This window comes from Pistacia vera, unplaced genomic scaffold, assembly GCF_008641045.1.
Source record: "Pistacia vera cultivar Batoury unplaced genomic scaffold, PisVer_v2 Contig548, whole genome shotgun sequence".
NCBI classification, from domain to species: Eukaryota; Viridiplantae; Streptophyta; class Magnoliopsida; order Sapindales; family Anacardiaceae; genus Pistacia; species Pistacia vera.
In genome coordinates, this window is record NW_022196388.1 from 116685 (window position 1) to 240999 (window position 124315).

General features: G+C 34.5%; 13 protein-coding genes and 1 pseudogene across 14 annotated transcripts; 7 read left to right on the forward strand and 7 right to left on the reverse strand.

Annotated features, from left to right (window-relative positions):
* Positions 1 to 19133: 19133 nt before the first annotated feature.
* Positions 19134 to 21913, forward strand: LOC116107807 (flavin-containing monooxygenase FMO GS-OX-like 9). Its single transcript, XM_031394093.1, has 7 exons — positions 19134 to 19731; positions 19827 to 19897; positions 20041 to 20199; positions 20302 to 20384; positions 20874 to 21009; positions 21210 to 21383; positions 21471 to 21913. Exons 1-7 carry the CDS (start codon positions 19164 to 19166, stop codon positions 21654 to 21656), a joined length of 1377 nt encoding a protein of 458 aa, XP_031249953.1. The 5' UTR covers positions 19134 to 19163; the 3' UTR covers positions 21657 to 21913.
* A 1769-nt stretch (positions 21914 to 23682) lies between these two features.
* On the forward strand, positions 23683 to 25876 carry LOC116107817. Its single transcript, XM_031394105.1, has 2 exons — positions 23683 to 23817; positions 24618 to 25876. Exons 1-2 carry the CDS (start codon positions 23797 to 23799, stop codon positions 25437 to 25439), a joined length of 843 nt encoding a protein of 280 aa, XP_031249965.1. The 5' UTR covers positions 23683 to 23796; the 3' UTR covers positions 25440 to 25876.
* A 1325-nt stretch (positions 25877 to 27201) lies between these two features.
* Positions 27202 to 31457, forward strand: LOC116107740. Its single transcript, XM_031394033.1, has 3 exons — positions 27202 to 27817; positions 28637 to 28685; positions 28778 to 31457. The coding sequence occupies exon 3, from the start codon at positions 28810 to 28812 to the stop codon at positions 31276 to 31278; it is 2469 nt and encodes an 822-aa protein (XP_031249893.1). The 5' UTR covers positions 27202 to 27817; positions 28637 to 28685; positions 28778 to 28809; the 3' UTR covers positions 31279 to 31457.
* A 4290-nt stretch (positions 31458 to 35747) lies between these two features.
* LOC116107808 (transcription factor UNE10-like) lies at positions 35748 to 38728 on the reverse strand. Its single transcript, XM_031394094.1, has 6 exons — positions 38568 to 38728; positions 37057 to 37591; positions 36853 to 36951; positions 36708 to 36773; positions 36188 to 36610; positions 35748 to 36109 (listed from the first exon to the last, which is right to left on the reverse strand). The coding sequence occupies exons 1-6, from the start codon at positions 38699 to 38701 to the stop codon at positions 35984 to 35986; spliced, it is 1383 nt and encodes a 460-aa protein (XP_031249954.1). The 5' UTR covers positions 38702 to 38728; the 3' UTR covers positions 35748 to 35983.
* Positions 38729 to 41055: 2327 nt separating this feature from the next.
* LOC116107812 lies at positions 41056 to 42517 on the reverse strand. Its single transcript, XM_031394099.1, has 4 exons — positions 42203 to 42517; positions 42004 to 42115; positions 41841 to 41919; positions 41056 to 41748 (listed from the first exon to the last, which is right to left on the reverse strand). Exons 1-4 carry the CDS (start codon positions 42465 to 42467, stop codon positions 41689 to 41691), a joined length of 516 nt encoding a protein of 171 aa, XP_031249959.1. The 5' UTR covers positions 42468 to 42517; the 3' UTR covers positions 41056 to 41688.
* Positions 42518 to 43560: 1043 nt separating this feature from the next.
* On the reverse strand, positions 43561 to 45491 carry LOC116107814 (uncharacterized protein At3g61260-like). Its single transcript, XM_031394101.1, has 6 exons — positions 45315 to 45491; positions 44888 to 44976; positions 44430 to 44714; positions 44149 to 44350; positions 43962 to 44043; positions 43561 to 43876 (listed from the first exon to the last, which is right to left on the reverse strand). The coding sequence occupies exons 1-6, from the start codon at positions 45338 to 45340 to the stop codon at positions 43685 to 43687; spliced, it is 876 nt and encodes a 291-aa protein (XP_031249961.1). The 5' UTR covers positions 45341 to 45491; the 3' UTR covers positions 43561 to 43684.
* An 11032-nt stretch (positions 45492 to 56523) lies between these two features.
* LOC116107772 (SWI/SNF-related matrix-associated actin-dependent regulator of chromatin subfamily A-like protein 1) lies at positions 56524 to 64179 on the forward strand. Its single transcript, XM_031394069.1, has 11 exons — positions 56524 to 56947; positions 57883 to 58242; positions 58425 to 58557; positions 58772 to 58947; positions 59474 to 59547; positions 59732 to 59767; positions 59860 to 59950; positions 60332 to 60391; positions 61336 to 61546; positions 62163 to 62359; positions 64099 to 64179. Exons 1-11 carry the CDS (start codon positions 56573 to 56575, stop codon positions 64177 to 64179), a joined length of 1794 nt encoding a protein of 597 aa, XP_031249929.1. The 5' UTR covers positions 56524 to 56572.
* A 258-nt stretch (positions 64180 to 64437) lies between these two features.
* Positions 64438 to 81333, forward strand: LOC116107773 (DNA annealing helicase and endonuclease ZRANB3-like). The gene is made up of 24 exons (XM_031394070.1): positions 64438 to 64451; positions 64628 to 64760; positions 68048 to 68223; positions 68750 to 68823; positions 69008 to 69043; positions 69136 to 69226; positions 69608 to 69667; positions 70612 to 70822; positions 71439 to 71635; positions 72229 to 72330; positions 72425 to 72535; positions 73103 to 73168; positions 73248 to 73346; positions 73806 to 73907; positions 74147 to 74440; positions 74571 to 74726; positions 74822 to 74929; positions 75543 to 75830; positions 75999 to 76186; positions 76256 to 76358; positions 76501 to 76646; positions 79477 to 79556; positions 80080 to 80255; positions 80863 to 81333. The coding sequence occupies exons 2-24, from the start codon at positions 64652 to 64654 to the stop codon at positions 81013 to 81015; spliced, it is 3126 nt and encodes a 1041-aa protein (XP_031249930.1). The 5' UTR covers positions 64438 to 64451; positions 64628 to 64651; the 3' UTR covers positions 81016 to 81333.
* A 43-nt stretch (positions 81334 to 81376) lies between these two features.
* On the reverse strand, positions 81377 to 90069 carry LOC116107762. The gene is made up of 8 exons (XM_031394057.1): positions 89645 to 90069; positions 87602 to 88951; positions 85593 to 87389; positions 83607 to 84692; positions 83007 to 83111; positions 82776 to 82865; positions 82358 to 82468; positions 81377 to 82267 (listed from the first exon to the last, which is right to left on the reverse strand). Exons 1-8 carry the CDS (start codon positions 89705 to 89707, stop codon positions 81761 to 81763), a joined length of 5109 nt encoding a protein of 1702 aa, XP_031249917.1. The 5' UTR covers positions 89708 to 90069; the 3' UTR covers positions 81377 to 81760.
* A 5965-nt stretch (positions 90070 to 96034) lies between these two features.
* On the forward strand, positions 96035 to 101870 carry LOC116107765 (heparanase-like protein 2). Of its 2 annotated transcripts, none has more exons than XM_031394061.1 (10): positions 96035 to 96182; positions 97584 to 97839; positions 97955 to 97991; positions 98152 to 98335; positions 98926 to 99074; positions 99164 to 99397; positions 99947 to 100136; positions 100287 to 100412; positions 100543 to 100642; positions 101413 to 101870. In XM_031394061.1, the coding sequence occupies exons 2-10, from the start codon at positions 97633 to 97635 to the stop codon at positions 101809 to 101811; spliced, it is 1626 nt and encodes a 541-aa protein (XP_031249921.1). In that variant the 5' UTR covers positions 96035 to 96182; positions 97584 to 97632; the 3' UTR covers positions 101812 to 101870. The 2 variants fall into 2 exon arrangements, with proteins under 2 accessions (XP_031249921.1, XP_031249920.1); XM_031394060.1 differs by having other exon boundaries at positions 96177 to 96314.
* Positions 101871 to 102167: 297 nt separating this feature from the next.
* On the reverse strand, positions 102168 to 103914 carry LOC116107774 (annotated as a pseudogene).
* A 5452-nt stretch (positions 103915 to 109366) lies between these two features.
* Positions 109367 to 111386, reverse strand: LOC116107748 (40S ribosomal protein S8). The gene is made up of 5 exons (XM_031394040.1): positions 111259 to 111386; positions 111036 to 111108; positions 110382 to 110715; positions 109875 to 110050; positions 109367 to 109618 (listed from the first exon to the last, which is right to left on the reverse strand). Exons 1-5 carry the CDS (start codon positions 111260 to 111262, stop codon positions 109540 to 109542), a joined length of 666 nt encoding a protein of 221 aa, XP_031249900.1. The 5' UTR covers positions 111263 to 111386; the 3' UTR covers positions 109367 to 109539.
* A 1310-nt stretch (positions 111387 to 112696) lies between these two features.
* On the forward strand, positions 112697 to 114916 carry LOC116107747. Its single transcript, XM_031394039.1, has 4 exons — positions 112697 to 112978; positions 113511 to 113639; positions 113833 to 114017; positions 114097 to 114916. The coding sequence occupies exons 1-4, from the start codon at positions 112772 to 112774 to the stop codon at positions 114365 to 114367; spliced, it is 792 nt and encodes a 263-aa protein (XP_031249899.1). The 5' UTR covers positions 112697 to 112771; the 3' UTR covers positions 114368 to 114916.
* Positions 114917 to 115723: 807 nt separating this feature from the next.
* LOC116107775 (receptor-like protein EIX2) lies at positions 115724 to 118654 on the reverse strand. The gene has a single exon (XM_031394071.1). It carries the CDS (start codon positions 118652 to 118654, stop codon positions 115724 to 115726), a length of 2931 nt encoding a protein of 976 aa, XP_031249931.1.
* Between the last annotated feature and the right edge of the window lie 5661 nt (positions 118655 to 124315).

The following is a 124315-nucleotide window of genomic DNA, read 5'->3' on the forward strand; positions in this document are numbered from 1 at the left end:
TTTAGCAAAAGTTTTAGAAATTTAAAGTAAAATATATAACAATACATTTGTAGTAAGATAATAAATAACACTTAATGTATTAGTATAATCGTAAAAAAAAATTTAAGAAATGAATGAAAACCATTGCAAACCGTCTAATCCGAATCATTGACGACTTTGTCCGAAAAGTTCTTCCGGTTGACGAAATCTGTAATTTGTCTTGCAGTTGGCACAACTTTTTGCAACATCAAGTACGTAGAGTTCCAACGGACAGGCATGTCTGTGTTAGAGTAGGTGCCCTAGAGCCAATCAATTATTGTAAAATTGACTTTGTAATAAATGTTTATTTATCAATAAAAGACATATTCTTATATATCGTGTAAATCATAGTTATAAGTAATGATATATGTCCTTAGGATGGTAAAACCGTGATGAGGGTATCAAGTGTTTCAAATCTTGATAGTGAGAACCATTGGACAGACCCACAAGAGGAATCCATATAGACGGTAACCCCAATGTTTATGGAATAAATCCTTTAACTAATGATGGTGCATGTGATCCTTAGACTTGAGATCACCGGAACGCCTTATGCACCGATTGGTGTAGTTTGACACTAGCCCAACGTAGTTCTATTTAGAGCTATCAATATGGTAGTGATTGGCTGCATCGAGAAGTGTATCAAGATTATAATGGATTGACAAAGGATTCATCATTCCCGGGTATGGGAGAAATTATCTCACTGCGTAATTCAGTAAATGGTAATGACACTAAATCTGCGGCCATAGTAGGATTGAGTTGTTGCTCAATTCAATTTATTTATTCGGTCATTGTCTAGTAACTGAATACAAAGATATCGAGGATAGCTGAGGTTGACACTATTTATGTACCTCAGTCTCGATGAGATAACAGATGATGAAAGGATTTGATTGCACGGTAACCATATCGTTAATAGGTAGCTATTTCGCTGAATCCGAATCTATCGGGTGGCCATGATGCCTTACTAAGGGCCAATCTTGGTCTGTGAGTAGTAAGACAATTAATTGGTATTAATCGCAAAACTACTCACTACCGATATGATAAGGAGCCTACGGGTCACACACTTAGAAGATAATTTAAGAATCATTTTTGGGAAAGGGGTATTTTCGTCTTTTAGGATAAAAGGGTATTTTGGTAATCTCACAGTGTAATTAAATTTGTTGAAGTTGTTTGTATTTAATTTTAATATTAAAATTAAGATTAGTGAGATTATATTTAAATATATGTGCGTATATATTTAAATGGATTATTATTATTAATTAAATGTTAATATATTATTATATATATTAATTGATTTTAATTTAATAATAATTAATTAAAATTAAAATACCATAAAGGGTGTGCTTGGTTGCAATGATGGATTAACTTGAGAATCCATGGCTACTTCTATTGGGATTAGGGTTTTAATTAAGTGACACTATATAAGTGAAACTTAATTAAAACCTAATACAACAATTTATTCATTCATTGAATAAAAGAAGAAAAAACACCCTAGCCACTCTCTTTTCTTCTCTCACGTTTTTGATATTAGTGAATAGAAAAATTCTTTTTCTCTTCTTTTGATTCTTGAAGCCTCCTTGTTGTTCTAGAAAAACAATAGGGTATTCTTCTGATTATCTTCGTGTGGGCGATGTGAGTGCGATTCTATTTTGAATCGGGAGCAAGATCAAATCAGAGATATTGAAGGAACCTCTAAACGTTAGTAACATATCCCTGATCTTTTGATTGGATTAATTTATATTGTTCAGATTTTATGTTTATTAACATGTAAGCAATTTGATCTATAACTGGATCTTGGCATAAAAGGTGATTGATTTCCGTTTTATTTTTTATTTTTTTGCTCCTTCTGGAGATCAATCACTAACCGTCTATACATAACTTCTTTGGTCAAATCAGCAGCTCCTCTTGGTCACGATATTTTACGTACTCAGTCCATCTTGTATTGTTACCGACGATGAATCTGATAGCCACGTGCATGCTTTCAATCGTCAAATGTATGACTTCTAAACCTGCTTTAACAATTAAATTGATGATGTGGCAAGCACATCTCTGGTGAAATTTTTTTCCATCACCATGCAGATCCAATCTCTTTTCAAATAAAGAAATTGTCGCAATGTTGGCAACTGTATTATCAATTGTTAGCGTCACAACTCTCTCAGTTAATAAATAATCTTGCAAAACTTCAATAATTGTAAAATTAATTGTCTCAGCACTATGTTTAGTAAATAATGGTTTAAAACCTATCAATTTTTGTTGTAAACGCCCATTATGATCTAGGTAATGTATTGTGATACTTAAAAAATATGTTTTTGATCTAGCAGCCCATATATCTTAAGTAAATGCAATAGATATATTTCTAAAATTTTCAAATTCTATTTTAAGTTGATCTCTTATTTTATTATAAAGTTTTAGTATGTCCCTTCTACTTGTACCTCCACTAACAAGGCTATATGCTGGACAAAAAACATCTTTAATCAATTCAACAAAAAAAAAAAAAAAAAAAAAAGGATTTTCAGATGAAGGAAGAGGAGAGTCCATAACAACTATGTATCTTGCTATTGACTCTCGTGCTTTGAGTGCATTGTATTATCAGGTTGAGAGAGTTGAGGATTGTGGATTAAAATTAAGTTGAGTTTGAATTTGCCTACCTGGTGCGGTTAAAGTTGAACCGAACGCTCTGGGCTACATAAATTCGGGGTGCTTCTTCTCCAAGTGTCACTGCATCATCAAAATCCTGTGCTCAACGCTGATAACGGTTACACAAAAATTACATACCCTGTGTGTTTCTTCCCCCTCCCCATTTGACTTTGCCCGTTTTGATTTGATGAACTATTGCCATACCCCAAACACAGCCCTCTTTGACGGTTTTGTCAGGTTTGTGGTGTCGCAGCTCGCTTGTGTTTGGCTGCACGTGTCCCGACCGTTTCTGGTTGTGGAATTACTGCCTTTGGAAAGAGTGAAAATGGATCGAACTCTTCCATTTCTTCGATGGATGGAACGTAAAACTTATTTGGGGATGATCCTCTGAATGCATAATTTTGAGAATCCATTATAAATTTATGATAAAATAATAAATAACTAAAATGGAAAAAATTGAATAATATAAATAATAATATGAATAAATATAAATATAAATTGAAGAGAGTTTGAGAATTGGAGTAAAGAGAATGAGAGATTGAGAGTTGTGAAGAAAAAGGAGGAAAATGGGGTTATTTATACTTAAGATTTGTGGTGGGGGAGTGGGTGGGGAGGGGCGGATGAGGGAATTGAAAGAAATTAATTGAAATGTTATATCATAATATGAAGCTATTATGCTATTAGATTTGTTATGTTATATATTACTTGATTATACAATCTATTATGTTATTAAATTTGTCATTCTATATATCATAATAATTTATTATTTATTAATTGAAATTCTACATACTTATATATTTAATTATTGATGACATTTGAAAAAAGAACCAACATATATATATATATATATATATTTATTATATATTTTAAGTATCATATATTTTATTATTGATTACCATTAAAAAAATTATCCAAACTGAACCAAGCATATATAAAAAAGAAAAAAAAATATAACATGATATTAATGCAACTCGAACTAAGGATTTATATATATATATAAGTATCATAATATTTATTATTGATTACCATTAAAAAAATCATCCAAACTGAACCAAGCATAATATAAAAAGAAAAAAAAATATAATATGATATTAATGCAACCGAACAAGGATTTTAAAGTCAAAAGAATTGTATTTATAACACTAAGACATAGATACTCATTAATAAACTTAGCACCAATAAATATATAATAATGTATATTGTGTTTTCGAACATAAACGAACAAATAAGCGAATAGGGTGTTCACGAACAGATGTATCACTCGAATAGAGTTATGTTCACGAACATAATCAAACGAACACCCTTGTTCAAACTCAAATCGAACACCTTATTAAACGAACATCAAATTGTTCGAGAAAACTTTGTTATCAAGTTAATCGAGTTGCTATCGAAACATATCGAGCTGTTCGCGAATAGCTCGGTACGTTTGCAGCCCTAGATAGAAGATCATACTTTTAATCCTCTCACCAATCTTTCAACAACCCCCCCCCCCCCCCCCCCCCCCCCCCCCCCCCCCAACTGAGGAGCATGGTTGTCAAATCGGGTATCGAAAACTTAATTTTTGAATCGTGTATCGCATATCGTATTGTTGCTAGAATACATATTTTTCAATTTTTCACAAAAATTAATAAAATATAAATAAAATAATCAAACTTTTCTAAAAATTAATGTCACCCCAAGATTAATTAAAGAATTTTGTGGTATTATTGACTTTAAATTATGGTATTACATAATCAAAATTAATCACAAAATTAAGAATCTATATTATTTTCTTCAACCATTCATATAATTTTCAAGATCAATGTCAATATCTATATCTCCACTTATATTATTATTATCATGCAAAATGGGCAACACTGTCCCTCTTCACTTTCTCCATGCAAAATGGGTAAACTGAATAGGTTTTAGTGAACCGGATTGGGTGACCCAATCCAACCCAAAAAAATTTTGGGCCTTTGGCCTAAATTAATAAAATCGTATCGATTTATACGATATTTTTAAAGATATGAACAGATACGTATCGTATCGTAAAATACATATCAACGTATCGAAAGGTTTATGATACACTCTTTGATATGTATCGTTGGCGACCTGTATCGTATGATACTATCGAGTATCGTAAGATACTAACACACTGCTGAGGAGAACTTAAAAACTTTTCACCAACTTTTCAAAAACACAATTATGTTAAACTTTCTTTCCTCCTTTTGAAATTCCACAAAATGAAATAGTAAAATTTAATAACCATAATACTTTAAGAGAGACTATTACAAAGAAAATTAATGTAATTTCTTCAACCTAAAAAATAATGTTTTTACAAAATTAGATTTTAATATGAATTAGAGCAAGAATTTCAAAATTTATCTCTTATAAGATTAAATCACAATCTCATAAGTATCCCAAACTTAAAATTATTATAGTAGGCCAACTATCCCGATTCTATATGAAGAGAGATTGCAATTGACACAAGCAAATATGATAGTTCAGGAATTTATGAATGGAATGTTGATAGTTTGCAGAACATCAAATAATGAATGCATTGCACAAATGACAGAATTATGCCTTTGGCCTAAATTAATAAAATCGTATCGATTTATATCGATATTTTAAAGATTAAACAGATACGTATCGTATCGTAAAATACATATCAACGTATCGAAAGGTTTATGATACACTCTTTGATATGTATCGTTGGCGACCTGTATCGTATGATACGTATCGAGTATCGTAAGATACTAACAACCATGCTGAGGGAACTTAAAAACTTTTCCACCAACTTTTCAAAAACACAATTATGTTAAACCTTTCTTTACTCCTTTTGAAATTCCACAAAATGAAATAGTAAAATTTAATAACCATAATACTTTAAGAGAGACTATTAACAAGAAAATTAATGAATTATTTCCTTCAACCTAAAAAATTAATGTTTTTACAAAATTAGATTTTATATATGAATTAAAGCAAGAATTTCAAAATTTATCTCTTAGTAAGATTAAATCACAATCTCATAAGTATCCCAAACTTAAAAATTATTATAGTAGGCCAACTATCCCTGATTTACTGTATGAAGAGAGATTGCAATTGACACAAGCAAAATATGATAGTTCAGGAATTTATGAATGGAATGTTGATAGTTTGCAGAACATCAAATAATGAATGCATTGCAACAAATGACAGAATTATGCTTTGGCCTAAATTAATAAAATCGTATCGATTTATATCGATATTTTTAAGATATGAACAGATACGTATCGTTCGTAAAATACATATCAACGTATCGAAAGGTTTATGATACACTCTTTGATATGTATCGTTGGCGACCTGTATCGTATGATACGTATCGAGTATCATAGATCTAACAACCATGCTGAGGAGAATTAAAAACTTTTCCACCAACTTTTCAAAAACACAATTATGTTAACCTTTCTTACTCCTTTTGAAATTCCACAAAATGAAATAGTAAAATTTAATAACCATAATACTTTAAGAGAGACTATTACAAAGAAAATAAGATTGATTGATCCTTCAACCTAAAAATAATGTTTTTACAAAATTAGATTTTATATAGATTAGAGCAAGAATTTCAAAATTATCTCTTAGTAAGATTAAATCACAATCTCATAAGTATCCCAAACTTAAAAATTATTATGTAGGCCAACTATCCCTGATTTACTGTATAGAGAGATTGCAATTGACACAAGCAAATATATAGTTCAGGAATTTATGAATGGAATGTTATAGTTTGCAGACATCAAATAATGAATGCATTGCAACAAGACAGAATTAGCAATTCAAAATTGGATTACAGTGTATCCGCAATTATGCAATCTCGCATCAACAACTTTTCTTAACGGTAAAAATTATGGTGGAATTAGTGCAATGCCGGACACCTCAACAACTCGACAAAATTAGGACGATAGTTGCTTGTCAAAAGCTACCAAATCTAGTGGCAGTGTTATGCAAGATTCGAGAGATAATTATCAAGATGATGGCTTTGCTGAAAATATATTATCAAGAAGAATGACTCATTGTACTTAGACCTGACCAACTGGATCTGTACTGCGAGTCGGCTCATACCCGAGAAAAAATATAAGGTAAATCCATAAATTTAGACCCGTATTTTTTTATCCATACCTAGCCTTGACCTTTTTTTTTGCATGGGGCCAGGTAACACCTGCGGGTACCCATAGAAATTAAAAAAAAAAACAATTTTACCCAAAACCAAAAGCCTTAATCCCTAGTTCATTTGTAACATCTCTCTCCATCTGCATCTCTTAGTTCACATAACTCCCCTTCTTACCTTTCTTATATTGTATTGTATTGTTGCAATCAATCGCATCAATCAACTTTTCTTAACTGTAAAAAATTATGGTGGAATTAGTGCAATGCCGAACACCTCAACAACTCGACAAAATTATGACGATAGTTGGCTTGTCAAAAGCTACCAAATCTAGTGGCAGTGGTATGCAAGATTCGAGAGATAATTATCAAGATGATGGCTTTGCTGAAAATAATTATTATCAAGAAGAATGACTCAGTTATACTTAGACCTGACAAACTGGATCTGTACTTGCGAGTCGGCTCATACCCGAGAAAAAATATAAGGTAAGAGTCCATAAATTTGGACCCGTATTTTTTTTACCCATACCTAGCCTTGACCCTTTTTTTGGCGGTGGGCCGGGTAAACCTACGGGTACCCATAGAAATTAAAAAAAAAAACAATTTTACCCAAAACCAAAAGCCTTAATCCCTAGTTCATTTGTAACATCTCTCGCCATCTGCATCTCTTAGTTCACATAACTCCCCTTCTTACCTTTCTTATATTGTATTGTATTGTTGTCTGTTATACATGTTCAGTCTCAACTCGTCTTTAATTTGTTTTATGTTTATGTAATTGTCAGTTATGGCTGATTTTGTGTTGTGTAATTTGATCTCCTAGTTAGAAACATGTACATGTTTTCGTTTTAAACTTTTTTTGGGCAATATGAGGTAAGAGGGCCTGAAGCTGTAATTGCTTTACTGAACATTATGCATGTTGACATTTGTTTTATGGGCCTAGGCTAGTAATTTCTCTTGTTTTCTTGTGATTGAGTTGAGGGTTTTATGTTCAATTTAGCAATTTTGAAGTTTAGGCACCCATCTTTTTGTTAGAGTAGTTTGCTATTTATTTCTGTGCGGAAGAAAGCGAGGGATACTTGGTATTCTTTTGATGCTTTAACATTGTGTGATTTCCTATGCATTAAGCTTAAATAACTATCTGTTAGTTTATAGCCCTGGCTGGTGTTTGAATTTTGAGTAATTTTATTTCTTTTATTGAATGGAGCTAGATCACGCCGCACAAGTTACATTTATTTGTAAAATGAGTTTCATTGTCTTTATTTGTTATCAAAAACTAAAATAATTAAGTTACAGACTCTTGCGCATTAAGTATCACTAAACTAAACTAATTTCAAGGTCTGTTAAAATAATGTTTGTTGAGTATTTGTAGTTTTGCTGTTAGTGTGAATTGAGTTAAAGATTGTGAAGTTTAATGTATTGATATGGATTTTTTTGCTGGTTTCATTTGTAATAGAGCCTTTGTTGACAAATTGTATAATTCAGTCAGTCAGTGTTTCAACTCGTGTCGGGGTGTAACTGTAAAATATGAAAAATGCAGAAATTATGGGGGTATAATTGTAAGAATTGAAAACTTGTGTAAACAGTAAAATACCCACGGGTCCACCTGTGCCCACATAGGGTAGGTTGCAGATATAATATTTTGGACCTATTTAGATCAATCTGTTTTGGGTTTGGCCCATCCACCCGTTTTGCTAGGTCTAACTGTACTCTGTCAAAACACGGTCTATTACTTTGCTGAAATTAGTTATTTTTTTAAATCACTTTTAAAAAAGGATCAACTAAGTAAATTTTCCTAAAATTAAGCTCTCAAAAATATTAACCAAAACGTCTGAGCCTACCAGACAAATTAATGGATCTTTTACATGTACGGATTCTTTTGAATGGTATACACTTGCCAAAATGATTATATTTGTTTCAATATATTTTTAAATAATTTATTTTTGAAAATTTCATAAATAATTTTAACATTTCCTTTTTAGTTTTGTGGTAAATTTCATCGACCAATTCCAAAAATTAGTTGCAACCATCAACTATACAAAGTGAAATTAATTTCCATTCAAGAATTTATTTGTAGAGGTGAAATTTTAGTTAAAAAAATTAATTATGACTTTTTTTATATATATTATATTATTAAATGTTTGATATATTTTACAACATCATATACATGAGTTATCTTCTCTTATAGATGAATGCATGCTAAATTTCTTTATAAGTTATGATAAGGAAGAAAACGCCAGTAATTATGATTGTAGATACAAAAATCTACCGTCATGAAAATAGGGTCTAATCCAGTGAGATTAAGGTCACTGACAATCCGCTAGACCTGCACACATGAAAGAACAAGCGTGAAGCTTCCGGAAAACACCGGGGTGGTGTTTGCCGTAGGCACTCCGACGCTCAAGTCAGCAAGGCTGAAAGAGATTTAAAAAGAATTAAGGAGAAGAAGAATTACCAGGAGTCTTGTCGGAGGCTAGGACTACGACGGAGGCGTCAGGTTCTTGAGAGCAAGAACTTAGGAGCAAATAGATGGTTTTGAGTAGTGTAGATTGACTGTGGGAGATTGCATGCTTAATGAGAGGGCAAGCCTCTGTTTTTATAGTGAACCCAAGGGGTTGGAATCCTAGTAGGACATTGAGTCCTCTTTTGGGAGATAATCCCTATCATAAAAGAGATATGATTTCTTTCCCTTATCAGATTAAGTTTAATAGTTTAAGTAAGATTTGGAATCTTAGTAGAAGAGGAAATAGAATGAGATTCTGATTTCCTATTTATGGACTGTTGCAGGCTATCGGGCTGAAACCCAGTTTAGTTGAACTTATAGGATAACCCAACTAGTAGAGTGGGTAGTTCACAAGGTGATTTTAAGCGTAGGCCCAATCGGGATTGGGTTGAGGCCTTGGGCCATGACATGTTTATTTCGTTATTGGGCCTCGTCAAGCCCAAGACTATTTTTGGCCCTAACAGTTAGCCCCCCACTCTCTAAGTTAAAGAGTATTTAGCTTAGAGAGTAGATTTAATCGAATGTGTAAACTTATGAATTAGGCTGGGCCGATTGAAGGTGTAAACTCATGAATCGGGCCAGGCCGATCGAAGATGTAAACTCATGAATCGGGTCGGGCCGATTGAAGGTGTAAACTCATGAATTGGGCAGGGCCGATCAAAGGTGTAGAGTCGTGAATCGGGCAAGGCTGATTTGAAGGTGTGAACTCATGAATCGGGCAAGGCCGATTCAAAGTTGTAACTCGTGAATCGGGCAGGGCCGATTCGAAGGTGTAGATCTGTGGATCGGGCAAGGTCGATCTAAAGGTGTAAATCCGTGGATCGAGTAGGGTCGATCCAAAGGTGTAAATCCATAGATCAGGTAGGGCCGATTCGAAGGTGTAAATTAGTGAATCGAGCAGGGTCGATCCGAAGGGGTAAATTAGTGAATCGAGCAGGGTCGATCCGAAGGTGTAAATCAATAAATCGGTCTGGGCCGATTGAAGGTGATCATAGTAGACTATTTAAAACAATTTCATATGGTATCTCGCATGGTGTACAGTTATTCATAATAAATTGAATAAAAGAAGTAATGGCGTGCATGTGCTAGACCAAATGAAAGATAAAACTCAAATGGAAAATGGCATGCATGTATCAAGTAACAAGCTGCATGGAGAAGTGATGCAAGACCAAGGGAAGGATAATCTTACTTGAAGAAGTAACATGCCTGGCACGCATGTTTTAAGCAACAAGCGAATGAGGTGTTTGGTGACTCGTCCTGTTGCACCGTCTTAAGCATGCTGAGTGGATATGAGAGCTTTTCCCTTTTATGTGTTGCCGCCCATGCTTGCTGGACTGAGTGGATATAAGCTAACCTAATTGAATAGCTAAGTGGAATATAATTAGTTTTAGTGTGCTTGACTTGTGAATTTCCATTACTACCTAGTTGACACTCCTGGCTCCACTCTGCTCGCCCATGTAACCTCATTCGGCACTCTCCAATATTCCTCAACTAGCCTGACTCAACTCTTGACCAATTGAACAAACCTCCACCTACATATCACTCAACATGCAGAAAATGCCACAGCATGACATGTTACCAAGCACTCATCCGTCAACCAATGTCCCACATTCGAAACTTGGAGGCCAAAGACAAACATTCACACTTGTTACACCTTCTCTACTCAGCGTCATTTGTTTCCCATACGACATTAGATCTTGATGCATTCCACTCGAGACGCCTACTACGCGGTTTTATTCATCTCGATCAACTGAGTGGAAAGTGGAAAGAGCGGAGTAATGGAAATTCACAAGTTAAGCACACTAAAACTAATTATACTCCACTTAGCTAGTCAATTAGGATAGCCTATATCCACTCAGTCCAGCAAGCATGGGCGGCAACACATAAAAGGGAAAAGCTCTCATATCCACTCATCATGCTTAAGACAATGCAACAGGACGAGTCACCAAACACCTCATTCGCTTGTTGCTTAAAACATGCGTGCCAGGCATGTTACTTCTCCAAGTAAGATTATCCTTCCCTTGGTCTTGCATCACTTCTCCATGCGGCTTGTTACTTGATACATGCATGACATTTTCCATTTGAGTTTTATCTTTCATTTGGTCTAGCACATGCATGCCATTACTTCTTTTATTCAATTTATTATGAATAACTGTACACCATGCGAGATACCATATGAAGTTGTTTTAAATCGTCTACTATGATCACCTTCAATCGGCCCAGACCGATTTATTGATTTACACCTTCGGATCAACCCTGCTCGATTCACTAATTTACACCTTCGGATCGGTCCGCCCAATCTATGGATTTACATCTTCAGATCGACCCTGCTCGATCTACAGATTTACACCTTCGGATCGGCCTTGCCCGGTCCATGGATTTACACCTTCAGATTGGCCTTGCTCGATCCACGAATTTACACCCTTGCATTGACCCTGCTCGATCCACGAATTTACACCTTCAGATTGGCCTTGCCTGATCCATAGATCTACACCTTCTAATCGGTCCTGCCCGATTCACGAGTTACACCTTTGAATTGGCCTTGCCCGATTCATGAGTTTACACCTTCAAATCGGCCCTGCCCGATTCACGACTTTACACCTTTGATCGACCCTGCCCGATTCATGAGTTTACACCTTCGATCGGCCCAGCCCGATTCACGAGTTTACACCTTCGATCGGCCCAGCCCGATTCATAAGTTTACACATTCGATTAAATCTACTCTTTAAGCTAAATACTCTTTAACTTAGAGAGTGGGGGGCTAACTGTTAGGGCCAAAAATCGTCTTGGGCTTGACGAGGCCCAATAACGAAATAAACATATCATGGCCCAAGGCCTTAACCCAATCCCAATCGAGCCTATGCTTAAAATCACCTTGTGAACTACCCACTCTACTAGTTGGGTTATCCTATAAATTCAGCTAAATTAGGTTTCAGCCCGATAGCTTGCAACAGTCCATAAATAAGAAATCAGAATCCCATTCTATTTCCTCTTCTACTAAGATTCCAAATCTTACTTAAACTATTAAACTTAATTTGATAAGGGAAAGAAATCATATCTCTTTTATGATAGGGATTATCTCCCAAAAGAGGACTTAAAGTCTTACTAGGATTCCAACCCCTTGGGTTCACTATAAAAACAGAGGCTTGCCCTCTCATTAAGCATGCAATCTCCCACAATCAATCTACACTACTCAAAACCATCTATTTGCTCCTAAGTTCTTGCTCCCACGAACCCGACGTCTCCGCCGTAGTCCTAGCCTCCGACAAGACTCCTGGTAATTCTTCTTTTCCTTAATTCTTATTAAATCTCTTTCAGCATTGCTGACTTGAGCGTCGGAGTGCCTACGGCAAACACCACCCCGGTGTTTTCCGGAAGCTTCACGCTTGCTCTTTCATGTGTGCAGGTCTAGCGGATTTTCAGTGGCCTCAATCTCACGGGATCAGACCCTATTTTCATGACGGTAGATTTTTGCATCTACAATGATCTAATGTGAGTAATCTATTTAGTTAATAGTTATGAAATGTGTTACTATATATTGTTATTAAAATGGCCAAAATATTGAGAATTAATATATAGTTGAGATATTTGAGGAAATTAATGAGATGTTACTCTATAGTAGTATTGAAAATAATTCAGTAATACACAATCAAATTATTTTAAGTCATTTAAAAACAATTTTAACAATATGAGAAAGTATCTATTATACATATAACAATTTCTGGACAAATTTGAATTATATACATAATCCAAATTTGTAAAGGAATTAAGGATGAAGGTACTAGGTAGTCATTACATTATATTTATAACAACTTTACGAACGAGAAAGAGGTTTGATCATGAAAAAAAATTGTTCAATATCTACTATATATTCAGGACATTAAAAGCCAAAACCTTTATCCTCTTATATATTATCTACTATTTATTTCTATTACGAAGTTGAGGAATGATGTGAAAGGTGATATATCTTAAAAACATAAATAAAAGAAATATTGTTCAATATCCTAGTTATTAATTAAATATAAGCTAAACGTATATAATATGGTATAAAGCTACCGGATAATATTTTTATACATATTTGTTTAGCTATTTCCATAACCACGAAACAATTGAAAGATTAACCCAATTACTGTAGAAAAACAAACGAGAAAGATAAATATAGAATGAGAGGGATAAATAGATTGGAAAGATATAAATCCTTTGAAAATAAATGAGATTGTGGTACTATTGAATCTAAGAAAAATTGAAATCTATTTTAAAGTTAATTTTTTTAAATAAAATTTATCTAAATTGGGGCTTAGAAAATGTTTTGTTAGGTTCAAATAACACCATTCTTTTTCTTACTGTGTAAATGGAAATAAAAAATATATGTAACTTGTATTATGTATTAGCTAATTCTACATTTCATATGGATGAACTCAAATATTTGAATTTAATTATAACCTGTTGTGCCAAAAATACACACTAATATCAGCATCACCAATCAGAGTTTAACAAGCACTTAAAGATAGGGTGGTATTAACTGTCAAAAACTCAAACTATCTCAAAGAGATATTTTATATCAATCCTGTCTCATTTTAAGATAAAGATTAAGGAGTGGTCCCCATGTGTCAACATAACTTGCAAAAACACTCATTACATTGACATCAAAAGTGTATAAATGGGCACCTCTCTTCATAAAAAAGGGGTTGGTTGAGCATATGAGAGCTAGGCAAACATTTGAGCTTTATTATTTTTTTCTCTGTAAACAAAACATTTCTCCATTTTTGTACGTCTTATAGGCAATATCAGAAAAAGAGTTAGAAAATAATAAAATAACAACGGACGTAGGACTAGTGTTAGGCATCCGAACCACTTTAAAAATCATCTTTTATTTATTATTCAATCTCTGTATTAGATTATCATATTTATTCACGTGTAATTTCTTAGAGCTACTTAACACTTTGCACTTGCGAGTCGTTGGTATCCAAATCACGCATCAACAGTTTGGCGCTAGAAGGAGGACATGATTCACATCAGCTCTAATGTTTTTTCTAACAAGCCTCAAAATCTTCGCGTTATCAAATGTGAAAATATGAAGCCTGTTCTAGATCAGAGCTCTCAGATTATGTGGTCAGATCATAGATCACACATATTAGAGCTCTCAGATCGCGTGGTCAAATCGAAGTTCACATGCATCAGAGCTCTCAGATCGTGTGGCCAGATTGCAGATCGCATGCACCACAACTCTCAGATCACGTGGTCAGATCGAAGATCGCATGCATCACAACTCTTAGATCACGTGGTCAGATCGAAGATCGCACGCATCAAAACTCTCAGATCGTATAGTCAGATCGTAGATCACATGCATCCAACTTCTCAAAGTTCTCAGATTGAGTGGACAGATCGGAGATCACACGTGTCAGAGCTCTCAAATCGCGTGGTCAGATCAAAGATCGCACGCATCAGAGCTCTCAGATCGTGTGGTTAGATCGTAGATCGCACGCATCAGAGTCCTCAAATCTTGTGACAAGATCGCAGATCGCACGCATCAGAGCTCTCAGATCACGTGGTCAGATCACAGATCGCATGCATCAGAGCTCTTAGATCATGCTTCCGAGCACTTAGATCGCGCGTTCAAGATCGTTGAGATCACGCGTTCTGATCATTTAGATTGTGCTTTCGAGTGGCCAGATCATGCTTATGAGCACCCAAATCACGTTTTGAGCGCTTAGATCGCTGATCTCGAGTTATCAGATCAAGCTTCATGCTTTCTAATCGAACTCCTTGTGTTCTCATATCAATCTTCGCGTTTTCTGATCAAACTCTTTATGCTATATGCTTTCTGATCGAACTCATTCTGCTCTCAAATCGCAAAGAGCTCTCGAGTTCTCAGATTAAAGCTCCTTGCGCCTTATATCGAGCTCCTTATGCTTTCTAATCGAGCTCATAAACTAGTTCGTTTGCTTGAGATCGCACGCTGTGGATCGTTCAGATCGCACGCCTTAAGCTCTCAAGTTGAGCCCTTCTCAAATTGCGATTAGCTCTTAGCTCTAAGATTGTGAACAACCTTAGGTCGTGTTCTCAGCTCTCAGATCGCACTCAGTTCTCAAATAATGATAAGCTCTGAGATTGCGAACAACCTCAGGTAGTGTTCTCAGTTCTCAAATCGCGATCAGCTCCTAGCTCTCAAATCACGATCAGCTCTCAACTCTGAGATTGCAAACAACCTCAGGTCGTGTTCTCAATTCTCAAATCGCGATCAGTTCTCAGTTATCAGATTGCGACCAACTGCTAGCGTCAGAAAAAACGCGTAGAAAACTCAAAACAGCCCCGAAACGATGGATTTTGGCCCTGAAAATGGTCTCAACTCGGTCCCCTAGTTGCCACGACGTAAAGCTCGAAAAAAGCTTTTCGTGGATATCTTACGGGCTCCAAAACTCACTCTCGAATCAAAAGTTATGGTTGTTTTAAGTTGACTTGTCCGTTTAAGGCCTCTAAGTCGTGCATTTGGGCTTCTAGCGTTAGCTCTCTTCAGGAATTCATCTATTGGGCCTTTTATGTTAGTTATCAGTTCCTGCTCAGCTTCAAATCGCTCCAAGTGCTCAGATCGCAGTCCTAGCTCTCAACACCCGATTATGCCAAACATAGTTCCAGCTCTTCAGTTTGAGACCGTAGCTTATAGTGTGACAACCATTTAGATCTAAGACATGAGTTTTTGAAGTGCAATTACACACTCTAAAAACTGCGGGGGTTCTATTGTGCCAAAAATACACACTGGTGTCAGCACTACCAATGAGTTCAACAAACACTTAAAGATAAGGTGGTATTAGCTATCAAAAACCCAAACCACCTCCAAGAGATATTTTATATCGATCCTATTTCATTTTAAGATAAGGATTAAGGAGTGGTCCCTACATGTCAAGAAAACTTATAAAAGCAGTCATTATATTGATTTCAAAGGTATATAAATGGGCTGGCTGGGCATATGAGAGCTAGACAAACATTTGAGCTTTATTATTTTTTCTCTATAAACAAAACATTTCTCTATTTTTGTACATCTTACAGACAATATCAGAAAAAAAAGTCAGAGAATAATAAAATAATAGTGGATGTAGGACTTGCGTTAGACATCCAAACCACTTTAAAAATCGTCTTTTATTTATTATTCAATCTATGCATTAGATTATCATATTTATTCACGTGTAATTTCTAAGAGCTATTTAGCACTTTGCACATGCGAGTCGTTGATGTCCAAATCACGCATCAACATAACCCAACTCAAATTTATAAGATATTAATCAACTTATCAGAATAATTCATTAATTGTTTCTCTTTGAATAGGGGTCATAAAAAAAGATTAATTATGCTTTAATTTACGAGAAATACAGCATGTGTGTAGTATGATTATGTATGCTTTATCGTTGGGTAAAAGGCAGATCGTATTTGCTACCCAAAAAAGCAATAAATTTGCGTACACCTAATATGATAAACTAAGCGTAAAGGTAAAATGGTTTTACGATCTCTTCTCTTCCCTGTAACAACACTCAATCATGTGGTGTTTTCTCGACAATTACAGCTCTTATGACTAATCGACGTGTTTCGATTTCCTTCCTTTATAACTAACCAAACTTAAATTACTTAAACTCAAATCATGTCCATGAGAAATTACCCAATATATATATATATATATTATTCCCTTTTCATGCACATATATCTATATGAGGTAAATTTATTTGATGCCACCAACCCTGATCTGATCCAATTCATGACCAGTTCAGTCAAAGCCTTATCAATGAAGCCCTTTTAAGTTTTAATTACAAGGAACTTCTTAAATCATGCATAAAGCTATATTTACATATAGGTTTAAATGATTAAACAAAATTTCATAATTAAGTTGTTACTGTAATTAGTGGTCTAAATTAATGATGAGAAAAAAATTAGAGAAAAAAAAAAAAAACACTGTAATATTTGCTCTCTAAAGCCCCACCTAACGTATATAAGTAAACACATCTCTAATCATTCTTTTAGACATTAATTAAACTATAAACTAACTAGTACATGTACATCAAATTAATATTCACAAATATATGCATGAGTATTATGAGAGAGAGAGAGATCAGATCTTGTTCAGAAATATTTTTGAACTTGTGGTTACGATATCATTATGATGATCGGTGAGATATCTTGCAAGGTTTCCTTAGGATATCTTGAAAGTTGAAACAAAATTATGTGGTAATTATAAGTGACACATAGACTAATAAAACTGTATTAATATTGATTTATATTGTTTGGTAGATAAACAAGAAATTCCATGGTGTACTTTATTCTTAAATTACACCCCAAAAGTAAAAGAGATGAAGAACGAAAGATGTTTAGATCCCTTCAACTCAAAGTTATAATACATTTATTCCTAGAAAAAAGTGTTACCGCTATGTAAAATGAATTAGTAGTAGTATTATTATTATTCTGCTCTTTTTTGTTTTTTGGGGGGTAGCTTGTGTTATAATGAAGAAGTTTTGGGGGGTAGCTTGTGTTATAATGAAGAAGCAAAAACATAAAGAATTGAAGGGCTAATAACTTGACCAGACACAGTTAAAAGTCAAATGATAACAAGAAATTTCGAGAGTTTTGAATGGAGATGGTCGATCAGTGTTCCATGATTGATAATTTTTTTCTTAGCTTGAAGAAGGAGCAAGGCATTTTCTTGTGGGGACCTGAATATATAGTGGGTAGAAACTATCATGTATACACATGTTTTCTTATTATTTTAAAATTAATTAGCTAATATATAGTATTATATACAACTCTACTGCCCTGCGGTTTTAGCTCATGATGCACGTACGTTTGCAAGAAGATTAATTTATATTTAATTAAATGTACGTAATATAAGTTATTAGAGGCAAATCATGTACCAAATGATATTCGTATACGAAAGACACATAAATTATACTTGCATGTATATATTATACAGTATTATATTACCCAAAGACTAATAATGATATATAGCACTAATGCATAGAAGTTTGTGGCATTATAATTAAATTAAAACAATTGGGTTATAGGGAATGGCCTTTATAAATTGGGACTATAAATCTTTTATGGTCTCTAGATTATTTTGAGTTTCAATCTTAATTAACATCAAAAAAATAATCAAGAAATATGTGTTTTCTTTATATGATGCGGCGTTCTTATATATCAAAAAAATAATCCAGCTTTCTGGTCTACAAATAGTGTTGATCAGCTGGGAAAGTGCCACGTGTCCACTAAATATGATTATTATTGCACCTTGATCGTGGCGGTGGAAATATGACCGGCCTAGCAAAGTACCCTCATCATATCCAATATTGCGGCGGACGGCCCGAGGTCCACCATTTAAATTGATGAAGACGGGGGGTGTCATTTTGGTTGTCTCAGAAGGCAAGAGCCATCACTTCATATAAATATAAAAGAACACATATCTTAATTACTCATGCATGCACTCACATCGATTGGCACCTCACCCCACCAATCGCTACTTACGACCTAACTTATTATAATACATTTACTATTTACCAACTTTAATTTGGTCATAAAACTCTTATTATATATGTTAAATTCTTCTTTAATTACCGCTAATTAGTCACCTCGTTGGAGTTTGGAAAAAGGAGAATTTAATTTGAGTGATTGGTGCAGTGGCATTTCATTTGGAAGTATGTCATGTGTTAGTTTCAATGAAGACAAAGCCATGATTTTGAAATATCACGTGTGTCTCCCAGATTGCCAACCACTCACTGTTCTAACATATCATCATCTTTTTTTTTATAAATATTTTTAATTATAATTTCATCTATAAAAACCCCATAAGTCCATAACCCAAAACACGTTTCACATTAATTCACAACTCACAATTTTCTCATTCACACAAACTACAATGGTTTCTGATCAACATCAAAGAATGTTCAAATCAAAGAATGTATGCGTGATCGGTGCCGGACCATCGGGGCTGGTGGCGGCGAGGGAGTTGAGAAAAGAGGGTCACTGTGTTGTGGTTTTGGAACAAAACCACGATGTTGGTGGGCAATGGTTATACGATCCTAACGTAGAGAGTGAGGAGCCTTTAGGGAGGAACAAATTTCTCAAGGTTCATAGCAGTCTTTACGAATCTCTGAGGCTGATATCGCCGAGAGAGATCATGGGGTACACTGACTTCCCATTTGTGGTGAAGAAAGGAAGAGACATGAGGAGATTCCCGGGGCACAGGGAGCTCTGGCTGTATCTAAAGGATTTCTGTGAGTGGTTTGGATTGAGGCAGATGATTAGGTTTAACACCAGGGTTGAGTATGTGGGGATGTTGGATTATGGAGAGTTCGGTAAAGATCTGAAATGGGTTGTGAAAAGCAAAGAGAAGAAGGCTGATCAGAAAGTTGTGGAAGAAGTTTTTGATGCAGTGGTTGTGGCTACTGGCCATTATTCTCACCCGAGGTTGCCTTCCATTAAAGGTATGTAATGTAAAACATTGATGATCATGAATTAATGTAAATTAATCATGCATATATTATCTTTCATTGCTGATTAATTTATTAATTATGTGTAGGAATGGATTCATGGAAAAGGAAGCAACTTCATAGTCACATTTATAGAGTTCCGGAACCATTTCGTAATGAGGTAAAACAAGATTTTTCTCTAAGATTATATTGGAATGAATATATATAATTTAAAATAATAGTCCGATAGAAACAATCTCGGGATCACAAATCTAAATGTAAATGAAAATTTAAAAGATATTATAGCTTAATTTAATAATGCAGGTTGTGGTAGTTGTTGGGAATTCATTAAGTGGACAAGATATATCGATAGAGCTTGTAGAAGTGGCAAAGGAAGTTCATCTTAGTGCAAAATCTCTTAATATTTCTGAGGGTTTATCTAAAGTTCTATCTAAACATAAGAACTTGCATCTTCATCCACAGGTAAGGCTCTAGCTAACTGTTTCTTCAACGACTAATGTTTCATATTAATTACAAATTAAGACATTAATGTGACATAACTATGTAATTAATGAATTGTTGCAGATAGAGCTGCTAAGAGAAGATGGACGGGTCACATTTGTAGACGGCTCTTGGGTCATTGCAGATACTATGCTATATTGCACAGGGTAATTTATAATTAGGAATTGAATAAGGAAGAAATACAATTTATCCAGATTTGATCGTAAAATGATGATGGTCAACATGTTTAGATGTTATTCTGTAAAAGAATTTCAGTAACATTAGATGAAAAAGGTTTGTTAAATAAGTAGTTCTCGAACTTTAAGTAGCAAAAGAAACCCTTTAACTGTTTGATTAACTTTTTTTCAGTACTTCCAAACAAAGCTTTACTCTTTGACCTTATCATATAAATTCTTCCATTTACTTAAAGATTTCCAATGTCAAAAAAGTTATCTGATTGGAAGATTATGATCATGAACATTTTATTTTTGACTGGGAGATTCTTCTGTGGGACCTAATGACATGCATAATATAATTTATATAGCTAGCTAGGTGAAGCTTTTGTTAGTAGAAAATCTTTATTGAATTAATGGATGTTTAATTAATAATGGTATACCTTTAACTTTAACTTTATATTATATGAATGTGTGTTGTAGGTATTCATATGCTTTCCCATTTCTTGACACAAAAGGAATAGTAGTTGTGGATGATGACAGAGTGGGACCTTTGTATGAGCATACTTTCCCTCCTTCTCTTGCTCCCTCTCTCTCTTTTGTTGGCATTCCTCGAAAGGTATATTAATCTTTTTGTTATCCATATATAATCTTCTATATTCTCATACTTATTCTATGTAGCAGATGGAATATTTTTGTCATTGATTTCATGGGAAATATTTAACACATGCAAATCTTTTGATTTAAAAGCAAGTCAAGGTATTTCTTTTTTATATATATGAGTGTTGGGGTTTGATTGATGATGATGATGATATACAGTTGATAGGGTTCCCTTTCTTTGAGTCACAAGCAAAATGGATAGCTCAACTACTGTCTGGGAAAAGAACACTCCCATCATGGGATGACATGATGCTTTCCATCAAGGAATATTATCACTCAAGGGATCTTGCTGGCATTCCCAAACATTACACTCACGACATCGCTAATTTTGAGGTTACCTTAATTGATTACTTATCTCTATTACCTTTAATTACTTATAAATATTAATTAATTATCTGGTTTTGCATGTGTTTCTTTCAGTACTGTGATAAATATGCAGAAAATATCGGATTCCCTCGCTTAGAAGAATGGAGAAAAGGGCTTTGCATATCAGCCTTAGTAAATGCCGAATCCAATCTGGAGACATATAGAGATTGTTGGGATGATCATGAACTGCTTCAGGAAGCTCTTCAAAGTCCTCATTTCACTCAACTTAACTCAACCTGAAACCTCTTAATATAAATGGCCATTTATATTTCTCTCTCTATATATATATATATATATAGGTTTTGTTTGGACCACACATTATGATAATTTACAAAGTATTTGTTTTCTCATTGTTTAAAGAAAGTGATAAGAATTTTTATTATTCTATTTTAGGTTTGGAAATGTTAGAAGCAAAGAGATTGAAACAATTGTAATCATTTTTGGCCATAAGTATATTGCAAAAGGATTTGTACTTTTTTGGACAACTGTTTGGTATACTATAAAAATGTGTGTACGTTCTTTTATTTTTATTAATATTTTGTTTTTAGTTTAAAAATATCATCATATATTTCATAAATTCAATTTATCGCTTAAGTCTCATCGTCTAATTATATATCAATTCACCTAATTTAAGCTAAGATGGTGGATATATTTGTAAGAATAGTAATATTATGTATACAAAGTTGAGAGATCTCAATTAATGTAATTATTAATGTGTTAATATCACATTAATTGTAAGATTTTTGTGATGTAATATTGTGTTTCTTATAATTAACGTAGTAACTGACTTATCAAGAATCACATAATTAATACTTTAGGTTCAAAATTGAGATCCCAACTTCGAATACGTAACATTACTCTTATGAGATATAATTGAATATTTATCAACTTAAATTTGATTCCTAGTCAAAATATTTAGTGTGTAGATAAGAAATTAAGATTCATGACATCAAAATTTGCTAAAAGATAAATTTGTGGGTGTCCTTGGTTTTTTTTCTTTTTTTTTCCATATGAAAATAAATTTACATACTAAATGGTTGTATTATTTAATATTCATTCGATTGTAACTTCTTCAGAGTCGTAGTCACATGCTTAAAAGTTTCAACACTTTAAAAAAGTTAAAAAAATGTAAAAATAGATCATTTAAAATTTTAGAAGTAACTTTTAAGTTGTAATTAGGAAAAAAAAAAAATTAAATTTCAAAAGTGTTTATAACTTTAAACTCTTTTGTTTCATAGATATACCCAATCAAACAGGTCCAGAGCACTTTCTATTATATCAAAGGTAGAGGGCACATATTTAGACTATTTAAAAAAATAATATTATTATTATTCCTCACCTTCTGATAAATAAAATAAAGGGTTTTTTTTTGTTGTAGCAAATCCCGTTTGTTTGACCTTTTTTTAGTGAGCACCTGTTGAGTTTGGAAAAGCAACCTTAACCCCCATATGTTTGGTTTTCTCTTGTAGCGAGCACCCGTTGGTTTCAGAATTGCGATCTTAACTCCTATTTTTTAGATACCGTTAGGTTATTCTATTTAAGTTTAAAGGAAATAATGTTTTTACCAAAATATGTCAATAATGTTGAGAGGTTAATATATTTTTTGGATGTTATATTAATAAAATTGTTGACAAATATGAATGTTGAATTGATAACATTTCTAAAACTAATGGGTGCTCAATTCAAAAAAGACCAAACACATGAGGGCTAAAGTTATATTTTCGAAACCAGTGAGGGCTCACTATCAAAAAGCCGAACACATGGGTTATTATTATAAGAAACCCTAAAATAAATGAAACCAACTAAACTTTTTGTTAATCAATTATCTGAACATGTGTCGACCATAGACTTCACTCTTGATCCATGATTTTTCTAATGAGTAACACTACTCTGATAAACATTTCTCACTAATTTTTTCATACAAATACGACGTGTCAACTTGTAATTGATCAGTTTATAATAGATTCTAACTACCCAATAATACGTCTCGTCTAATCAAATGCAAGCTACCATATCGCGTTTGTGAAACAAATTAAGAAGATGTATTTAACGGCCTATCTTTCTTCTTTCTACTATTTGTGACAATGATCGGCCCAAAACCTAAAACCTATTGAGAACTTTAGGCCTGCGAGGCCCCTCCAATTTCGGTCAAAAGTAGGTCCAAAGCCCGTTACAATCATGAATTTAAATAGATTATTAAGCAAAAACGTAGTCGTTTGAGTAGTTTTGAAACCGAACGGCACTTCTTGGCATATGGCTGGGGAGGAGGCGTCTGTATCTTAATTCTTGCACTTGGGTCGCAGATATAAAGACACGCACACACTCTCTTTTATCTCTACAAATCTTCCCTACTCTTTCAGACTCACCCACACATACAACCATGTTTACGTTTCTTCTTCTGGTAAGGAATTTTTTTAATTATAACTAAGCTCTTCAATTCTCGAATTTCAATTACTTTTCTCTGTTTTTGCTTTCTAATGTATGTGATGGTTACTAGTTTACATGTTTTTCATGAGCGGCTAATCTATAATTTTTACGGATAATCTGTTCTTGTTTGGCATTTCTGTCTTGTGGGAAAATTGAAAATCCGAAATAAACACAACACAGCTCTTTTCGTTTGCTTTCGAATTTGGTTTACATTTACTTATTGAAAATATGTTCAGATGAGATGAATTCTTTGTGGGGATTTGGGGAAGTGTAAATGTCATCATGTTTTGTTTGGTTGAGCATAAATTCTAGAATTCTTTTAAAACTTTATTTAAAGGATTTTTTTTTTCCAATTTATTTAAAGGATTGTTTTGTGTTAACTTGAAATTCATGTGCGGAATGTATGAAAATGGAAGTTTTAAAGAGGAAGCGAGTTTGTAGCAGCTCATTTAATTTAAGCTCATAAAGCTAGAGATATTGTTATGTATCACAAAATTTTCATCTACCATTCTTTTACAGATATATACATGTGGATTATGGTACTTTACTTTGCGAAAGGACACACATGACTTGGAATGAAAAATTTAAAGATATTAGCAGTACTCTATTGTTTATCATGGCAACTTAGAACTGTTAATGATTTATGTAAAATATTTTCAGGCTTGATTCATATGGATGCTTTTGATTGTTATGCTTAAGAATTGAAAGATTCAAATATATATCTATATCGCGTTGCATTCTTAAACAAGTACACTTTTTTAAAAGTGTTACAAGTTTGCCATGTGGAGCTTTGCTTCAAGGACCTTCTCTCGAGCCATCAAATTGAAGAAGGACTTATTGAAGCTGAGTCAAGTTTCTTCAGAATTGTCAGATGATGAAATTCCTGTAAACAACAGCGGTGAAGAGGGATTGGAATGTCCGATATGCTGGGAATTCTTCAATATGGTTGAGAATGTGCCTTATGTTTTGTGGTGTGGCCACACCCTCTGCAAGAATTGTGTTCTAGGCCTGCAGCGTGCTGTTGTGAAATTGCCGACATTACCGCTTCAGCTCCCATTTTTTATCTCTTGCCCTTGGTGTAATCTGTTATCTTTGCGGTTGGTCTGCAAGGGGAATCTCAAGTTTCCACACAAGAACTACTTCCTCCTCTGGATGGTCGAAAGTATGAATGGTGACAGGTCAAAAGCATACCATTCTTTTGATGGAGGTCATCAACCAGCTTGTTCCTCGAATAGACATTCAGCTGCGAGGAATCACGTTAGTCATGTGAATAATAGACGAGCGTCTCGTACTCACTCCTTGCAGCGGTCTGAGGTCAACCATGATGGGGGCCATGACCGTATCCTCTGTAGCTACCTTAATGCTGAAAGAATTCACTTATCCATTCGTAAGTCCTTGGTTTTCTTTGCTCAGCTGACGGCCAAGTTCCCATTGGTTATCATACTCGTTCTCTTTATCTTGTATGCAATTCCTGTCAGTGCGGCCATATTGGCCCTTTACATTCTTATCACTTTTGTGTTCGCCATCCCTTCTTTCCTGGTCTTGTACTTTGCCTTCCCAACTTTGGATTGGTTGGTTAGAGAAATTGTCACATAAGTCGCCACTAGTTTTTTCCCTTGTTCCTTAAACCTTGCAGCATGACCACTTCTCCCAGCAATTTGACGACGCTTCCTGTATTAGAAGTTGACTTGATTGCATGTTTAACCCATGGAGTAATGAAGTTGACTTGATTGCATGTTTAACCCATGGAGTAATAAATATCTTTTTTCATAAGCCTCTCTTTTTATCAGAAATGACTCAAATAATTTCCCATATGGCTGAGAAATGGCTGTGGATGTTACAATTGCCTGCCAATGGCTGTTGCAGTGTGTTGCCAGAAATTTTCGGCAGCAACTGAGGGTCCTTGGATCAATTGTGTTTTTGTTTTGGTACTGTAGTGGTGTTTTACTTTTTTTTTTAAATGTATATATGAGCATAGCTTTGTCAAGAAGACAAACCCTATAGTGAATTTCCTCCGTGTATTTTCACTTTCACTGTCTAGTTGGACTTATGCTGATACATCCTTATTGTTTTGAGTGCAATTTGCAGAATGACTATGGCTTGAGAGATCTCACTTTATGCATGTGTATAATCATGTTTTAAGCATAAAAGGCTATTCGAAACGCTAACACTGATTAAAGCCATTGGACATTTATTTATAATGCGATGGGGTCGAAAGAAAACTATATTAGTAATAATTCTTGCAAAAATCATATAAAATGAAACTGCTTTTATGGTTGAAGCTCTCACGCCTTTTATTTAACTCCAAATGGTCAGCACTTGATGAAGAGAGGCTTAGCTCTTGGATGCCATTATTGCAATGGGAATTGGGAACCGCATTTAATCCGTTATAGACTAGAGAGAAAGAGAAAGGATCCAAGGTGGCCAAATGGATGTCTACAATTTTAATTGAAGCTGTAGGTGAATGAGCCACTCTTGACTATGAAAACAATCTCATAAAGATTACTTGGTAATCACAATTTTCAGTTGGCAACACCTAAATATTGAAGATAGATTTGTTGGTTATTTTGTTTCGTGTTGATAATTAAGATTAGCCTCTCCTTCATTCCTTTAATGGCGTGGATATAATTTCTATAGATAGTTAAGCCAGTGACGGCTGAGGCTGTCATTGCCCATAATGGACTACGACCTTTTCTCCTTGTCTCTTTGGTCTGTCTCCTTCTCTTTTTCTCTGTCTCTCTCCTTCAAACAAAATATGTGAGAAAAAAAATGCCCTTCAAAAAGAGAGACTTTCTTTGGAGGGTTCCATTTTTCTTCAACCAAAAGCAGCTAGAGACCACACACACTTAATTGTTTCTCTCCTGGCGCCTTGATTTGCCGTGGTTTTGCATTGCCACCACGTTTTTGTCGGGATTCCTACTTTGATGAAGAAAGAATTTCGACTCAAAGGTAAGTTTTTTTTCTATCAATTTTATTTATTTATTTATTTTTAATGTTTTCTTGGCAAACTGCAAATGGGTTTTGACTTGTTTTGCTAATGAATGTGGCTGTTGATGGGATATTTGTTCTCCTAGAATGAGCTTTTGATAAGTGAAAAGAAAATGGTCCGGTATTAGTTTTTTGATAAATGTGATTGTTCATTAAGCATATAGAATACGGATATTTTTTCGACATGTAATTGGAAATAAANCTAACACTGATTAAAGCCATTGGACATTTATTTATAATGCGATGGGGTCGAAAGAAAACTATATTAGTAATAATTCTTGCAAAAATCATATAAAATGAAACTGCTTTTATGGTTGAAGCTCTCACGCCTTTTATTTAACTCCAAATGGTCAGCTCTTGATGAAGAGAGGCTTAGCTCTTGGATGCCATTATTGCAATGGGAATTGGGAACCGCATTTAATCCGTTATAGACTAGAGAGAAAGAGAAAGGATCCAAGGTGGCCAAATGGATGTCTACAATTTTAATTGAAGCTGTAGGTGAATGAGCCACTCTTGACTATGAAAACAATCTCATAAAGATTACTTGGTAATCACAATTTTCAGTTGGCAACACCTAAATATTGAAGATAGATTTGTTGGATATTTTGTTTCGTGTTGATAATTAAGATTAGCCTCTACTTCATTCCTTTAATGGCGTGGATATAATTTCTATAGATAGTTAAGCCAGTGACGGCTGAGGCTGTCATTGCCCATAATGGACTACGACCTTTTCTTCTTGTCTCTTTGGTCTATCTCCTTCTCTTTTTCTCTGTCTCTCTCCTTCAAACAAAATATGTGAGAAAAAAATGCCCTTCAAAAAGAGAGACTTTCTTTGGATGGTTCCATTTTTCTTCAACCAAAAGCGGCTAGAGACCACACACACTTAATTGTTTCTCTCCTGGTGCCTTGATTTGCCGTGGTTTTGCATTGCCACCACGTTTTTGTAGGGATTCCTACTTTGATGAAGAAAGAATTTCGACTCAAAGGTAAGTTTTTTTTCTATCAATTTTATTTATTTATTTATTTTTAATGTTTTCTTGGCAAACTGCAAATGGGTTTTGACTTCTTTTGCTAATGAATATGGCTGTTGATGGGGTATTTGTTCTCCTGGAATGAGCTTTTGATAAGTGAAAAGAAAATGGTCCGGTATTAGTTTTTTGATAAATGTGATTGTTCATTAAGCATATAGAATACGGATATTTTTTCGACATGTAATTGGAAATAAATAGTTTTTCAAATTGTTAATGGAGAGAATTGAACAAATTTTAACAATCTTTTGGATGTTAAAATCGTCACTGAATCTTGTGGTAAAAAGAATCATTTCATAAGATTGAATGAAAGGTGGTAGTTTCAGATTCTTAGCATAAAGTTTGTTAATGGCTACAATTTCTCTAATTATCACAAGAGATTTTGAGTTTGGGATTACATTTATCTACAAAATGTAATGGGGCATTCAAGCATTTTATTGTTCATGACATTCCAATGCACCATAATTCTGAACACTTCATGGTTTCACACTCACATATGCATTGTTTAGGATGTGTAGCTTTTTTGTTTGATATGCTGAATTTAAGGAACGAAGGAATGAATGTTATCAATCCACCATTTTTCCTTTTCTTATCTTTTTTTCCCATCTGATTATTCCGTGCAGATATAGTTTTCTTATACCCTTCTTCGAACACCCCAAAAGCTTTCTTTCTGTGGTTTTAGATTTAGTAACATGCAGCATTTCTTCTTTGGAAGATTTTGAGTACCACAAAATCTTGATTCATTTTTTTTTTTTCAGTCTGACAAACTTTGTGAAGTTTTCAGAGTTCGGGATACTTGCTGCTCCTTATCTGTATCAGATTCTTGGTAAGCACCTTGCTTTAACTTTCCATTTTTATTTTTTTTATCACCCCATTTTCCTTGTTTTTCTCTCTCTGAATAGAGTCTAAACGCTGCAGGATTCTGATTCTGTTAACTTGTTTGGTAACTAATGACTAAGGAGAGAATCAATATCCTGGGTATAGCAGATATAATCAAGCATGAAGCTAGTCATAGAACAAGTAATTCCACTGGAAAAGTTGACAACCTTAATGGTGGATCAAAAATTTTTTCTCGTTATCTAAGACCTTCTTTTGGTTCGTGCCATGATTTTTGCAAATACGGAGAAGAACGTGCCCTTGAAATAAAGGCAAGAGGCCCCATTTCCATCTCAAACACAGAAACACTGGCTGAAGGCCAGGATCTGAGAAAGAAGAAATTGGCACTTAGTCGTACACATTCTCTCAGTTTGAAAGCACGGAAACTTGATGATCACACTGTCAAGAGAGTTGTTTCATCATCAACTCTAAAGGGAACAAACGGCTTGGTGAGACATAATAGTGATCCAAAGATGAAGCTGAAGCTGCCAAAGCGATCCTCTCTCCCAAATTTGAGATATTCAATTGGTGAAGGTGACAGAAAAATTAGGAAAAGCAAGGATATTGAGTTGTTCAAACTTGATGTTTGCATTGACAAGGGAGTAGTTTCATCACCTCTCAAGGAAACAGATTTTTGGGTGAAACATGCTAGCAATCCAATGAATAAGCCTATGTTGCCTCATTTATCAAAGCAATCTTCTCTCCCCATCCATATTTGTTCAAATGTTGGAGGAGACAGAAAAGCTAGAAATAGCAAGGAGACTAAGATATCCAAACGCGATGAAGCCATTGTTGATGCATTCATATCAGCAATGAGCAAGGAAGAAACTGTTTTGGTTTCATCACCTCTCAAGGAAAAGAAAATAGATGTTTCAGTGAAACATGCATTTGATCCTAAGAGGAAATCTAATCTATCAAAGCAATCTTCTCTCCCAACGCAGCGATTTTCAAATGGTGGAGGAGACAGAAGTAGAAGAAAAAGCCATGAAATGAATCTTTTAATGAGTCCACCAGGAAGTTCGAGCATCAAAACAAAAGTCAAAAGCAAGAACAACAGAAGCAAAGATATGAGGAGCTCTGGAAAGGGCAAGGGAAAGGTTGCTGAGCCATCATCCGTTTCTTCATCTGCTAAACTTCCTCTCATGAGATCTTCGAGCTGGAATGTTAAAAACTCTAAACACCTGAATAAAATTTCTCGTGTGAGTAAGAAGACTAGAAGAAAACCTGAACCTGAGCAACCCCGTAGGGAGGATTTAACAGAGAACAATTTGCCTGTGGTTGGACAAAATGCTGAGGAAAAAAATTTGACTCCCATTAAAAATGACGTTCCTGCAATTGACTTGTCTCCATCCTCACCTGCATTCCCTGATGACAAAATCTTCAACACTGTTCAAAATGGAACTCGTACTGCTCAATTGACTCCACCCTCTGGAAAGTGGAACTCTAGACATAGTGAAAAAAAAATTCATGCCAAACAATCGCGTCGATCCTGGCCACCAACTTCTAAGAGAAAAAGCTCAAGGGCTACTCGACTTGGAACTCGGTCTGATACATCTTCATTGGCATCTTTGTCTATGCATAGCGAAACTGAACTTGAAAACCAAATATCAGACTTGGAAAAGGAACTCAAGAATAGGCGGTGGAAAGGTGGAACAACCAGCTTGAAAGATGACAGTGATCTGGGCCAAAGGCTCGCTTTCAGAAGAGGAAAGGTGATTGACCTTCAGCCTGTGGATATTACTCCAAGGAGGCTAAAATTTAAGCAAAGGGCATTTGGTGACAGTGAAAATGGTATAACTGATGCTAGTTGGAAAGCTGTGGGGAAGAAAAACTTGAGACATAGTCGGAAGAGAATCTATGCCAGAAGTACTCAAAAGAGAATTTATGCCAGAAGGACTCAGAATAAAAATAATGATACTCAATCACTTCCATCCCGGCCTTCATCTCCCCAGGAGAAAGACTTGCAAGGCACTCCATTTGGAACTGTGGTTGCTCGATCATATACATCTTCATTGGCATCATGGTCTTCATATGGTTATACCTCCTCTATAAATGGTGAAACTGATACCGAAATCCTAATATCAGACTTGGAGAAGGAATTTGAGAATAGGCATAAAAAAGGTGGAACAATTAGCTTGAAAGATGAATGTGGTCCAATCCTAATGCTAAGTTTTCGAAGAGGAAAGGTGATTGAGCTTCAGCCTGAGGATAATACTCCAAGGAGACTGAAATTTAGGCAAAGGGCGATTGGGGACAACCAAGATGGTGAAGGTGATGATGATGTTAGCTTAAAAACCCATGAGAAACGAGAATCTGAGGGAGATGAGGTTGGCGGTTCAGAAACAGAATCGAAGAATGATGTTTTGAGACAACAAGATGTGATAAAGGAGGAAAAAAATCGTGGCATTAATTTGTCAAATAATGTGATTGAAGAAACTGTAAGTGAATTAGTGAAGACCAGGAAGAGTAAGGTGAAGGCATTAGTGGGGGCTTTTGAAAATTTGATTTCTCTTCTGGATACCAAAACTGTGGTAATAGATTGAGTTCCTTAAGCTTAGCTGCTTTGTGTAAATTAATTTTAAATGTTAAAAAAAAAAAAAAAAAGTGTTGCAGTGGCATAACTAGGAGAGATTGAATTAAGTTCTGAAAGTTCTTGAGAAGTACTTTAACTGTGTGTATCTGTTTTTCATATTGGTTTGATGAAGAGTGGTTTTCTCTTTTCTTTATCTTATTCCTTTGTTGAATTTTTTATCCCGCTTTTCCTGTCAAATGCATTAGAAGAGAATATGTATAATATAAGACTCCTAGGACTTGTCAACTTGTCATTGTAAGGGTGAAATTTTGGAGATTCAAAGAATTGCAAACACTGTGATTTGCAGCTGGGCAGTTTGATATCTGAGCCTGTATGTAGAGCCCAAACTCAAGCTGGAGCTATGTCATATTTTATGTTATGTAGACCTCTAAATTCTAAGCCCAGTCTTGAACCTAACAAGAGAATGCTAAACACTCATAACATTTACTAGTTGTGTGTTCAAGAAACAGAAAATGGATCTACTTTCTAAACCTACCAGAATATGAACTATGTTTTGTTACAAGTCCCAACTTGGATTAGAGTATGAATGATACAATTACTCGTTTAATAAATGTATCATATTTATGTTATAACATGACTCACCATGTCTGTGATGTATTTAACTCATGCTTAATTCATTTAACTCATTTATAATTTTGTTTTAATTGTGTCATAAACTTTAATCATGCTATATTTTTGTTGTTATTTTTTTTTATCTTTTATAATAACTTTTATTTATCTATTGTTAAAAAAAAACAATTGCATGAAATAAATGTCTTGAATGACCATTTTTATTATAATCTAGACTTGAGATCTCATTAACGAAAGTTTTAGAAAAAAAAGGAACCCTAAAACGTGTTTTGGCAAACCATCAACTTTGTGGCCGCATGGCAAAACTTTAATCATCTGAGTGAATTATCTAGAGGTCTTGTATTCGAGTCTCGCAAAGTGGTTACCTATTACTTTTGTGACTTACTTGATCCATTGGATTTGTATGATGTTCAATGAATCTTAGGGATTAGTTAAAGTGCATGCAAGTTGACACAAACACCCCAATTACCAAAAAAAAAAAATTATGAGCATCAAAATTGTAGGTCGCATTCAGTCACTCCAAATATGAGGAAGAATGAATTGATGAGATGGGATTGAAAAGGGATAAAATAGAAATTGAGGAAGTGATAAGTCACTCTCCTACTAAAGGTGGCAATCTGTTCCATGTCTTCAAAAACAAATATGCATTCAACAAATCTTCTGTTTCCAGCCTGTGACAAAGGGGCCCATTGGTCCCTCCAAGTATTCAAGAATTACCCTGGTTTTTTTTTTTTTTTTAAAAAAAAAACCATCTTAATAGTTTGACGGTTCATTTGGAATTCTTGGATATATTATTTAAAATGTTCTGATTCGAATCTCCACAACTATTAATAAGGGGTAACCATTAGAGGTTTTATCTGGCTGTTAACTTCAGGATCTCGGGATAATAATCAAGACACGCGTAAATTGGCCCATACATCCTCGAATACCAAAAAAAATAAAGTTTTTAAAATAATTTATATCAGATAAATGTATTACATCATTTGTATGTCAATCCAACAAAGAAAAATCGTAATATCTGTATTCATTTTTAAATACAAGTAATTGTCGTGGCAATTATTAAGGAGAGAACAAATACCAGACTCATTGACTCAAATTTACACAAAAATAACCTAATTTTTTAATATATGAAAATTTTTAATTGGACGAACATATAACCGATATGATATATCTATTCTACTCAAGATTTTCTTGGATGACTTAAACACGAAGTTGTATATAAGTCAATTCTATCTGAAACTTTTGCTCAACTAAACCAAAGGTGAAAATGTGAACGAGATGATATTATACGGTCCCCTAACAAATTAGCCATATGGGGGTATGACCACAACATACAAGTGGTGCCAAATAATATGTTGGATCCTGGATGTGACCTAATCTTAAGAGTCAATCCCTATCTTTTCTGCAATATTTATGATTTCAACTTCTATGGTGTAGTACTTATCCTTTACTTCTGGTCTTCTTGAGCGATTAAATGTGAACAAGGTGCTTAATCACATTATCACTAATCTTATTATAGATAATGACACACTTGTGGATGAATTTGGAATTCTGTTTATAATGTTTGGGTTCATTTAACTTATTAAAAGTGTTTAACATGTGTGAGTCAGGGTATAAAGCGAACAATACCTATTCATATTTTAACTCTAAGTGGTTGGCCGGTCAAGAAGATTTGTTCACTTCATTAACTTTCTGGATTCAAACTACCTTGGGATCGTCTATCATATTATTTGTAGTTTAACTTGGAACATTAAGCTTATAAGGTGTTCAATGGATTCTGAAAATTAGTTGAGATACGCGTAAACTAGTTTAGACACCTCAGTCATTATACAATTTTTAGTTGACCAAGTATATGATTCCAAACATAGAACCAGTTGGGTGGATCACGATGCCCTCTCCCTCTCAGGCCAATTACACATGAAGCAACTTGAATGTTATCTCGTTTCTGTTCCACATGAGACTGATGTGCGCATTGCCTTTGCAGCTGAGGAATATTTCCCAGAAAGGTTTGATGGGGAAATATCAATGACTGGATTAGATTAATCAACACAAAACTGCATTTCTATCAGCAATCCAGTTAAGTCCCTCTCAATCGAGTCGCTCTCATGCATATATTTATAAGGGAATGAGAGGAAAACAAATCACAAGGGCGTGTTGGCAAGAACCACGGCATTGTTGATCAGCTATCTTTATCTTCTCGAGAATTATTCAGACTGATGAATCATGATGTTGATCTTGTCTTCTGTTCTTTCCTAAACTTCCAAATTATAAGTCTATCGATCAAAATACTGTCCCCTTGTACCAGCAAAGTAACAAAACCTATCCTATGAAGCTATAAACCAACTGTGTCCCTATAAATATTAACGTCTGTTTTGCGAGATGACAAGTCTTCATCAATCATCATGACAAACTAATAATGTTTTCATGTATACGCACTTTGCCAGAGTACAATAATTTACTTTCCAAATTCCTTTTTTAAGTACATGTATCTCTTAATCACATTATACATAATGGTTTTGTTTTCATGTTGAAACAGATTTTAATTCGAATTCTATATGTTATGCATACACATGTTGCATATATTTCAATATCTCCGTATGTATATTATGTCTCCATTTGAGTTTGGTACAGTTTATTTTACACAAGAGACCATTGTCTCATATGTTAAAATTTAATCTTTCAGATAATATACATGGCCTCTTTGCACTGACACCGGGACTTGGCGTCGGTGTACTCACAGCATTCATGGCCTTGATGTAAAATATTATATATTCTACATACAAACTCTAGGGTATTCTAGTTAGAACCAGAAGGCAATTCATAATATATGTATATTGTGATTGGAAGACGCGTGAGCTTAAGGGGATAAGTCATGAATGTGATGTTTTAATTGAGAGTGAGAATGAAAATGGTAGTTGAAGCGTTGTTGGCTTGGTCCCCGAAAACAATTGCACGTGGAGATGCTTACAATTACCGGACCTTCAACATTTCAGCTACAGAGAGAAGTTGAAGAGATTCAAAGAACTAGCTAGCTAGCTTCAAATAGTGCACCATTACAGGGTAGCATGCAGGCTTTGATGTAGAATTCATGAGAACGACCTTTCAATGACTTTTTTTAAAAGAAAAATGTGTCTTCCCTTATTGCTCAAAGTCCTCATCATAGTAAGAATATCGGCATTCATGTAGTTGCATATTATACTTATATATAGCTTTTGTCAACTCTAATTTTGGCTACATCTATATATTAATTAATTTTATTATGGCAAATCGTCCTTCAAAATGAGCAACATACAAGCTGCTAATTGCTATAAGGGTCAAAGGGTTGCTTGATGGAGCACTGAAACTTCTGATGAAACCTGAATTTATTAGAAATAAAGAGCTTCGAGTATCTGGGCATTGAAGAAATTAAGTACCACATCATGCTGCGAACTAATTGGTTCCTATGTATAGATTGTTGGCCCATTTAACCAAGATCAATTCTTTCTTGTAAAGAAATTAAAAAAAAAATTGTTTTTCACGTCAAGAAATTAGTCTAGACTTCAGAAACTTCACACTAGTAGCAAGAAAGGAGTGTGAAAGTTAATTTCCTCATGTACAGTGGTATGAATGTGCATATATAGACTGATGGATCATAAACTGATTGGACATGCCAATAAATGGATTCTCCAAAGGCTGTAAACGACCACTGTCAGACTGGGTCTGCATGCCATTAAATACAAATTAAGGATGCATGACTCCATGTTCATTCCATGGACCCAGTCCCCACCCTACTCCAAACATTTAACAGTACAATTAAAAACTGTTAATTCTCTAATTAATTTTAACTTTTTATTTATGATACAACCCACTTTGGAATAGTCCTAAAATTGTAGAAAAGGCATGATTAAGATCACAAATAACGAAGTTTATGGTAATAGAAAAATCAAATACATTGCAGGCCGCAAATTTACACAACAGATTTATCAGTCAATATAGGATACAAACACTATTCAAAGTCGATCATAATCTAGAGCAGTAAGGCCATGCTTAATTGTACCATCTTCAAGATTTCTTCTGACTCTATTATATTCCATGACTTGTTCTTTTCAATCCCCTTGCACAGGGTTGGACTGCTGCGCCGACGATGGAAAGTTCATCGCCTTTGTATCGCCCTGATTGCCTTGTTGCGTGTAAAGCGCTGCCATCTTATTGTACAACTCCATATTCATTGACTGCACCAAAACCAAAAAATAAAACACCAATGAACACGAACTTTTAATACGAAATGTCACACTTGTAAATTTACATACCTGTGCGAACAAAGCGCAATAGGGATCAGGCAAAGAAACTGGGGCACTTGTCTCACTGGGGTCTGAAGAATTTGCTTGAGCTGGAGAGCCTGCCGGAATCATGGAGGGCATGATAAAGGGAGAGGGAAGAAATGGGGCGGGAGTCGCCGTAGAAGGGTGGTGGAGCAGTGGAGGAGCGGCGGCGCGAGCCATAGAGTTGATGTCAAGCATTGTTCCCATGCCCATCGTCCCCAGTCCAACGGCTCCCATGCCGGCAGCCGCCATGCGTGCTAGCATAGACATTTGAAGATGCTGCTGCATTCCAAAAGGCATCATCATTTGGGGCATGTTGTTAACATTCCTCATACTACTCATCATTCGAACTTGTGCTTGCAGGTTTTTTAAGTAGTCTATCACCTCATCCAACATTGAAGCTTTATCGGTCTGTATTTAGTTTATGCAACCGTTAAAACCATCGATTTAATCTTTAACATGTGTTCTTAAAACACGAAAATTTGAAAGTTATTGATATTATACTTACCTTACATGCATTAGGGACTAGCCTTTGAAGGGCTTTCATCTTTTGATTGATCCTATCTCTTCGTCTCTACATAAATGACATTGAATTGAGCATGGAAATAATATTTATGAAAAAGCATGGAAATAATCGTTATATAATAATTTACCCGCTCGGACTGATTGTGAACAGTAGCGGCTCGGGTTCGTCTTGATGAGTGGGATCGCCCTGTTTCAGTTTTGTTGTCATGATCTTCATCTTGGTTTTCCTATATATCCATGAAATAATGAATGCAATATCAGAAAAAAAAAAAATTGTTATAAATTAGCAGAATTAACTATTTCTGCATGAGAATTTGATTAATTAATTTTACCGATCCACCATGAGAAGCAGAGTCTTCATCGTTAGTTTTTGCCTTGAAGCCCAAACTCCTTGGAGATTCATAAGAAGGCCAGGTCATCATAGTTGTGTCATTGTCCCTACAAAATGTTACACTAGCACTTGGACAACCACTTCTATCTAACACCCTTTGATCTTCTTGCATACTAACACTAACAAAATTTCTTCCACACTGATCGGAATCTACCCGCGGACGTTTCTTCAGCAGCCCCCGCGGCACCGCCGCAGCCTTGCCAGGGCTCTCAGGCCACTTCCCGGCTGAAGTAGCAACCATGGAGGTCATTTTAACCGGGGTATTGTTGTGGTGGTCATGATGATGTGGGAGTAAATTTTGATTTTGATTTTGATTGTGGGAGGTGGTGGTGGTGGTGGTGGTGGCTTGGTGAACTATGGACTCTAGTGTGTCACTGGACCTACCCAGCCATGTGGGCTTTGTCGGAGGCCCACCAAGCCCATTCATGGCTTGCTGGCCATTCTGCCATATTAGTTCTGCAACTTCATAGTTGGACCTGAGTTTCAAGAACACTTTGAATAAGAAAGTCAACCAAAATAATAAAATATAATTAACGAATGATTAATTTGGTGAACAAGAAAATCTAAGATATAATTATTTATTTTGTTATCTGGGTTGAGAATGTAAAGAATGATGATATTAATGAGAAAATGATTGAAAAGAAGTGTAGGTAAGAAATAAAGGAATGGTACATCATACCTTTAGGAAGAAAACTAATTTAACGAAGAGACAAATTGAGTGAAAAAGAGAGACACTCTTCCTGTACTTACTGATTAAGGAGATAATTAAATCCCATTAAGATCAGTGAAAGTAGAAGAAAGATTAATACTATTTTTCTCCAATGGAGTTAATTTATGTGAACGATTTTTAATTTATTTGAAGTGATGGGATGAGAGACCAAACTTGAGAAGAGAAAGAAAACTCTTGGAACAAGGAAACAAGAAAAGCTTAACAAAAAGTTATTTGTGAACTGCAGAAAAAAATAATTAAAAATCTGAAATGACATTAAGAAGAACATATTTAATTATCCCGAGTACGGAAACTGAAGAATGAAGTCAATTTATACATAGAAGAAGGATTCAAAGAATTACCAGTACTGCTAAATTAAAAGCTCAAAAACTGTTACATGAACAAGTTAAAAGAGGAATTTATGCACAGCAGGAATTTAAAGGAGGAGTATATGCGCTTTATTATGATGAGATATGGGTTGTTTTAAACGTGAGAAAAAAGATGTAAACAAAGCATAAACCGAAGATCTTCTTTTGGATATAAACGAATATCAACAAATAATTCCAAAAGTTCTTGTTGAATATTCTTCGAAAATAGCGTTTGAAAGATCTGTTCAAAAGGAAGAATTAAATTCATCTGCACTTCATTTATCAAGTTAAATAGTAAAACTTTATGAGGAAAGCCAAAAAGAAAATAAAAGAGAAAGAAAATGGTAGGAGGAGGAGTTGCAGTACTGAGCATACATGGGAGAAAGGTGATGAGTAGAAGAAGTATTGTGTTGAACGTGAGAAGATCTGTTAATTCCTTCTTCTCCTTGGACTTGTTCTTGTCTTTGTTGGTGCCTTAGATTCCAATTTGGTACTGTGCACTGACTCATGATGATGATAATTGAAGAACTAAAGAATCTCTTTTCTTTCAGTGAACAGAAGGTTGAGTATTAAGTTTAGGGTTTTTATATTTGGTCCCCTTCGTCAAGTCACATTTGGTTTGAAGTTTGATAGAGATTTAACACTCAACATGTGGTGACCAAAACTTTCCTCAGAGAGAATCAGATTTGCCGTGCCTTCATTATCATTTTATCCTGCAACCATTAATTTTTTATATTAACATTTGTGGTTTAATTCTTTAGAATTATTATGCTCTAAATATACCTAAACTCTTAAGCCAATTAATTAATTTTCTTTTATAACCCAGAAATCTCTATACTTATTTCGCAATCTTGAGTTTGAAATTAGAGTCCCTGTCAAACCCTGTAATCTTTAAAAACATAAAAACGACCTTTAACCATGCAAATGGCTATGCATTGTCTTAAGGGTCCCCATAAAATAGAAGAAAGTTGATCAATGGAAAGGATGGTAGGGGGCCTGGTGGAAGAGAGAGAGTTATAAAATATATTTGATAATTAATAGAGTAGATCCTGTTGGTGAGAATTATATGGTTGTGGACTATTCGAAATTAATCCTGGTACACATTTTCCTCATTCCCCAATCCATTTATACTTCATATTACAGAGTCAAAAATTTCATCAAAACAATTAATGTTTTCAGTTGGCCAAAGCTAACATTACCGAGATTTAACACATTGTCCTTTTCACTCCATCCGAGTTCCCAATATACTATATCTTCATTTCTAGCTCAATCAACCATAATGTTAAATTTGATTATATCATTTCAAAATTTCAATTATATGTATAATATAATCGTGTCCATGGGGGTAATATTGATAGAAACAAAGCTTTCCAATCATTTAGAAGTCACATCCATCTTCAAAATAGAAAATTCAGAAACCTTTCTGCAGTTGAAGAAGTAGTGAACCAGAAATTGAATTGTGGGACAGATGAATATTGCCACAATCTCAAGATATCACTTCCTTCCATAGAGCTGTACATGGTCCTCTCCATGGCCACCAATCCATCGTGTCCCCATCAATCTTTTTCTCTCATTAGAACACTCTTCAACAATCCCAACGCTCCCATGTTTAATTTCTTTAATATCTTCCTTCTTTGTATCTGTACATTATTAACACTTCTGGGACAAAACCCAATTAAGTTTAATAATCGGAGTGTTCGGATCAGTTTATACGTATCTCAATTAATTTCTTGGGACTCTAGAACCACCGGCTAGGTAAGAGTTCTAGCGGCTACAAGGAGTGTTCAAAATCAGTTAAAAACTAATTTTGTGAGCCGAACTGGTTTTTCAGTTCAGAGATTTTCTTGAACCGAAACCAAATCGGTTAATCGGATTTTTTTTAATTTTATATTTTTTATAATAAATCGGTTTTAGTTAACCGTTTCTCATATTCTCCCAAACCAGTAACCGAACTGAAAATTCGGTTTTTTAATTTCTTTAAACTGAAACCGAACTGAAAATTCGGTTCAATTTCTGTATTTTTTTGAACACCCCTAGTAGCTATCCCTATTTGCGATCAAAGATGGACTCGAACTCAAAACTTCTTGAATAATACACCCAAGACTCAACACGAACTCAGGTTTTCTTTATCTTCTTTTATTTAAAAAAAATGTAAATGTTTTCACAGTTAAAAGTCATATTCCATGGTGTCTAATCAGCCAGAACGTATGAATAAATTTTGTTTCCAACAGTGAGCAAATATTAACTATATATTATTGGACGGGCAAATACGATAATCAAGCAAAAAAAGTAAATGAAAGATCATTTTACGTGGTTTAGACAAATTTGTTTACACCCATGAATTGAGAGGTGATGTAACAAAGATGATTAATTTAAACCCTCTACATCCTTTTATTCGATAAGTAAATGCACACCCTACAATTATAGGTAAGCTAATTTATTTATAAAACAGATTTGAAGCCAATAATATTATAAGTGGACATCCTCAGTATCTAGTGAAGAACAATCTCCCAGTTGATGTTAATATCAATATATACTGCAATGACTTGAAGAATTGCTGGACACAGTTGTGATAAGGTTGGGGCCTGCTTCAATCATTGTACCCTGAGGCTTTGTCAATTAAATGCAATGTTTCCTTCCTCTGTAAATAATTTTCAGGCTATATTACATTAAATGTTTTCAATTAAATTTGGAGAGGTTTCTGATATATAAAAATGAAATGATCAACCGCCATTCTTAGCAAACTCACGCTTCTCTACTGTAATATCCCATACCACTTTCCTCTTAATATGAATCTAGGACTTCATCTTGGGAAACGAATCAAGAGTACGGTACCTGAATTCGAATCCCATCTAGAATAGTTGGCATAAAATGCTACATCTACCGTCTATTTTCTATTCCATTACTATGACGAATACAAAATAATATCAAATTAATGATGTGATACAGCAGACACCAGGTTGTTAAATTCCATCAACTTTGAGTTTGTGACTTATATATAATAAAAAAGTATCTTCAAAGAGCTTTTAATTTTCAGCCAGCAAATGCAAGAATTTGATGCCAACAATAAAAGGAACAGCACTCAACTCAATTTTCACCAGCACCTTTTTCCAGGATTGTTCGGAATTTTCTCAAACTTTTTAATTGCTGATTCCCATTTGTAAAGTTATCTACTTTTTTCAAAGATGATACCTATACGTATCATTCATGAAAAGATGGTTCTGCATTTGATTGGCCAGTTCAGAAGTAAAATCAATCTCTCCACCGTCTGTTACAAAGTTGAAGCTAATGCTATTTTTTATATGAAGCTTTATGTTAATTTTATTAAAACAACTCAAAAATACACAGATGACAAATCAAAATACAAACTCAGGTATAGTCTCTTGAAGGAGTCAATGTCTGTATCTTCATAATTTTGCAGAAATATTCTGTGTGTTGAAGGCCCTGTCTGACCTTGACATCTTTCTTCATCACATTTTGCTTTATTTTATACATATTATCTTCCTCCTTTTGCCGATGTTGCAGGCTTTTTTGAAAACTTCAGGTCCAAGTCACTCTGCATTTTCAACAATATGGAAGTGCTTAAAATCTTCATCATTTGCATTCATAAAGTTGAAGAAATTAATCAGCATAAAGTTAAAGGACTACCTTTGTTTTTTCAATTTTATTTTTGGCTTTCTCCTTCTTCTCATTTGCCCAAGCCACGACTGATTTTAGCTTCTCATGCCTGAAATTTGTTCACATTGTAGCAATATCAGCAAAACAATTAAACCCAGTTACTGTAACTTTGTATAATTTAAGCAACATTTACTTTTCATTTTTCTCGCGAGCATCTGAGGATGAACGACTTGGTGTTCGAGGTGGATTAAGTGTCTCCAGTGCCCCGCGGTCCTGCAACTTAGGCTTTCTCATTGAAGTTTCACCTGTTACATTATTTAGCCCTTTAATTTCTTGCAAGGGCATTCTTAAACTTGAGAAAATTAAATTTGAGATCTAGTATTGACAGTTACCAGGAACTTTCGCGTTGTTGTAGGAAGGTTGTCTGGTTACTCCATTAGAATGTGGCTGCAGTCCGTTCTTATTCTGAAGAGTTTTGGATTCTTCAACTGACTGAATGGCAAATGCAGCTGCTAACACTGCAGTTGCATACTCACCTTCTCTCGAATCCTGATGCTTACTGGTTGACCTCGAAACACTCGTTCGACCATCCTTATTAGACTGCAGGTTAAAAAAGCTTTTGTAGCCATTCCCTGGAGACTCCGTTCCCCGTCTCATCTTCACCACAATCTCTGGGGAAGTGTTTGACTGCAATGGCTAATATTAGCAGGAACCGATAGCTTGAGAGTCTCTAATGCACATCTTGTGATATTTATAGCTAATGGAGTAACTAGTGAAATGTGAAAAGTGCTCAAAAATTGGCCTTTGATTGACAGCAAATAACTTCTCTTTCTCTCCTTATTTTGTTATTTTTCGATAGTGCAAGTTGACTACTTGGTTGCTTATTCTCTATAAAGATATCTTTAATTAACATAAAGTTATTTTTCCTATGTTGTTTTTTCACATATGTATTATATTGACGGTTGGAGAAAATGAAAAGAGAATGGAATGGAACCTGGGAAGAAAAGCAAAGAACAAATTCTGATTCCCCAGTCCCCAGTCTCCACTGCTGTGCAGCTATTCTTGAGTAATGGTCATTGAATAATTTGGTACATCTGTGCATGAACCGGCTACAGAATGAATGAAATTTGTCCGCTCAATTAAGTCAGCTTAATTGTTCTCCAACTAAAGTCAAATCCCTTTTGAATTATAACTAATATAATTTTCAATATGGCCGCCGAAAATTGGAAAATGATTTTACTTTTTTGGTTAAAGCATCAGTTCATTTTGCTCTGATTCAGTGTTTGTCACCTTCTCTTCATTAATTCTTTTAACCACTGTTTCTGCAGTTCTAGCAGCAGCAGACTAAATAATGGTAGTTCTGTCATACCACGGGACTTCCTATGAATCAAACTAACTACAAATTTTTTCCCCAGTCTTTTAATTAAAGGGCACTCATAAAAAAATATATACATTTTTTTTATTTAATTTACTTCAAAACATAGTTTCCATTAATTCTCTGTTTTGATCTGTAAGTTTGCAAATGTATGAAGTAAAACGTCTCGTCCTTCTAACAATTTTGTGACAGGTGAATTGGTTTGGCTATTGCATATAGTAGTTACTGCCAACAAATGGAGACTACATGCTTCTGTTTGGAGATTTTGCCTTATATATAAAGAGAAAGAAAACAAAACTACATCCCCAGAAAAGGGATTGGGAGAAGAATGTCTGCAACTGGAAGATAATTTATAAAATTAACGAATAACAAAGTACATTGAATTGCTTAAAAGAGATAAAATCCTTTCCCCATTGTGGAAATATGCATATTACATACATTGGTGTAACTTGTACAAGTTGTTTCAAAGTTCATAAATCAGTCATTGTTTCCTGCCCGTTTAACAGCAGAAACACGTGACAGGAAACTTTCCTTTTGATCTAATCATTCTTGCCTTTTGTTTTATCTCATGCTCCTTGTTTCTTCTTTCTTCCTCTACTTGTGCTTTAGCTCCTCCGGCAATACGCTCAATTCTTGCTATTTTGTTCTGGTAGTGCTGTTGGTTCAAAGCCCTTTTGTGCTCCAATTCGATCTGCATTTCAATCAATAAGCTAGCTTTTAGTCTTTGATGGTCATTAATTTAATCAAATAACAGCACTAATGAAACAATACACAACCTTTTTCTTTTCCATTTTGAGCTTGGTTTGCATCTTCCTCTCATTCTCCCAAGCAAGAATTGAAGATCTCATTTTTTCATACCTGAGATTGAAGCTTAATTATCACCAAAAGAATTCCAAGGAAAGCTTCAATTGAAGAAACTTATAATTCCTTTCCATTTTAACTAGTCAAACAAGTAAAGTTTACCGTTTATTGATCTTTTCTATTTGTTCTTTCTCCCAAGCATCAGCTCTTGTTTCCACATTCTTGTGTCTTGCCTGCTGCTTTTGGTTTCTCTCCTCAGTGCTCATAGTTCTTACAGTGGATGAATGACTTGGCCTGCTGATTGGTATAGCACTTTCGTGTTGCTTTCTTTCCACCTCTGCCAAATTTCTAAAAGAAGTTTCACCTGAAAAACATTCAATTCATTATTCTCTTTCTCAAAACATATATCATTGTGATAATTTACATCCGGTGATAAGATTTACCTGCTTTTCTCTGGTCTTTGCTGGAGAGACCTCTGGTTAGTCTAGCAGAACTTGGCAGCCTAGTTACGGTATCTTCTTTTACACTCTTTGACTTTGTCCTTGACAATTCAAGCTCCTCTCTCACCTTTCTTCTGTGCCTTGTTTCAGCTTCTTCCAGTGTGCAAATGGAATATGCTGCTGCTGCAACCGCCACTGCTAACTCACTCTGTTTCGGATCATAATCATCTTTGATTGGCCCAGGAAACTGCTTCTGCAACCAGTCCTGCACCTTGTTACCTAAATAATCTGGCAAGTAACAAAAAAGAAATTATCACACATTCATCCACCATATTCATTTTTTTTTCATCTCATGGACTAATAGTAAAATGTTTAATTCTATTTCCACTTAGTTGTAAAATGAACCAAATCAGATTAGCTTTATTTCAGGAATTGACTTGATAAAAGTACATGATGAGTACCTCCCATGAAGGAATCTAATTGTTGAAATGGTGGGCTTGTTTCGGTAGCTTTCTTGGATTGCTCCGTTTGAGGATCGCAAAATCTCACTCTAACAAAGTCACCAGCAACATTAACATGGAAGGTGAAATTAAAATGTATGCGACATGGAATAATTAAGCAGCTAGAAGAAACCAGATTATTTTGGAATAAAACTGGTTATACTTTCATACGCTTTCTGAAAACTTCTTGAATAAGGAGAAATATGCTGGATTCTCATATTGACTTATTTATAATCTTTATTTTTCCTCTTAAATTTCAAAGATTTTGATTCTTCAAATCATATTCTCAGAATAAACAATTTCTATTCAACGAACTGAACCTAGCACACAGCAAATATTAAATTCTCCAAAATTAATAAAGAAACTCAAAGCTGAGGGAAATGGATACCTCTTTTCCTTGATTACATTCTGCATTCTGCAAATTCCCTTAAATATTCTGCTCTTCTATCTTTCTCCTAGAGAAAGTAATGGATTGTGAACAAGACTAGAACCATAAGCTTTCTTTGAAGCTCACGAAAACAGGAAATGGGCGAAAGCTTTTAGGGGAAGAAAAGAATAAATTACATCTCCCCTCAATTTTCTTCCATTATTAAACTTGCTTTCCCAAAATTAACTAGCAAACAGGCGACAAAGATTCACCAAAATGCATGAATTTCCATTCTCTTTGAATGGAATCAAAGTATATTATCACATGCATTCATGAATTCACAGGTGGGACAATGGCGGAAGCTTCTTGCTTCCTGTTTGGTCAATCAATATCAACCTGAGTAATCCAAAACTCTGTAACCCAACTTATACGCCAATTCCCAAAAGCTATCTTCTCAAATTCTGTAGATTTGCATGGCGGTTAGAACGGAATCCGGGTTGCTTGGATGTGGGGTTTTCCGTTCTCAGAAATTGGGTCAAAATGTGTAGTTTAATTATGGCAACATTTATAGAAGTCAAGTAAATTTGTTCTTGAGTAGAGGCGGTTGTGAAGAATGAAGAAGAAGATAAAGTTGATTTTGTTAGAGATTGATCAAAACAAGGGGACTTCTTCTTCTTTCAATTAACCACATTTTGTTAGGCCAAATTTTCATCTACGCTTTTGTTAAATGAAACAAATTGATCTATGGAATTTCAAAGTGACAGGTGAACTGAAGGAAGATAACCAATATAATTTATATAAAATAATATGAACATGAAGATCCCTTTAAACCCGTCCAATCTATCATCTATTCATCTTATACATAACAAAGTTATTAAATTTTTCACAAAACATTTAAAAAAAAAAAAAATTATGAAAAGAAAGTTACACTTATTATGTTGTATTGTATTGTATAGTATAATATTATATTTTGTATTGTATAGTATAATATTATATTTTGTATTGGATAATAAATGTGTTATCTAATACAATGTATAATATGATCACATCATATTACTTGAGATAAGATAAAGTTTATACTAAATTTATATTTTTAGAATAGCTGATTAATTATCAAACTAGATAAATGCCTCACCTTTTTTTTTTTTTTTTTCTTATAAACAATGTCCATATTAATTGATATAAAATTTTAAGTGCTACATTAAAAGTACCCCAATTGATTAAAAACTACTAAATATTAAAACCACTAAATCATGATAGCCTGAAAAATAAGAGAAATTTGAAGAGGGGGGGGGGGGGTTGGTGTTGTGGGTGGGGGTGTGGGGGTTTGGGGGAAGCCCACAAAGGCATATATTGAAAGAATAGGTTGAAAATGAAAACCAGCCCAAGTATGTTAATCAGATTCAGTCGAAATTTAATCCAAAGGTTGAAGACAACTAGAGCGACACCTCTCTGTCGGTCACACTAGGGTTATTGACCAATAAGTGACGGATAGAGGGATGTAGGTTAGTGTCGGTCAACATGGGTTTTGTCCAAATGAACGACACCTCATATTGGTCACTGTCAATCGTTGTCATTTTTTTTGCTTTTAATTCCATTTTATTTATCAACAAAGCTAACAACACAAAAAATATGTACCGATCTATGTGTATGCATGACTCAATTTTTTTATGAATATTTTTCTAGTGAACACCATCTATCAAATATGAATGATCGTTCACCCATATAGACTCTCATCCATATTATATGAACGGGGGTCTACATAAGAAGGACGGATATTCTCATTTAAAGGATGTCTATCTATAAATAAAATATAATAAAAAAAATTTATAAACATTTGGGACAATCGTTCATTTGTTATGGACGGTGGACGGCCGTCCGCAAATAAGAGACACCCGTCCTTAACCAAAATATGAAAATAAAAAAAACTTTGGGGACGACCGTCCATAAATTTTGGACGGCCGTCCCTTATGTTTGGACGAGCGTCCACTATGAATGGACGCCCGTCCCTGATGTTTGGACCGGCGTCCATTACCATACTTTAAAAAAAAAAAAAATTCTAAACATGGATACTGCTACCACGTAGAGAAAGTGCAATGCGGGATGTTCTTTTAGGTAATGAAGTTGTACCTGCTTCATCACTAACTAACTAGTCTGATAAGCAATCTAGCAGGAGAAAAGGGAAGGAGAAGAATATTGATCTTCCTCTAGAATCAGAGAATATTAGTGGTGAGGAGATGCCTGGTCAAGGCAATACTAGCTCAAGAAAAAGCAAACACCATAGAAGTCATGGTAAAGAGAGAAGACACAAAGGTTCAGAGAAGAATGTTGAGGGAAAAGAAAAGAAGATAATTTTCAGAAAGGAAAGAAGAAGAGTAATCATAGCCATCATAGGCATAAAGCTCGACAAAAAGCCATCTAGCAGGAAAAAGCCATGGATACTGATACCATGATACTGATACCAATGGGTTGATAATTGACGAAGTCTTTTCCATAAGGTGGGTAATTGGCCTTGAAAAGAGTTGGAATATAGTTGTTGTTACCAACATCAACTACAGAATCACCAAAAGTAACAAGAGGCTGTGAATACCCTTTGCTTGAAAGAGTGAACGCAAGGACGACTAAAAATAGTAACCTTCTGCAACTCAAATCCATGGCTCTTTCGAGGCGGGGAAGGCAAACCCCGTGATGAATTTGCACAACTCAATGGAGAAGAAAACGATTTGGATGACCCTCGTTTGGATTTTTCCTTAAGATATTTCCCATCGGGATTTTGCTTGGAGTCCGAGAAAATCTCATTTTCCGTTAAAGAATCGTAACCAAGCTTAGATTTTTTCTCCAAACCTAGCTTCCCATCTCGGCTCTACTCCTACTCACACTCTCCCCGTGAGTCGTTCAACTTAGAACGCTGAAGAGACTTCTCCTCGGAGGATTCAGCTTTCGCATTAGTTGCAGGAAAGGATTTAAGTTTGCGGAATCGTTGTTCCAACTCAGAGGGAAGAACAGTTAACAGCCGTCCATTCCTTATGGACGGTCATCCTTTACATAATGGATGGCTTGTAAAGGATGACCGTCCAATCATTATGGACAACCGTCCATACATAATGGACGAGCGTCCATTACTTACGGACGTCCGTCCAAATGTAAGGGACGGCCATCCAAAATTTATGGACGGTCGTCCTCAAAGTTTTTTTTTTTTAATTTTCATATTTTGGTTAAGGACAGGCGTCCCTTATTTGCGGGAGCCCGTCCAAAATAAAAGGACGGCCGTCCATAACAGATGAACGGCCGTCCCAAATGTTTATAAAAATTTTTTATTGTATTTTATTTATGGACGGGCGTCCTTTAAATTGGGACGCCCATCTGTCGTATATAGACCCCCGTTCCATGTGAGTGAATGGCCGTCCATATTTGATAGACGACCGTTCACTAGAAAAATATTCATAAAAAAATCGAGTCATGCGTACACGTAGGCCGGTACACATTTTTGGTGCAAAATTTTCGGTGTCCGTAGCTTTGTTGTTTACTTATAGTTCTTCATCATAAAAATGTGTTTTGAGTAACCCTGACTTACGTTTTTTGGTTTTTCAACAAAATCAGGAACTTTGCTTGTGTTTTTGTGAAGTATGAAGGACTAGGGTTGAGCATAGGTAACGGTTTTACCTGGAATCAGAGCCAGAACTTACCCAGAACTGGCCGTTACAGAGTAGATTCCGGTAACAGCCACTGTGCGGCTTCGATTCCGATTCCTGTGTGTGTAAGAACTGAAACCGGACCCGAAACCTAGAATGGGAACCAAGATCGGGTACCCGGGATGGAACCTCTCTTGGAACCGAGACTAGAATAATATCAGTAAAGAATGGGGGTATATTGTAATTTTGCATATAAAAATTCAAAATAGAATGAACCCATGTGGGTGACGTGGTGAAGTCGGTGGAGGCCCCCACTTTGGTCATTACATACATTATATTAAAGAGAATGTTATACTTATAAACAAATCTTATAAAGATCTTCGTACAAAGTGATGTGACAAAAAATAAATAGAAAAATGAATATAATGAGTTTGACTTTTTGTTTAATTCTTTCATTCATTTGTTGCCTCCTCATTTTGTATGGAAATCTTAATAAGATTTCTTTACAAGTATAATATTATTGTATATTAAATATTATAATGTTAAAAAAAGATATTATAACGTTAATTAAGTGTATAATTGAAATTAGAATCCAATTAAAAATATTTTAATATGTTATTAAGAGAATTATTTTTTAATAAAATAGTATTATACTTACATAATATTTACTTCATTTATCAAGTTCTAACTTCTAAGCATATCTATAATAAATTAGTAATTATATATGATAAATTGATGAACATTAGTACAATAATTAATTAAATGATTAGGTATTTAATTAATTATAACATTATAATATGACAACTCATGGAGTCATGGTATATTAAGAAAAGTAAGTGTTATGTAATCAAACTTAAATTAATGATATAAAATAAACTTAGAGTCATACTAATTATTTAACTAAAGACTCATAAATCATATTAATATTAATATTTAATTTGATTCTTTTGTCACAATTAATGTTAATTTAACTTATGGGCAAATTCAAAAAGTTCATTTTCACTCTAGAATTATAATATTATAATATTGTAAACTGTTAGAGGTGTATTTATAAATTTCTTGGGTGTATTTGTCATTTTTTAAATTAATAGGGAGTAATTAAAATTTTAATAAGACCCCGGTAAGGAACCAAAACCTGCATTTCAGGTTTCGGCTCTAGGAACCTAAGAACTAGAACCAACCGGTTTCGGTTCCGATTCCAAATCTTAGGAACTGGTTGATTCCGGTTCTGGTTCCAGTCTGATTTCAATTCCTCCAAAAATTGTAGGGAACTCAGTGCTACTCACCCCTATGAAGGATGTTGCGAGACCTTGAGTATTGGGGCACATAAGTATGTAGAATTCAACACAAAAGCACTTTGAATACCTAAAGAAATGAATTGTGAAGACCTTTTGAAGTTATTATACCAAGAACTACATGTCAACAATAGCCGATACAATTTGTCTTTGTCTATGAAGTACATGTAAGACATCAAAGAGTATCCCATACTAATCGAGAATGACAATGATATTGTATTCTTCATTGACATGCAATTGGAAAAGCCTACAAGATACCTTCCATTGCATGTTTCATTGGTTGATGCACCTTTATTCCCTATTTCTAGTAACAACCTATCAACATCGGGCTATCGAATACACAATGAGATCCAATACTAAATCAAGTGAGAGTTAATCCATTGAATGAGATGTGTGGGGATGGAGAGCATGTGGCACCTAGTTATACACAACATTTTCATCTGGATATGTGGATAAGTGTAGAAAAGTTTGAAAATGCTCCAGGATTGGATAATTTGAATATTAGGATAAAAGATATGGAGAAAAATCAAGGTTTTGGAACAATGGCGTCGATACACACGGTCCCTATGGAAAGGGAAGCGGCAACAAACATTATTATTCCAACAAACATACATGTTCCAACTTCCAACATCCAATCCATCGACACGTCCACCATAAAGTACCAGTATTGGAGTTAAACCATTTGCCACCAACCTATACAATGGTTTGTGTCTAGCATTAAAGATTGGGATATGTGGGTTGGGCTTATTTGAAGTGTGTGTATGTGTGTGTGTGTGTGTTTTGTAAGGCCAACCAAACATGCTTTGGTCTGGTGGACGAGGGACCTCAATGATGTCAGGTTAAGCCTCACCCTTCTGGGTTAGGTGCACGCTCATTGGTCTCTATCATATCAATATCGACCAGTTGGTCGCCATCAAAGATTGTAATTGGGTTGTGTTTGGAAGGAGTATGTACCTACATAAATAGTTTGATAATTAGTACAAGCAATGATGGTTTAGAAAAATTTAACCTAATAAACCTTTATTCTTGACGACTTACCAAATCACCATTTTTAAAGAAGCTTGGATTGCTTGCACATCATGAAGAATGGAACTCACATCCTCACGAAGTATGTGAAATTCAACTGCACCTCGTCCCTCAATTCACAAACCACAACACATACATCTTTCACCTCAATTGATAGCATGTCAACCCCATCCCATAGGCCTTGCAAAACTACACCATGTGCTTGAAAGTGACAATATGTNGCATCTATAGGTAAGATCATTGCACTAAGAAGTGATTTGTAATTTTTAAAGTGTTGATTTTGATGGTTTATGCTCATATCAAAGGTAAATAAATCATACCCTAAGTATGATTTAAGTTATGTTGTGTGGAGAATTTCTTTATGCATATATATGTGTTATATGTAGAATTGTTGATGGATTTGGTGTTGAATAATGATTAGAACCTATCCATGAGAAGTTGTGTTGGTGTATTTGATACTTGATGAATGTTTGGATGAGATTTGGAAGAATTGAAGTGAAATTTTTGAAATGTGTATTTTGGGCAGATTTGGCGTTAATTATGGAGGAGTTCATGCCAAATATTTGGTGGCCTAAAAGAGAGATAGAAGTGTAGCCAAATTAGTGTTAATTTGTGCACATGAATTGTTTGATGAAATGTCAAAGAGAAGTGCATGTATGAGTATGATTATGTGTTACTTTAAGATAAGTTTGTAGATGATAGAGAATGACATGGTTGCATTTCATAATGCATAATAGCATTTAAACATGTGAAATTAGAAAGAATTATAACAATGAAACCATCTACATTCATACATATTCATAAGAGCATGAAAAAGCACTAAAATATGTTAAAGAGAAAATAGAAAGAAATGAGAATATTAAAGATATTCAAATTTGAATTTTTACTTAAAGAAGTGTAAAAAGGTAAAAAGAAGAGAAGGTTGTTACGAGGGGAGCCCGTGAGTGACATAGTCCCACATGCACGCCGCCTTTAGTGAGCGGCCTTAAAATTCAGAAAGAAGAATTGTATAGTCCGTTAGAAGTGCGTGCAGATGAGGACTATACCCAAAATTAGAGAATTCACTCACACGGCCAAGGCTCCAAATCCATGCCTCAACCGAGTCTGATCGGCAAGAAAAGAAAGAAAGAGAGAAAGAATAGGAAAAAAAAAAAAAAAAGGAAAGAAAAGAAAAGAAAGAATACAAAGAAAGAATAAAAAAGAAAGAAAGAATACAAAGAAAGAAATAAAGAAAAAGAAATAGAAAACATAATAAGAAAAATAGAAAAGAAAATGCATAATCTATGCATTTGTGCATTTGCATCATGAATGTGCATAATACCATGCTCATTATCATAAGTAGTGAAAAATTAGAAAATTGAGAAAAAAACAAAGAAAGAATAGAGAAAGAACAGAGAAAGAACAAAGAGAAGAACATAGAAACAATAGAGAAAGAACAGAGAAAGAACAAAGAGAAGAACATAGAAAGAATAGAGAATAATCGGGAAATGAGATGTAAGGAAAGAAAATTCAAAATTTAAGCAACGGAAAGAGACGGGTAGCATAGAGGGTTTACTTACTGAGCAATTAGTGCTCACTCCATTGTTTTCAATGTTTTTGCAGGTAATAGGTGAGTTACGGTCGCTCGGAGCGTTACGTAGTGGAAGGGTTGGGTTACACTGTCAAGTTGCTATTTTTGAGTATATTTTGTAAATATTTGTATATAAAGAAAAATTAAATATGGGCCTATACCTTATTACTCGTTTATGTGTGTGTGTGTGTGTGTATATATATAATGAGTTTTAATGATTATTTTACAAGTATACTAGCTAGAAAGAAAGTATTACAAGGAGTATATACCTACATAAATAGTTTGATAATTAGTACAAGCAATGATGGTTTAGAAAAATTTAACCTAATAGACCTTTATTCTTGATGACTTAGCAAATATTTTTAAAGAAGCTTGGATTGCTGCACATCATGAAGAATGGAACTCATATCGTCACGAAGTATGTGAAATTCATTGTCACCTCGTCCCTCAATTCACGAACCACGCACATACATCTTTCACCTCAATTGATAGCATGTCCACCCCATCCCATAGGCCTGCAAAACTGCACATGTGCTTGAAAGTGACAATATGTTACCTTACATCATAATGGAATAATAAAGAACACAACAATGTCTAGAGGAATGAGTTGAAACATACCTTAAGGGTCTGTGGAGAATGGGAATCCCTTGGTATGAGTCGCACCTTTTCTTACAACTTTCTTATGGTTCTTTGTCCTCCCTCCCCCCATCATCATATGTGGATCTCCTTGGAGTACCATTTCAACATCATATCATTATATTAGACTCTTCCCGAGCCACTTATTCATATCATGTGAGTCATCACTCTCAACTACTCCCCAATTTCGTCAATGATATGTTGACCCTATACGACTGTAATAAATCTCAACCTCTCGAGACCACTGTTCTCTCATTCATCATCGGTTGCATTCATAACACAATTGTTGAAGCATGCACAGTATTTACGAAGAAGCATATTTTCACTGTAATAGTACAAAACTAAGAATCAAATATATAGGTATCGTAGTACTTACACAATTCTTCTAGATGACCCTACTCAAAACCTCTTCATTAGTGGGTTCTTGCCTAAAACTTCACCTCAACATGCAAGGAATCACTATATATTATAAACCTGACCAGTATTTCTCCGTAGGCAAAGCCTCGTATATCCTCACCTGCAAAATCAATGAAAATAACAAAATTAGTAAAATCCAAAAAAAAAAAAAAAACATTTAAATGCAACACTAAAGTTGGGTTATGTATTATACGTACCTGAAAGGCATATAGCAACCCAATCAAGTCGTACCTCTCATTATCATGCTTAACCCTTCTTACTTTTCTGCTCTTGAAATTTGTTAAAACACCCTTTGATCGCCTTTTGGAGACATTCTAGGTTCTTTTCCCATGTAATTCTACCCCACGGATATGAGTTAGTCTACGTCATTGACCCATAACATTTTCTCATACCTAAAAACCCTCCACGAGTTCTACTCAAGATAAATTGCTTCAAAATGTAAAGGAGAGCCAATTTTACTACATCCTAGGGTGGGACTTTGGTGAAGTTCTTCCCATTGAACCACTTTTTAAAATCTTGAATTTTCCACATCTGAGATTTTATGTAATTGTCCATAATTTAATTCCCCAACCCCGTCACATGTGCAAATTCGTAGGGAGAAAATCTAATTGTCCTCCCACCAACTTTAAACCACAACTCATCATCCAATCCTTTTGTTTTTAACCCCTTAACAGTATGTTGTGGCATAACTTCCCAGAAAATTGTATCTCCCTCATGTCCATCAACTTGCCAAAAATGTTTGCCTAAACAAGTTAATTGTGTAACAATTAACTTCTCCTTAAATTTTTTAAACACTTCAAGACCGCATTTGTTTGTAACTATCACCAGATAGTGGTACTCATCTGCTAGAGTAACTAAATCCTGGCTAACATTTATATTGTAACCTACATGATATAAAATTGCAAAATATGACAAAACGTTCTTTGAAAAACCATGAAATTAACTTGACCAACACCGTACCCAAATGACTAATAGTCCCTAGGTGTCAGTGACTGAAACTATGGAATAGGTTACCGATACCTAAGCATAACTGACCGGCACCTAAAATCATACATTGATGTCGGTCAAAACCATTTTATCCATATTGTGTATGTTTTGACCGATACCTGGGTGTTAGTCAAAATACGCAGTTAATGTCTTCTTCGCATGTACCAACCATTTTTTTTATCAAAAACATACACAACAGTCTAAAAACAACATCCAAACCACCTAAACTGCTCCATATAACTTCAAACTTTCCAAAAACTCAAATCTATGATTCAATGACTTGAAAATTTTAAAAAATAAAATAAAATAAATAAAAAACTAACTAACCTGTAGATCATGAATAAGAGACTTCGTCCAAACTTCAAAGTTCAAATATTGATTGAAATTGGATAAAAAAAAACACTGGGTTTGAGTTTGATTGATTTGAATTTGGTGAAGAGGGAAAGATTTTGCCAAGGGTTATGGTTTATGTTTGATTGAAAATGAGTATATGAATGATATTTTTGTTCATACGAAAATGGTAAAATGTGGTTGGACTAATCCGTAAGGAGGTGTTTGGTTGGGGATTATCCCCCATTATTGAGATAATGACATTTTATATTACTTAGATTATCACATTTGATTGTCAAGTAATATTAAATTTCGTTAATTTTTCAAAATTAATAGTAATTACTGTTGATTATATAAGTGGTAATTTGAATACTATGATTTTCTTAGGTATTTTGAAATTACTTAGTAATTTTTTTATTATAATTTTACCCATTATTAAAAAAAATTTAGGACAATAATACTCTTCTTTTGAAATTAATTTACATGAACCTACCATTACAATTTTACATCCAATTATCTAACTTTTTGGACAGCAATGTCTTTGTATTTAAAACAAAGTGCAAGCCACCTAGGACCACCGTCGTCGCTCACCAACCACCACTATCAGTTAATGGCCACCACAACAGCCACCATCGATTGACGTCACCGAAATAGCACATGACTAGCTAGTCGAGGGTCAATCTGGCCGTTTTTCGGCTAGATCCGTGACTGTTTCCAGCCAAATTGACACACGGCTAGCTAGATTCAACCAGCCGTGCGCCGTTTCAGCGACTGTTGTCATGGTCGGCGGCTGGCAGTGGCTTGGGGTGAATGGGGGTGATTTTGTTAGAAATTGAACTTTTATGTAATTAGGGTGTTTTAGCAAAATCTCAAATGTAGGGGATTAAAAGAAATGATTCAAAAATTAATATTATATTAATATTTAAAAATGAGGATAATTTAATAATTTACATACTATATCCACCAATTTATTTTAACTTAACCTAATTAAACATATTTCTTTAAAGATTCTCAATAATCTTCAAAGTAATATATATTTCCATTAATATAACATTTTAAGTAATATAACATTCTCTCAAACAAACTTACCTTAAGAAACTTTCCACACTCCGACTTGGTTTTCATTTTCAATCCCAAATTTGGGTCATTTTTTATAATTTCTCTGATGATGTGGTATTTTCTAAAAAATAAATCAACTTTAATTAATTTAAAATAAATCAAGAAATTATTTTGAAAAAAATCCACGTCAGCTCAAAAGGTCAGTCGTATTACGTATTAATATGTATAAAACGACAAATTTCCCCACCTTCGAAGTGAATTTGAACTTTCGATTTCAAATCAATGTGAGAGTGAGAGTGCACTGTCACAAATCCCTAACGGACAAAAATGGAGATGACTGAAGAGCAAAGACAGAGAGCTGAAGCCAACCGGTTAGCAGCACTAGCGAAGCGAAAGGCACTCGCCGAATCCACTGCCAACCAACAACAACAACAGTATAATCAAGAAGCATGGAGGCTCTTCAAGTGCCGCAAGCTCTCTGTCGAACGCTTTGCCACAAAAAACGCCACCACCCATTTCCTAAAACCCTGTCAAAGAGTCTCGATTGGGCCGGATTCCAAGACCCATTTGCCCGAAAAGTTCCGGGTTAGGCTTGAAATATGCTCTCCCGACTCCTTCTCCGTCACGCCTGAAGCCGTGCAAGGGTTTTCATATCCGGGAGGGGAGGAGTGCTTAAGGAGACTCGACCATTGTTTATCTGACGTAAGTTTCTTTCTTTCTTTTTCTTTTCTTTTTTTTTCTTTTTTGTAAGTCTGGTGCTCTGTTTGGGCGGTGAGAAATATTGCTAGAAAATGGGAAGGAAAGGGGGAAAACACGATTAAAACGAATTAAATTGTTGTTTGATACGTTTAGAATAGTGAAAAGCCACATAATTGTTGCTTCTAAGAAGATCGTAAGGCTCGCCTGTTCTCAGTTTTGAACTCGAGCTTGTTAAGTGGGTTCGGGGAATTTTTGGGTGTTGAAATAGTATTGAAAATAAAAGATCAATCGTCTTTAATTGTTGAAGATAACGAAGGAATGGAAATTAAAAAAAAAAAAATTTAATGGAGCACTTAAAATTTAAGTATATGCGTATGTAATTGGAATGGTCTTCATTGGTTCTTGTTTGCACAGTGCTTATGACGGTGGCAAATTCTTGTTTGGAGTGCTGAAGAAACGAAGGAAAACTTTGGCACCTTTTTTTTGGTTTTGGTTTTTTTTTTTTAATTTTTTTTTAAGGAAATGGAAAGAAAAAAAATGTTTAAGATAGTGATCAATTTTTAGGTATTGTCTATAATGCTTGAAAGATTTTTGTTTATTTTGTTTTCAGAGCATTTCAATTTCTCAATTTGATCAGTGGAACCAATAGTCCTGGATTTTTTCCTTTGAGTTCTTTATCTTTTTGGATTTATAAGTTCTTGGGTAAACAAACTTTTAGTTATAAGCTGCTTTTCTCTAGATTTAGTCAATTACCTACAGAGTGGGTATTGATGGCATGATGAAAGGTTCGCAAATGTTTATGAATTTAAATTCGGTTTATCTTCTGTCTGTCTGGGGCTGGTTTGATTGGGTACTATATTTAACAACAGAAAATGGTTCAAGATTGTTGTATTGTTAAAATGATGTTCTTTGAGCTATTTTGTTTTGCTTTTGTGTAGGTCATGCCATCGCACTATACGCAGAGCAGTGGTGGTGGAAAGGCTTGTGTTTATAAGCTTGCTGACTACAATGCAGTTTTGACATGCTTGAAGAACTCCAGTGGTATTGAGGTTGAAGGAATACCTTGGGTTACTCTCAATGTTATTGAGAAACTTTCTCATTCATTTTCCTCTGGAAGATGGAATCCATGTAGACCAGAACATTTGTCTGATGAAATTGTTGATGAAATGCTTGGAAAGCTACCGAAACGTCTATTTGATGTGCTTTTGCCCTTCCAGCTTGAAGGTATAAGATTTGGTTTGCGAAGGGGTGGTCGGTGTCTTATTGCAGATGAAATGGGGCTCGGAAAGACACTACAGGTCACTATTTATATTATGTGCTCCATGTCTTATTGCCAGCTTATTTTATTTTATTTTATTCTTTTGTGCTTTGATTTTCTGATACCAACACTCAGTTATTCTTCTTACAAGATGGTTTGTATATCTCTTGTAAAAGAAAGGTACGATAATTTTACACTTCTATGGGTGTAATTTGTTTTCAGGCTATTACAATTGCAGCCTGTTTCATGAATGAAGGTTCTATCCTAGTTGTTTGTCCAGCAGTTTTGCGACTTCAGTGGGCAGAAGAATTAGAGCGCTGGCTTCCCTTTTGTTTACCTGCAGATATTCATCTTGGTAATTACTTTTTATTTGTACTCTTGTTACTTTCTCAGAAGAGTTCTAAGATTACATCTATAGGGAAAGGTGAAACCACTTTTCCAGGAAATGCTGGAACTTCATAATTATCTTTCTACACTCTAATTTAGGGCTTTCATATTGCTCAACATTTTAAATGTTTAATTGCATTAGTAATTCTGTTTTTCTCAATCTTAATTCCTTTTCTCTTCAGTTTTTGGTCATGAAAATAATCCTGCCCGTTTAACAAGATTCCCGAGAGTAGTTGTTATATCTTATAAAATGCTTCACCATTTGCGGAGGAGCATGACTGAGAGAGAATGGGCTCTCTTGATCATTGATGAATCTCACCATATACGTTGCTCCAAGAGAACATCTGAACCGGAGGAGGTATAAAATTTTTCCAATTTGTAGGCTGTATATCACTTCTTATTTTATGGATGGATGTTATTTTATTGTTTTCAATAATCTAATAAAAGTTCATGATGATACCTGGTCCCAGATGTTACTGGGATTTTGCAGTTTCATCTTTTGAAGTACCTTCATGTAATATGAGCTAAAAGGGTATTCAAGTTCTTTTCATAAGCCATTTAGTTAAGTTGATGGTCATGGAAAGGAACCACATAGGAATATAAGCAAATCTTAATTAATGGTATTGGTCAACCTTACTACAACTCAGCATTGGCAGAAAGGTTGGAGCTTTCTAGACAAAAAAGCATTCTGTAAAACATATGGAAAATCATGAAATAAAAATAAAATGAAAATGCACACACTACTGTTTGAATACTTTTAAAAAAGTTATCTATTTGTGGTTGAAAGATGCCTATATGCATTAGAAGCAACATTTTTGGGAAAAAAAACCCTTTTGTTCAAGTTATTTTTGATAAATTTTATTATAGGACTTGTGTATTAACAGGTAAAAGCTGTACTTGAAGTGGCGGCTAAGGTTAAGCGCATAGTTCTACTATCGGGGACACCTTCTTTGTCAAGGTTGTATCTAGGGCTCTTCGGCAGAATATTGGCGTTGTTGATATGCATCATTCCTGGTTGAAAATTGTTTAGAGATTTATTTTTATTGATGTGTTGCTTAAATAGGTATATGTGCAAGTTTCTTTTTATTAGTTCCCATTGTATCCTAATATCTTATTTTATACTTTTTCCTAGGTGATCATAGGCCCTATGACATTTTTCATCAGATAAATATGTTATGGCAAGTGTACTCACCCCTTTATATCTCGTGTTATGATTATATTTGGCATTTTTCCTCTTATATATATACATTTCAATGCTTCTGTTTTATAGGCCTGGTTTGCTAGGAAAGAACAAGTATGAATTTGCAAAAACTTACTGTGATGTCAAAGTTGTCAAAGGTTATCAAGGACATCGTTTCCAGGTAATTTATATAGTTTTATGAAAGTATCGTATGGTTCTTAAAAAGGTATGTAAAATCATATAGTTGCTCCAGAGTGTGCTTAGTTTATGGGATAAATCATGGGATTAGATCATTTCTTAAGTTATAATCCTATATCCAATTTTAACATCTCCAAGAGGGAACAGAACTAGTAGTTCTGGCTGACCAATTAATCTCTCACCATCTGTTGCTGACACAATTATCTATGTTTGGTTCTATGTATACTTACTAGTTAAGTTGCTCTATTATAGTTCCTGTATATGAGGGATAATTATGGGTGTGTCATTTATTAATACCAACCTTTTTTGGTTGTTTGCTTGTCACTTGAAAATCCTAAGATGATTAATGGGACCATCTCTGCAGGACTTTTCAAGGGGTGTTCGCTTGGAGGAGTTAAATGTGTTACTAAAGCAAACTGTTATGGTACGCTCTTGTTCTCTATTTGTACAATGTAGTGTAGACTATTGTCTGTATTCTGTAACTTGGTTAATAATCTCATTTGCATGCAAAAAAAAGCAGACAAAAAATTCCTGTCACACTGTTATGGTCTTAGTGTTAACTTTTTAAGTGGAACTGTTCGCAGTGTGAGAGAATAGTGACATCACTATGATCATTGTTTATGAAGTTTGACAAATTTTAGTGGCCATTCATTGTATTGCCAGTATTGTTGAATGCTAAAAATGTAAAAATATTGATCTTTTTTAATGAATTAAACAAGTAACACAATATAGTTCAAATAATGCATAATATGGAAAGTCTTAAGCTACAATTTTACTGATATTCTGTGCATTCTAACTGTTTCAGAAATGTTACTTTGAGTCTACTTATTGAATTGATGTAGAATAGGTAGGAGAAATGGAAGAGAGAGGGGAGGGACAGAAAATAGCTGAATTTAGAGGGAAGGAGAAGAAGAGAAATAGAAAGGCAGAAGAATAATGAGTATTAGAGGGAGTCAATATTTAATGAATGTTAAACACTGAAAACAAAACACAAGTGCCTATTTATATTGTCCAAAATCTTAACATAAAAAGAATTTGATATCTTTCTTGAATGAGTATCGTGATGTGCTCTTAAGAAACCATGGAGGCCAATTCAATAAGAATAAGGAATAAGTTTCAGAAATAAAAATAATTCCTAAATAGCTCCTAAAATAAACAAATGAAGCTTTGGTTCTTGGTTTTAGATTAATGAATATGATGAATCTCATTTTTTATTTTTTCTACTTGGTTGAATGGTGGTAGACATTGCCATATCTTTTACTCTCCTAATCATAGTGCTACAATTTAAACTTGATTTATGATTATTCTAATGTTTTCTTTTCCAAGTTTGACTCATCTGCAGATGCTTTTTTCCTCTCTGTATTATAGATAAGACGTTTGAAGCAGCATGTGCTGGTTCAGTTACCACCCAAACGTCGACAGATCATAAGATTGTTTTTGAAGAGATCAGACATGGTTTTAGCAAAAGCCACTGTTGGAAAGTCCAATGATTGTGCTTATGAAAAGGATGCTGCAGAAGACATGACTCCTGAGGATTTAGATGAACCTGATAGTGATTTGCAATCGTATAAAGAAAATGGCATGTTCTCTTTTATATCTCAAGCTGTTTTGTACCAGTTTCTGATTTCTTAATGTGATATATCTTTGCATTATAGTTTATTACTACACCAAAAACATTTTATAACATAGTCAGGAGGGTTCTTTGGTTTGGCATAAAACTTTGATACTGGAATTCCTGAATATTCTAAGTACTGCATGATTGTGTTTTATCAATTGTAGTCCATTTTTTTTATCTTGAGCTGTTGAAATCAGATTTTACTCTGTAGTTGTTTCATTTTAAACTTAAAGAATTCAGGTTCTAAACTAATTGAACAATGATGTAGGCCAAAGTGTGTGGGCTTGATTGGAAATACAAGAATTATTAAGATTCTTATCGCTATGGTTTGTATTGTTCTTGATATTTTAACAATTTAAAAGATGACCTAAGTTGTCTCTGAAATTGCTGGTTTTTCTATGCTTTTATAAGATGGTGACTTGTTCACAACTTGTTTCCTAGTCTCTGAGAAAGAGCAAAATAATGGCAATAAGTTGTTATAGGTTGGTTAAGGTGTGGTCAAGCATGCTTTAGTACACAATTTGTGCATGTAACGTAGTTTTGGACACTTCTTATGCTGTTCCTTTGCTTTTATACTCAGATAATTCGGCTTGTAGCAAATCGGAGAAGCTCTCATACCAAGAACTTGGTGTTGCAAAGCTCACCGGGTTTCGTGAATGGCTTTCCCTTCATCCCCTCCTTGCAGAGTCAGATGGTGTTGCGGACTTGGATTTGAACCCTAGTTCTAACAAAATGATAATCTTTGCCCATCACCATAAAGTTCTTGATGGAGTACAGGTGATTTCTTTCTCACTTCTTTTTTCCTTGCTGAGAAACAAAGTATACTTGCATGAAACATAAGGAGATTTACTGGGGTGTACAAAAGTATATAAGGATGAACTGTCAAAAAATCCCTAGGAGATACGAAAGAATTTGTGCAAGTGATGTATTGGTTAGCTTAAAAAAGGTAATGATTTTGGGGAACCTTCCATACAACACAATTGGTCAACACAATTGCTCAATAAATTACTGGGGTTCATCAAGAATGAAGGAAAGGTATGGTCATACTCAACAACGTAATTGAATCAGAACTTATAAAAACTTAACTGGATCTTTGATGATGCAACCTATCCAACAGAAGTTTAATGAAATTTAGATTGATAAAATGGTTAAATATGAAAATGAATGCATGACAACTTTTCAAATTAGTTGTGGAGTATTGAGGGTTTACTTAATTTTGAATTTGATTATATAGCTGTTATGAACATTTCTACTATGATAATTGTGAAATTTTTTATTCAACTGATGTGTACAATAATATCTCTTGGGAAATTTGTTTTTCATTGTGGTGTTACTTTTGATTCTAAATTTGTTTTATTTGAGTTCCTCAGGAGTTTGTATGTGAAAAGTGCCGCAGCTCTCTTCGAACGCTTTGCCACAAAAAACGCCACCACCCATTTCCTAAAACCCTGTCAAGAGTCTCGATTGGGCCGGATTCCAAGACCCATTTGCCCAAAGTTCCGGGTTAGGCTTGAAATATGCTCTCCCGACCTCTTCTCCGTCACGCCTGAGCCGTGCAAGGGTTTTCATATCCGGAGGGAGGAGTGCTTAAGGAGACTCGACCATTGTTTATCTGACGTAAGTTTCTTTCTTCTTTTTTCTTTCTTTTTTTTTTCTTTTTTGTAAGTCTGGTGCTCTGTTTGGGCGGTGAAAATATTGCTAAAAATGGGAAGGAAAGTGGAAAACACGATTAAAACGAATTAAATTGTTGTTTGATACGTTTAGATAGTGAAAAGCCACATAATTGTTGCTTCTAAGAAGATCGTAAGGCCCGCCTGGTCTCAGTTTTGAACTCGAGCTTGTTAAGTGGGTTCGGGAATTTTTGGGTGTGAAATAGTATTGAAAATAAAAGATCAATCGTCTTAATTGTTGAAGATAACGAAGGAATGGAAATCAAAAAAAAATTAATGAAGCACTTAAATTTAAGTATATGCGTATGTAATTGGAATGGTCTTCATTGGTTCTTGTTTACACAGTGCTTATACGGTGGCAAATTCTTGTTTGGAGTGCTGAAGAACGAAGGAAACTTTGGCACCTTTTTTTTGGGTTTTTTTTTTTAATTTTATTTTGAAGAAATGAAGAAAAAAAATGTTTAAGATAGTGATCATTTTTAGGTATTGTCTATAATGCTTGAAAGATTTTGTTTATTTTGTTTTCAGAGCATTTCAATTTCTCAATTTGATCAGTGGAACCAATAGTCCTGATTTTTTCCTTTGAGTTCTTTACTTTTTGGATTTATAAGTTCTTGTGAAACAAACTTAGTTATAAGCTGCTTTTCTCTAGATTTGTCAATTACCTCAGAGTGGGTATGTGATGGCATGATGAAAGGTTCGCAAATGTTTATGAATTTAAATTCGGTTTTCTCTGTCTGTCTGGGCTGGTTTGATTGGTACTATATTTAACAACAGAAAATGGTTCAAGATTGTTGTATTGTTAAAATGATGTTCTTTGAGCTATTTTGTTTTGCTTTTGTGTAGGTCATGCCATCGCACTATACGCAGAGCAGTGGTGGTGAAAGGCTTGTGTTTATAAGCTTGCTGACTACAATGCAGTTTTGACATGCTTGAAGAACTCCAGTGGTATTGAGGTTGAAGGAATCCCTGGGTTACTCTCAATGTTTTGAGAAACTTTCTCATTCATTTTCCTCTGGAAGATGGAATCCATGTAGACCAGAACATTTGTCTGATATTGTTGATGAAATGCTTGGAAGGTACCGAAACTCTATTTGATGTGCTTTTACCTCCTTCCAGCTTGAAGGTATAAGATTTGGTTTGCGAAGGGGTGGTCGGTGTCTTATGGCAGATGAAATGGGCTCGGAAAGACACTACAGGTCACTATTTATATTATGTGCTCCATGTCTTATTGCCAGCTTATTTTATTTATTCTTTTGTGCTTTGATTTTCTGATACCAACACTCAGTTATTCTTCTTACAAGATAGTTTGTATATCTCTTGTAAAAGAAAGGTACGATAATTTTACACTTCTATGGGTGTAATTTGTTTTCAGGCTATTACAATTGCAGCCTGTTTCATGAATGAAGGTTCTATCCTAGTTGTTTGTCCAGCAGTTTTGCGACTTCAGTGGGCAGAAGAATTAGAGCGCTGGCTTCCCTTTTGTTTACCTGCAGATATTCATCTTGGTATACTTTTTTTTTGTACTCTTGTTACTTTCTCAGAAGAGTTCTAAGATTACATCTATAGGGAAAGGTGAAACCACTTTTCCAGGAATGCTGGAACTTCATAATTATCTTTCTACACTCTAATTTAGGGCTTTCATATGCTCAACATTTTAAATGTTTAATTGCATTAGTAATCTGTTTTTCTCAATCTTAATTCCTTTTCTCTTCAGTTTTTGGTCATGAAAATAATCCTGCCCGTTTAACAATTCCCGAGAGTAGTTGTTATATCTTATAAAATGCTTCACCATTTGCGGAGGAGCATGACTGAGAGAGAATGGCCTCCTTGATCATTGATGAATCTCACCATATACGTTGCTCCAAGAGAACATCTGAACCGGAGGAGGTATAAAATTTTTCCAATTTGTAGGCTGCATATCACTTCTTATTTTATGGATGGATTTATTTTATTGTTTTCAATAATCTAATAAAAGTTCATGATGATACCTGGTCCCAGATGTTACTGGGATTTTGCAGTTTCATCTTTTGAAGTACCTTCATGTAATATGAGCTAAAAGGGTATTCAAGTTCTTTCATAAGCCATTTAGTTAAGTTGATGGTCATAGAAAGAACCACATAGGAATATAAGCAAATCTTAATTAATGGTATTGGTCAACCTTACTACAACTCAGCATTGGCAAAAGGTTGGAGCTTTCTAGACAAAAAAGCATTCTGTAAAACATATGGAAAATCATGAAATAAAAATAAAATGAAATGCACACACTACTGTTTGAATACTTTAAAAAAGTTATCTATTTGTGGTTGAAAGATGCCTATATGCATTAGAGCAACATTTTTGGGAAAAAAACCCTTTTGTTCAGTTATTTTTGATAAATTTTATTATAGACTTGTGTATTAACAGGTAAAAGCTGTACTTGAAGTGGCGGCTAAGGTTAAGCGCATAGTTCTACTATCGGGACACCTTCTTTGTCAAGTTGTATCTAGGGCTCTTCCGCAGAATATGGCGCTGTTGATATGCTTATTCCTGGTTGAAAATTGTTTAGAGAGTTATTTTTTTGATGTGTTGCTTAAATAGGTATATGTGCAAGTTTCTTTTTATTAGTTCCCATTGTATCCTATATCTTATTTTATACTTTTTCCTAGGTGATCATAGGCCATGACATTTTCATCAAGAAATTGTTATGGCAAGTGTACACCCTTTATATCTCGTGTTAGATTAATTTGGCATTTTTCCTCTATATATAATTTCAATGCTTCTGTTTTTAGGCCTGGTTTGCTAGGAAAGAATAAGTATGAATTTGCAAAAACTTACTGTGATGTCAAAGTTGTCAGAGTTTATCAAGGACACGTTTCCAGGTAATTTAATAGTTTTATGAAAGTATCGTATGGTTCTTAAAGGTATGTAAAACATATAGTTGCTCCAGAGTGTGCTTGTTTATGGTATAATGGGATTAGATCATTCAATAGTTATAATCCTATATCCAATTTTAACATCTCCAAGGGAACAGAACTAGTAGTTCTGGCTGACAATTAATCTCTCACCATCTGTTGCTGACACAATTATCTATGTTTGGTTCTATGTATACTTACTAGTTAAGTTGCTCTATTATTTTCCTGTATATGAGGGATAATTATGGGTGTGTCATTTATTAATACCAACCTTTTTTGGTTGTTTGCTTGTCACTTGAAAATCCTAAGATGATTAAGGGACCATCTCTGCAGACTTTTCAAGGGGTGTTCGCTTGGGGAGTTAAATGTGTTACTAAGCAAACTGTTATGGTACGCTCTTGTTCTCTATTTGTACAATGTAGTGTGACTATTGTCTGTATTCTGTAACTTGGTTAATAATCTCATTTGCAAGGCATTTTTGTTCATACAAAAATGGTAAAATGTGGTTGGACTAATCCGTAAGGAGGCGTTTAGTTGGGGATTATCCCCCATTATTGAGGTAATGTCATCTTATATTATTTAGATTATCACATTTGATTGTCAAGTAATATTAAATTTCGTTAATTTTTCAAAATTAATAGTAATTACTGTTAGTTATATAAGTGGTAATTTGAATACTATGATTTTCTTAGGTATTTTGAAATTACTTAGTAATTTTTTTATTATAATTTTACCCATTATTAAAAAAAATTTAGGACAATAATACTCTTCTTTTGAAATTAATTTACATGAACCTACCATTACAATTTTACATCCAATTATCTAACTTTTTGGACAGCAATGTCTTTGTATTTAAAACAAAGTGCAAGCCACCTAGGACCACCGTCGTCGCTCACCAACCACCACTATCAGTTAATGGCCACCACAACAGCCACCATCGATTGACGTCACCGAAATAGCACATGACTAGCTAGTCGAGGGTCAATCTGGCCGTTTTTCGGCTAGATCCGTGACTGTTTCCAGCCAAATTGACACACGGCTAGCTAGATTCAACCAGCCGTGCGCCGTTTCAGCGACTGTTGTCATGGTCGGCGGCTGGCAGTGGCTTGGGGTGAATGGGGGTGATTTTGTTAGAAATTGAACTTTTATGTAATTAGGGTGTTTTAGCAAAATCTCAAATGTAGGGGATTAAAAGAAATGATTCAAAAATTAATATTATATTAATATTTAAAAATGAGGATAATTTAATAATTTACATACTATATCCACCAATTTATTTTAACTTAACCTAATTAAACATATTTCTTTAAAGATTCTCAATAATCTTCAAAGTAATATATATTTCCATTAATATAACATTTTAAGTAATATAACATTCTCTCAAACAAACTTACCTTAAGAAACTTTCCACACTCCGACTTGGTTTTCATTTTCAATCCCAAATTTGGGTCATTTTTTATAATTTCTCTGATGATGTGGTATTTTCTAAAAAATAAATCAACTTTAATTAATTTAAAATAAATCAAGAAATTATTTTGAAAAAAATCCACGTCAGCTCAAAAGGTCAGTCGTATTACGTATTAATATGTATAAAACGACAAATTTCCCCACCTTCGAAGTGAATTTGAACTTTCGATTTCAAATCAATGTGAGAGTGAGAGTGCACTGTCACAAATCCCTAACGGACAAAAATGGAGATGACTGAAGAGCAAAGACAGAGAGCTGAAGCCAACCGGTTAGCAGCACTAGCGAAGCGAAAGGCACTCGCCGAATCCACTGCNTGGAACTTCATAATTATCTTTCTACACTCTAATTTGGGGCTTTCATATTGCTCAACATTTTAAATGTTTAATTGCATTAGTAATTCTGTTTTTCTCAATCTTAATTCCTTTTCTCTTCAGTTTTTGGTCATGAAAATAATCCTGCCCGTTTAACAAGATTCCCAAGAGTAGTTGTTATATCTTATAAAATGCTTCACCATTTGCGGAGGAGCATGACTGAGAGAGAATGGGCTCTCTTGATCATTGATGAATCTCATCATATACGTTGCTCCAAGAGAACATCTGAACCGGAGGAGGTATAAAATTTTTCCAATTTGTAGGCTGTATATCACTTCTTATTTTATGGATGGATGTTATTTTATTGTTTTCAATAATCTAATAAAAGTTCATGATGATACCTGGTCCCAGATGTTACTGGGATTTTGCAGTTTCATCTTTTGAAGTACCTTCATGTAATATGAGCTAAAAGGGTATTCAAGTTCTTTTCATAAGCCATTTAGTTAAGTTGATGGTCATGGAAAGGAACCACATAGGAATATAAGCAAATCTTAATTAATGGTATTGGTCAACCTTACTACAACTCAGCATTGGCAGAAAGGTTGGAGCTTTCTAGACAAAAAAGCATTCTGTAAAACATATGGAAAATCATGAAATAAAAATAAAATGAAAATGCACACACTACTGTTTGAATACTTTTAAAAAAGTTATCTATTTGTGGTTGAAAGATGCCTATATGCATTAGAAGCAACATTTTTGGGAAAAAAAACCCTTTTGTTCAAGTTATTTTTGATAAATTTTATTATAGGACTTGTGTATTAACAGGTAAAAGCTGTACTTGAAGTGGCGGCTAAGGTTAAGCGCATAGTTCTACTATCGGGGACACCTTCTTTGTCAAGGTTGTATCTAGGGCTCTTCGGCAGAATATTGGCGTTGTTGATATGCATCATTCCTGGTTGAAAATTGTTTAGAGATTTATTTTTATTGATGTGTTGCTTAAATAGGTATATGTGCAAGTTTCTTTTTATTAGTTCCCATTGTATCCTAATATCTTATTTTATACTTTTTCCTAGGTGATCATAGGCCCTATGACATTTTTCATCAGATAAATATGTTATGGCAAGTGTACTCACCCCTTTATATCTCGTGTTATGATTATATTTGGCATTTTTCCTCTTATATATATACATTTCAATGCTTCTGTTTTATAGGCCTGGTTTGCTAGGAAAGAACAAGTATGAATTTGCAAAAACTTACTGTGATGTCAAAGTTGTCAAAGGTTATCAAGGACATCGTTTCCAGGTAATTTATATAGTTTTATGAAAGTATCGTATGGTTCTTAAAAAGGTATGTAAAATCATATAGTTGCTCCAGAGTGTGCTTAGTTTATGGGATAAATCATGGGATTAGATCATTTCTTAAGTTATAATCCTATATCCAATTTTAACATCTCCAAGAGGGAACAGAACTAGTAGTTCTGGCTGACCAATTAATCTCTCACCATCTGTTGCTGACACAATTATCTATGTTTGGTTCTATGTATACTTACTAGTTAAGTTGCTCTATTATAGTTCCTGTATATGAGGGATAATTATGGGTGTGTCATTTATTAATACCAACCTTTTTTGGTTGTTTGCTTGTCACTTGAAAATCCTAAGATGATTAATGGGACCATCTCTGCAGGACTTTTCAAGGGGTGTTCGCTTGGAGGAGTTAAATGTGTTACTAAAGCAAACTGTTATGGTACGCTCTTGTTCTGCATTTGTACAGTGTAGTGTAGACTATTGTCTGTATTCTGTAACTTGGTTAATAATCTCATTTGCATGCAAAAAAAAGCAGACAAAAAATTCCTGCCACACTGTTATGGTCTTAGCATTAACTTTTTAAGTGGAACTGTTAGCAGTGTGAGAGAATAGTGTCATCACTATGATCATTGTTTATGAAGTTTGACAAATTTTAGTGGCCATTCATTGTATTGCCAGTATTGTTGAATGCTAAAAATGTAAAAATATTGATCTTTTTTAATGAATTAAACAAGTAACACAATATAGTTCAAATAATGCATAATATGGTAAGTCTTAAGCTACAATTTTATTGATATTCTGTGCATTCTAACCGTTTTAGAAATGTTACTTTGAGTCTGCTTATTGAATTGATGTAGAATAGGTAGGAGAAATGGAAGAGAGAGGGGAGGGACAGAAAATAGCTGAATTTAGAGGGAAGGAGAAGAAGAGAAATAGAAAGGCAGAAGAATAATGAGTATTAGAGGGAATCAATATTTAATGAATGTTAAACACTGAAAACAAAACACAAGTGCCTATTTATAATGGCCAAAATCTTAACATAAAAAGAATTTGATATCTTTCTTGAATGAGTATCGTGATGTGCTCTTAAGAAACCATGGAGGCCAATTCAATAAGAATAAGGAATAAGTTTCAGAAATAAAAATAATTCCTAAATAGCTCCTAAAATAAACAAATGAAGCTTTGGTTCTTGGTTTTAGATTAATGAATATGATGAATCTCATTTTTTATTTTTTCTACTTGGTTGAATGGTGGTAGACATTGCCATATCTTTTACTCTCCTAATCATAGTGCTACAATTTAAACTTGATTTATGATTATTCTAATGTTTTCTTTTCCAAGTTTGACTCATCTGCAGATGCTTTTTTCCTCTCTGTATTATAGATAAGACGTTTGAAGCAGCATGTGCTGGTTCAGTTACCACCCAAACGTCGACAGATCATAAGATTGTTTTTGAAGAGATCAGACATGGTTTTAGCAAAAGCCACTGTTGGAAAGTCCAATGATTGTGCTTATGAAAAGGATGCTGCAGAAGACATGACTCCTGAGGATTTAGATGAACCTGATAGTGATTTGCAATCGTATAAAGAAAATGGCATGTTCTCTTTTATATCTCAAGCTGTTTTGTACCAGTTTCTGATTTCTTAATGTGATATATCTTTGCATTATAGTTTATTACTACACCAAAAACATTTTATAACATAGTCAGGAGGGTTCTTTGGTTTGGCATAAAACTTTGATACTGGAATTCCTGAATATTCTAAGTACTGCATGATTGTGTTTTATCAATTGTAGTCCATTTTTTTTATCTTGAGCTGTTGAAATCAGATTTTACTCTGTAGTTGTTTCATTTTAAACTTAAAGAATTCAGGTTCTAAACTAATTGAACAATGATGTAGGCCAAAGTGTGTGGGCTTGATTGGAAATACAAGAATTATTAAGATTCTTATCGCTATGGTTTGTATTGTTCTTGATATTTTAACAATTTAAAAGATGACCTAAGTTGTCTCTGAAATTGCTGGTTTTTCTATGCTTTTATAAGATGGTGACTTGTTCACAACTTGTTTCCTAGTCTCTGAGAAAGAGCAAAATAATGGCAATAAGTTGTTATAGGTTGGTTAAGGTGTGGTCAAGCATGCTTTAGTACACAATTTGTGCATGTAACGTAGTTTTGGACACTTCTTATGCTGTTCCTTTGCTTTTATACTCAGATAATTCGGCTTGTAGCAAATCGGAGAAGCTCTCATACCAAGAACTTGGTGTTGCAAAGCTCACCGGGTTTCGTGAATGGCTTTCCCTTCATCCCCTCCTTGCAGAGTCAGATGGTGTTGCGGACTTGGATTTGAACCCTAGTTCTAACAAAATGATAATCTTTGCCCATCACCATAAAGTTCTTGATGGAGTACAGGTGATTTCTTTCTCACTTCTTTTTTCCTTGCTGAGAAACAAAGTATACTTGCATGAAACATAAGGAGATTTACTGGGGTGTACAAAAGTATATAAGGATGAACTGTCAAAAAATCCCTAGGAGATACGAAAGAATTTGTGCAAGTGATGTATTGGTTAGCTTAAAAAAGGTAATGATTTTGGGGAACCTTCCATACAACACAATTGGTCAACACAATTGCTCAATAAATTACTGGGGTTCATCAAGAATGAAGGAAAGGTATGGTCATACTCAACAACGTAATTGAATCAGAACTTATAAAAACTTAACTGGATCTTTGATGATGCAACCTATCCAACAGAAGTTTAATGAAATTTAGATTGATAAAATGGTTAAATATGAAAATGAATGCATGACAACTTTTCAAATTAGTTGTGGAGTAATGAGGGTTTACTTAATTTTGAATTAGATTATATAGCTGTTATGAACATTTCTACTATGATAATTGTGAAATTTTTTATTCAACTGATGTGTACAATAATATCTCTTGGGAAATTTGTTTTTCATTGTGGTGTTACTTTTGATTCTAAATTTGTTTTATTTGAGTTCCTCAGGAGTTTGTATGTGAAAAAGGGATTGGTTTTGTCCGCATTGATGGAAACACACTTCCCAGAGATAGGCAATCAGCTGTACTATCATTCCGATCATCAAACAAGGCTCGTTTTTTTATTCTCCTCATTTTCTTTTTTCTATCTGGTTTACTGGAAAATTTTGCTTTGTACCAACATGGTAGATATCTTTGCTCACCAGGTGAAAATTGCAATTATTGGTATAACTGCTGGAGGTGTTGGACTTGATTTCTCATCAGCGCAAAATGTTGTGTTTCTGGAGTTGCCTTTATCACCATCATTGATGCTTCAGGTCTAATCATTTGAATTTTTGTTCAGCTTTTCGAAATTTCAACTTTTATTATTTAATAAGAAATTGGAAATCCATATTTCTAATCTTATTTATGAGACCCACAATCTGTCCATACTATTTAATAGAACTTTCCATAAGTATTTGATATTTGGCTGTGCATGCAATAGACAGACTGAGAAATGAACTTATGGTTTTAGAAACAGTGTAGATAATAATATGATGTGGCTTCATATAATAAAGCTGTCATTTTTAAATTAGAATGGTGAGAGAGTTTACTCATTCATACTGTTGCTAATGTGGAAGTTACTGAAGTATTTGTGGTAAAGCATCTTCCTACGTTATTTTTATTGGTATTTCCAGAGTTAAGATGCATCTCATGCATGAGTATTTGTATATGTAGGATGCTATTTTTATTTTTGGATGAAAAGGTTTGTGAGCATGTTGAGAATGTTCTTTTTGAAAAGGAATATAAGCCTGTATTCACTTTGTCTTTACTTTTTTGCCTGAGGATTTTCCTTGATTTAATGTTAATCAACCCTTTGATGCATGTAATTATTTATTTTGAAGGCTGAAGACAGAGCTCATCGGCGAGGACTAAAAAGTGCGGTCAACATATACATCTTTTGTGCAAAGGTTCTATTTTCTTTCATCATATCATTTTGTTGAACTTATGTTTCTCTTTTACATATGAATGATGGTTGTCATATTGCAGGACACAGTGGATGAGTCACACTGGCAAAGATTGAACATAACTCTACGCCGTGTATCATCTACTACAAATGGAAAATATGATGCAGTGCAAGAGATAGCGGTACTGTTTCTATCAATTAGCCGATAATGTATTGTAGAATCCAGTGGCAGTTGTGTAAAAGGTCCCAATATGGGGTCGCAGAATGAATTTTAAACATTGTATTTCCAAATGAGCATGGGTTGGTGATTCCTGTGAAACAGATCTGCTGCAAGCTTCCATTTTTGTTCTTTGATTGCTAAAGCTATGGATTTTCAAGTAGTTATATATAGTTTATTTTTTTAGTTAGAAAGTTACCAACAGTATCTGAAGTAAAATATCCATTACTAGCTGAGATAGGCTTTGCAATTCTCATTTTCTGTTAGGATATTGTAGAGAATCTAGTTGTTTCTTTCCCAAAGTGTGACTAACTTTGGTGGGTTTTTTTTTTCTTTTCTTTTTTTGTGTTATTATTTTGCTCACCATGGTTTTAGATTTGTTTATCTTTTTTTGACATTGAACTTTATTTCTGTGGTTTGGCAGGTTGAAGGTGTTTCATATCTGAAAATTTCTGATAAAACTGACTCAGGCTGTGAAGATCAAACTCTGGATCAAGTGTCCTCTGGCAAGCCCTCTGAACAGTNAGTGCTAAAGCTATGGATTTTCAAGTAGTTATATATAGTTTATTTTTTTAGTTAGAAAGTTACCAACAGTATCTGAAGTAAAATATCCATTTCTGGCTGAGATAGGCTTTGCAATTCTCATTTTCTGTTTAGGATATTGTAGAGAATTTAGTTGTTTCTTTCCCAAAGTGTGACTAACTTTGGTGGGTTTTTTTTTTCTTTTCTTTTTTTGTGTTATTATTTTGTTCACCATGGTTTTAGATTTGTTGTCTTTTTTTGACATTGAACTTTATTTCTGTGGTTTGGCAGGTTGAAGGTGTTTCATATCTGAAAATTTCTGATAAAACTGACTCAGGCTGTGAAGATCAAACTCTGGATCAAGTGTCCTCTGGCAAGCCCTCTGAACAGTTAATGAGTTTGGGAGAGTCAAATTTAGCTCAGGACATGCAATCTGCTAAAGAAAATGATGAAGTAACTACAAATATGAATTACAAATCTGTTGAACAGAGTAAAATTGATGTTATTTCAAGTGAAACAGATGATCTTCTTATTGAGGTGCAATTTTAATCTTATAAAATCTATCTTGTTTTTTCCCAAATTTGAAATTGTGCTTTTATTCACTATATAACTTGCATGAATTTGCTCTTTTAGTTTGATTAGAAACTAAATTTTATTGGTTGAACAGGCTGACATAGTTCCAGAGCTAGAAATAGAAAAGGATTATATTTCAATGGAAAAAGTGAAAGAAGCCACTCTTTCTGGTGGTGAAATTGGAATGCCTGAAAAGGTTTTTTCTTCTGAGTTGGTTAAAAGCAATAAAGATGAGGATCAACTTGAAAAGGTGTTCTACCTAACGCAGAAACAAGTATCTTCTTTTTGTTTTAATTATATGTTGGACTAAATTTTTTTTTTTTCCATATAAATCTGAGCACGCAGGAATTTAAATCCAACCCTCAAATAACAGAAGTAGATGATGTTGCATTTCTTCCTCCAACTGAAGCTGATGAATGTTGCTCTAATGAAGTGAATTCTTTGCGGTTTGAGGTAAAAAAAAAAAAAAAAAAAAGAAAGATTTTTCTTTTTAAAAATGTTTTTTTTACCCTTTCTTATCACTAGGTAATTGTAATATTTTTTATCAAAAGCAAAATTAAAACCATTTGGTCTGCTATTCTTATTTAGACACCTAGCTCCTAGAGTCACTATTTAACTGTTGTTTTTCTCATGGAAAAACTTCATATTCACTTTTCAGCTATATGGTTACGAATGTGTTGGATAACTTACTTGTTTTTGCTAGTGTGCTGTGTAGTTTTGGGTATTTTATGCCTCTTTGTGAATATCACTATTTCAGTTAAATCCACTTTTACAGTTTAGCAGAGTTCCTAATATAATCATAATGGGATTCTGTAATTATTTTGCAACTACAACAAATCTTTCTGAGATTATGCATCCTGTTGCAATCTTTAATCTGAATAAAATTATGCCTGTTATTCTATTGAATTATATTATCTGGTAACATAACTTTAAACAACTGTTCTATCGGATAAAGTTTTTCTATATATGGTTTCCTTTCCTTTGTTGAAATTGCTTTTGCTTTTGCTTTTAATTACTAGTTATCCATACCATTAGTTTGTCACAATTGGCTGTACCTGCTGTTCAGGTGAGTCAATATACTGGAAGGATCCACTTATATTCATGCATTCAAGGGGAAGATTCAAGACCAAGGCCACTGTTTGAGAGTTTCCGATTGGAGGAAATTGATAACAAGGAAAGAATTTCTAAATCATTAAAGGACAACCCAGGTTATAGACATGCCATTCTGGAATTCATCAGTGACTGGAATAAACTACGGCCAATAGAACAAACTAAATTACTTGGAAAGCCTTTGCAACTTCCTTTATCAGTTGAGTTGTGCTATTTGAAGGCAACCATTAACCACAACACTGGGGTATGTCTGATAAGAGCTGCTTTTCTGATCTTTCTCTGGCTATTTGTTTAACTCCTTTTTTTTTTAGTAATATACATTTTCAATTTCATATCCACAAAAAAGTTTATTATGGTTTAATTGTATTTTTATAATAACATATCATGACTTGTTTGAGGAATTCTGTACCAGGGACTGCTAAAGGGTGGAAGCAAACGGCGAACTACACCATCAGATGAGATTAGTCGTCCTTTGCCATCAGATGCTATGTGGAAAAAGATTCGTATTTGTGGTGGCTCCAGAAAGAAGGAGAGAGAGTTCACTCAGGGCTGGACTCTAAATGATGAACCGCTCTGTAAACTCTGTCAAAAACCTTGCAAGTAAGCTCAAATTAGTGATCTTTCACTGTAACTATGTATGGTAGATTTACATGCTTTCTTTCATTTCAGGGGTAACATTGCCAAGACACCAGAATATTTTGAAGATCTGTTTTGTGATCTTGGCTGTTATGAAGAATATCGCTTAAGAACTAGTGGCAGATTCCTCCGTGAGGTTAGGACATATAGAGTCATTGTAGGCTCATTGTTTACCTTCTTTTCTTGTTGAAATTTTGACGTGCTTTCCAGCACTTGTCTTTATTTCTTGTTATTAAATCAATGCATAGTCGCATAATGTATATTCTCAATATTTCCAGGAACTTTTTCAAATAGAACATGGTGTCTGCACAAATTGCCAATTGGACTGCCATAAACTTGTGAAGCACATAAAACCTTTATCATTGGAGAGGCGACAGAAGTATATTGAGAAAGTGGCACCAAATGTAGCATGCCGGAAGAATTTGTGAGTCACTTAAATGCTAGTGCATGTTTTCTAATTGCTTCAATATGATGCTCAAATGTAGCATACTTTGTGCTAATTAAAGTTGTGTTTCCTCAAAAGTAGCTGATGCAGCAGATAGCTTGGCTAGAGTTAGATATCACTCTAACCTCATGGCTTGAGTGCACGAAGACAGCTTTGCTAGACTTAGATGATTCTAATCTCATGACTTGAGCCCAGGAACCCTAACGAAAAACAAAAACAAATACAACTCAAATGAGAAAATAAAACTTGACTAAATTAAATATTCCTGATTTAAATATACTCCTAATTAAAATATATAGCAACTTAAGTTCCTATTATGAAATCTTAAATTAATAAGAAAATCAAATAAAAATACTAAGAAAGCTAATATTTGACAACAACGTCCTACATCAGTAGAGGTTAATGAATTTTCCTGTTTATGCTTATTAAATGAAATGCAACATTGAAAGCCATGCAACTGCTGAGATTGGAGTTTGGTACATTGATCAGACACTCCACATATATTTAAAGGAAAGAATGTATTTCATAGTGATACNCAAAATTAAAACCATTTGGTCTGCTATTCTTATTTAGACACCTAGCTCCTAGAGTCACTATTTAACTGTTGTTTTTCTCATGGAAAAACATCATATTCACTTTTCAGCTCTATGGTTACGAATGTGTTGGATAACTTACTTGTTTTTGCTAGTGTGCTGTGTAGTTTTGGGTATTTTATGCCTCTTTGTGCACCACAATGTCACTATTTCAGTTAAATCCACTTTTACAGTTTAGCAGAGTTCCTAATATAATCATAATGGGAATCTGTAATTATTATGCAACTACAACAAATCTTTCTGAGATTATGCATCCTGTTGCAATCTTTAATCTGAATAAAATTATGCCTGTTATTCTATTGAATTATATTATCTGGTAACATAACTTTAAACAACTGTTCTATCGGATAAAGTTTTTCTATATATGGTTTCCTTTCCTTTGTTGAAATTGCTTTTGCTTTTGCTTTTAATTACTAGTTATCCATACCATTAGTTTGTCACAATTGGCTGTACCTGCTGTTCAGGTGAGTCAATATACTGGAAGGATCCACTTATATTCATGCATTCAAGGTGAAGATTCAAGACCAAGGCCACTGTTTGAGAGTTTCCGATTGGAGGAAATTGATAACAAGGAAAGAATTTCTTAATCATTAAAGGACAACCCAGGTTATAGACATGCCATTATGGAATTCATCAGTGACTGGAATAAACTACGGCCGATAGAACAAACTAAATTACTTGGAAAGCCTTTGCAACTTCCTTTATCAGTTGAGTTGTGCTATTTGAAGGCAACCATTAACCACAACACTGGGGTATGTCTGATAAGAGCTGCTTTTCTGATCTTTCTCTGGCTATTTGTTTAACTCCTTTTTTTTTTAGTAATATACATTTTCAATTTCATATCCACAAAAAAGTTTATTATGGTTTAATTGTATTTTTATAATAACATATCATGACTTGTTTGAGGAATTCTGTACCAGGGACTGCTAAAGGGTGGAAGCAAACGGCGAACTACACCATCAGATGAGATTAGTCGTCCTTTGCCTTCAGATGCTATGTGGAAAAAGATTCGTATTTGTGGTGGCTCCAGAAAGAAGGAGAGAGAGTTCACTCAGGGCTGGACTCTAAATGATGAACCGCTCTGTAAACTCTGTCAAAAACCTTGCAAGTAAGCTCAAATTAGTGATCTTTCACTGTAACTATGTATGGTAGATTTACATGCTTTCTTTCATTTCAGGGGTAACATTGCCAAGACACCAGAATATTTTGAAGATCTGTTTTGTGATCTTGGCTGTTATGAAGAATATCGCTTAAGAACTAGTGGCAGATTCCTCCGTGAGGTTAGGACATATAGAGTCATTGTAGGCTCATTGTTTACCTTCTTTTCTTGTTGAAATTTTGATGTGCTTTCCAGCACTTGTCTTTATTTCTTGTTATTAAATCAATGCATAGTCGCATAATGTATATTCTCAATATTTCCAGGAACTTTTTCAAATAGAACATGGTGTCTGCACAAATTGCCAATTGGACTGCCATAAACTTGTGAAGCACATAAAACCTTTATCATTGGAGAGGCGACAGAAGTATATGGAGAAAGTAGCACCAAATGTAGCGTGCCGGAAGAATTTGTGAGTCACTTAAATGCTAGTGCATGTTTTCTAATTGCTTCAATATGATGCTCAAATGTAGCATACTTTGTGCTAATTAAAGTTGTGTTTCCTCAAAAGTAGCTGATGCAGCAGATAGCTTGGCTAGAGTTAGATATCACTCTAACCTCATGGCTTGAGTGCACGAAGACAGCTTTGCTAGACTTAGATGATTCTAATCTCATGACTTGAGCCCAGGAACCCTAACGAAAAACAAAACAAATACAACTGAAATGAGAAAATAAAACTTGACTAAATTAAATATTCCTGATTTAAATATACTCCTAATTAAAATATATAGCAACTTAAGTTCCTATTATGAAATCTTAAATAAATAAGAAAATCAAATAAAAATACTAAGAAAGCTAATATTTGACAACAACGTCCTACATCAGTAGAGGTTAATGAATTTTTTTGTTTATTCTTATTAAATGAAATGCAACATTGAAAACCATGCAACTGCTGAGATTGGAGTTTGGTACATTGATCAGACACTCCACATATATTTAAAGGAAAGATTGTATTTCATAGTGATGCTTTTCCGACAGAATTACACTGATATCATTTCTACGAAATGGCTTATTAACCTGCTTCCCAAAAGCCAATAATATTAGCTCTGATGTCTTGCAGGCTTGAAAAACTTGTCAATGATCCAACCGAAGGCAATGCATGGCACGCTGACCACATTATTCCTGTCTACAAAGGTGGAGGTATAGTCTTGTCTTATTGATCGATTTATTTCTCTGCAAATATGATTTTTGTTCTGAAGTATAGTAGTTCCAGTATATTCATTATTGAAAAATTAATCATATTGACATTTACCATCATAAGTCATTACTTGAATGGCATACTTCCAACCAGCTTGTCAAATTATGTGCCATCATATCTGTTGAACTTCCGAATCCTCCCCAATGATGTGCTAGGCTCTGCTTTTGGGAGTTCCCTGAACACCATTTTTGTTAACCAGAATAGTCCAGAAGTGCCCAACAAACTGATGTCTGTGAGGTTATCTATTTAATTAGGCAGTATTCCAAATCATGATGATCAGCTTGCCTCTTATCGATTTTAGAGAGAAAATGATGTTACTTGTGTATAAACTAATTCGACTGTTACTGCATATTAGTGAGAAATAGTTTAATTTTTAAATGAACTTGCATTGTTTTGCCTGGAAAAAGTAAATTTTCTTGAATCTTGTATTAATTAAAGTTCATTTTCATTTCAAAATTTCATTAGGGGAATGCAGGTTAGAGAATATGAGGACCCTTTGTGTAGCTTGCCATTATGATGTTACTAAAGCTCAATGTGTTGAACGACGCTCAACTAGGGCAAAGGCAAGGAAACAACTCAAAGTGATCATGAGTGGCCTCAGAAATGATGAAAATAATGATATTACTGGCTCTCATAAAAAGGTACATCCTGAAGAGCATGTCTTCTGTTTTCCATTATATCTGATTTTGCACGGATTAAACATACAATATGCCTTACATTCCGAGCAGGCATGAAATTTAGTCAAGAAGGTGTCATTGATCCAGTGTTTTGAGTAATAATAGATCAAACTAACCAATGAATATTTTTCTCTCACTAGGTGGGCTTTGGGATTTATTAAACTTCATCTAGTACTTCCTGGGATTTTTTAATTTTCAGCGCAACTGAGTTTTCATAAAGTTATAATATATACAATTGTCCTAATTAGTTGGTCTAATCATAGCCGGGTAAAAGTTATTCTCTAAGTTAAGGCACTTGGACATTTCTGTTATTCAGATATTTTATGTCCTATAAAATGATTTTTGAGGTTGGAAGAGGAAAAAGCTTCAATTTATCAAAAGCATGTAAATTCATCTTATGAGGCCTTACCTTTTTCCCTTACTAAATCAGATAATGTTTTACAATCTTAGTCTTCAGACAGAAAGACCGGAGTTAGATTACAATGATAAACAAGACATCCTTGTTTGGAGATAGGGTCTATGGTAATTTTGTTTTCCATAATTATGTTGCATTAAAATATACATGTTTCAGGACAAAGGGCATCTGGAGATGCAAGAAAACATAGCTGAGGATGAGCTTTTAGTCAAAGTTCCCGGAAGTTCCTACTCTGGAGGGCTAAGCATTGTTACTGAAAATGAAGACTTGAAGAAGTCATCCGAAACTTTACAACCAGACCTTGAGTGAAGAAATACACACCTGAATGATATTTATTATAAGTATGGCTGCTTCAACAAAAACCATACGGCTTACAATTGTACAGCAGCAAGCAATATACAATTTGAAGCAGTTCAAAATTTTTTGTATCCTTAGTCCCTGGCTCCTTTAAGATGGCTCGAGTCTTTGCTGTTTTGGAGAAAAAATCTTGGGACGACAATTAGGTATTAGGAAGTACCAAGGACTGTTGATTATGTAAGCAAATACTGTTATCATCATAATAATATACAAATACGACACGTTGTCACTTTTTTGCCAGCATTTAATTCATGTTAGCCTGATTTTCAATGGGTTTTTCCTCCAATGACATACACAGTTGAAATATCTTATCGTTAACAATAGTGAAAGTTTTAAATATATTATAATTTATGTAATCCTTTTAGCGCCTCCTGTGCCCTTCAAACACCAGGTGACATTAAAAAAGGAAAACTTATACATGTAGTTAACACTTTTGTGTTATATTGTACTGATCTTCTCCTATAATTCATAACTCTAATATAGCCACCCATCTCAGAAAAACCCACAAGAACCCAGCTATTATAACAGAACTATAAGACAGTTTTTCAGGTTTCACCTCAGTTACAGCATGTTTCCTAGACATGTATCGCATGAGCTCCTTTGTTAGTACCAATATGTTGTTATAAAAGCTGCAAAACCAGTAAACATCCATAGGGAAGCAACCCTTCCTATCAAAACGAGATCTGCCAGCATGGACTCATACTTGCTCACTAGCATTGGTAATCTCTGCTGAAAAGAACTGCTCCGCTCTATCAATGAAGTTACTAGGGAATCTATGATGCAACATTAAAGAACTTTCAATCGCCAGTGCATTGTGCTTCAGGGCTATATCTTCACAAGTTTTTGTTGTTTTGCTATCTTTCTGGTTTCTCATCTTGCCAACTCTTGTGCTGTTTCCTAGAGCACCGCCCTTTCCCAGAGAGAGTCTTGCGCTTCTAGCAGTGTAACGGCTGGATTTTAGAGGAACATCTCCTTGAGATTTTCTAAGTTCAGAACCCTGTTGATTAGAATCACTGGATTCATCTAGCACTGGGGAAGAAACATTTCTGCAGGATTTTAACAAGGAAAGTAGCATGTCCAGACTCAGTTCCTGCTGAACCACACCCTTGTTCTGCTCACAGCCATAACAGGCAGCAACTAGTGTGCCAGCCAAGGTAGGCATCAACTCAGGATCACTGAAAAACACAAATGGCAAATCGCATACCTGTTTTCTTCCAGGTCAATAATTAGATTCTACACGCATTACATCTTGAGATAAAAAAAAAAAAAACCTTCTCATTACAGATTTACTGACCTTGTGAAGTATGGTAGGACTTTTTCCCCACCGAAGAACGGCTTGGTTCCCAGAGTGAAACAACGCAAAATAACCAAGAAGCAAAAGTGACTCGTGCAAAAGCAGACCAACCTGAAACACATTGCGCAAAATGTAGACAAGCAGTCACCATTATCTGCTATAAATTCTCTCAGACTACTATGGTACAATTAATATGTAGGAATGTGCTCCATCCATCCAACCCAAGGAAGACACCTTGGAACTAGTAATAGTTAAGCATCCATTGTTTGTTGAAATAACTAGGTAGCTGATGCATGAACAGCCATTTAATAAATGGAATATAATACCTAAATTTCTATCCCCATTACTGGCTGCATGCATGCCTAAGTCTAGTGTATGTTGTCCACGCATTCAAAAATAGAGGCATGCACAAATTTACCTGATCATTAGCCACCTTCCATTTGTTAGTGCAATGAGACAGAAGGAAACTCATTAAGTGGAAAAACTCCATTTTCAGGTCCGGCCTAGCCTGAGAATGATTAACGGGATAAAATAGAACAGGTCAAGGAAGCACATGAAAACTTAAAGAAACAAATCACAAATTGGTGCAGAAGCCATTTTCGGAAATCACTGCCATGTAAAAAGCAATATGACAAGCGAAATTACTTACTAGCATTCTCTGCAAAAATATAATATCCAAAAGAGCCAAATTGTTGAGAACCTTCAGTACTCCAGTTGCCACCTCCTCAAAATTGGATGGAAGCGCATATGATGCCTGAAGAAAAATAATAACTTAGTAAGTTGAGCCAATAATGACAACTTAAGAAATTTGTGATTCCTAAATAGGCAGCCCCATGACAAAAACCAGCTCATACTTTTGAAGGCACTTTCAAGTATAAAAATTTATCAAAAAACATAATTTATCAAAGATATAAGCAATATGGTGAAGCCCTAACTATCCCACAATTACGCATCCCTTTTCAATTTAAGGGTGAAAATAAAAAGCAAAAATGGGAATGAAAATAGTAAGATATATTAACCAAGAAATGAACCCATACAAATGTATTTGCACTGCTGGACAATTTATACAGGTAAAGGAACAAAGACAAATAAATGAACAACACTGTCACATGCATGACCAAATTAAAAGACAAATTTGGAAATTGACTAATCTAACACAACGAAAAAATACAGGAAGCTGACAAGAAAAATATGATACATAACTGATTTATCAAATAATGAAGATATTTGTAGCTTGTGGCAAATTTACCTGTTCAGAAGACAACCTATTGTTAGCCTGCAGTAGCACAGATGTCAACAAAGAAGGAAGGCTCACTAATCCAGTTTCAGATATGGTAGAAAGAAGAAAAGCCATTGGTTGTTTCAAGCCAAACATATTTTCTTTCTTTTGCACTGCAACAATATTCACCAAGTTCTTCTCATCCTTCTCAAATAGAATTTTCTGTGATTCATCTCGAATGTCTGTCTTTTCCATGTTAGCTTTATTAAACAGGACTGAACCACCATTCATCTTCTTTTCTTCATCTCTGCCAACAGAACATGATTCAATTTTATTTACTTTAGATGACTCATCTAACAGACCATCCTCTGGTACATCTGCAAGACGTACAATCAGGTTACCATTTTCAACAGATGACAGCGGAGTACTATCTCCACAGGCGTTATTTACGGAGACATGTCCAGAATCAAGAGACACAGTGAGTTTCATTTCTGGACTTTCATTTTCCAAAACACTTTCAATAGGAGAAGCTTCCCAGTCAATGGAACTAATAATTCCAGGGCCGGATGTTAAGACCACCAACAGAGATATACTTAAGAGAATAGAGGAAGGAAAGGGAGAGCCTTCAACCTGAGGCCTGTCATAGAGAGCAAAAAGATCTCTTAGACGGTGGATAACTTGGTATGCAACCAATAGCTCTAGCAAGCCATCACGCATTTGGAGTTGTCTTTCGTCAGAGCTGATATGACCAATAATCATAGCAACAGTCCACAAAAATCCATCCAGTACTTCAGATACAGATTCAAAATTTTCAACTGATACTTTGCTGGATGGCAAGTTGGTGCTGCTAGGGACATTCAAAGATGCAGCAATCTTTATATAGTTCTCAAGTGCTGCCGACAGCATAGGGATGATTGGGGGCAAAAGATTTTGGGCAAGAAAATAACTTCTGTTCAATGGCACAGATAGTACAACCCTCAAAAGTTTCAAAAGGTGTATTGTCACCTGGCAAGCTTCAGGCTTTGACGTATGAGAAGCGGGAAGGGCAGAAGCAATAAAATCAAGCAGACCGGCTTGGCGTGAAGCCTGTAGCTCAGGGTCCTTCCCCTCCAGGAACTGATTCACAAAGAAATTTTGGGGGCAACGAATTAGATATTTAACAACCCCAACCTCTTTATAAAAAGAAATAGTCATGTCTATTTATTTTAAAATGCATTGACATGATAACAAGCTATTGACTGATCTCCTGCCAAAAGGAGAATTTGGTTTGTATTACTTATCACCCGATAATTTCTCAATCATGCATCAACATCAGTAATGATTCAAGAACTCATGCACAACTGCAAAAGTGGTAACTGATGCCAGCCCAAAATTCTCTCCCTAGCTAAGTGAAGGATGCACCAATCACAGGACTCACCATTCTTACTGAAAGAATATTAATATTTGGAAATTTACCCTCCTAGATAGTCAATGCAATTGCCATTTACAGTATTCATACAATATGCTCCGGGGTATCCTATTGGCTTTTTTGTTTAAAAGCTAAATAATTAACAAGAAAAATAAGACAATAAAGCCATATCTCAATAACACAGGATACGAAATAGCAGCCTATCTCTTCTTAGTAAAACTATGACAATTGGAAGAATTAACAGAACTTGGAGAAGAGATAGGACAAGAATAACAAGCCTCTTGATACAAATTCGTCAAAATTAAAAATTTGATAACATGTCTAACGGTGACCCAGTGATGTAAGAACACGATTTTAGATTCTTTAGACCTAAAAAGAAAAGAAAAATAGAGCTTTATCAAATATATTCAATTTGCACAATACTTGATGCAATAGAGAGAGAGAGAGAGAGAGAGAGAGATCACAATTCCACTTCTTCTGCATCTCTGTCCTCTCTCTCCATCCTAAACCTTATCTCTAAGTATGATCATACAGTATTTATTGGTATAATGGATATGATCATACAGTATTTATCAATAATTCCTTATATAGTGGTTTAACATAAATACCTTAATCATTTCGGCAGTTATTAAACCTATACTTGCCGCTCCTTTTCTTGCTTGCCTGAGTTTCTGAAGTTCTTGAAGCCACCTCCCAATCTTCGCCCTTGCGGTTGCCACTGCTGTTCTATATCCAATACCAGCATTTTCAGAAGCAACTGGTGGCTCAGGAAATTCATATTTCAGAGCCATAAGTTTTTGCCGAATTCTTTTAATCCTCCGCTTCAGCGAATGTTGCAATGCAACATTTCCTGTTGCAAGAGAAGAACCCCCTGAACCTGTAACAACATTTGATTGACAATCGTCACCATTGTTTATTGGAGTAGATTTGCCCTGACCCTCCTTATTAATAGATCTGCGAAGTAAAGGAGAAGACTGATCCCTGAAATCCATTGACGCCCTTTCCCGTATTTGCTCCAGGTAAAACTTGCGACGTTGTTCGCTTTCACTGAGTTTCTCAGCTAATTTCTGAGCCAGAAGTTCAGCTTCCTCTTGTTGGGCCTTGGCTCTTACCTCCTTCCTCCGGAGCTGTTCAATAGCCCTTGCCTCACGTGCTGCACTGGATGCTTTCCTTTCCTCTTCCCTTCTAACTTGAGCCTCTTCCTTTTTCCGCTGTGTCTCAGCAAGACGCTGTAACTTTTCAGCTTCAATGAGTTTTCTGCGTTCTAGAACAGCTTCCTCTCTAGCAATATCCTCTTTTTGTTTAGTTCTTAACACTTGAAGTTTTTCAGCTCTCCTCAATTCTGAATCATGAAGTTTCTGACGCAACATAAGTTTTTTTTTTTCTTCATTTAAGGAAGTAATGAAACGGACCTCATTAACTTTACTGCTTTCATCACCAGCTCTCCTCACAACCTGTGCTAGAAAAGCTTCATGTCGTAACTCACTGCGCTGGTGGCGAGCATACATACCTTCACGTAACTTCATATTGCGGACAGCTTGCCATTCATTAACACGGTTTAACTTTTCTGAAGTACGCTGCAGTTTTTGAACTCTTTCATTCTCCAATTCATTTCTGATCCTCATTGCTCGTGCATGTTTTTCTTCGGCTTCTTTTTTCAAATCCAAGGCAGTTTTCTTCTTCTTCTCGGGAGACATTAATTTATCACGCAAAATGCGTGCACGCTCGGCACTTTTCCTGCTTATGCCCGGTGAATGGGATATGCGAGAAGAGACACGGAAAGGAGAAGAAAGTATATCCTCCCAATTCCTCTTCTCCTTCCATGCATCCATAGATTTCCATGAAGGAGCATTTCTTTTTTCTTTTTCAGTAAGAGGAATGGGCCTCTTAAAGTGATCCGTAGGTTTGAGGGTTTTATCAGCGAGACTTTCTGTAAATATTTTCTCTTTCTTAGGCACTAGCTTCTCAGTTTCAGATCCGAGATGTTCTCTCTTACTTTTTGCAGAACCAGCAGCAGCAGAAGTGTCCTTAGTAGGTAGCCTAGATGAATTAAGATAGAAAGAAGATGGGTTCTGTGAAGGGTCATGACCATTTTGAAAGTTTACTCTGCTAGACCTGCGTAACTCAGAATTCCTCTTATCTCCATTAGAGTTACCTGGTGTTAGTTCTGTCTGTTTTCCTGAATTCATCACTGAATCTTTAGTACTGTGTATTAAATCACTTGTCCCAGCTGACTTTGTCAAGTTATTGTCAGACACATAATGGCCATTTGAACAATTGAGCCCCAGGGATTTTGCACCATTAACAGCATGCAAACTAGCTCTTTCCTGTTGAATTTTCCTAAAAGCCTCCAGAGATGATGACAGTATCTCTGCTTTGTGCGGTGAATTTGTCATTCTTCTAACCTGCAATTAGCACAAAGTAACTAACCTTTCCATATATATTGTCAATCATTTTATTATTATTAAACCAAATACACAGCATGTCCAAACCAAAGAAACAAGTAAATGACACATAAAATTGAATGCCATAAATAAGTGAAACCATGATGTTTTTTTCTGGGCAGATCCAAGGCAAAGACCACATTTTGTTAAGATAAAGTGGTGAGCATCCTTACCTCCCATGATAGTGCATGTGGCCTGCGATGTTCAGTCTTCAAAGTGATCGGTGCTCCATCCATTGAATGGGAAGAGGACTTCTTCACATTCTCAAACTCCTCCACTCTGGTAGTCAGGTCTTTAAAATCAGATGCAGCCTCTCCAAGAACAAGAATAGCCTCTTTCATCTGCTCTACGTCACATTCTAGTTCACAAAGAAGGTAAAGTTCATCCACAGCCCTATTCAGATTCTCAAAGAGAAAGCACCAAAGTCGTTGCCTAAACCTTTCTTTGCTTTCACTTGAATCATCTTCAATGAGGGGATTCATACTCTGGGCCTTTGACACATCATCATTCAAGGTAGCATTTGGAGAACTGAAACACTCAACAGCAGAAGCATTCAAAGATGATTCTCCAGAATTTTCATGTCCACTCTGTTCAGGAGCATCTGACTCAGTGTCTTGGGTTGTCACTGCTGCACTTGAACCCTCAGCTGCAACCGCTACTTGAGAAGCTTTTGGCTCACCAACCTTAGACAAAACAACAGGATGCTGAAGCTGCACCGCTTTCCCAGCGTCTTCACTGGATGGACTGCAATAACTTCTGCTATCATTATTTACAGGTTTTGTGTCTTTACTATGCATTTCCTTGGAGTTTGAAGCATCATCACAAGGATCCGTTGCTTTTTCTTCTGCAATCAGTACCCCTATATCTTCTGAAGATTCTTTATTTGCCACTTTACAGTTTTCCTCAATTATTTCATCCTTACAAGTCAACAAATTCCTCTTATCAAAAAAACTATCTACATTTACTGGTTTTGCTGTCAGTTGATTCTCTTGGAGGTTTATACAAGAAGTATTGCATGAAACTGAATCATGATTACTATCATGCTTTCTACAAGCCACCAAATTATCAGGTCTAATATCACCAAACTTGATTTCAGTTCCAACACTGTTTTCAGAATGCAGTACCAAAGCCTCATCCTCTAGATCACCCCATTTTATTTTCTGAACCACATCAAGCTTATCTGTTGGTGGAATTTTCTGCATATCTCTACTTCCACCATCAGATTCTGTGTCTAATAATGGAGGCGACTTAGAAGAATCACTATCTTGTTTAACCACACAGTTACCAAGGTAATTTGCACCCTTTTTATCTTCATTTAACAAGGCAGTAGAATTTCCAACACCACCTTGGGCATGTATACCAAAACTACCCCCTGCCTTTGGCTGTTGGGATCTGCGCTTACCATCCAAATTTCTACTTCTTTCATTTACTGATGGCTGACTACCCTGAAAATTAGAAGCATTTTTTCCTGACAATCCCCCAACCCAACTTTGTAGGGAAAACTTCGAACTACTTCTATGTTTCTGGACAAGAAATGAAAAATAATAACTTAAAAGCAAGTCGCTGACAATTATGCTGATTGCATCATAATGAAACTATTAAAGTATAATACAAGGTTGTCATTACAGTGCAACAATTTAAAGACTTACAAGAAAAAAAAAAAAGTATATGTGAATCCCCAACCATTATTGGTTAAAAAAAAGGGTTCTCAATAGGGAAGAATCCAAAATATCAAAAAATGTTTATCAATAGCATCATAGACACATTCCCCAAAAAACTCTAGAAGATAAAAATGTCTCAGAAGAATTTTCCTCAGAGACAAAATGCAACCTCAGGGAGAACAATAGGCGACCTCTAAAAGACACCCTAACAAATTTCAGAGACAATATTTCTAACTTATTCCGGGCTTATCTACTTTACACCAAAAATACAAAATGTTAAGGAGCCCGTAAGAATATACATTGTATTTTTTCACACTCAGCATATAAACTGATTTCCCCTTTAATTTTGTAGAAGGTTATTAACACAAAAATTGGTTCCTACAAAATGCCGAAAAGAGAATTGAATGGAATTTTAGCCTGATTTAGCTAATTACTAAATAACTAACCTTTTCCCCAATTACGGCAATTGAGAATAGTGAACATAATTTAGCATAACAGGAAACCAAATTAGAAAATGTGTGGATAGTGTCAAACAAAAGGACAATAAGTTTAAACCTTTTTCACTTCAAACCACCCTGAGCCTTGATCATCTACTGCTTCTCCTCCACTGGTCTCCATCAACAAAATTCAATATAATCCCTCGAATTTTCTTCCAAAAGGTTAACCAAAAACTAATTTACAACAATCGACCTATTAAATTCAGCATCAAAAACCCTAAATTTACAACAGTAGAGGAACCAAAATTCCTTTGTTTTGCACATCAAAATGCAAACTTTACTAATCATACACGATCAGAATGATCAAAATCGAACTGGGTATCGATGAAAATCAAAATCTTCAAGTTACAAAAGAAGTGAAAAGATTAAAAATTAAAAAAAGTATGAAATTTATTTCCTTAATTGGAGCTAAATTAGACCAAAATGACAGCTCAAAATGGAAAATTAAATTCCATGGAAATGTAATTGAAAGGGAATTGATCGAAAAATTAAAAATTTAGAGAAGAATTTAGGTGTCAGAATTTCTTCTAAGAAATTTTTTTTTTTTTTTTTAATTTAATTTGGGGAAGGAGAAAGAAGAGGGGGGAAGTGGAAGAAGAGAGGCTTTATAGTTTAGAGGGGAAGAAAGAATATTGTCATAATTAAGAAACTACTGTATTACTAATATGTCCTTGCTTTTTCTGTTATTGACATTTGTATCCCCATTTGCAAATTAAATAAAAAGTGGATGTGTTTGTTCGGAGATAATCCAGGTAATCTCATCTTATATTACTTGATTATCATGTTTGGTTGTTAAGTAATATAAGATTCAGTAATCTTCTAAAACCAATAGTAATTATTATTGGTTATATAGGGGGCGTTTGGATTATATAATGAGAGCGTTTAGTTTAGGGAATGTTGGATTACTGGGAATGTTAGATTGCTAGAATCTTATATTACCTTGATGAAGATTACTGAGAATCTTTAGGAAAATGTGTTTAGTTAATTGGTGGATATGTTATATTAATATGTTTGGTTAGGGGGAATAAATTGATAGTTATGTTATTTAAATTACTAAATTGTCCCCTTTTTAAATATTAATATAATTTATTATTAATTTTTTTTAATTTCTTTTTACCCCCAATATTTTAGATTTAGCTAAAACAACCCCGCTTATATAAAACAACCCCACCCCTGCTACCACTGCAAACCACCGCCGGAAGTCTCTGAAAGTCGCCATGAGTAGCTCATCGTGACCACAAGGCTCCAATATGACCTTTTCTAGCCATATTGAAGCCTCCTAAAGCCTCCCACCGAATCTCGGTCTTTTAAGGGACTCTAACAACTTTCCGACGGCGGTCTGTGGTGGTTGGCCCGCTGTCAGCGGTGGTGGCTGGGTGACAGTGGTGGTCTGTAATTTGTTTTAAATATAAGGGCATTATTGTCTAAAAATTTAATTAAACAGAGGTAAAATTGAAAGGGTATATTAATGTAAATTTATTTTAAAATAGGGCATTATTGTCCAAAATTTTTATTAATAAGGGATATAATTATAACAAAAATAAGATTACCTTGGTAATCTTATAATACCTAAGAAAATTGAGGTAATTAGATTACCTCCAATATTATTAACAGTAACAACTATTGGTAATGCAAGATTACCGAAATCTTATATTACTTGACAACCAAACATGATAATCAAATAATATAAGATGACATAACTCCAATAATCTTCCATTACCTCCAACCAGACGCCCCCAATGTTTTATTGTAAGGGGATGTTATATTAACGGAAAGATAGATCATCTTGAATATTATTGGGAATGTTTGGAAAATGTGTTTGGTTGGTTCGAATAAATTGGTGAATAATATATTTGGTTGGAAGGATAAATAGGTGGATATGTTATATAGATTACTAAATTGCCCTCATTTTTCAAATATTAATATAATATTATTTTTTATTATTTTTTAAACCATTTTTTAACCCCTTACATTTGAAATTTTGCTAAAACACCCCAGCCATATAAAACTTTAATTTATAGCAAAGTCACCCCCCCCCCCCCCAAGCCACTGCCCGTAGCCAGCCAGCCACCACCGTCGGCAGTCAACGGAATGGCGCACGACTGGCTGTGTATGGCCAGCCATGCACCGACAAATCCATTTTTGGCCATGGATCACAAATTCACATCTTTTGGTTATAAAACGACTATAGAAACAACCAAATCTAACCGTTTCCGATAATGGATCACAGATTTGGCCGTTTTCGACCGAAGAAGGCCTTACTAGCGCACAACCGACCATATCACACCAGTCGTCCACCATTATGGTGACTGACGCCAGCAGTCGGCGGTGGTGAGTACCGATCGACGGTGGTCTTGGATGACTGAGAGTATTTTGTTAACTTTTAAACTTTTTTGTGGTTGGGGTGTTTTAGGTAATTTCTCAAATGTAGGGGGGTTGGGTAATTGTTATTCGGTAGACATTTAAGCGTAATTATGTTCGAAATGGTATTTAATTAAAGGCAGCATAAGTATAAAAATCATATTACCTGGTAATCTTTTAATCCCAAAGGTGGGGGAGAGTATTGGATTACCCCCTACATTACCAACAATAAACACTATTTGCAATCAAAGATGTCCGTAATGTTTTATTACTAGCAAATCAAACACCAGAATCTTACAAAATAAACGAAGATTACCCTCGTTATCTTATATGCCCCCAATCTAAACGCACTCATAAGAGTTAATTTGATTACCTCTATTTTCCTATGTATTTTAAGATTACTTAGTAATCTCATTTTTGTTATAATTTTACTCCTTATTAATCAAATTTTAAGACAATAATGCCCTTCTTATCTGAATAATTTACAATAAATTTATGGACAATTTTAGCCTTATACTCAAGATTTTTAAGACAAAATTACCCTTGTACTTCAACCAAATTACCCAAGACCACAGTCATCCCTAGCCACCCAAGAGGACTGCCGGCCGTCGGCAGTCACCGGAACAATACATGGTTGGTTGGATCTAACTGACTGTGCACCGATAAGGCCTTTTCCGGCCATGGATCAAGATATGTGATCCATGGTCGGAAATGACCTTAACAACGCACGTCCAACCAAATATGGCTAGTCGTGCACCATTCAGGCGATTGTTGACGGCGGCCAGTGGCCAGCAGTCTTGGGAAGGTGGCTAGGGTGTTTTTGTTAAGATTTAAACTTTTTTTGTTGCTGGGGTGTTTTTGCTGAATCTAAAATGTTGGTGGTTAAAAGAAATTATTCAAAAATTAATAATAAAAATATATTATATTAATATTTAAAAAGCGGACAATTTAGTAATTTACATAACATACCCACCAATTTATTCCTTCCAACCAAACATATTAATATAATATACCCACCAAGTTTTTTCTAATCAACCAAACACATTTCCCTAAACATTCTCAATTATTTGAAGGTAATCTATTTTTTCATTAATATAACATTTTGAACCAAACGCACCCTAAAAGTTTAATTAACCAAATGCACCCTAAGGGTTAATTGCTACATGGAGGTTTGGTGAGAAAAACATCTCTCCCCCCCCTATTTTTTGAGAAAATAACTCCACCACCCCCAAATGACATTTTTGTCAATTAAACATAGTGACTTTAGGGATAAAAATTCTAGTTAACAAATGCACATTAAATGATAGTTAATGATATGTCAATTCAAGAATACGCTACATCACTTTATATGAATTATTATATATAATTTTTGTAAGTGTAGTATTATTTTATATATGGTTTATGGTTTTCTACTTGATACATTTAACAAACAGAATTTCCATTTGAGGGTGACAATGTTAGTTTGATAGTTTCTCAAAACTGAAAAAAAAAAAAAATTTATACTAAACCTCATAGGTGACAATGTGATTAACCTTAAAAATAATATTATGCCTCGTATAACAAGTTCGCAGTTTAATGTAACGCTATAATAATATTATTAAAATTGTAAAATGAATCTTTGAGAATCATATACTCAATATAATTTTATAACGTGAAATAATTTTTATAACCACGAATAATGAATTCGTAAATCAACATTGATCTCTATTTTTAAGGATGAATTTGTAAGTATTAATGATAAAAATTTGATTTATAACAAAAAGTTTATTTTTACAAATTTTTAGAATTCAACCATACAAATATAACAATTATATCCATAAATCTTCCTAATTGTGATACTGACTCAATTTAACATTAATATTTTTATTAGGTGTGGCTTTAAAATCATTTTTTTTTTTTATGATTAAATGTATTCAGACTAACTTACACGCACCTCAAGTAATATTTCAGGACTCTAGAACTACTAGTCGGGTAAAAATTTCAGTGACTATTCCTATTAACAACTGAAGAGGGATTCAAACTCAGGACCTTTTGAGTAATACATTCAAGTATTTCTATTGAACCACTTGATCACCCTTTATAGTTTGCAAATATAGCATAAAATATTTCTAATAATTTATTAAATATATAAAAAGCTTAAAAGTAATTAAAGGATTAAGTAAATATCAAAGTTTGATTAGGAAAGTAATGGATATTAAATGTAAATAAAGAAAGGGAAAAAGGTAAATGATATTTGCAGCTAACTTTTAAGCTGTCAAAAAAAAGCATTTAAAAAGTTGGATCAAAAGGAAATGTGTCCAAACAAAAAATTACAATATAATATATGATGATGAGCTGTTGTTTCAAAGATAGGTGAGATTTTTTTTTTTTTTTTTTAAATGATTATTCGATCAGCTTACACTTAATTCAAGTTTACAACTAACCTTTTGAGATTTTTAAACCGGTAGGATCAGAACTCCATTGGTACTCCTATTAGTACTCGATGAGGAATTTGAAATTAGAACCTCTTGAGTAATATATTTAATAGTCTCTATCAAACCATTTGACTACCCGGAGATAGTTTTGGTACAATTTCATTCTTTTTATTTTTTATCTTTTGGGATAATCACATGCCCCATCACTCTTTAATATAACATTAGTTCAACCGTAAATTTCATATATAAATTAATTATAATTTTTAAACCAAATCCATTTTTATAAACTATGAACAATGGATTTGGTTTATGCCCCATCTAACATTGAATAATCAAATATAATAAAACTTAATGAATTAATTTAATCTTTAAATAAACTAAAAAAATAATTTTTGAGTAGGCTAATCCTCAAGGTAGGCCATTAGTGTTGACTAATCTTGACAAAGTTTGTCTTCATTTATGCACTTAAATACTAATCATTGACCACTTATTTAAATCAAAATGGTTAACTAAACTTTTCACATTTAACACTTGTTAAATACCAATAAAGCAATACTACATATACAACCCAATTTCATAAAATTTTTCTCATAACCCTGACGTGATAATTCGTAATTGATCAGTTCGTAAATAGGTCTCGTCTACCTAATTGCGAGCTGCTATATCTGGGTTATGAAAAAAAAATTATAAGATTAAGTTGTGAACTAATATTTATTGATACATGCAATATAACAAGCCCATGCTTACATGTTAAAATCTCATTGGAAAAAAAAAAAATGTATTATCATTAATTCATTATCTTATAAAATTGATTATGTCAATGGTACTAAAAAAAAAAAAAAAACAATGATTTGTTTAGTTTTAACGTGTACTCTAATAAAACACATTAAAATGTTCAATATTTTAATTAATTTATTATTTATAATGAATGTAATTATTTACGATTTTGGTTTACAAATTGTACTGTAACACTTTTGACTTGTATTGTTGGATTCTTATTTTTAATCCACTTATAATCGGGTTCAAAACACTTCCTTCTAAACTCGAACATATGACATAATTTCAACTGTTATTCCTAATTCGTTTTTCAGAATGAAGTATTGGTTGAAGTTGAGATATTTTTATACGTATAGATATAAATTTATCATTTTAAAAAACTGTCAGAATCATTGAAAAATAAACTCCCAAATACATGTTAAGTGTTTTAAAAACTGCTACTAAAAACTTTTTAAAACCACTACGATAATTTATCTTCATAACTTTTACCATAAAACCCTAAAACAGACCCTAAAGGTTTAGGGATGCATTCCGAGTCCTCCTCTTCATAGTAGGATGATATATTAATGGCCAAGTTAGAAATCTTCATGATATCAATTATCAATAATATGAAAATGAATTGTGAAGTGATGGAAGAAAAATCATAAAGGTGAATTGAGAAAAGGACAATCTTGAAAGTTGGCACCCACAAGGCCACAACAAGCAAAACCTGAATTCAGAAAAGTGAAAATTGTTGAAGGCATAACTTGAAGTTGAAGATAAAACATACCTGTTTAAAACAACTTCAAATACCAGCAACCCTTAAAACATCAATGTACACACGTCCACACCTTTTCCATAATACAATTTTTTTTATTAAACTTTTCTCGATGAAGATACTTAACTGATTTACTCAACTAACCCCACAAAAAGTTTGATGCTTTCGCTAAATTTATATGCATTTTTACCCAAAACCGACAAATCTATGACTCATCCATTTCAACACCCATATGCAGTGCCTGTCTTGTCTTTTGATGTGACTGGTGTCTTCAATGCCAAGATAAGGTGAGAAATAGCTCCCCTTCTGGTTAACTAAACCACGTTCCTTTTTGGTTTGGTTTACGTGAAATAAGTGGGATACTTGCGGCTGGATTGAGCTTCTGTTTTGTTGTTCATTTTAAACTTTCTGTGTTTGAGGTTAGTTCTCATCTGGGTTGGTCTTGTTTTTGTGAATTTTGTTGTGGATGGCTTTAGATTTGTGTGTGTACTGGGTTTTATGGAATGAGTTTTTTAAGCTAGAGCTTTCCATATTGTAATGCAAAGTTGTGAAATTGTGAATATGGTTTCTGTATTACTAGTTTGTTCTTGATTTTTCTTGATTTGGGGTTTGAGTGGCTTCGAGTTCATACTGAAAACGACCGTAGTAGGTGAGTTGGTAGTGTTTGATAGATGAGAATGAGAACCATCGGATAATGGATTAGATAGAAGAACCTCATCATGAACTGGCTTCCTCATCCTACATCTCGAACTGTGTATCAATGATATTGGTGATCTGTTGTGTATAGTTTTACTTCACAACTCTTTCTTTCTTGCGCTGCATTTTGCTTTATATTCTGGGATAACGATTCCTAGATTCGTGGGCTATAACTAGAGGATTTTGAGTTTAGAGAATTTACCCAGTTTTACTTATTCTATATAAGTATCAGTGTGCTGGTTTATATTTCCATCTGGGGACCTTGTTTTGATACTTTTCATTCGGTTTCTCTTGTGACATTATATTTTGGGATTACAATTTTTAGATATTCATGCTAGATTCATAAGCTATATAACACACAGATTTGAGTTGAGAGAAATGATCCTGTTGTACTTATTCTCTTTCAATATTTAAGTGCTGAATTTATATTTTGATCAGGGGACCCCCTTTTATTAAATTTTTCGTTTGGTTTCTACTGAAAAATTGTAACAATCTTTGTGTGGAGTTGTTTTTGCTTCTGGTGATTGCAGCAAACTTAGAGACATCAACTTTCTTCCATTAAATCGCTTTTCAAGTTTTAAGATTTCAATTCCATTTCTCTGGTTTAGGAGAGTTCTTATCGTTTTAAATGACCAAATATTTCAATCATAGAAGAAAAATATTTCAGTACCTTATAGTTTAAATTTTATTTGATATATACCTGTTCAATTTGTGGCATACGCGTTTTGGCATTTGTTCTACTTTTCTGTTCTTTTCAAAGATATTTAAACTCAATGTTGGCTTTTGATTACTTTCATGTTCATAATAACAAGAAAGGATGAAAGTTAAGTTCTGCTGTTTGGTGACAAATGGGCATGGCAAACTCTATTTCCTTATGCTATGCAGTGAGCTTGACATTGCTTACTGTCATTCCTTCTTTGACAAACATGGACTAACAGCACAAGATCTTTTAGAAGAGCTTCCTCTAATTTATTTTTCTTATTTGCTTGCAGTTCATGTGAATACTTGAGTTGCTGGTGAGACTGCTTTGACAGATTTACCATGAGGATCTTCCTCTCTTTTTTCTTTCTGTTTTCTCTCCCTGCAATTTTGGCTCAAGAAGTGACACATCCTACAATCTTAGTTGATGGAACTACAACAATTGCCATGAATGATGAAAATTTTATCTGTGCTACTTTAGATTGGTGGCCTCATGATAAGTGTAACTATGATCAATGTCCGTGGCATTATACATCTGCCATAAATTTGGTGAGGCCTTGGAAAACTATACCTCTTTTTGAGATAAAATTTAGCTTTCTTGTGATTATTTGCACAGTTTTTAAAATTTTGAGGATAATAGCTCAATGGAATTTGTTTCTTTCAGGACTTATCTCATCCATTGCTAACCAAAGCTTTCCAAGGTATATTTCTGCCATCTAGAAAATAAAATGCTGTTGCCATGGTAATCTAGTATAGTTTAAGTTTGATGAGTAAACTATCTTGTTAAATTTAATTGGCATCTTGATGAATAGTTTTATCTGGGGACTTGATATGACCTTTTAAACATTGGTGGTATGACAGCTTTCAAGAGTTTGAGGATAAGACTTGGAGGTTCATTGCAAGACCAAGTGTTGTATGATGTTGGAGATTTGAAGGCTCCTTGCCATCCATTCAGAAAGATGAAAGATGGACTGTTTGGGTTTTCAAAGGGATGTTTACATATGGATAGGTGGGATAAGCTGAACCATCTATTTAATTCAACAGGGTAAGTTATGAAGCATTTTCTTTTATAATCATATGTCAATCTGTATTATCCATAAGCAAATTCTGATGTTTACATGCCAAGGTGCTTTACATAGGCTAGTGATGTTGATAGTGTACGATTAACTGTCCTGTTGGTGGCACTAGGGTTTGTCTAAATATGGTAATATTTATATTATTAAGCTCAAACCATGACTATTCTAATGTACTTGATAAATTTGGAAGATTTTTTTATTAAAAACCTTTCTCTTTCAAGTTTTTTTACTTTTATTCAAATGTGCATTGCCAAATCTGCTTCTGTTTAAGCTTCTTTGAAGTGAAAAACTCTATTTTGAATCTGATCTTGTTTTTCCTGAATAAAATTTTGGACAAAAATCCTTCTTTCAGCACTTTATGGTGCTTGCTCTCCATTCTATTTTCTTATCACATCAAATATTTGATTCTGAATTAAAATCCATCATCTGGATTTTATTTTATCTTTTGTTGCTTTTCCTTTATGTTATGCCAATTTAATTTTTTCAGTTTATGTTAAATTTTCATGTTTGTACCCACAATGCTTCTGCTGTGATTGTTTGTTTAATCTTAAATTTTCAGGGCCATAGTAACATTTGGCTTGAATGCACTGTATGGGAGGCATCAAATTAAGAAGGGTGTTTGGGGAGGAGCTTGGGATCCTAGCAATGCTCGTGATTTTATGAAATATACTATTTCGAAGGGATACCATATTGACTCATGGGAATTTGGTATTTAACGTGGTTAAGACAAAGCACACCTGGTTTTTTCATTTTGCTTTTATTTCCTTATGACCTCTTTTCTTGCTTTCTTGTTACAGGTAATGAGTTGAGTGGAAGCGGTGTTGGTGCAAGTGTTGATGCTGAACTATATGGGAAAGACTTGATCAACCTTAAGAATATTGTCAGTATTCTATACAGAGACTCGTCCTTGAAACCATTGCTTGTGGCACCTGGAGGATTCTTTGAGGAAAGGTGGTTCTCTAAGCTTCTCCAGGTCTCAGGTTCAGGTGTAGTTAATACTGTGACTCATCATATATACAATTTGGGTGCAGGTGAGCTAGCATGGTAGTGAGTTATTTCCTTTTTTGTTTTACACATTTGATATATAAACATACTGCTTGCGTGCTATTTGCGGAAATATCATGTATTAACTGGTCTTATATATGCTAGAAAACTAATTTTGCTAGTGCAAAAACTATTATTGTTGAATCATCACCTATGAGCTTAATCTTTTATGCCAAATGGTCTGTGTTTGAATCCTTCTGTTGTGTTAACTAAGATATAATAAGTTGTGTTTGGATTCTGTCGAAACTCTTATCTTTTGCTTTATATTAATGTGGTTGCTGAGACTTAAGCCTGATACCTGACACGGCAAACACAAAAAAGAAAATGTTTTTCTTCATTTTTTTGGTTTAGTTTATTATTTCTTCCCTATAGGTAAATCATATATGTTAAATTTGAAAATGAGAATTTCCGATGAATGGATAACATTTCAGAACCTCTAGTTTCTATTTTTTTAATTCTGAAAAATCCAAGAATTGTCAAGATGTAAACATGTACACTTGGATGTCTCTATTTATTGTTCCTCTCTCCGTTTTCAGGTGCTGATCCCAATCTTGTGAGTAAGATACTGGACCCCCATCACTTAAGCCGTATATCAGAAACATTCAGCAATCTTAAACAAACTATTGAAAAAAATGGCCCTTGGGCTTCTGCATGGGTTGGAGAATCTGGCGGGGCCTATAACAGTGGTGGTCGTCTTGTGTCTAACACATTTGTGAACAGCTTTTGGTAACATCGGTGGCCTGATGGCTTTCATTATTTTTCATCATTGTAGCTAATGTTTCTTATCATAGTGAAAGACAAATTTATGTTTTGAGCCAATCATTTATTTATAACTAATATTAGCACAAATCTTATTTGGTTTCCATATTTTCTCAGGTACTTAGATCAGCTTGGAATGGCTTCCAAGTACAATACTAAAGTATATTGTAGGCAGACTTTAATTGGTGGGAACTACGGTCTACTCAATACAACCACATTTGTCCCCAACCCTGATTATTACAGGCAAGAACATGAAATTTGAGGTTTTCAGGAACTTGACGAGAAAAAGTTATTGCAGCAATTTATATGTTATTTTATGCTAATTTATCTAACCAGAGTTCTTTATTTTGTTGGATATATGGTTAATAAACAGTGCCCTGCTATGGCATCGACTTATGGGAAAAGGTGTTCTAGCTGTTGCTACTGATGCCTCTTCATATCTACGAGCTTATGCCCACTGTTCAAAGGGGAGAGTAAGGCTCTTCTTTTATTTAATTTTACTACAGCTTGTTGGTTAGGGGAGAATATTGGGGCAATGTAGGGGTTAAAACTATTAGGGCATCAGTGATATTTAAATTTTCAGAGCATGAGGTATCAGATAATAAGATCTTCATGGAAGCAACTGGATTTAAAGTTTGGGCATATTCATACCCAAATTTTGTTAGATTTTAACTATTGCATTTGCATACAATAGTTTACTACAATTTCAGGTAACCATACTATGTGTCACGTCCCATATTGCTGGCTCTAAAACCTGCCCCTGAAAAAGAACATTACATTTTTGAGTAATACTACATATACATCATTTTTATATAACATTTCCCATACAACATTATGTGGCAAGATATGATTAGCTAATTTAAAGTTAAAATTAAACTTTCACCCAATCATATCTTGTCACGTAATGTTGTATGGAAAATGTTGTATAAAAATGATGTATGTGTAGTATTATTCTACATTTTTTTACATGTTTCCATTTCAACTAACCATATTATGTGTCACGTCCCACATCGCTAGCTCTAAAACCTGCTCCTGAAAAGAACATTACATTTTTTTTAACGGAACTTCTGAAGCCCCTCTATCGGAGCCAGATTTTGATCCTGGGACCTGTGGGTTATGCTACCACGCTTCCGCTGCGCCACTCTGAACATTATATTTAGGGCCTGTATTACTCAATTAAAATATCTGATATAGATTGATCTTAATTCACAACCTCTTGACTATTCTATTTTTTTTGTTGCAGGAGGGAATAACTGTTCTCCTGATCAATTTAAGTAATCAGACTGAGTACACGGCCTCCGTTCAAAATAGTATGAACATGAAATTGGTTGTGGGGGGTAAAGACATCAATAGGGAAAGTTCATTGATGCGAAGTCTTAAGAAAACAGTTTCGTGGGTTGGTGGCAAATCATCCGAAGAACCATTATTCAGAGAGGAGTACCATTTAACTCCAAAAGACGGGTACCTCAAAAGCCAGACAATGGTTCTAAATGGAATTCCACTAGAGCTGACCAAGGATGGAGGCATCCCAAGATTGAATCCAGTTCGTGTTCATGTAAATTCACCAATATATATTGCTCCTTTATCAATTGCATTCATAGTATTCCCGAACTTTGACGCTCCAACTTGCCTACGAGAATGACAATATATTGTTTGTTGCACTCTCCTCGAAAGAAAGAAAGAAATAAGGAGAGGGAACAGTAGTAACAAGTCCAGCTTCTTGGTTAAGAAGATTTTTAAGTCTATGGTATTGTAGTTTTGAGCAATTGTATCTATAATTGTGTAATAATAGTTTGTCTTTGTAGTTATAAGACGCATATTATAATCGCACATTACAGATTATGATAATAGAGATTTTCTTTAGATCTGATTCACATGGAATATTACAACTGTAATTTAAAACAGTTGAGAAGTTCTGCTGATCTCGATAGGTAAAGCTGATAGAAGCATTGAAAGTTCTACTTCTAGTTGATGGAATCCTTTTATAACACAAATCACTAATCAGTAAAATGAAACTATCATTTAACAAAGAGATTACAACCATGGGGATCAATACAGATTATTTCAATGTTCAAATTTACTATAATCATCAATATTGTGTGAGCTATTCGAAAAGCTGGTTCTCGACTTACAAGATGTCATCTTTGATACCAGCAAATATATATATATAAGCAACTCAAAAATTTTAAATAGCATAAAATATGCTAAATCAGGACACCTACTTGCCTAGACAAGAAAATATAAATAGAATGTAGCTCTCTACTTCCTTCGAAGATGCAAGAGGATCAAAATAATCTTAGCACGTAATTAAGACATGATTCGACTAAACTAGAAAATCCGAGTCAGAAACTTCAAGAACCTTGTGCAAACCTATGGGATTTACACCTGGCCGGAATGAATTCCCTTCAATGTACCTGCAAGCAGCCAATAAAGCTTAAGAGCATTTTAATATTTTATCCAAATGATAAGTTTTTACAAAATAATTTTTCCTGCATTTTAAGAAAGCAAAAGTCAGCTCACATTTCTTTCAAGAAAGGATGCCTATAGAATATATCTGGAATCCTTCCTGAAAATTGGTTATGATCCAAGTACCTAAAACCATTGAGTGAAAAAAAGTTAAAAGAGGGAAGTTGTATCAACATAAGGGTAAGCACATAAATTGCCCAAAGAGCGAAAAAAGAAAAAGGAGAAATACATCCAGCAGTTAATTCTGGAAAATGCAATCTATCATACACAGACAACTTGACAGGAATTTCTTTCAAAACAAGAAAGAATTGAATCTAGTTTCTGAACCATATTCTATAAACAAAAAAAATAGTAAAAAGACAAGTAAAGAAGTCCAAACTTGAATAAAGGAACTCACAAGTATGTTAATTTAGGAATGTAGGCAAGTGCTGATGGTATTACTCCAGACATTTTGTTGTAGGATAAATACCTATGGAAATACAAATAACAAATTAAACAGATTCCATGTTACTGAAATCGATAAAGCAAAGCTATAAGAAATATATCCTAAGCTGTAGCATACACAAGATAGTTAAACTTACAGAATTTCCAGATTAGTCAAGTTTGCTAGCTGTGCAGGAACTCCTCCAGTTAAATAGTTATTATTCAAGTAGCTACATATCAGGAATAATTATGGCTGTCAGATTCAACTTGTAATTATGTTAGGTAAATGATTTCACCACAATCAGTTTTCTTACAGGTTGCGCAATACTGGAAAGCTTCCATCAAATCGGATGAGTTCCCGAATCGTACCCACTAAATGATTGTTACCAACATCCCTGAAAACATAAAAAATAATTTCTCAGCTAGCAAATAAATTGGAAGCTGAAAAATAGACCAGCTAATAAATGTAGCAGGGAGCAAGAATGAGATACACAAGAAACATTCTGATAGAAAACTACAGCCCAGAAAAGCAGAATATTACAAATGCCGAAGGTTTTGCAAGGTCCCGAATTCGGGGAATTCGCCCAATTAAACGGTTTTCTTGAAGGTAGAGGTAGCAAGCTCCGGTAAATTAGCAAGCTCCTTAGGAATTTCACCCTTAAAATATTGAAATGGGGACCTGTAGGCATTTCAAAAAATTTAGTCCGATTCACATAAATGCAGATAGGATATATGAATCAACACACAAAGAAAAGGAAGGGAGAGAGCATTTTTAAACCCCACAAAAAAAGAAAAAAAATTACTCACAGAAAATTCAGGCTTTTTAGTTTCACCAAAATCTCTGGAGGAATGACATCTTGTAGTTTATTCATCCTCAAAATTCTATAAGGTACACATCAAGGTTAGTGATCAATCAAAAACATTGTCACCAATGAAAACAATACGACACATATTAGAAGATATAGAATACCACTTTGAAAATATGAAAACTAGAGTATATAAAAATGAAGATTTACATTCCTGACATGTTCACCAAGTTCACAATATGAATCAGGAAATGTTTTGAACATTACTCATCAAATATATTCAAGAGATGAACTGAATATTAAATCCAAAAAGCAATCAACAAAAATTAGAATATGCTGGACAATCATCTAATACAAAATATAATAAAACAAAATTAGATAGCTTTACGAGATTTAAAGCTCATTGAGATTATGAATCATTACAATCAAATCATAATAAATCCGCCCCTGCAATTTCCTATTAAAAAATAAGGAATATAATTTAGTTGATATGCAACAATGGACTAATATTACCTATCATACAAATGATTAGAGAAGAGAAGAAAAAAATACACTAGAAATATATAATACCTCATCTTCCGAATCACTATCATCGTAAATTGTCGAACAAGAAACTTGATCTGACATAAGAATAAAAAATATACATTAAAACTAACATATCTTCATAGTTTTTTTTATTTTTTATTGTTGAAGAAATAAAAATTTTATTTGATTACCTTTTAAATCAGCCCATAACCAATTCTTAGAACACACCAATGCCTCTAAAGTATCAGAATGAAGTTTGTTGTGATGTGGATTCAATACCTTGCCACCAATGGTAAATGCAAACTCAGAAGTAACTGTGGAGATAGGAATAGAAAGGATATCTTGAGCTATCTTTTGTAAGATAGGATATCTAGGCCCACTTGCCTTCCACCAACTCAATACATCAAAGTCAGGAGTTATACGCATAAGTCTCTCCTCTAAGTAATATTCCAATTCTGACTGTCCTGGGTCCAAACTAGATTCTTTGTCCAAAAACCTATAAAAATCAGCCATGATCCCCTCACCACTAGAATCACCGGAGTGAGGAGAAGACGCAGTCAAAGAGGGTTGAGCTTGACAATTTTCTTGCTTAGATTGATACTCTAAAAACAAATCAGTACATAATCCTCGAATCTTCATAATTTGATCTGCAGCATCATCTCCATAGATCAAAGGAAACACAAAATCTAACAACTTCAATTTATATCTAGGATCGAAAACAATTGCAACCCCCATAACACCATAAATCACATTCCAATACTTAGAAAACTTTTCATCCATCTGCATTGCCATCTTCCTTATCACATCATTTCCACATCTAATCCAGCTAGACAACTGAAGTCTAATTTCACAAAGTTGTCGAAAATAAACATTGGCTGTGGGATATTTTGTTCCAAAGAATAAGAGTGCGGTTTCGTATAATATATTTAACTTTTCAAAAATTTGTTGTGCCAACTCCCATTCTTCCTCACTTGGCAAACATCTAAAATGTGGCTCACAATGCTTTAAATGAGTAAATACTCCTTTATAAATGAATGCAGTTTCAAGCATCAAATAAGTTGAGTTCCAACGAGTCTTACAGTCAAGAGTCAACTTCTTGGTACTTTGAATGCCTGCTTGACATGCCGCTTCATCAAATTTTTGCTTTCTTTTAGGCGATGCAGTCCAATAAGCAATACTAGCACGGATTTTTGTTATTGGTTCTCCAATCACTGATAAGCCATCCTGAACAATTAAATTCAAAACATGCGCACAACAACGTATATGAAACAAATCACCATGCAGCATAAGCGAGGTACATTGAAGCTCTCCCAAGATATCCTGAACAACCGCATCATTAATGGAGCAATTATCAACCGTCAAGGTGGACAACTTTGTATCGATATTCCACTCATAAAAACAGTCCATCAACGCTGTAGAAAGCACATCTTTAGTAGGTTGGCAAGGCACACGTATAAACCTACAATATAAATTATAGATAATTGATATATTAATATAGCTAAAAAGAATGTATGAAAAAATAAGAATAATAAAATAAAAAAGGATAATACCTTAGAAGTCGACTTTGTAATACCCAATTGTTATCGATAAAGTGTGCTGTGATGGTCATATAACCTTTGTTTTGATTGTTGGAAGTCCACAAATCATAAGTGACAGCAATTCTACCTTGATTCTTGCTTAACAATTTCATTGACTTCTCCTTTTCAACATCATAAATCTTCATAATATCCTTCTTAATACTGTTCCTGGAGACAACTTTGAACAAGGGTTGAATAGTATTGCAAAATTTTCTAAAACCTATATGATCAACCATACTAAGAGGATACTCGTGTAGAATAATCATAGCTGCAAGGTCCCTTTCTCCCGCCTCTTGATCAAAATGGTAATTGGTTAATTTCCTTTTTGAGTTCCAGAGAGGGCTTGAACAAGGACTATCTACTACATGTATTGGTTCGTCACTAACTGCAAGTGGAGATTGCAGTTGATTACTTCCAATCGGATACGGAGTTGTAAAAGAATGAGAACTTGCAACCGGATCTTGATTGATCTCCGCTTCTAAGTTTTTTCTTTTACAAGGCAAAGAGTTTTGAGTTGGCATGTTGGAAACCTAAAAGAATGAGCAAAAGCATTAATTACAAAGAACATCATAGATCATACAATACAGTTTAAAAATTTGGAGAAAAAAAATTGATATCACAATAAACAAATTCAACCTTTCTAAACAAGTTCAACAAACAATAAACAGATTCAACAAAGTTTGCGGGGAATCCCCGCGTCATTGCCATTTCTATCAATCTTCCACCTCATGTAGTAATATATTTATGAAAGGGGTTTTTAATTCAAAATACACACCTAATTGTGACGCCATGAATAGATAAAGCAATAGCATGTGTAAATATATAATTAAATTTGATGAAAATGGTAAATGGGGCCAAGCACAACATGCTTCCTTATATATATATATATATACTCATTGATAATTTTGGTTTTATCTAATCATGATACTTAGAGTAATTAATACATATAATTGATGATGATTACATGAAAAGTACCCTGATTCCTTAGAATCATGTTGTAGTTTCACCCAAAAAAAAAAAAAAAAAAAAAAAAAAAAAAAACAGAGAGATGCAACGCTTGCCAATTTCCAGGACAAATTGTACCCTTCCCAATTATTCTTTCAGTAATTTTTTTTATATCTACAAGTCTCACAATGGAGAATTCTCTCTTCCCATTATCTAAAATCATCATCCCCATACCATACTTGTGGCCTCTGAAATCTAAAAATTTGTGCGTGTGTGACAAGTTACTTCTTTTTGACAAACGCAACCCAATGATGAACTTTATTTGTAGGTCAATATTTTTAGTAAAATAGTATAAAAATTTAATGTTAGTGATGTCATTATCTCATCTTCCAAAAAATGTCCAAAATGACATCCAACAAAGAAGAGAAGGAATAGTGATTAGAAAACAGAGTTTCTTATCACAATCAAACGACATTTGACACTAACAATTGGAAAAGCCAACAAAATTTCAAACCGTTTGCCATTGAACTCTTTGAACATCTGATCGTCTCTAAAAAAAAAAATTTCAAATGAGAAACATGTCTAATACTTTATATTTAACAAATTAAGAAGGAAGGAAGCTCATGTTGTCAAGAGTTCGTTCTAGATTAACATAAGAATATAAGTTTTGGAGTAAACATCAGGTTGATTCCTCCATACGTCAGCTGTGGCGCAGAGTAGGTTTCCCAGAAAAGTACTTAAAAATTGAAATTGAAATTAATGGCAAACAGATTGTTAATGGAAAACAGATTAAAAAACTTTGGCAGAATTGATTAATATATAACCATAACCAAATTGTCAACAAAGCAGTAACTATGGACAAAACTAAGTACACTGTTCTGAATGAGATGACAATTTTAAACAATGAAGAAAACTACCAATTTTCTTGTCACAATAAGCAACTTAAGTAGCAAACACATAAAATCTATTTAAAACAACGATACTAACCCACACGAGACACCTCCATCATTATTAAGTTTATTGATCAATTAATATATATCAACATTGTTCGTATCTTACCTGTAATAGTTAAAAAACTGAAGCCGAGGAGAAGCGGAAGACGCAGGAGAACCGATAACTGGAGAACCGTAGGACAAACAGACGGCGTCGCGGCGACGTCGGCCGGCAGCAGTGAAGGAATTCTATCAAATCTAGTAGGATTCGGTGAGACGTTGGTAGCGTGGGGAGAGACGGCGATTCGCGTGGAGGTTTAGGGTTGGGTTGGGGAAACATGTTTATATATAGGGAGGGCAACTCTGTAATTACATAACTATAGCGGCGGGCCGGGACGGGCCGGGACGGGGGAATTCCCCGCCCCGTTGCCATCTCTACAATCAAGGAGTGATCAAGGTAAGGCTTTGCGCAGGTGGGTCTTTCAAACTCTCAAGTATTTTTGGTTCTTGGCTCTTTCACTTTTTTATATACAAACTTCCTTTGCTTTGCATATATTTACATGTTATGCACAAAGACAAGCACTCAGTACAGCTGAATTTTGAAAGTCTTAAAGCATTCAAAATTATGAATCACATCATGGTTCTGTTAAACAATGCCTCTCAATTGTATGATAAAATGCCTCTGAGACATGGCTGCCATCTTTTACCAATCCTATGTATCATGCATCAGGGATTTTGCCATTGCGCATAGGCATTTATTGTTTTCGTTTTTTTTTTTTTTTTTTTTTTTTTTTTTTTTTTTTTTGTTTTCTTATTATGCCTTTGGGTTATTGTAATCTCTTCCTTGGCTTTGTGGTTGCAGTGAAGGCAGATGGTTCGTGCTTTCCTTTAACGCCCGGGAAGCTGGCAATGAACATGGGCTGCTTCATAGCTGGAGCCTAGAGGAGCTTTTTTAGCTGTTGGTATGCATCTGTCTTATGCCAACATTTCTCCTCAACAAGCTAGTATAAAAGCTCCAATGATTGGCTAAGAAAGAAATATGGTTATGGCAAACCATAGAACCACAATCACAAACAATCTAATGCAAATGTGAAGAACCCGTGTGCACTTTCAGTAGGGTTTAGGGTTCGTTATGACATTGTTATGTCTTATGGGACAAATAATTTCGGCTCTCAGTTGAGCCTATATATGTTCGTACTTTCTCAGATCATTTGTTGATCAGTTCCATGTACTAACAACGGAGAACATTCAATCATACAATTACATAATTTCATGGTTCATTGATTTCTTGAACAATCCATCAAACCTTCTGATACAAGGATTTATATTTATTAGTGAATCCAACGATTGAATCCTATGAATCCCACAATCTGTCAAACCTTGTATCAGGGGAAGTAAAAAGTATCTTTAGGTGGGTTTTTTATATTAATCACGAAAATACATTAAACTAGAGGAAACAAATCTGTTAACCTACGTAAGAGTTCATGGTTTGGAAGGAATTAATGTTCAAACATTTAACCATACATATTAAAGACAACTCGAGTGCCATTAACTCTAGCAAAAACTGATAGTATCCAAAAATAAATATTAAACAATAACAGGTTTCAGAAACAACTTTAATAACAAGTTCAACATTATCTTAAATAGAAAACAAAGGTGAAAGGAAAATTGATCATGAAGTTCAGTAAACAAAATTTTAAGCAGCAGCTCCCTTGCCCTTTTTCCTCTGAAGTTTCTTCATATAGAACTCAAGCTCTCGGCCTTCCAAAATATATCTGCCACAATTACATATGCAATTACATTAATGCAAATTTAGATAAAAGCAATTATTATCATTAGTCTCACATATAGCTTAGAACCTAGCCGGAATTACAACAAATAGCTTGCATCTATCTTATGAGTGTATAATATCATTAGAAAAGGCTATGCATTTCTTCATCCCATGAAAACATGGTATAAAATGATAAAAGGAATGCAAGCAATGGGTAACGAATAAGGCTTTCACAATATAAGGATTAGGAGATCACATACCCATCAGCACGACCACACTGACCAGGTCGTGATGAGATGCAAGCTAACAAACGACCACCACCAAATTGCTCTTCAATATGTGAGTCAAGCTTGCGTTCCTTTTGACGCTTCTCCAGCTTTCTTACAACATGGCTGCTCTTCTTTGCCTCTTCAGTAGTAGCTGGAGCCTCACCTTCCTATCAAACATTTAAGTAAAATAGCTCAAGGAAGTGAACATGTATTCATGCAAAACAACAACGTTGTCACTAAATTAAATTGTTATTTTGACAAGAGTATGGGTTCATGTTAAATCATCTTTGTAAAACAAGATTACAAACAAAGATATTATATAGCCATTTACACAACAGTAAGAAGTGCTTCCACTAAAAAATTGTAATCAGTAGCCATCCATACAAATCTTAATAAATCAAAATATCAATTAAACATTAGTAGATTTAAACATAGAATCATTAATCACGGTATCATAGGACTCAATTTAAACATTATAAGATGTGCAACAGTGTTTACCTCTGTTTCTTTTTTCGCTGAAGCTGCAGCCTTCTTCTTTCTACCAATGTCAAGACCATAGTGCTGGAGATACCACTGCTTGAATGGAGCAGCATCAACCTGAACAATAGCACTCTTCACCAGAGTTTGAGTACGGACCAACTCATTGTTAGAGGCATTGTACACCACATCCAGAATTCTAGTTTTACGAGTCACTGCCTCACTTCCCCATGAGTAGTTTCCTGTGTCGAGCCTCAAGGCTCGCCACTTGACATTTCCACCTCTAACCCTAACCCTCCTAACTGTCTTGTTGCTTGATAGCTTGGTGTTAGCAGGTTGCCTTCCAAGCTCATACCTTAAACATAGAACAATATCAAATCAACTGAATCAGGACTCCCTCTCAGAGTTTTAAAATTCTAAACATTACAACACAGCCCCGTTAATATTAAGCCCAAAAGAAACGGAGTAAACCTAAGGGTTTAGTTAAGATTTGATTCACAAATAACACAAATCAAGTATTCATTAATCCGATATCAAAATCAAATGTCTAAAGCCTTTGAAATCTACGAGGTTTTGAACAAGATAGAGAAATAAATCATATACAAACACCACAGCCAAAACGAATATCAAAAGTCAAACTCTAATTAAAGAAGAACAGCGAGATTTAAACATTACTTTCTCTTCTTCCTCCAAGCCTTCTTCTTGCCTCCAGTGGCACGTCTCTTGTGCATAGAATCACGAGAAATACCTATCAACAACAGGTTCAAAAAACAAAAAAAAATCATCTTTCTGCCATTTTTTTTGGGTTATAAACGTCACAAAGCAAAAAAAAACCCAGAAAAAAAAAGAAAAAAGAAAAAAACTAGTATCAAGAATAAATGAAAGCGAAACCAGATACCCATTTTGCTTTGGCAGAGAGATTTCAAGCTTCTTCTCGGTCTCCAATGAAGCTGTCAAGCTTAGGGTTGACACAGAGGGAAAGAGAAGGATAGTGGTGGCTGGGTATTTATATATACACTTTTAAACTAAAACCCTAGTTTCAATTTGACACCAAACGGTGTCGTCAACTTGAAAGAGTGTTTTGGGCCGGGTTGGGCTTGGGTTTATAAAACTTGTAATATAATGTCGGATTCGTTGGGCTAGGGTTCAAACTGGGCCCAAACTATAAATTGGGCTGGATAATATAACTTCGGATTCGTTTCTTGATTGGATAATCTTTTATTATGAAATTTATATGTAAAGTATAAAAATTTCAATTCATGCACTTATAAATGGGAAAAATAGTTGTGATAATACCATATAAATTATTTTCTCATGTTAAAAATGTTGTCACATCTTGGGTATGTTTTCCTAATTTTGTATGAAGACTATATATAAATGATGAGTTGGGAAATTATTTTATTGTGATCAACTATATAATTTTTTTTTTTCTTTACCCTGCTAAGCCATTTGGAATTTTATTATTGATACTAAATTAGTTTTTTTTTTTCTTTTTTTTCTTCTTTTAAGATATTGGAGCAAACCAAGTAATGAGATGAAGTTTAGGTTAATTGATGGATTTTATGTCCAAGATTGATCTAAAAAAGAAAACACGAAGGTGAAACTAGAAGAATTGATCTGGAAGATGTGAAGTTCAAAACAAAGTTTAAATTTTAAAGCACACCAGGTCAATTCCCTTCTTTAATTTCTTCATATAAAATTCAGGCCAGGGTTATTCCCCTCCAATGTTGAAGAATAAGTTGGCAAGAGTTAGTTACATTTAGAAAAGTTTGTTTCCAGTTTGTTAGTTAGTTACAGAACACCTGTATATATATTCATGTATTTTTCAAGAGTTCATCAATGAAGAATAATTTCATTTTTACTTCTCTCAAATTCATCAAATATGTATCCCAAAATGTAACTGGTACAATTACTTATCCAATTATATTAATGAAAACTGAAAAGTAAGATAAAGCAACTATCATCATCAATCTCACATATAGCTTAGAACCTAACCGGAAGTATAAAAACTGTACATTATAAAAAAAAAATGATAATAATTAATGAGTATATATGCTATATAATTATAAATTAAGAATAAAAATTAATATATTAAAACCCTGCCACAATGATCTCAATTAGAGTGTATATATATATTACCGGCTAATTTATAAAAATGACATTCAAATTTCAATTGGAATCTTGACTCCTAATATAATATTTTGATCATTTAAAAATTTTCTTCTCTAACTTTTGTGGTTGGAAACAGCACAAAATTCTGTCCAAATTGGAGCCCAATTCCTTATCTCTGCGAAAATCTCATAAAAAGTTTTCAGATGGTCCATATTCGCAAATTTCAGACATAAACCCTTACTAGAAACAACCAATTGACTAAAATAAGAACAGTATTTTACCAATTTGAATGTTCTGAAATGGGGTTTTCTTTGGTGGGTTCATTTGGTTCTCATGTTTGGTTGAAGAATTCTTGTCATAAGACTGTAAAGTTTCAAACTTCAAGTGGGAAAAAGAGGTTCAGTGTTAAATTTACTTCAAAGTTTAATTCTTGCCCAGGAAGAGCTTCAGCTTTGCTCTGTAAGAGTGAGGTGGTTGACTTTGAAGAGAGAACAAGCCCTCTTGAGGTAAACCCAGTTCTTAGTTTCTCTAAAGTTTCTAATTTTTCAAATTCTTTGTTCATTCAAGCTTCGACGTTTTGAGATTTGTTATATGATGAGTGTTGATTCATAAGATTTGAATTGCCATTTGCACTGTAGAAGTAGAAGCTAAGAGTTTAATTGAACGATTGGGAGAAGCCATATTGAGGTGGAGTAAAAGATAAATATTGCAGCCAGACTATTTAATAAGAACTGATTTGTTGATTTACATTTGCCTTTGCGTTTGTGGTATTTAGTTTTGATCTGATTCAACAAGACCTCAAAAGGATTGAATATGGCATGCTGTTGGAATTCGCATTTAGCATCTTGTCTCCCTTTTGCTTTCTTAATGGGAGAGGGAAAAACCTCTTGAAGATTCATTATTGCTGGTTTTCTGCATTTAGGTGCCACCTTGAGCCGTTGCTTTCTTGTTAGTCGATTTTACGAATATATGTCATGCATCACAGTGTCAATAAACATGGGGGAGCTATTTCTCTAAATTGGGTTTATTGTTTGAAAGGTTAGAAAAGAGATAGAACAATGCTACGAACTCATACACCGATTGGGGAGGGGAGTTGTGTACTTGGGTTCTTCAAGGATGGGACCTGATCATCCACATCATGTACAAGCTCTGGAGTTGAGTAGAGAGGCAAGATATCTCATATTATCATTTTCTCAAATTACTTTCAAATCAATATTTTGTTAATTATGTATGTGTAAAGAGCTTGGAATGGGATGCATGGCGAACAAACATAAGGTGCATTATTGAATAAAATTGTCCTGATGTCTGAGATTTTCCCCATTGGTTTCTTTGATTTTTGACTGCCATGGTAGCTGAGCAGATTGCTAACCTCCTGGACTGCACCACATGGTCGGGGGCAGGTCCTGGGCTCATGGATGCTGTGACCAAAGGTGCTATGCAAGCAGGAAAGCTAGTTGGTGGACTTAAAATAGATAAAGAAGCAGCTGAATGGACAGCCTCTAAATTTCATACCTACCTACCTTCAGAATCATATCTGACTTGCAGGTAATATTACTATTGCTACAAATTTTACCGACATGTCTCACAGGTTTCTAAGTTGTATGTACTACAATGAAAAATATAGGTTTTCCTCTGCAAGAAAGCATTGTATGGTGGATGCTGTAGTTAGGAATAGCAGCTCTGTTAGAACTGCAGTAGTCGCTCTCCCTGGCGGGATTGGTACACTAGATGAGATGTTTGAGCTGGAAAGGATTGGATCAGAGCTTCCAGTTCCTTTTCTTGTGATGAATTACGACTCGTTTTATGGGAAGCTATTCGGGTTTCTTGGTGATTGTGAAAATTGGGGTACTTTAGAATCATGTCTGACTTGCATAATTCAACAAAGAGTTTCATAATTCAAATCATACATTGTATTGTAACCGTATCGAAACAAAACAACAATCAAATCATAAGTTCAATGTCTAATTAATAATCCAATTACTCAAAGTTTAAGTAAAGAAAATTATAGCCTGAATCCTGGTCTCGCCTCTGCCTAACAGGCAACCGGTGCTCAGCCGCTCATAGTAGTGTCGACGGAGGCTGGGGAAGGTGCACGGTTGCTGCCCATGATGGAAAACAAGTCGCCGGTAGCTGGAGTGGTTGTTTTGTGGATAAGGGAGAACCCAGGTGAGCTGGGAAGTTGAACGGTTGGTTGAAGACGAAGAGACACGTCGGCAGCCGAGGATTCTGGCGGTGGTTCACGGCGGCGGATGGTGAAAGACAAAAAGTGGCCGGAAAAACGAAGAATCGTGGCGGCGCAAATGGTGATGAATGGAAACCGTGGCGGATCTTCAAGGAGATGATGGAGGTGATGGCCGATCGGAGTTTTGGTAGAAGAAGGGTCGCCGGAGATGGTCGAAATCCAGTGGAGATGAGCAAGGGTTTGGGTCTTGGGCGGCTGCTTTTTTTTTTTTACCGCGGTTCACTTTACTTTTATAGAAAATGCGTTCTCTTAGTCCCTGTACATTTAAAAAGTGACAAAATAAACCCCTTGAAAAGAGAACATTTTACCCCCAATAAACACAAATGAGACAGAATCAACCCTAATCCATAAACCACAACCTAATATCAACTCACACCATTTCCAAAATCATTCCAAACCTCCAAAATTAGTAAGAAAACATTAAAATGTGATTTTTCATCAATAAATTCATAAATTATCTCAATATATATTCAATTAAATCATTTTAATGGAGTCATTTTTATGATTCTAACAACCATCAACTCTTGTCTCACTTCAACGCCAAGTTGTATCACTTCCTCCATTGTTGGAACTCACAAATGATGTTTAAAAAACCATCTCTTGCAATGGGTATGCAGGTTGTAGAAAGTCCAGAGTTGGTCTTGAAGATCAAAAATTGAAGTCTGTTTATGGAGGATAGAAAAATTGAAGTCTCCATGAAGGGATTTGTGATTTGTGAGTACTAGAAGTGGTGTTGAGGTTGATCATGACATTTTGCCTTTAATATTTTATTTATTCACATTTATGTCATCTATTCAATTTTTGCAGGCCCCATTAAAACAAAAAAATTGATCATTCTAGTCACTAATCAGTGTGTTAAAGCAATGAATGCATTAACATAATCTTTTTGATCTGTAAAAAAGATAGCAGATATCATTTCATGACAAACGTTCAAAATATTACTCACTTCCTTTTTGGTACATAACAAAGTAGCCCCAAACGAAAAAAAAAAAAAAAAAAAAAAAAAACTCTAGTAACATTTTCTTACAACACTGCCCAGTTTGTCTTGGAGATTGTTCAAGAATTGGCAATACAAGTATCTCCATCTTCGGCTGACGAGTAGAGAACCTATAAAACTCCAGAATCCCACAATAAATCCAAGTGCCATGCTCACAAAGAACCAGTTCACTTCATCTTCATTACCATCTTTCTCTCCTCTGTTCTGATTGTTGATTGTTGGACTAGTCACAGTGCAATTATTAGGAAGTGGAGGTCCACAAAGTTGGTTTCCTGTAAAACAGGATGCATCAAAGCCACTTAATTGAGTGCTTGAAGGAATTCTTCCGGTTAAGTTGTTGTTGGACAAGTTCAAGTTACTCAAAAATGTCAAACTTGAAATGCTTTGTGGGATTTCACCTGAAAGTTGATTTCTGGAGAAATCGATAGACTCTAGAGATCTCATAGCACCAATTTTCTCCGGAATTCTTCCAGTAAAACCATTGTGTGATAGGTTTAATGACTGTAATTCTGAAAGATTTGTCACTTCCATAGGAATCTGTCCGAAGAAGTTATTTTTTGAAAGGTCTATACCTCTCACGAACTTCAAAATTGTGTTGTATTCAACCATGTGACCTTTGTTCACAAGTAGTTCACCCTCCAGATATGTTGAAACATAAGTCGACTCAAAAGTTTCATAACTCATATCGCTTTCCTCATTAGAGCTCTTTGTCATCATGGCACTAAAGTTATTGATGCATCTTGGTATGGTTCCAAAGAAGTTGTTATCTGCAAGGTCTAAGATTTGCAAAGAACGGAGATCACAAAGTTCTTTCGGTAAATGGCCAGAAAACTTATTTGATCTAAGGTTGAGAATCTTCATTTTTGAGAATCTTTCTCCAACCCAAGCCTTGAGATTTCCAACAAACTCATTTTCACCCAAATCAAGCGACACCATATCTGTACAATTTTTGAGTGACATGGGAATTGTTCCAGAAAAGTTGTTTTTGCGAAGCTTTAATAATTGAAGAGAACTTAAATTCCCAATAGAAGCTGGAAGCTTGCCAGTGAATCTATTGTTAGCTAAATTCAAGACTCTTAAGACTTTCAAATTCATCCAACAATCAGGTATAACTTCTGACAAATAGTTGTTATTAAGGATGAGAATCTCCAGGCTCTTTGACTCATTCAACTTATGACACAAGAAATGGAAAATTGGTCCTGACAAAACATTGTTGGAAAGATCAAGCAGATGCAATTGGAAGGATATAAGAGGCATTGAACCTGATAAATTATTTGAATTCAAGTCAAGGACTTCAAGTTGAGTTGACTCTGTTAAATTTGGAATCTGCCCATAGAGTTGGTTGTGAGAGAGATTTACATATTTGAAAGGAATTTTGAATAAAAATGTTGGAATAGCATCTTTAATTCTTGAATCGGATATGTCAAGATATTGTAAATGCTTTTGTGAACGAAGCCACAGTGGAAATTGAGGCCCTAAATGACAAGATCTCAATCCTAGATTTGTAAGTTTAAAAGGAGGAACCCAATGAGGATTGACTTGGAATATTAATGAATTTTCATTTGCATTAAATTTTAATAATCTTGTCAGATTGGAAAAATGCATCTCAGAAACAGTTCCATTCAATTTGTTATAGATAACATCAAGAACTTGTAACGATGATAGTTCTCCTAAAGAGGATGGAATAGAACCTGAAATAGAATTCTTAAACAGATTAAGACTCTTTAACTTTTTAAATTGTCCAAGTCTATCAGTAAATTGACCAAAAACTTGACTTTCACTTAAATCCAAAATCTCTAGTACGTCTGAAACACATCTAGAAAAAATATCAAAGACATCAGATATTGGTTGGCTTAAATTGACGTATGAGATAGTGATTGACCTTAAGTTGCAAAGTCGTCCCATTGATTTTGGGATTCCACCTTCAAATCCATTGAATGAGAGATCAAGCTCTTCTATAGATGTCAGATTTCCTAGAATCCCTAACGTGCCTTTCAACCAATTATTATCAAGAGGAAGTCCCTGTAGACGGCTAAGTCTGTAAATCCAATTGGGTATTGAAGAATTGAAATAATTTTCAGATAAATCAAGATATCTAAGGGAAGTCAATTTTTGAAGGCCATAAGGAATTGGACCTTCAAAATTATTATCACTCAGATCAAGGGTCTCAAGAAACGAAAAATTTACAATGGGTAGTTGAGGAAAATGATGGATTCCACAACGCCGCAAGTTTAACACTACCAGAGAAGGGAGTGTATTGATCACGTGCAGCCAATCAGAGGATTTACTGAGATCCACATAACTCAAGTCAAGGTGTTTCAACAAAGAAAGACTAGATAACCACCCTAAATTGTCAACATCTAAACTGCCACGAAGGGCAAGATGCTGCAGATTAGAGAGGTTCCCAAGCTGGTGAGGAATTATACCTATACAGCCATCGAGGGCAAGATGTTGCAGATTAGAGAGGTTCCCAAGCTGGTGAGGAATTATACCTTGGAAAGAATTTTCAGAAAGATCAAGGTATCTTAAATTGTGCATATAACAAAGAAATTTAGGAATCTGAATTCCAGAAAGATTGTTATTGCTCAAGTCCAACGAGCGCAAATGCTTTAAATCAAGCAAAGAGGGATTTACCTTACCACCCAGCCTTGACCTATAGTATGATTCAGCTTCATCAAAAGAATTAAAATTGAACTCAGGAGTACTAAGGTTGAGCTCAAGGACATGGCCTGTCTGGTTGTCACAGAAAATGCCAGACCATGTACAGCAATCTCCATGACCAGAAGTCCAAGAGGCAAGCCGGTTGGAATGATCTATCAGATCTTTCTTGAACCTTAAAAGAGCTTGTCTCTCACTTTCAATGCAACCCCGGTAAGAGCTTCCTCCGCAGAAGCTAATGTTGAGGGTTGTGGAAATGAAAAGAAAGGCAAGAAAAATACTCATGGTTTTCATTTGCATTGGAAAAGTTTATGGAAAAGGAATTGTGCATGAGAATATTATTATTAGTGGCCTGCTATTTATAGAGTTTCCGTTCACTTAACCACTCAACTAGTTTGTCCAGAAATCAATTTTAAAACTTGCAGGAAATTTCTTTGATCTTTACTGATAACATCAAGATTTTAAAGATGTCAGTGGGCCACGTGGCTCCAAGATCCCCTGTTTCAAAGATAAGGGACCCCCATGGCCTCATAGTCAATTGACCATAAATAGTACTTAGGTAATTTTGAAACATTGATTTTTCTAGCTGTCCAGAGTATCTATGAAGCAATTATGATTCCACTCGTGAGAACCAATTGATTCAATATAATAAAGGCTTTTGGCACTGCACTGAAACAGTTTTCTGAAACTGATACTAGTATCCTTCCATGGCAACTTATTGTGATTCAGCATCACCTGATCTTTACATTGACAACGTAATTAGTTTACAAGTTTTCATTCCTCAATCAAGTGGGTGAGTTTTGGATGAAATACATTTACATGAAATTTAAAATCATCAAGAGTAGAAATTAATATATCCACAATGATCCATGTGATCGAATATGCCAATGAGAAACGGATTGCACATGATGATCAATACATCTCAGAATCCAATCCGGAAAAGTAACAAAAAATTTAATTAGCTGAAAACTTTGTACTCTTTTATAATTTATATTAGTCTCCCACACCCTTATCAGTACATTCAAAATAAGATTTCACCAGAAAGTTGATTTGTGGAGAAATCAATCAACTCCACTGATACATGTCGGTATGTTTCCAGAAAAAATTGTTGAGAAATATTACTAGTGCCCACAATTCTAATTACTTTAGTTATTCACTCTGTTTCGGCCCCTGTTTCAAGTTCAAATTAGAAATTAAAGAGAGTTTATTCGTCACCATTAAATCATCAAGAAATTAATTTCAATGGTTCACATTAATAAAGTTTGCAGACTCCAAGCCAAATCCTATTAAGCTGACCCAAGTAAATCTATTCATCCATGGAACTTCTCATGAATGACCAATTTAATAGCTTAGCTTATCCAGCTCATCTGGAACAGAAGTCTGAAAAGTAGGACCTCACATATCTACCGTGTAAGTTCCAGGAAAGTCTTACTGTTGATTTAAAAGACATTTAATTAGTCAATAAAGAATGATTGATCATGATCCAAAAGATCTGTACATCTTTGCATCTCTAGATCAATTATGTAAACATGGATGATCATCTCAACCACAAACTAAACCCTAATAGCTAGAAAATGTGAATGATAATATTATCATCTGCAAGGTATCAACAATAGCATATGAGGTCCAACTCAGAAAGTTGCATATTATTTTCAGTCTTCAAACACTTCTGTTGACTCGAAGTCAGTTAAAGGAGGACAAAATACGAATCAACACTAACTAGTACATGTATGTTGGTGCGAATTAATAGTTGAAGCTGGATTGATAGAGAACTAGCGGTGACTTCTCATCACACTTTTTGGAAAAGATGCAAATACTTATAATTTTAGTGGTTCAATTAACAGAGTAGACTTCAAGTCAATTAAAGAGGACAAAATATGAAACTTTGATTTAATGAGTCAATAATGGTTACAATAGAAAAGTATCATACTTTTAATTGAATTCTCTAACCCCTCCTTCAAGTTTAATATATCATTGAAGTGAAAGAATGATGGAGAAATGCTGGCAGTACTTACTTACTTAACCTCTCTGTTACATCTTCTCTTATCACACTATTAGCCTAAATCAAGAAAAGTTTGATCAATGGCTGAAATCACAGGTGTTAACCAAAATCAAGCAAATGGCGGAAATCAAGGGTGTTAATTCCTTACTAGAGAGACACAGAATAACCTCAGGTCACAAGACTAATAGTACATCTTCTGTTTGAAGACAACATCATTCTGTTGATCCATTCTTTTATGTGTTTGTAAAATTATACTTCAAATTGTACCTTCAATCGCACACACACACGAACTAGAGTTCCCACATGTAACTTTTTTGTGGAGAAATCAATGGACTCAAGTGATATTCACAAGTTGTATTGATTTGATTTCAATGTGGGTTCGATATACTTTTGTTTTGCAAATATGCAAACATGCTTGATGTTACATCTGATATCAATTCCACATATTTTCGTGGCACACAAAGTTCGAAAGATTAAAGCCAAAGTATTAAACTTGATAACTAAAAAAAAAAAAAAAAAAAAGTAAAAAGTACCACAAACGTGGTCATTAATTAGCGAGGACTTAAATTTAATTATGCATGTGAATGCAATAAGTTCTTGACCACAATGGAGGCTTTGTTCTTTCCTCACAAATCTATAATTTAGTCAATAAGATTATAGTAGAAAACTATAAAAGTTTTAATTGAATTTTCTAACCCCTCCTTCAAGTTTAATATATCATTGAAGTGAAAGAATGAAGGAGAAATGCTAGCAATACTTGCTTACTTAACCTCTTTGTTACGTCTTCTTTTTTACAATGTAAATTATTGTAAGATGTTTTATATGTAATGGACGTTTGTTTAATAACCAGCAAGGAATCCAAGTTAATTAAAAAGGATAACATATAACAAGCACATATGAGAACGGTGATCTCTTAGGAAATTACTCTGTTTCAAGCTTTGTCCAAAACGGAGATCACATTTAGATTATGATTATACTCTTATCATTTGAAGCACCATTACTTCCCTTGAACAAGTATTTCATCTTGTCTAACCATATAAATGTTATATCTGATATCCATTCCACATGATTTACGTAGCACAAAAAGTTTGAAAGATTAAAGCCAAAGTATTAAATTTTGACTAAAAAAAAAAAATCAAAAGTAAAAAGCACCATAAACGTGGTGATTAATTAGGGTGGAGTTAATTATGCATGTGAATGCATTAAGCTATTGACCTCAATGGAGGCTTGGCTCTTTCCTCACAAATCACACCACATTACAATTCACACCCAACAAAAAATCTCTTCTCCAAGTCCAAAACATTCTTTGAGCGAGTTAGCATATAATGTTTACCATTTATTCACGTATAAAGCTTGACGACGTATTGTCTATCAAAAATTTAACCAAAGACAGTCATGCCTTCTATAAATTTTCTATAGCTTGTCTTTCATATTTTATAAAGTTGTGTAGTATTTGCTTAGTTTGTTGAGAAATATTCCTAGTATCCGATTCTAATTACTTTAGTTACCTACTCTGTTTCGGGCCCTGGTTTCAATTTCAATTGCAATTCAAATGGAAGTTAAAGAGAAAGTTTGTTTATCACCATTAAATCACCAAGAAATTAAGAATGATTAAAGAAAATGGAAAATACTTGGCACTAGAAGCTATCTATGAAGTAAATAGAAAGTATCATGGGCGACATTTGATTTCATACTACAGAAGCAGTACAACTTTTCATCCATCCAATTAGTTCCAATGGTTCACATTAATAAATTTTGTCGACTCTAAGCCAAATCCTACTCACCCGACCCAATTAAATCTATTCATCCATGGAACTTCTCATGAATGACCAATCTAATTGCTCAGCTTATCTGGAATAGAATTTTGAAAAGTAGGACCTCACAGTATTTTCCATGTAAGTATCAAGAAAAAAAAAAAAAAAGAATTAGAATCCTATTTACTTTCTACTTTAGTCAAGATCCTAAATCTACTTGAAATAATAAGCCTAATATGATGAAGGCAAGGGATAATGCTTCCTTTCTAATTGAGATTTATCTATCAAGTAGGACTCAGAGTTCTTCTCAGACACCAACCTCCTAGTTTCACTGTAAAAATGAAGTTTACAACTAATATGTAGCCCAAAATGTAACTAGCACAATTACTTATCCAATTATATTAACGGAAAGTAAGGTAAAGCAACTATTATCATTAGTCTCACATATAGCTTAGTACCTAACCGGAATTATAAAAACTATATTATAAAAAAAAAAATTGATAATAATTAATATGATTTTCTCAACTATTGTTGACATATAACGTATAATACGCTAAACAAACCTTAGCTGATTTTCTCAACTTATGTCAGGATCCATTTGTAAGTTGTGAACACCAAACTAGTTGGTCAAGGTTTCGACTCTGGAAAATTGCAGGAAATTTCCTTGTTCTTTATTTTATGCAGCAAGATTTCAAGGATAATCTTATATTTAATTGAGCTCGTTATTGAGTAGTTAATTAAGTTTTGATAATTGCATAAAAGGAAAAATAAGTTTCTGTTGAATTATAAATTTAATAAAAACAAAAGATAGCTAAGTTTAAAAATTAGAGCTAAAACCGTAAGGACTGTAACTTCCAAGATGAGTAAAAAATAATCGATTAACAAAAAATCTACTCTGAAAAGGAAAAGCTGGAAAATTTCACAAATCAACAAAATGGAAAATGAAGTTGTTTGATAACTTTTATTTCCTTAGGCCATGTTTATTCCTAATTCCGTTGTTTACGTAATGGAATTGAAATCTCATGCATAATCAATTCCTTAAAAATATTTGTAAAGGATTCCTCAAAATTTTGTAAGGATTCCTAATTTTGGAGGTAAGGAATCCAATGAATTTAATAATATAATATTAGATTTATTTATTATAATAGTTTTTAATTTATATTGGCTATTTTATTGGTCAGGGTATTTTTTGTCCACATACCACCCATTTGATTCCTTTCCATCAATATTTCATCTTATATGTGAACAAAGGAATCATAATGCATTCCAGCATTGATTCATTGATCGAATATACATCCCATCTCTATTAAAAAAGACTTTTACGACTTTTAATTTCCATTAACAAAGGAATCAATCCATAGAATACAATTTGGAAAGGTAGCAAATAGCAGAAGACTTTATAGACTTCTATTTCTCTCTGTCTCCCACTAACAGAGTGGACTTGACGTCAATTATATTTTAAATTCTTTAAGTCTTCCACTAATATTGTACTGTTTCACTAGAATGAATTCACCTCATCAGAAGCCCTGCACAAAAAACAAAAATAATAATAAATATAAAAAAAAAAAAATAACACAGTTTTCATTTCCTACGGTTTCAAACTAATTTAGCAAATCTGAAATCAAGTGATCCCTGCAGTATGATAGATTCATGGACAGTTCTTTCTTTTCAATTTTTCTCTTTCTTTTGTTTATTACATTTTATATGTAAATTTTTGTGGAGAAATCAATGGACTCAAGTGATATTCACAAGTTTTATTGATTTGATTTCAATGTGGGTTCCATATACTTTTGTTCAGCAAGTATGCAAATATGCTTGACGTTATACCTGATATCAATTCCACATGTTTTACGTGGCACACAAAGTTCAAAGGATTAAAGCCAAAGTATTAAACTTGATAACTTAAAAAAAAAAAAAAAATTGTTGAAGTAAAAAGTACCATAAACATGATTAATTAGTGAGGACTTAAATTTAATTATGCATGTGAATGCATTAAGTTCTTGACCACAATGGAGGCTTTGCTCTTTCCTCAAAAATCTATAATTTAGTCAATAAGGTTACAGTAGAAAACTATAAAAGTTTTAATTGAATTTTCTAAACCCTCCTTCAAGTTTAATATATCATTGAAGTGAAAGAATGATAGAGAAATGCTGGCAATACTTGCTTACTTAACCTCTCTGTTACGTCTTC

Bases quoted from the DNA above. Each gene is read 5' to 3' on its own strand.
- LOC116107807 (XM_031394093.1), top strand. From the start codon at position 19,164: ATGGTTTCTGATCAACATCAAAGAATGTTCAAATCAAAGAATGTATGC. The intron at 20,200-20,301 runs GTAAGGCTCTAG...GAATTGTTGCAG, and splicing joins ACTTGCATCTTCATCCACAG to ATAGAGCTGCTAAGAGAAGA. The intron at 20,385-20,873 runs GTAATTTATAAT...TGTGTGTTGTAG, and splicing joins ACTATGCTATATTGCACAGG to GTATTCATATGCTTTCCCAT.
- LOC116107817 (XM_031394105.1), top strand. From the start codon at position 23,797: ATGTTTACGTTTCTTCTTCTG. The intron at 23,818-24,617 runs GTAAGGAATTTT...AAGTGTTACAAG, and splicing joins TGTTTACGTTTCTTCTTCTG to TTTGCCATGTGGAGCTTTGC.
- LOC116107740 (XM_031394033.1), top strand. From the start codon at position 28,810: ATGACTAAGGAGAGAATCAATATCCTGGGTATAGCAGATATAATCAAG.
- LOC116107808 (XM_031394094.1), bottom strand. From the start codon at position 38,701: ATGAGTCAGTGCACAGTACCAAATTGGAATCTAAGGCACCAACAAAGA. The intron at 37,592-38,567 runs GTATGCTCAGTA...CTTGAAACTCAG, and splicing joins ACTCATCACCTTTCTCCCAT to GTCCAACTATGAAGTTGCAG. The intron at 36,611-36,707 runs GTAAGTATAATA...AACTAAATACAG, and splicing joins TAGTCCCTAATGCATGTAAG to ACCGATAAAGCTTCAATGTT.
- LOC116107812 (XM_031394099.1), bottom strand. From the start codon at position 42,467: ATGAGACGGGGAACGGAGTCTCCAGGGAATGGCTACAAAAGCTTTTTT. The intron at 41,920-42,003 runs GTAAATGTTGCT...AACAAATTTCAG, and splicing joins GCTCGCGAGAAAAATGAAAA to GCATGAGAAGCTAAAATCAG. The intron at 41,749-41,840 runs GTAGTCCTTTAA...TTGAAAATGCAG, and splicing joins ATAAAATTGAAAAAACAAAG to AGTGACTTGGACCTGAAGTT.
- LOC116107814 (XM_031394101.1), bottom strand. From the start codon at position 45,340: ATGCAGAATGTAATCAAGGAAAAGAG. The intron at 44,977-45,314 runs GTATCCATTTCC...TGACTTTGTTAG, and splicing joins AATGTAATCAAGGAAAAGAG to AGTGAGATTTTGCGATCCTC. The intron at 43,877-43,961 runs GTTGTGTATTGT...ATTGAAATGCAG, and splicing joins TCAAAATGGAAAAGAAAAAG to ATCGAATTGGAGCACAAAAG.
- LOC116107772 (XM_031394069.1), top strand. From the start codon at position 56,573: ATGGAGATGACTGAAGAGCAAAGACAGAGAGCTGAAGCCAACCGGTTA. The intron at 58,243-58,424 runs GTCACTATTTAT...ATTTGTTTTCAG, and splicing joins GGCTCGGAAAGACACTACAG to GCTATTACAATTGCAGCCTG. The intron at 61,547-62,162 runs GCATGTTCTCTT...TTTTATACTCAG, and splicing joins GCAATCGTATAAAGAAAATG to ATAATTCGGCTTGTAGCAAA.
- LOC116107762 (XM_031394057.1), bottom strand. From the start codon at position 89,707: ATGGAGACCAGTGGAGGAGAAGCAGTAGATGATCAAGGCTCAGGGTGG. The intron at 82,866-83,006 runs GTAAGTAATTTC...AATCATTCTCAG, and splicing joins TATTTTTGCAGAGAATGCTA to GCTAGGCCGGACCTGAAAAT. The intron at 82,268-82,357 runs GTCAGTAAATCT...GGAAGAAAACAG, and splicing joins GTCCTACCATACTTCACAAG to GTATGCGATTTGCCATTTGT.
- LOC116107765 (XM_031394061.1), top strand. From the start codon at position 97,633: ATGAGGATCTTCCTCTCTTTTTTCTTTCTGTTTTCTCTCCCTGCAATT. The intron at 100,137-100,286 runs GTAACATCGGTG...ATATTTTCTCAG, and splicing joins ACATTTGTGAACAGCTTTTG to GTACTTAGATCAGCTTGGAA. The intron at 100,413-100,542 runs GCAAGAACATGA...GTTAATAAACAG, and splicing joins CCCAACCCTGATTATTACAG to TGCCCTGCTATGGCATCGAC.
- LOC116107748 (XM_031394040.1), bottom strand. The intron at 110,716-111,035 runs GTAATGTTTAAA...TCTATGTTTAAG, and splicing joins GCTTGGAGGAAGAAGAGAAA to GTATGAGCTTGGAAGGCAAC. The intron at 109,619-109,874 runs GTATGTGATCTC...TAATTGTGGCAG, and splicing joins CAGTGTGGTCGTGCTGATGG to ATATATTTTGGAAGGCCGAG.
- LOC116107747 (XM_031394039.1), top strand. From the start codon at position 112,772: ATGGGGTTTTCTTTGGTGGGTTCATTTGGTTCTCATGTTTGGTTGAAG. The intron at 112,979-113,510 runs GTAAACCCAGTT...ATTGTTTGAAAG, and splicing joins AGAGAACAAGCCCTCTTGAG to GTTAGAAAAGAGATAGAACA. The intron at 114,018-114,096 runs GTAATATTACTA...TGAAAAATATAG, and splicing joins GAATCATATCTGACTTGCAG to GTTTTCCTCTGCAAGAAAGC.
- LOC116107775 (XM_031394071.1), bottom strand. From the start codon at position 118,654: ATGAGTATTTTTCTTGCCTTTCTTTTCATTTCCACAACCCTCAACATT.